The sequence below is a fragment of the Labrus bergylta genome, chromosome 4 (genome assembly GCF_963930695.1).
Source record: "Labrus bergylta chromosome 4, fLabBer1.1, whole genome shotgun sequence".
NCBI classification, from domain to species: Eukaryota; Metazoa; Chordata; class Actinopteri; order Labriformes; family Labridae; genus Labrus; species Labrus bergylta.
Window position 1 is genome coordinate 20,916,914 of NC_089198.1, and position 121,896 is coordinate 21,038,809.

Here is a 121,896-nt window from a genome sequence, read left to right on the forward strand (position 1 = left end):
TGTATTGGACGATTAAAAATTCCCAAGTTAGGAAAGGCAGCAGGTCTTTTTAGGGTAAATTGGCAGCTTGGGTAAATCCAGATGCGTCTATGTCTGCAGATTAATCTGCAGACTTGATTTGCTGTGTGGTGATGTAATCAGTGATGTGTTGATCTTTTTTCTGAGCCTTTTAATGTGGACCTTTGTATGTACAATTTGCCTTTTCCTCTATAATCTATTCACATGCGTCATCATCCTGCTTTTAGTTATGCATTGTTCTATTCTGGTAACATACACTGCAGGCAAGGGATTCACACAGCACAGGCAGGCCATTACACTCAGAGAGACTGTTCTAATGTTTGCAGAGACTCTAAGTGCAGCACATGTTAAAGACAAATAAAAGTTAATCACAAAAATATTTATTATTATTATCATTATTATTGAAGTACTATACAGAGTCTTTATAATGCCAAAGCTCAGAGTCCAATACAAATGTTTTTATTGTTGTTATTCTTTCACCACAGCCTCATATCTCAGTTTTAGTTTGATTTGAAATGAGAATATTTTGAAAACTGAGGGGAGAAAATTGGATTCTTGAACAATAAATCCATTAATTCAGCCTGTTCATTTGATTTCTTGGACTACTTTTCAGATTGTTTTCTTTCCCTTCCTCAGTTTTACCCTTTGGTATGAGATTCGAATAGCATTACGTCTTACATGTAGCCAAAGAAATAAAGTCAAATTTATAAGAATTATACAAACAGTATATAAACAATATGCTGAATTGGATCAATACAGCTACAAGACATAACACGTAAGTAATATCAATCTGTGTTTAGTCTGCATCGACAGGATGCAGTTGAGGTGAAGGTTACAAAGCAAACAGGAAGACAGCTGTGCTGTCAATTTCAGAGAATTTTATTGCTTTATGGTTTTCACCTCATCCTACACTACTGTTATTTATCTTCTGTCTGTCAGTCCTCTTTTTACATTTACCAACTTTGTTCCTCTTTATTTGTGATTGACTGTTTTGTACAAGTAGCCTAACATCGATTGATGTATATCTTACTTCATCTTCCTTTATCACCCTTTGTTCCACAGAAAACAATAGTGGTGCTTTCATTTTCCCTTCCACATAATGTCTAACACACACACACACACACACACACACACACACACACATTGTATCTCACAAACAACACAATTGATCCACAATTGATCAGTCAGCTGGCTCAGCTCCAGCATGCTGTGTTTGTACTACACCGTGTAGCACTGTGATACGATGCAGTGAGGTTCCTATTCACTACAGTTGTAAAGTACCAATATCCTGAGTGACTTAAAAAGCTGCAGATTACGCTTAACAACCAAAGAACAGTTGCTTATTGGTTTCTAAATGTAAGGTTAGGACATCTGAAGTCTGTTAATTGGATACACAACTGCCAAACCCTTCGTTGTATAACATGAGTAGATCTCTGTGAAACTGTGACGATAGGGCTTTTAGCAGAGGAAGCAAAGAGATTCAGCACTGCTCTGGTTTATATCTCAGCCTACATCCACTCAACATTGACTCCGTTTTTTTCTCTAAACTGTGATTACATAATACAGCATGCAGAAACTGTCAGATACTTTAATTCAATTGTATTAAAGGCCTAGTGCAATGCTCAGGAAAATGCTGTTGCCATTTTCAATTTTGGGGATATAGCCGTTCTGTTCATATTTGTGCTCATGATGGATTAACATTGGCTCTTTGTAATATGGCAATGAGTAAGGTCTTTTACCTGCTTTTCATAAAGTGTCTGGCGATAACATTTGTTATGAATTGTCGCTATACAAATAAAGATTGACTGATTGGTATACTGGTAAAGCCCTCCAAGAGCTGAAACTGTGCTTCAAGATGACTGACTTCACAACAATATCTTGAGGATTGAAAACAGGTAATGGCGGATGCAAGATCTCACCCCTGGCCTTGATTTATAGTTATGGGAGTCATCATCAGGGCCTGAAGATGGGTGAAGGAAACATCTAAGGCTGAGCGCCACTCTTCAACCAGAGGATACGTGCCAACTTGCATACATTAAAGTTGCGGGACAACATCTAATGTCCTGGGTGAAAGTCAGACCATAGTGAAGGAAGCGCTTAAAGATAAAATGTTGTTGTCAGCAGAAGAATCCAATACAAACAGTTTCCTAGTACCCCATCAAAAACCTGGACATGATGGTACGATGCAAGCTTCAAAGACAAAGTGCAGGTTGCAGAATTTAAGCAGAGACATCTTAAAAGTCTCTAAAACATCATGGGGACCCTGTCTGAGTCTGGTACAAATGGACTCATAGTCCCAATAATGCCAAGTACAGGCTCCAAAGTCCCAATTACAACTGGGAGAAGATGGAGCAAACACACAAGTGGAAAAAATGGATCAGTGACCCAAGCTATCTGACCAAGCATCTAGAGCAAAGGGGTCCTCTTACTAGTCAAGCAGGAAATGACTCTAAAGAAAGACTTCTGTTGAAATTAAAGCTACAAAGCACCACTACCATCAACATCACTAACCCTAATGGATGCAATCCAACATAACGCAGCTCTACAAAAGCCCTAAACATATAGAGACATCTTACAAAAAAGCAGCCAGTGGATATGGCTCAGGGTGAAGGACCCTGGCTTGGTATGTAACTAGCATAAAGAAAACAGAAAAGAAAATAGCATGAAGAAAACATAACTAGATTTAGGCTACCAGAATCCACATTTTAGCACTCTAGTGGGGATAGTCAAACGAAGCACTCAGGATGGAAGATGCACACTTGATAACCGCACAAGTCATCCTTTACCACTCCAAACACAAAAGCAATCACATCCTGACATTACTGAAACTTGTTTTTATTCAGGATGTTATCAATTTGCATGCACTGCTTTGCCACAAGACTGATGAGATGTGAGGTAATAGTGACCTTGACTTTTAACTGCCAAAATATAAACTGATTTTCCTGAGTCCAAAAGGAAGTTTGTGCCAAATTTCCAGATATCCTTGAGGTATTGCGTTTACAAGGTTAGGACAGAGGGAAGGACAAACTGAAAAGTAAATGCCTCTGGTGAGAGTTATCACCAGCTTCCAGCTTGTAAGCATAAACACAATCTCCTATTGGTTGGCAAAATAGGCACTAATGTTTCACAAACCTCATGGATATGTTGGATATTTAGACCTTGACTTAAACATGCCAATTAAGATATTTTATGGCAGAATTATTCCTAATACATTGTGCCTAGGTAAAGACATTTTTTGAACCAATGTTACAATTCACTTAGCAGATGCTTTTAACCAAAGCGACGTACATCAGAGAGCAAGTACAACACTAATCCATTCATACACTGCCACCGAAGCAGCGGGAGCAACGCAGGGTTAAGTGTCTTTCCCAAGGACACATCGGACATGTTGCTCAGCTGGGGATTGAACTCTCAACCTTCTGGTTGAGAGGTGACGACTCTACCAACTGATCTTTCATCTTGCCCTGAAGTCAATTAGAGGAGGACAAGCTTAAGTTTTCCCTTTGGGTCAGTGGTGAGAATTAAAGCTCTTGTACAAATATGCCTGAGGGGTGTGAAACTCAAGAGTCCAGGCTTTAGAATGAGAAATAAACATGGAACAGTTAATCTAACATTTTCCATTCACTGAACTGTGTGGTCAAATATCCAGGCTGGTTTGTAAAATCCTGCATAATGAAGAATTATGATTTAAACACAGCCTTGTTATGCTATACAAACACAGTTAATGATGATTGGCCACTCTTTCTCCTGAATGTTATGTAAGACATGAATGTGTCATTTGTGCTTTTGAAAACAGATAATTGAGCTGAAGCTTTACAAGGTGAAATGATCAGAGCAATTAAAGCCTCTCAATCGCTTCAGTAATGAGAGCAGAGTGTTTTCACTTTCAAGTGTGCACTCACAACAGCTCTACACTTCGCTCTGTATCTCTATCTCAAAACAAGACCATGTGTACAAACACAAATGTGCTGACACAGAACATGTGCCCATACAGATATGAAGCTCACATGCAGACTCGTTATAAGGTATAAATCTAGTTTAAGCAACAAAACTACATTTGACATGTCACACATTTTTAGCAGTTATAGAAATTGAGTTTGCTGTTCTGATATGTATGACCACTTCTGTCCCTATGATGAAAAAAAAGCATTATACAGGGGATAAGGAAAGATTGACATGATATTACAGCCTTCAAACATGAGATCTTCATCAGTCATGCAATACTGCATTTGCACGTGTCTGTATCCTTGAACTTTGCTCGCACAGACACACAAAACCACACCAACGTCAAACAGTTGTCTTAATGATGACAAAAGCATTTGCATGCTCATCTCTGAATATGTTTTATCCCCAGTCTTTACTTTAATAGCTGTCATTGTCCACACATAAATGAAATTACATTAAAACCATAGAAAGTAACTTATCAACAAGTTTAATCGCCCTGAGCCTCTGAACCCATACGGTGTCACCTGCCGGCAATGTATCCTGTTGATTGCCAACTTTTTATGGCTTCTGGTGTAACCAGCGGTCATTGATCTAGGACTGGCAATGAATTCCTTTTCTGTTTTTTGCCATCGTTTACAGTCTAATGACCACGTTGTTAGCTGCATTTGCTTTCAGATATCTGTTAAAAGGCACTGATTAAAGCTAAATCAACGTTAGATGACCACCAAAGGGTTAAAGAATTACATTACAGCGGATTGCATTCCACCACTTTTGCTCTCCATATATGGTCTGTTTCCATGCCTGCATAAAACACAATTGTACTTTGACACCAAATTAATACAAGAGTGTGTCTGAGACCAAAATCTGTAAATCTGCATTTACAGATTCTGCATTTTTATTTAGGATCTGAAAATAGAGATGCAATGCCTCTTTAACTTAAAGAACACATGGGGACAATCACAATCTCAAAATCTCTGTTTCTTATGAGCTCACACAAGCACAAGTCAAAGCTCACATGGATGTTTGTAGCTCAATTTTGGGTGGTTGCTCTCTGTTTCCCTTCTAATCTCATTGTGTCTGTGCTGGCCTCTGATCTTTGGCATTTTCTGCATTCCAGCCATCTGCTGGCCTCTCATTTGCCTGGCAGGAACCCAGCTGCACTAAACTAAACAGTCTGCTAGCAGCCTCTGCTTTTATTTCTGTCTGTCTTCTCAGAGGAGAGGAAAGAAAGAATGAAAGAAAGAAGCCTTGCTTTTAAAAACCAGCCTAAAGGAACATTGCTTATTTTTTTATGCATCAGTGTTGTTAGTATATGTTTTTTGCCAAAGCAACAATCTGTGAGTACATCTGATTGTGAAAGCTGCATTTTTCTTCTTTTGGAACCATACTAAGAGTGCATACATTTACCATGATCTCTTTGGGTGCAGTGGATAAACCTCTCCCTATAGTCACAGTGATGGAAAGAACCACACTGTTGCATCTTTGAATGGCTCTACTTAGTTGACAGCATAGTTGACTGATCAAAAGTAACACCCACCATTTCACTTTTTCACCGTTACTCTAACTGTGGTTAAGTTCATATCATAACCTTCGATCTACCAGAACATCCTTACTGTATTTCAAAATAACAACAGGTTAAATTCAAACTCTCAGTCTAAAACAGTACAAACATTTTAAATGAAAGCCTAACAACTTTTTAAAAAGCAAAATAATGGAATTTCAGACATGCTATTAAAGAACTATTGAAATTTTGAAATTCAACGCAATTAGAAATTTGAATCGTTTAACAGCCCTAGTTTCAACATGACAGAAGAATAGTTGAGTCAGCCAATACAATGTCAGATGTATTCCAATCCAGAACAACTCATTTTTGCTGTGTGGTGCAAAGGGCAGAGCCTAAACATAAAAGTAGAAATAGCTGTCAGGGAAACAATTGTGACACTATTGGTTTTATGGCAACAGATACTTCAGATCAACTGCATTTCATAATCTCTATACCTACCTCAGATGGATGATAAAAAAAAACCCGTTTTATTAAGATATTCCATGGCGTGCTATGTCAGCCACAGAAAGTGGTAAACAATCATAAAGAGGACAAGATGACACATCACATTGGAGATTTATTTTGCCTGGTTTGAACCATGCAATGTGTCACAGATAAATACAGAAACAAGGCAAACACGATATTAATCTGAAAGTGAGAGTCAGTGGGCAGCATTGTGAAGTAGGGGGAGCGACACATAAGAGAGTCACAACCACACAAATGAACACCACAAAAAAGGACTGATGAGCAAAGAAAAGCTGCTGAAACGTCAGACATTTTCCAGAGAGAAAGGTTATGTGTGCTTCCTGTCTGGTCGGTTGAAGGTGAAAAGCAACATTGTGGTTTCGGTGGCAGGATGTTAGAAGGTTAAACAATAGTTCCATCACTTTCACAATCTCTCCCATTGTCTTCCATTACATTGCGTCTTTTCTCTTCTTTCACATTGTCTTAAACCTTTCTATCACACACAACTCTACTGTGTTGATAAGCTTGTACCACTCTCCTCAACCTTATTTTTATTCCAGTCATAGCAGGAAGCTTTTGCAGAGCTTATCCTGCTGCTCAGACAACTATAAGCTATCTAGCTAATAAAGCGTAGCATTTAGCTACTTATTAGTGGGAAATTCTCTGAGATGTTGCGTCTGATAAAAACAGAACTGAAAGTAAAGGGATTATTGGTCAGTAGACAGATTCCAGATCAGATTTCCAAATGAATGCTGATGTTGCTTCATGGCTGCTTATTGTTCAAATATTTTAGTTATTTGATGAATATGTACATGTTCAGTTTAAAGCTTTTTAAAAAGCTTCCAGGTAAAGACATCTGTACATGTATATTAAAAAAAAAGATATGATGGATGGATGTGGTTCCATGGATATCTGATAAAATAAGAAAAAATAACTTCATTTTCTTTCAGAAGGACCACCTGACTGATCAAAATCACCTCATATGCTATTTTAGACTTCAGGTAGTAAAAAACAACAACAATAACATAATTCAGTGACGGGCTAAAGTGAACAGTAAATACCAAGATTACAGACAGTAATAAATAGCAGCTTACCTGATGCACGTGTGTGACAAGCAGTCTGCATATTTGATCTGGTAATAATTGTTAGAAAGGCTTTCAAAGGTCAATCTTGGACATTTACCAGCAATCGTTGAATCACAATTTTTATAGATAGGTCCCAGACAACAGACACACTGACTAAAACACGCACACACACACACACACACACACACACACACACACACACACACACACACACACACACACACACACACACACACACACACACACACACACACACACACACACACACACACACACACACACACACACACAGTCAGTGGTTAGGGTCTCTTGCAGATGAATGACGTACCTCACACATTTGCTAAATGCAATCAGTGTCACTCAGCGCATAAACACATTTCCTGTGTGCTAAAGCAGACTGAAAACACCCTGCAGTAAATCAAGGTACTCATGATTCATGGAAGAAGCAGAAGAATGACAAACAAAAAGAAGTTGGGTGAAACAATAAATCAAAAGGGCAAATCAACACTAATGTGTGAGTGTGACACTCAGAGAAAGAAAAAAATAAAAAATAAAAGAGAGACAAAAAGACAAAGCGGAGGAGGGAGAGGAAGAGAGGGAGGGGAAAGAAAGGCCTGGGGTTTCCTTGTCTCTCTCCTCTGCAGTCTAAACGAGGCAATGACGCAGGCACAGGAGACGGTTCTACACACATATGCATGCAAACACACGCACACAATGCAAGTGCCCCAAACCATCACCCAGCATTTTGCACATCGCCCACAGCTGCTCTACTTCATCACTCTCTCCCCTGCTTTTACCTCACCCTGATCAAATTCCCTCACAACTTTCCTACTCTAATTATTTCTCTTTATTTTATAAACATTATCTACTTCCCTTTACCTATTGCTGCCTTGTTCTTTTAGTATGCCTCTTTTATTGCTTCGTTCTCTTCATCACTATATTCATTTATCTTTTATCAGCTCAGCCTTCTAAAAACCACTTACGGTAAATGGACGGTGTATGTGTGTGTCTATAGTCCCTACAAGTCCCCCTTGTTCTGAGCTGAAGGAAATTCACTGCAGATGAACATTCATCTGTGAATCTTAATGGCATATGTGTACATACAACCCATAGTTGGCATCTTGGCCACACAGCATTAGCAAAAATGAGCTAATTTCAACAATTGTGAACTGAAAGCCATTGTTCAATCAAAGCTTAGCAATCCTAACCTGTTACATCAGGGCCGGATAAGCTTTTGGTGTGCAAGTTTAAACAAAGTTCACTGAGCTGTTGCAAAAGAGTGTGGCAATCTTCTCTCATGTAAGATGAAAACATTAGCCTGATCTGTAAGCTAGCATACTGCTCACCTTAGCAGCAGAACCAGCTAGCATCCAAGGCTAAGTAGTTTCCTATTTGTTAACTACTTTTTGGGAGCTAAAGGTTGTTTAGGAAAAAACATATCCATAATAGTGCATCTACTGTTCAATATTATTTTGAATATACAGGTTAGTTCTCTAAATATGGAGTGAATTCTGCTTGTCAGAGTTTAAAGTAACTGTCTCTTACCAATCCATAAACCTCTTCAAACATGTTAGCCAGGATAGCTTTAGGTTTGTCAAACACATATGTAAGTTGATAATCACACTCAAACCCTTTTCTGTTGTTGGTAAAATGAAACACAAGCTTTGAAAACAACAGGAAACAAGGGAGCCTATTTAAGTGGGCCATATGCTAAGTGGCTAAACAATACATGTAATAATAGGGACTAAAGATCATTCACTATATTCTCGTGAATAAACTTTTTCTCTCAAATGCATTAAAATAAATGTTGTTACTTCTTACGTCTTCATCTTCATATCATCTTTATTGATGCTAACTTCTAGTCTTGGACGTGTACTTTAGCCTCCATATTCTAGTAGCCTTTAATATTGTGTAGGCTTCACTAAATATTATTGAACACTGAACTTTTATAAACAATTCTGGTGGACACATAAAAAGTGAGATGGTACCATTATCCATGGAGCTATCCACAGCTAACTAGCTACAGCTAATAAAGATGTAAAATCATCAAAATTGAAAGTTGCCAGATAGACATGATAAATCAGCGTGTGTCTTTTTCTGTTTGAAATCTAGAACTCATTGTTCTAAAATTAGTTTGAACTATATTACTACTATTACTACGAGTTATTACTGTTAGGGTATTAATACTCTACTTTTGGAGTGGTAAACCTGCACTAATCATACTGTACATGTTGTATGTTCTGTATATGAAAATGGAAAGCTAAGGTATAGCAACAATAATTACAATCAACAAGTAACAATTAATTATTTTGTCACCTGTTCAAGCACCAGAATTGATTCCCATTCAGCTACGTAATTTTTTCCCTGAATGTATGTTGACAGTTGTGGTTAATTTGTGATATCTTCCGAGTTTTTTGTGTGGGTTTAATCACTCGGATTGTGTTCGACAGACACGTGGAAAAATGTCAGTGTCTGTGGAACATTTTGAGAACAGGTGGTGACAGACAGGTCATGCTTGTTATCTCTTTTAGTCACATACAATGTAATGGGGAAGATTCCTAGACATTATTATCAGTGTGTTTTGTAATGTTGCAACATGCGCTATGTAACCACACAGCGTGCCCTCTCACTGGGTGTGTCGGTGATGAATGGTTTTTGTGGCATGCCTCATAATCTTGCTCATAACATTTACTGTTTCCCAGCATCGAAGAAGACGAGTGCAGGCCAAAATGACATCCTACGGTACAACTCGACAAATCACCATTCTCTTCATTTAGTGTTTATTACAAATGTGCATTTTTTTTTACAACAATGACCTCCAATAAACATCCAAACAACTTGTGCCGGTATACAGCATATCAATCATGTCCAAAACCAGGTAAGCATTCACAGTACACCAGTTTTGTAAAAAGTCATAACCAAATTCATAAAGAATGGTGTAGTTTGGCAAAATCTCAAACATTAGGAAACAATTTTAGAGGTCAAAAGATATTGAAAATGTTATAAATATACTGAAACTAGCTAGTATGCTAGTTCAACTTAAAAATGCACTATGTAGATTTGGTAGTGACATTTGAAAGTTGGAGAATTGAAAAAATGATACGCTTTATTTTCTGAATTTAATACACAAACTTTATTCAAAGAAGAAAATGGGTCCCTGAAACACTGTTTAGATCTTAAAAGCTACCAGGAGAGTTACGCTTTTCACTGTTGCGGGCCCCCCACCATAATGTCTCGCCTAGAATTCTATCTTCAAACAGTGTTACTGGGACAAAATATTCCTCTGAGGACAGTTTGTGTATAGAATTATGAACATATATCACAAATCTGTACACATCTCAAACTTTCACATTTCTCTACCAATACCACCAAGTGCACCTTAAATGTAAGAATCTGAAATGTTGGGTATTCATATTCATTGTATTGAATTTAAGAATCTATATTTATTTATCATTTAAATCCACATTGCACATCGATCTACCTACACAAACACAGAGACAACCATCTTCTTTCTTTTATATCAAGGAGGGATAAGATTTAAAAGCAACTAATCTGCACTAAATTTAAAAGAGAAAAACGGTAACTCATATGCACTTTGGTGAATAACTTGTTGCACTTAAGTTTGAATAATAATGATTGTGTTCTGTGCTGACCTACTGTACTGCTGCTTACCTGTAACCCCTACATCTCTAATCTCTTTATTTCCAACACTGTATTCCAACAGGGCTAGACACAGCAGATTATGTGTTTGCGTATGATCCACAGTAATCGCACAAAGAGGGCTTTTGTTTCACCTTAGATCCTTTTATATAAGACTAATTTATTAGATTCAATCTCCCTCTCGTATTCTCTGCCTCACACTCCTTTAATGAAAGAGTTTCTACCTGTCATATTGTTTTATTGGCCTGCTGGCATCTCTGTACTTCAACACTTGAATGAATTCCAAGTTTTGAAGATCTGAAACACATAAATCAGCCGCTTTTTTTTATATTGTTGCACTTGAAAGTGTACTTCCAAAGGGATGTTTGGACACTGATGTTGTAAAACAGCATGCACAAGGAGGGAATTTCCAACCTATATAAAAACGAAAAGATATCAAAGGGAATTTATGACATGAGGAATAAATCACCCAAGTAAAACGGACACTCACAGAACTCAGATTTAAACTCTAAAGTCGCACAATTTAGTTTGTTTAATGTTGTTCAACTGTGTTTTTATCTGTGAAAACTACTTTTTTGGATAACTCAGCCTGGCAACAAACATTGAGTGCCATTAGAATATGAACCAAAAGGGGGAGCAGTGTCAAACAAAAACAGGACTCTCCAGGTTTGGTGTTGGAAACAGAGGACCTTTTTTGTTGCTGTGGCACATTGTGAAGCTGTAATTGATGAAGAAAAGCCTGAAAATAAACTTGAAAAAAAAACTGTCTATGGCAAAGTTGTCTTTTTTAATGTTGTTTGCATTAATTGTACATATAGACTGTTAACACTAGGGTAACCTAAAATTGTCCTGTGAGAAAAAAACCCTGAAATTCTCCATATACATCCCGTCTTCTGCATTACATTTGAAATTAATACCATAATTAATTTTTGATTTGCTTTCAAATAAATCAACAGTCATGTTGCTTTTAAATGTGATGCATTCAATTAGTGTGATCAAAGCTAAAGATGCACAACAAACACTTTGTTCTTACTTAATAAAAGGGTCTGAATAAATATGTATTATCGACAGAGCTTTAAGTGATAAAAACAAAAGGCCACTAGAATAACAAATAGGCAAAGTGCTGAATATGCACCAGCAGTGTATTGGTCTAAATCAAAGAAGTAGAAATAGATCAGATATGTGATGCACGTATACACACACAGGGAAACTCTCACCTTCACACAAATGAGGCCAAATATACACACAGTAAACATGCCAGACATGGATGTGAGGGGTGTCTGCATTTCTAAATAGCCTATAGTCCTAAGAAGTGTGCCAGAGAGCGCGAGAGAAAACAACAGCAGAGATTAACACAGTGAAAAGAAGCTTCCCTCCTCCCTAAACACACACACACACACACACACACACACAGCCCTGACCTTTGAAGGAAGGCGACAGATGGGTCTTTTTCTTTTGCCAAGTCCCTAGTGACAGCTGTCTAGGATAAAGGGAGGTGAGGTTGTGTGTGCGTGTGTGCGTGTGTGTGTGTGTGTGTTGAGTTTTAGGGTGCAGGAAGACAGTCAAAGGTCAAACCTTCCCTAAAAGAAAGAATTGAAGTGCTTGCAAATTTCTACAGCCATGTCAAAAGCACGCGTGCAGGCAGACGGGAGCTCATGCTAGACTTGCATTCATGTTGACACATCCATATTCATAAATGTTTCTGTCTGCTGCTCTCTGTGTGTCTGTCCATCTGCCCGTGTTCTTAACTCATCATCATTTCTCTCTCTCTCTCTCTCTCTAATCAGATCAGGCTATTGTTTTACCCCGATAAGCCTGGACCCCCCCCCCCCCCGAGCTCAGAAAAAGCTGGACATATCCCAGACAACACCAGGCAGCATTGCTGACTGTCACATTTAAACCTAAACTTTATTAACCCAAATCCAAAGTGCTGTCTGTTTCTTTTAAACACAGGTCAGTCCTGTAATTCAGGACTCAGTGCTTCCCCAGCACGTGAAGGGGTTTCCGTCGGCAAGGCTGGACGTGTCTGTACATGTTTGAATGAGGGGGGGGGGAGGGGGGAGAGAGAGAGATCAAGGCAGGAGGAATAAGGCTTAAAACAAAATCTGACCACAGCCGAACTCTTGTTATTATAATAAAGTAGTTTTAGGTCCTTTCTTTTCTTAACTTTCTTAACCTTTTCTGTCTTATGAGGTTTAGTGTCAAGTCATTGCATACGTGTAACTTTAAGTTACACGTATAATGTAGATGTGTGACACTTGGCATGATGTGGGATTCTTACTTCTGACTGATAAATGTCAGTTAAAGCCTGTGTCTGCTGAGGTTGAGAAGAACAATAAAGGTTAAAGATAAAAAATCTAGACAAGACTGATACGCAGACTGAATTTCCATTTTCTTGCTTATTTCTATTTTTTTCTTTTCGGTGGGCCTTTAAAAGAGTATAATTGGATTAAATGGTGCTTAGTGGTTCATTGTATTAATCAAACAAATATAGAATAAGTAACTGAATAAACATGCCCTACAAAGTAAAAGTCCTGTATTCAAAGTCCTCTTCACATATAAATACTCTAATAAAGCACTCAAAGTATCAAAACTCCCTTGTGAATTATGTTTATTTCAGTATCATATTCGACTAGTTTGCTTCTACTTGTCAGGAGACAGCCTTATTGTTTTTGCACTGGGAGTCTAAACAGGGCTAAAAAAAAAAAAAAGAAACAGGTAAACCTTGGCCAACCTTTTCTGAAATCTAATACAGTGCTTCATCATTGTCTAACACAATGAAAGAGCCTTTTAAATACATTCAAATGCAACTTCCATGTAGAATACAATTGTCAAGATGAGGGCCAAATGACTGAATAGTCCCTGTTATACATTTTCAGAGGTGAAAAATCCAACCACATTTCATACTGCAGTAAAATTAACCGCTGAAGTGTTTTGGCATCTGACAAGCTTTCACTGTAATGGGTGTGTTAGTCAAACCAGAGCTCCTAGGTCATATTTCATCCTGTCATTGGAACCTGTTGTAACATGCCCATCAACTCCACGTATTGTCTGTGACATTGTGAACCATTATTTCCACAAGCCATTAGCACAAACATATCAGATCGTCTCTTTGGGTCCTCTTCTTAGATTAGGACTGAAAATAACATGGCGTGTATGTATGTATGGGAAGTGTGTTAAAATCTACTGTATATGTGTGTGTGTGTGTGTGTGTGTGTTTTGTGGGTGTGAAGGATAGTGTGTCTGTTTGCCCACAGAACTGGATTTTAGTTCTAGGCACATTTTAAAGTTGTAGGATTAGATAATTATAATTAAAAAAGGCCAGAGACATAACCATCAGAGAAGGTCAAACAAGTTTAACTGAAATTATTGTAACACAAGGTTATGATTGGAATGGTGTCAACAGTGAAGTTCACAAAGCCTCTGAGAGAAAGAAGAGAGACAATGAGAAAAGGAACATTTCAACATTCCTGAATAGATTCAGCACATGATAAATCTCTAGATAAAAGTCAGAGATTGGTCATAGAAACAGTATCCAAGAAGGTTATGTTCAATAGTTATTTGTATATTTGTTAAAAACTTTTTTCAACAGTTCACATGAGCTCCTTTTATGGATAATTGCTTTGTCCTGTTTCTCATGCAGCAAGGTTAAAGCTCTATTACTATTTGTTAAATTTATAGTATTGATTAACAAAACTGATGTCCTGCTCTGATATGTTAAAGCTCATTTAAGAGACGTATCTTACTTAATTCTAATCATAAACGGTTCTTACATTTTGTTTTTTAACCTTTTTATCAATGGCGTCTGACTAAAAAAAGTTCTAACCAGGTTAATAAATGACACAGTGAAAATTGAATTCTATTTTCAGATCCTCTGAAGACAGATACATACATATAGATTCGATTAGATCAACTTTATTGTCTGTCCAAACAGTGACAGAAATTCTCCGTTGACAAGTCTCAAAAAATAAACACAACTTACATTCAAAACACAACACAAAGTATAGATATTAAAAGGGGTCTGTTGAAAACCAAGGCTGATGAAAAGAGTCTATTTGATTTTGTTCAGTGTGGTTATTGCATAGGGAATGAAGGATTTTTTATGGTAGAGGTTTTCCCAGGCCAGAGGGACTTTGTAGCGTCTGCCTGATGGGAGTGACTGGAAGGAGTGGTGGAAGGGACCCTGATCACAGAGCGGTTATACTGCTCAGGCAGTATAGGGTGGGATGAACCAACTATTTTGCCTGCCTGATTAACTATGCGGGAGAATCTGCTTTTGTGTTTGGTGGTGAGGGAGTTGTACTGGGATGGGATCAGGTTCAGGTGCAGGTAACTTTATTTGTATTCGTAGGTAAATTTGTTTGCAGGGAGAGTCACATATAATAAACAAAGACAATACATAAAACATACAAAGTGCAAATGCATGGTACATGGGTAAAAGTGCAGATCTATAATGATGCAAAATGTTTTCAGTTTTATTCCAGAAGTGTTCACTTTTTAAAGGCACCATGTCATTTTGATGTCATATAAACCTTCAAAGTCAACTTGTTTTGGTCATCATTGTTTTAAGTGTTTTGCTGTCATTAGACAAGCATTCGTATTGATTGGTCTTGATCCTATGTGAACCTGTCTCGGCTTTTCCCAACCTTGAAATCAATGATTCCCTGTCTACAAAGCACACAGATAAATGGGATGTGTGTCATGATTAGTGTGCCCTTTCAAGAATCCGTCTGAAAAACAGAAGTTAAAAAAAGTTTTCCCACTGGGACACTTTTTATTTAAACAGGTGGTTTCTTGTCCACAGTGAAGAGAAGTGTCTAAAGTCTTAGTGGTAGGAAGGGGATTCACATTACACAATATAGACGAACGATAATCACACGTAAATCTCTGGGCAAAGAAGAGCAGAGAAACAGATGGGAAGTCTGCTCTTTATTGGCACAGATCAAAGTGACAACTGATATATCCTAAATATCCCAAATACACACGTGGGCACACACACACACACACACACACACACACACCACTAACATCTAGACATCATTAACCTTATTCCCTCAGCTGCCATTTGCCTATGTCATTCTCGAGGTGGTGAGATCAAATGGTCATATGATATTTTAGCCTACTGCTTTATCTAAAGGTTTTTAAATTAGTAGCTGAATCTGACGAATGAGCGTTATATCTCAGCTGGATAGTCGATGATAAGTTAAAGTAGGCTAATAGCAGTTTTAAGCTGAGTAGTTGTCACATACTGTATGCTGTTTAACTTGGAAATAGGACTTAGTCGCATCAGCAGATATTGTTGACATTAGCTAGCTGTGAGCTAATAATCATTAGCTCCACAAGCTCCAAACAGGGACACTTTCATTTTACCGCAAACCCACATTTATGAGCTCATGGTACAATTGGATTTTTCATAAGTGCACCATTCAACATTATAGAAGGTGTCCCAGCAGAAGAGAAATCATGTCTCCCAAGATCAACCAAAAATGTGTGGTGAAGTGTAATTATATAACACCAGTAAATGCAAAGATTGGTGACCTGCACTGGTCACACAAGCTGGTATAGGCAAAGGTGCTCTCCAGAGCAGCCCGTTTTAAGTTGATGCACCATTTGTGTGTCTTTTTATGTCAGCATTACCATCATGGGCGACTGTAAATGAACACTTGCAGTGAGTCCAAAACGCATTTTATTCATTGCATCGTACTTTTCGAAGGAAGTTGTAACTCTCCTGGAGCTCTTTGAAAAATGCTGACTTCCTATTAAGCATGACAGCTAGCCTACCTGTCGCTACGCAGCAGGTCCTGTTAGTATGATAAGCTGGGCTATCTTAGCAACAGCCACAACCCAGTGATTGATTGACAAATGTACAGACAAATCAGTTTTGAAGTTTGACTTGCATTAGTGGTGTTTTTCTATTGGTTAAAACAGCAACAGCCAATATTTGTGTTTTATATAATTTTGGGATTCGGGACACAGAGGTTGAAAGCGGAATGGTCCCTCTAAGCTAATAAAGAGTATTGATGATGCTCAGTATTTTTAAAATGGAATTTGTTTTCAGGAAGCTGTGAAGAGATGACATTTCCCTGATTCCCATTGCTCATAGGATTTTCAACCCTGAGCAAAGCAGAACAATATGACAACATAATTTGAGCTTTCCTCTAGGTGACTGATGTTGGAGGAAAACGCCTTTGATGTGAACATAGTGAACATTTTTTTTTAACATGCAAAGACACACACACCAAGCACACAAGAGTACACACAACCTGTTAAACGAGTTAGGAGACCAAAAGCAGTTGACAGTTTCCTGCATTCTACAACTACTAACAAGCCAGGCCAGCTTCCAATCAGGGAACGTCTTTTAAGTCAAATTGAAGATAAAATATTGACCCAACTCAAGACTACAATGCTTTTTATCATATTTATTTCCTAGTCTGGTTGTCTATTGTTTAATTGCTCCCTTTCAACTTCATAACAACATGTTAAATGTAAGTTTAAGTTTCAAGTTACTTCTTGCCAGTTTGACACATTTAAGTCAAAGTCTGCCAAAGATAGTCAAAGGCAGTTGACTGGAAATGGAAATTAATTACTCACCTCAACAGTTTTAGAAAAATGTCCGATTTCTGTTATTTAGCTTTTTTTAACCCACAACATAAATATAGCATTGCAACAGAAGCAAAAGCAAAAGCACCACACTTGGCACAAAAGCACAGGAGCTATTTTGCAAACCGTTCAGTAAAAACAGCTGGTTTGGTAGTACATCAACACATTCCTCTAACCCCCCCCCCCCCCCCCCTTCCAACTACCAACCCCCTTATCTTGTCTTCTGTGGCAGGCATGCTAAGAGGACAGGTGTGAGCCCATTGCCTCCACACATGCACACAGCGGGATCAGGATTTCAATAATGTCATTCAGTGGGGCTGAATAGGAGTCAGTAGGGGCCCCGCTCTGTCCTACGCCTCTGGTTGACAGACGAGCAGCCGTGTCTTTGTGCCGAGCCGAGGGGCCCCGGATCACTAGGCAGAGGGCAGGAGACGGTTGGTGGGTTTATGGGGGTTTTAGTTGTGGCAATCGCCAGAGTCTGTAGTCACTAAGAGAAGAAAGGAGGAGGAGGGAAAAGAGGAGGAGCAGTGGCAGTTATGGTTTTGTTGGGCTGAAATAGTGGCGACCGTCAAGGCTTAAGGTCATGTGTCAAGTCAGCACTCGCTGCTTTTACCACAGCAGATGGAGTTTTTGTATTGCAGTTTTTTTTTTTTCCTCATTGTCTACTGTGCAGATACTTTACTGTTTGTAACTCTTTATTTTAGACTTCTTCCATACACACTGAAATCCTACTTAAATTGACTTATTTGCTGGCATCCATGAAAAATATATGTTGTGTTCTTGTGTCTGTTTGTTTGTTTGTGCCTTCGTGGCAGGGTAGGGGGGCACATTAGTTCGTCCCACCTGCTGTGGACCATTCAAAGCTTTGCAGTGTTGGCTTGCCACAGTGCCCCAAAGCTGCTGCTGCTCCTTCTGCTGCCTCTGAGTCTGCTCTTTTCAAATACCTTTTTTTTTTGTCTGTTACGACTACAATAAGTGCTTCTCTAAAAGGATCTCTAAACCCAATCTGTCAGGGGTCATATGAATATTAATACATGGCACACGCAACTCCTGCATCCCCCTTTACAAAGCTTGGTCTGGTTTTCAAATCCTTTACAACTTTAAGAGCAGACACCATTTAGTTAAAGGATCAGTCCATTCAATTTCCCTTCAGCTTTCTGGAAATAGTTTTCGCATGTAATGCTCACATTTTTTAAAAATATGTTAATTCCTCTTTCACTTCTGTAGAATCATAAATATTTCTAACTAACAGCTTTCCCTTAAAACTTTCACTTTCACTTTTTTCGGCCTGTTTTTCCTTCAGCCTACCTCATACAAATCTTGGAAACAAACAGCTATTGTATATACAATTTAGCCTCTGAACATGATATTTCTTTGCTTCTAGCCAGCAGATATCCAGATAACTAATATTGTATATCCAGGACTTTTTCTCCAGTGCATTGGCCATGTCCTAAAGCCTCACTGATAAAGATGCGATCTTTATCAGATGCGATCTTTATCAGATCTTTATAAGTTCAGACACAACTACGGCTAACCTCTACAAACTTATTATTGCAGATTAATGTTTAAAAATTAAAACACCTGAATTGTCGCTATAGCTGACTGGGTCCAAGATTACTGGGAGCACTTGTTACTCCTCAGCCTACAGATGGCCTTCCAGCCATCACCAAAATGCTTTGGATACGTAAATGTTGTCGCCTTTTCTGCCTCTGCAGATCATTTGCCTCTTCGAGACAGCCAGACCTTTAAGTTGGAAATATTTATCTATGCATGTATGTTATGGGCATTCATGCCAAGCTTAATCACAATGCCTGCTAGCAGGTTTGTTCGCAATAGCAGTCGCATGAAGGGAAGAATTGGACAGGCCTTCTGTCTTCTTCCAGAAGTTTTTTATTTTCTTAAAGTTTTTTTGGTGAATTTTTCCTTAGATCTAAAGTAAAGGTCGAGAGAAGACGGCATCTAAAGCTGCACAAATTCTGAAGGCTATGGGCTAAAAAAACAACATATTTTTTGCTTTTAATTATCATACAATATCAGTTGAGTTATGAGACTAAGACCGAGAGTGAACATTTGATTTTCAGAAGTGCTAAAAAAAAAAAGAAAAATGTATTTATCACAGAAACATTCACACATGCAGAAGGCCATCCCATCACCAGTTATGATGAGGGCCAGCTCTCAAAACCACGTTCTTAGATAAAATGTGAGCACAAAAATGTGCAGCATTCTTCACAGCCTGGGATGAGTCAGTGTTCTTGCAGAAAATATGACTAAAAGCACAGAGACACACCATCTGCAGAGGTCTCACACAGCAGAGTTTGTTTTATTAAAGATATGAAATATTTAGTCTCCCTGTGCGTGTGATTTAGCCAGAGCTTGGTTGACTCACTAAGAGAGCTTCACTTAAGACAGGCCATGCTTTTCTGGATAATTTGGAGAGCAATGAAAGCTAACAGACTTGCAGTAAGCCACCTAAGGATGCACAAAGTATATATGGCAGACTGACTGGAAGCTTTCAGGATAAGAGAAAGTGAGAGAAGTTTGTTAATGGTTCACTTATGGCTCTATCATCCATTACCAGACTCCTATAACACTAAATAGCAGGAATTATATTTAGACTTTGATGATCAATAAAGTTCTTACATGAGGTTCAGTACTAACTTCTCTGAATGGATCATGTTGCCATTCATGTTTATTTTCTGCAAGGTAATACGTTTACTACCAAATAAATCAAGCATGCATGAATGAATTAAATCCATTAGGAACCCACCCATCCATTAACCAGAGAAGGATGAAAGTGAGGGGGACAGGTGCGGTGGTAACCCTGTTATGTAGGCAAATCACGTCTGGGGTGTGACATCATTGCGATCTCTCTCTCTCTCTCTCTCTCTCTCTCTCTCTCTCTCTCCCTCTTCTTTCCTGTCTCCATGTCTTGGCCTCTATTTGGTATTCTGCTGTTGCGTCTACTCCCAGAGACACTCTATTCCCAGCTTAGTTTGAAAAAGGAACAGGAGAGGGGAAGAACAAAAAAATCTGAGCTAAAGCATTGTAACAAGAGAAGATTTAAGGGCGGAGTAAAGGTTACAGCAAGGAAGCTTACATTTAAAAAACATTAAGCAATGATGATGCTAGAGATGGCAGATAAAACCGTATAGAAAGCAAAGCAGAGAAAAGGGAGTAAAAAGACAAAAGGAGGGGTTGACAGAGAGAGGAAATAGTGCCCCATGGCCTCTTCTTTTTACTCAGTAAAGCAGCACATATGGGAGCTGCCTGTCTGTGTCTGAATGCATGGATAGTTGGCTAGCTGGTGTAAAGCTAGCTGTGTCTCTGTGCTGTCTGCTATATTCCTCTCTCTAGCTCTCACAGGTTGGAACACAGATCCTCTGTGCTGAGAGACGTGATGCACGCTGTCATTCTGTCCTACTCCATCATTCATGCATTCCATCCTGTTTGCCCTCTCCCCTTCTAAACTAATCTGTCTTCACAAGCATATTAACTGTCTTCAGCACAGTAAACCAAATGTCTCCCTTAAGGATCTCCACAAACATTCAATTAGATTTCATTGACCTCTGTGTAAAAAAAAATAAAAAAAATGCTGATCTCAGTTCAGCTCATGGCATAAAAATGCATAGCATGTTTTTTATGATAGCACTACCAGGCCAAGAAAATATGCAAGCACTCACAAAACAAGGATGCTCTGTTAAACAAGCTATTTATTAAGCAATGAGTGGACGCTCAGCCTCGATGCCGATAACTCAGAAATGCACACTATTACATGAATTCATCTGGGACTGGGAAGCAACACTGCTGTACTGTCTCCAGTAAAGGAATCCCTCATGACTCATTCTAAACAATTTTTTTTCCTGCCTGAATGACGCATTTCATCTGCAGCTTGTATTGATTACATGTCTGTTACTTTGAAAAGACTATTGATTGGGGATAGGGAACCTTGGTGCTTTTCTAAATTTAACACGTACTATGGAAACTTATCTGAAGTAGTGTTTTTCGAAAAATATTTGAAATACATGTAGCCAAAACCAGATCTTATAAAAGCATATTAATAATCGCAAGTCACAAGTGGGTCAAGTTAGACTTTAAGTGAAGTGAGTTACAATCCAACTGTGCTGTGGTTTGGTAGTAGTAGTTTGGTATGGTAGACCCTGATCCTGTTTGTGTTTCCACAGCCAGCCAAACCCAGGTTTGGTAGGCGGGGGGTAAGCCGAATGGCGATAGCTGTGTCAGCTACATAATGGTGTAACTTCACTGAAACCCGTGCACACAGTGTAGCCTGGCAATAAATTCAACAAAGAAGAAGAATGTGACACAGAAAGCAAAGGACAACAATGGATGACGTCAAGCATTTTGTGTTTCACAACTAACAAAAACGGCCTAGAAATGACTCTCATTAAATCCACGGGATATTTAAACATGGCGCAATTTGAGTCTGTCCTCTATTACTGCTGTCGCACGGGAAGTGACCAGTCAGCAGACTTCAGTGTGTCTAGCTCCACCATTTAGGTTCGGATTGATACGCTTTGGACCCCAACAGAAGGGTAGCAAAAAGGTAGGATGGTATGGATCGGTTATTTTGGTACCATTCCCAACTTTGGTCAAGGGGAAACGCCAAACTGTACTGTGCCTAACCAAACTGAACCACACCACTTTGTGGAAACGCAGCTTTATAGACTGTTCTAGAACATTTCTTTGGTGTCCTTGATTTGGTTTCTATTAGAAGAGCTCTGGTAAAATATGCTGCCCAGAAAGATAGCAGACAATCAAATAGCAATTAGCTTGATAAAGTAGCATTTAGCAGCTATCCGAAGAACTCGGTGTAGACCATAAGCAGACCAAAAAGCATCAGGTATGTTCGACTAGGAGGCAAGACAAACAACTCTACGAGAATGCTAATGTGGCTGCATTTCTAATTGATGTACTAACAAGGTTGCAACATAAACTTTATATTGCATTCAAATATAATAAACCATTGCTGACAATTGGTTTACACTGCCCTAATGTAGACAAAATCAGCAATTGCAAAAAAAGGGTATATTTGGTTAAATCAGCATATTCTAAGACATTAAAGATGGAATACCTGAAGACATTCAGAAATTTAGCATCACAAAGTAAAAGTTAGAAAATTTTAATCCTTAAACTCTTAGAACTGAAAGGAATAGTAAGTCAAAACATTTCAACAGTTATGTAATGACTTTAACCTTCCAAGATCGGCCTTCTTCTGATATCTACAGATAAGAAGTTTTTTTGCTTACACACGTTAGCTGGACCAACCTGCAGAGCGGTGGCTCCCTAATTGAACAATACCTGATCAAAATTCAAGAAACAAAACACTTAAAGAGACCTGTTTCCAGGCTATATAAAGCATGATCAGGTATGAAAAAGGAAAACAACTTTCACGTAAAAAATAAATGGGAGGTGGAGTTGAAATTGGAAATTAGTGAAGAGGCATGGGTGAAAATTTCCTCAGAAATTCATGAAGTCACTAATGCAAACATATGGAGAGGAATCCAGTGGAAAATAGTGAACAGATTTTTCAGAACACCCTACATCCTTTCAAAAATAGATCCCAGTCGATCAAGTTTATGTTGGAGGAATTGTGGAGAAGAATCTGTTAACTTTGCTCATTTGGTACTATCCTCTCCTAGAAAACTTTTGGAGACAGACTTCTGATTCTCTTGACGGAATATTTAACATCCACCTACCAAGGGTTCGTCTACTGGCCATCCTTGGGGCTGTCCCAGAAACATTGAAAGGCAGAAATAAGATTTATTTATTACATATACTTCTCGTAGCAGCCAAGAAGGCAATAACATTGAACTGGCTTAAGAGAGACCCCAAACCCACGAGTCTTGGAAATTAGTTGTCAAAGGAATTTACATAATGGCAAAGATAACTTTTAAAATAAGACTGCAAAATGCAAAATTCTTTGACAGATGGTCTCCATGGCAACACGTGATGGAGGATGTTCAGGGAAAACGTGGTGATATCTTAATTTATTAAAGTATATACTGAATAGGGGATGTATGGAAACACTATTGTGGTTGCAAAAACTGATATTAAATCATGGTTATGTCATTGGTGATGTGTGTGTCACTGTTTTGTTTTTTTCTGTTTTATTTTGGGTGTGTGTGTGTGTGTGTGGGTTTTTTTTTTATGTGGGTTTCTTGTTTTTTGTTGCTTTATTTTTTATTTTTTATTTTTTTATTACAAAAACATTGGGCAAACTAAGATATTATTATAACCATTTTGTTTTCTTCTTCTGCATTCTATTATTGCTTTGAATAACATTATAAAAAAAAATATAATGAGGTAAGAAATGAACTATGTTCAGATATATGAACTATGTCTGGATAGATTAACTATATCTGGATAACTATCTCTGGATAAATGAACTATGTCTGGATAAATAAACTATGTTTGGATTGCCAAATAAACACAAAGTTGCAAAAAAAGAACTGAAAGGAATTTCTTGCAGTGAAATTGTAATTCCAGTCATGATTTGTGGAGTAAGGTTAGGGATTAAGAGTTTAGCTTGGAGCTGAATTAGTGTCATATTGTGATGAATGGTTTGATCACTCGAGCATAGCTAACAAGGTAATAGAATATAATAAAACTGTGATTCTTACAAATTAACCTTTACTCATGCCTGCCAGGTTAGGGTATTATTGGACATTCCTCAAAGGCAATGAAATCAGCTGAACTTTATTGTACGGTGGTTACCTATTGTTCACTAAATCTTAAGAATGTGCCTGCTGACTCTTCAATAATGCTCTGTTCTTTTATTTTATGTCAGTTCTTTTTAAAGGATCTTGAGGATAATAATAATGCCAACTCAACCAATAATAACTGACTGCAAACAGAACTCCTGTCTTAACGTGTGTGTCAGTCAAAATGTGAGTCATTGCATCCCATACCTGTTCTTCAGAAAATAGCTGATACTAAAAGTGGCTTGAATGTGTTTGACCTCCCTTTTCATAAGGTGCTAAAATAACAAAACATATTGATTAATGAGTCATGTGTTTGATCTACAAAGCTCCCTGTGCAGCAAAAGCGATGTACTTGTACATGTGTGCGTTCAGCTGAATGGTCAAGCTATATATGTGATGATTAAGAATCCGAGCATGGCAACATCTACGTAAGAAAGCTTACGTCAGTCGGGTCAGATGCATAGAGTCATGCTGCAGACACACTAGCATCCTGCTGACCAACTTACAGCTGCCATGGCAACTGGATCATATTCTTCATTTCTCTTTTGTCTTCTTCTAGGAACAACTGTGGGCATGGAAAAAATATGGCATCAGATTTACAGATCTTTTTCTTTTTACTTTAATCTTCTCTCCCTTAAGTTTCTGCATTGGATTCACTGATTCCTTTGTAAAGCTTTCATGTTTTCATACAAGGATGTTCTGTCTTCTCTGTATGCCTTAAACCAATTTAGTGGTTCAGCCGCTTTTCTTCATGATTGTGTGCATGTTTTTACACAGGAACAATTGAATTATGGTGGTGCAATATTAATTTGGTCTGTATGTACGTGAATGTTTTTTTTTTCCCCCCTGAAAGTTATATCCACACTTACTACAGTATATATGAACCTGACAATTATGCAGAGCTGGGCACATGTCCTTTAATCTGTTAATTATCGGAGCTTTGTTTTTTTTTTAAATGTCCAAACCCCGCTGTGGCATAGTAAGATGGATCGCAATACACGCTGTACTTTAGAGATTTTATTGAACAAATTCCCAAACTGAAGTGCTGCCTGAATCCTAAAAATGTACCTCAGGAGCGCCGCCAGTGTGAAGACAGTGATGATATATCAAAAAAGTTTATATCATTATGTACATTTATAAAACAGACACGTGTGTAATTTTGAGTTTTCTAAGTCATCATGGCTCCATTGGAATTCTAATCTATTGACATTACAAAAAGCTGATGTTTTTGTTGTTTTTTGGTAATACCAGTAAACGAGAATGTTAACCTCAATTTATTATTAACTGACTTAACGGATTAACCATTATAGGAGTCAACAACTTTGTTAATGGATAAACAGTAAGCAAAGTGAAATGTTGGATTAAACGTGCCAACCTGTACATTATGTTTATTTGGATCTATACACGCTGTTCCACCCTCCCCCTCTCTCTCCAACACAATCACTTTAAATGTCAGACCACTGTTGCCTCAGCACTTGACGACTTCTCTGTGGTGTGGGTGTTCATCCTTGTCAAGTGGCTTGTCTTATTCACAGCAGGCAGTTTTCTGTGAGTCAGTCTTCTTTAGTATTGTCCCTTTCTCTTACATAACTTCTAAATACACTTCCAAGATAGTCTTCCTCGAACTGTTGAGTGTACTACATCATACAAAATAAGTGCTTATTCTCAAGGGGAAAAAACACATGCCTCAGATTTTCAAGGCTTCATTATTATTATACGTAATCTGTGGAGGAAACAAGGATTATCCCTTTCTACTACCCTGAGGCATCTGAATGTCTTCAATCTTCAATTTAAAGGCTTGCCATGTGATTCACTGGCAGCAGCCTGTCCAGGCTCCACACAGCCCAATGCATGCTGGGATATGTACCAGTAACAAATTATGCCGTAGGATAAGAAAGTACACACTCTTCTTTTTGGTGTAGCTTGTTTTTAATGATGGGGGAACATGGGAAACCAAAATTACAATTGAAATTGAAACTTGTTTAATTGCCCAGCATTAACTGTCACTGTGCTTTCTGTTACTGTAGGAGTGGAGCTGCTTTGTAAGTGGTACTTGTTTGACTTCAGATCCCCATCATCACATTCTTAGAGCTGACTGAGACTGAAGAGTTCACACCAGGCCGTCATAGATCATCAGCCCTCATGATTCACCCAGTGAGTGTTAAACACAAACACACAGATAACCCAAACCCAAGCAACACACACCCACACTCCCAACACCTTCAGTAATAAAACAGTGTGGGGTAAAATGAGCTGCAGGGGGGGCACATCTCAGTGACAACAACAACACTTTGAGTATTACAATGGTTATGCTTTTAATTAAGTACATGAAGCAAGTTGTTGTATACAAAAGAAAAAAATAGACAAAGGCAACAGATCAGATAAGGAACGTCATTGTATTTGCATGCATAAACCCTTTGGCCTTCAAATACAGTGTGTCCTAAAAAAAATGTGTTAAAAGTTGGCAGGAGGGAATGTGATCTTTGGCATCAGTGTGTGAAGAGAAGATGGTCCCAAGAACCATGTAAGGAAAAAAAATGAATGAAAACATAATTTTTTAGATTAATCTGACTTCAGGAGTACCTGCCTGCCTCACCACTTAAGCTTACAGTAGCTGCTTCAAAGTAATGCCTGCTTTATTACACTGATCTGGTGATTGGGGAGAAGCATGTACAGTAAGTGGGGGATTGGGGGTTAACATGCGACCAGCTGCTGCTTCCCACTGAAACATCTCTCAAGCTAGCTAGTCGAAGCTAAAAGGCTAGACGTATGGTAAAATGTTTTTCACCAAATTTACATCCAAATAGTATTTCATGGGTCTGTTGCTTCATTCCTCCCTGCCTCTTGGATTGTTCAGACTGATCTAATTACTCTGAGAAAGTGGAACATGTCTTGCATTAATTATATTTGGTTATACAACTTTGTTTTGTTTTAACCTGCACATGAATTAAAACAGCATTCAATTCAGACTCAAACTGTGATATTAGAGTTACAGAAACGTCCTTTTGTCCTACATAGATTGTCTTACTGAGACGGACATGTCAAATCGACGACATAATTACAGGAAAAGGTCATGCGTAAGAGGGAACTTCTTAGTCTGCACGGTGATACCAAAAACAGGATTTTTACAAGCTCCTGTTTTTAGCTTTGCACCTGGGACAACAACAGACTCAGCAAGGGGGAGGCTCATCGGGATGACCGAGTGAGGACCTAGTTTCTGTAAAATACATCAGAGAGAAACAGAATAAGAGACAACTAGAAGCTGGTGGGCTCTGCAGAAAACATTAGGGACGCTTCTACACAAAGTTATTCTCCTTTACACACAAATATGTTAAGACCACTGAGACACATCCAAACCCTTGAGCTGAATGAAAGAAATGTGACACTAAGAGCCTTATGATGAATGACCAATAAAAACTGACCAAGATATTTCTATGATAATTTCAGCAATTCATTTGACGATTGGCTATCAATCACACAAATCCACAGAACTGCTCGTATTAAGAACAAATGAGAGAGAAATCAGGGCTCAGAGGATATAAATATGGATTAACACTGGGTGACTCACCAAGAGACACACTCAGTGTGATTATGGGTTGTCACATTACCATGGCAACACATCCTGTTATGTGCTTGTGCCTCATGTTTGTGTGAGTGTTTGTATGTGTCTTAGTGGGTGGAAGGTGGCACAATGTCACACTTGCCCCCAATTATAAACAGTTAAATGACACAGATATTTACACTTGGGGGGCTACAAGGTGAGAGCTTTATTGGAAAGAATATAGGTGCTAAAATATCAAAGGCTATTTCAAGTGTGCTACTAATTTTAAAGAGGATGCTGACTTTGAAATATTTGGACTTTATTATGTCTACAAAATACATAAACTGCAAACATGAAAAGTTGCCAGCTAGCTGTTTCAAAAAAAATGTACCCCCATTTTCAAACATGCCTACTAAGCTCTGATACGTCAATTGTCTCTCAACAGCCTCAAGTGGGAAAAACATGTGACCAATCACTGATTTGGGAGGTGATTCAGAGGTGTGATTCATAGATCTGGAACCAGAAATAACTTTCATTCAAAGGCTCCATTTACCACCAAAGCATCTTTTTGTAAACGGACCATATATAGTCTCAAACCACATATTGCTTTTTGTAACTGCACTCTGTTCGCACATGAAAAATGTTGCCATGTAAAAGAGTATAGTAAAAATGTATTATTCTATTGAGGAGTGCATGTACAACAATCCATCTGATATAGTGCAAATCTTATAAATTATAGTTGCATGTGTAAAGCAACAATTGTGCAGTAATATACAGTGTTGGACATTTTGTGTTTGTATGTTTGTATATGTATTTGTCAGTGTCTGTATATTGTGTTCAATCACAGTCTTGTTCTCAGGCTTACTCTCAAAGAAACATAGCTGCTTGAAATAGACATCCTTTGTGTGCACTTGTGTGTGTGTGTGTGTGTGTGTGTGTGTTATCATAGTGTGTGTGAGTAAAAGACGTGTGATTTACACACGTGTGACATGTGATTAAGATACTCTGAGGTGACTACATGTAGACATAAATTCCACATAGGCCCTTTTAACTGCCGTGCCTGTTTGAAAGATGAATTAATGGCAACCTCTACGGAAGCAAGACGCACGCACGCACGCACACACACACACACACACACACACACACACACACACACACACACACACACACACACACACACACACACACACACACACACACACACAGGTAACAGCTATACATGAATTTTCAAGAAAGATTCAAATATTTATGACAAAATAAATAATTCTGAGGTCAAAACACAGTTTTTCATCCAGGACTGACATACATTAAGTTGGTATTTCTGCAGAGTGGGAGTGCGGACGGCTTCCTTGAAGAAGTGCACGAGAACATTGTAGAGCCTAACACTGACTGATACAGACTCCCTGAACGGGCTCATGGTTACAGTTAATTTATCTCACTATAAAACAGAGGTTATGGAGTTTAGAACAAAATGAATCCAAGAGAATAGCATCTCAACATGGAATCACGGCTCAATTGAACATTTACAAGTGACCGCAAATACACAAATAGTCAAACTTATTTTGATGATATTTTGGATTACTTTTTTGTGACATGTTGGTTGAACCATTGTGTAAAATACTGTACATGAAATAATAAACAAAACTATAAAGCTGTAGTATAAATGTGTGTCTGTAAGTGGCAATTCTTAAGAAATTGCGGGTAGTATTTTTGAGCAAACCCCGCCCACTTAAAACCCAATATCAGAAAACTATTTCATTTCAAACTTAAATGACAAAATTTCGAAAATGGTTGGAAAGTCATCTCTTATGCTTTCAGATAGTTGATATTATGTCCATAAGATCATAAACATAGTTAGCATATTATGGATTTGGGTTTCCAGAGCCTTAAATAATATTTAAGGACTCTTTCTACCCTTGATCATAAAGATAGTTCAATCATAGGCTCCATCAATCTCAGAGCGTTCAAATAATGTTATGTAGATCCACAGAAGTCACCAAAATAGATCAGAGATCATACACTATATTTGTGGTGGTGTTTATCAATAATATTGTAGTTATTTTGTTTGTAGTATGTGCCAAGGAGCTCATTTTGATTTGATGGCCTTCAAACTTTTATGGTTTTACTATGTAACAAGCTCAGTCTAATTTTACCCTTTTACTTCCTACTTTTCATTCTCTGGAATCTCTGTCCTCTGTGAAAGGTTAATCTATAAAGCAGAGGATGTGTTGTGGCCTTCATAAAATTAAAGTTCAAAAATCAGTAATGTAAAGTTCTAAGGAGAATAGTAATAAAAAAAAATACCTACCAGTTTTATTTGACCAATGCACTTCCCTTTTCATGAGATGTAATATGGCTCTGAAGAAAGAACAATAGAGTTTCATGAGCAAACCACCACATCGGCAGACATTTAGAGCCATAAATACCTGACTTATCTGTCAGCCATCATAAAAACAGAACTGCGCCAACCTCAGCTGTTTACAGTCGGCTGTATTTGGTCTGACAATCAGATAGGTGATGTGTTATAGCTGTTTCGATCATCTTTAGTCATGTTTTATGTTATTTCCTGCTATGATCTTGCAGTAATCTTCCCTGGGTCTCACTATTTTGAATAGACGGGAAAATGTAAGCAGGTAAACCCTGAACAAGTTACAGGAAAACAAGTAAACCCCACAAAGTCGAGCATAGAAACCTTAAGGTCTTTCGAGATAAAGTATTAAACTTCTCACTTCTGTTTTCAAACACCTCCTGAGACATGCACACACATTACAGACGGAAGGTTTTCTAGGTTCCCCTTAATGACAGATATATTATGAATACACACACAGTGGGTTGTTCTAATGAAGTTGGCATCTTTGGGACAGCACCACAGTTTAAAGAAATACATCAAAGGACATTATGAAATGTGGAGGAGGCTAGTTGGGGAGGTCCAGAGTGGGGTAGTTGGAGGTTTGCTGACTCAAAGAACTATTGTTGTCCCTCCTCCACACTCACTGCTTTGTGTGACAATTGATTCACATTTTATTTAATGACATACTGTAATGTTACTCATTGGAGAATTTCCCTTTTTCAAAAGTACTGCTAGAAAAAGTGAAGGTTACAGAAAGTGAAAGCAAAACGCCTTCAGAAGCTGCATAACATTTCAATAAGCTAGCGTTATAAACACTCACGTAAGGCTTTTGTTTTTCTCTCAAAAACTTTATCAAATGAGTCTTGCTTCTATACCAGACTCATGCATCTTCTTGCTCGCAAAAATGGCGACCTAGCAGCACAGCTGGTTGTGGCAAAACTAGACTAGGCAAGTCCCAATGTTACCATTATGCTTTCCATTGCAGAAAGTACCTCCATTCTTAAGTGAATATCATTGCAATGAAGAGTGAAACTTTCTTGAAGCCATCTCCATAAAGACACGATCATATGTCTTACTTAGTAAATAAACCCCCAGTGTCACATAGCTGGGCAAGTTATTTTAGTCACAAGTATTACATTTGATCAATCAGTGGTCTGTTGGTTTTAAATGTACCTTTTAAATCTCAGTTCAGTTCACTGGAAACTTTGGCAGAAGTGATACAAAAAGTACCATGCACTATCCACAACATCTCTTTTCACTAGAAAACAACACACATAAGTCCATTCCAGCCTTACCCATGTGGTAGATTTGAGGAATTGGTAAGACTGTGTTTCAGAAGCAATGAAATGCACAGTCACTGTTTTGTTGCTACAATCTTTCTAAAGCTAGCCTTTGGTGGCTACTGTAAACTAATGATAGACATGTGATAGAGATTGCTGAAGCTAGTTTATCTTGAATTAATCAATAACTATGCTGACTTTATGATTCCTTTCAGCAATGTTGGAGAGAAGACTTGAAAACAAACCAACAAGTTACTCATTACTCATTGAAAATGCAAAAGTAAAACAAATTCATGTGGCATTAAGTTCCAAAGTGCAGCTTGGTCAAATGTGGCTGTCAACATGAAAGTAGCATAGCATCAAGTCATCCACAAGTTATTACATTTCCACATATCTAAATATGTCACTGAATTTTACAAAATAGCATAGAGTTTATGTTTGACCAAACATATACCCTATGATTGCCTGTAGTCCTTCAAAACACCTGAACACACTTTCTTAACATGACCAAAAAATACCAGTTTTGATCCATAATGAATTATATCCTGAAGACAAACAGTGGCGCCATGATTCTGCCTGAGGGAGATTAGCAGCCTGGATTGTTTGTAACAGGTACTAATTATTTTTGATGCAACAAACAATTACAATCTTAAAAAAACACAGATTAAGATATCAGGTGTACTTAACTTAATGCACTGAATGCACAAAGCAGCAACATTCATTCTGTACTTTATGAATGTACAATGCACACTCTCCAAAATGACACAACCTCAAAGTTCAAACCACTGTCACCACAAAAAGCATCTTTGTATTTACGGAAGATAAATATTTTGAGAAAAAGCAACACACAACTACTGCTAGCTGGCAGCTTCCATCAGTTGTAGCTAATGTGAGCCTGGAGCACACACAAATGACAGAAGTAGTTTGCTTTAAAGGGGCTATATGTAACTTTCATATAACGTTCCCCTAACGGCCATGATACCGCATGGCCGTTAGGGGAACTGCACCAGGAACCTGTTGCTCGCTCTCCCTTGCGTGCTTGTCATACGTGCTCGTACATACACAAATGAGCATCACTGGATATTTACCGACATAATGTTTACAGAGGAGGTAAATGGTCATACACATGTGAAAGTCTGCAAGGAGTCTGTGTGTCTGTATTCATTCTCCATGCTACAAACGACAGTCTCACTGGCTGAGAGCGGGAGTGTGTGATGAGTTTCTCCTCCTTTGAGAGCTCCTAGGGCGGATAGAAGTGTGTGGAAGGCGGCCTCTGGCTGTGGAGGTGAAGACCGGGAGTGTGTGATGAGTTTGTACTGTTGATCTCTGTAAGCGTTGAGAACGTGCATGAAATGTCACTTCCTGGAGCTTTTGCGGAAAATACGACCCAGGGAAAAATATTATACAGGCAACACAGACAGACAGTGAACATCTACTTTTTCACATCAGTTAACCGTTCACTTATTAATGGGCGATAAAAATGATTCATACATGTAAAAAGTTACATATAGCCCCTTTAAGATTGCCTAGAAAACAGTATTAGTGTTTTTTTACCCTCGAACTACAATACAAAGTCTCCACCTTGTTAGTAATTAGCATATTTAATGTTTCAAACTAGCAGGCTTTGATTCAACCCTTTTTATTTGTAAAACTAACAAGGCCCACAATCTGCCAATTTGCCCCAAATTATTTTGCCAAAGCAATTAGACTATTTAAGTTTTTTACTAGAATAGAAACTGTTAGTGCAATGTATGTTTATGTTGTCTAGGCTTAAGCCTCTGCTATCCCCCTTCCTGCCACAGTTGACAACAAATACTTGTTTAAGGCCACATGAGGTAGAACTCTGTCATGTTGCCATGAATACATTTAAGTAGTCATGTGTACAAGCTCAAATATTCTGATCATTTACTTGCACCCTGCCTATAAATAAAGATAAATACCGTATATAACATATGCTTCCTCGTGGTTTACCGCTGTCACCTACAGAATCCTGTTTCTCAAACCAGCTCTGGAATGGGATGAGATCCAAAATAGGCGGAGGACAGAAAACTCATTCATCATGATTTCAGCTTCAGGGGCTGACAGGGTCCAAGACCTCTCCTGTTATACACAAAGTCAGAAAGTTATTCTAGCTGTCGGCACAGGACATCTTGAAATATAGCTCAATAATCCCATTATCATTGCTGGCTGAGTTTGCTTCCATTCAGTCAGTCAGTCAGTCAGTCAGTCAGTCAGGTTTTGGGTTTTCCCCTCATTCCTCCTGGATTAGATTAAATTCTTCTTATCTATTTGTGTGTAGTGTTGTCAGCTTGCCTTGGGGTTTATTCGTAGAACATAAAGTAGTGTCAAATTGAATTTTTGGCTTTGTATAATTCTGTCACAGGTTTTAAAATATGTGCTGTTAGAACCCTACGTCACCGCTTTATTAAGATACATAAAATCACCTTACTTTTGAGTGGAAAAGAAAGCTGCTGTGTTTCTATGTAAATTCACTGAAAATGGGGATTTTTATGAGCTGTCCCTTCTTTCTTTTCTCTAACTACCGAGTATGCATGAAGGGGAATCACATCACAGGTACTTCCCATGTTGTAAATCAAACATTTTTCCCTTCATGTTTCCAAAAAACTTCAGCCAAAAGGAGAAATAAATCTTTACTGAACTTAGGGTCTTCACATGCACTTTCCGTCTGGTCTGACTTTGTATCATAGTCAAAATTGGCTCCATTTATGTGTGTGTGTGTGTTCCTTTTGTGTGAGCATATGTGTCAAATGATCCTCAGCATGGGAATTCCCCGCTTATCAGTCGGTCTGGTCTGGAATCTGTCTGTAGCACTAATGTTTGTTTGGGTTTGTGGAGAGCAAAGGAGAGACAGAGAAAAAGAAGAGGAAAGGGGAATAGAAACAGGGACAGTAAGTGAAAACATCATGTGCATGTCTTGATGTCATCTTAAATCTTATCTGAGATCCCTCCTTTTAATAAAAACATCCAGATCATTTCAATTAGCAGTCATTTGAGAGGTTTCCTTCATGAATTTTTCTACCAAGTTTTGACTTTGTATAAGAAGCTAATAAAGCCTCTTGTCGGGGGTTTCAAACAACCCCCACATAGCACAAAGTGTCCCATTGAGTGGTGTGAGAGGGCCCATGGTTGCCTTGTTCTACAACGAGCTCTTTTTCTACAGCAGACGGGCTGGAGCTCAAACATACTTGTAGTAGGAGGACTTTCAGTGTCTTGATTGTTAGCTGCATTCTGAGATTGAATGGGGAGAAGGAAAAAAAGGGCTTTTCTTGAGGCTTATAAAAACACTTCTCTCTTCTGAAAAAGCGGAAACAGTTATCTGAAAGAGTCTGGGCAGAAATCTGACTGTGATCTTGTGAGTGGTTGGATCAAAGGGGCAATTATGCCCAAACGCAGATTACTTCTGAGGCAGATTACTCTTTTTTTTAGGTAATTCCAGGCACGAAATACCCATGTGATTTCATGTGTCACATTATTACCACGTTTGTTTAATATTTTATGTTTCAGAGCCACATTTTTCTCATGTGATTGTACCGCATGATGATCACATTTAGATATTTCACCCAGGAATCCCACAGGACTTTCCACACCAAGCTATTGTTTGACAGTTCAATATAAATCCCCAAAAGAAAGTTGCTTGATTTGACTGATGAATGGTATTTGTATTTAGGAGTATTTGTTAACTATGGCTTTCAAGAGCCAGGAAAAAATAAAAACATTTAGGGTCAAGGACCAATATGGAAAACAAGTCATACACATTTAATGGGTGAAAGTTTCGCAGCAAGTGAACACACATATCGATCCATCTCAATGACAACCGATCAAAGTATAGCCGCTGATAAAGGCAGCTTTGAAAAAAAGCTTTTAGGATTTCTTTGTCAAACTTAATGCATCTTTAACTGATTCACAAACAAGACTGAATCATTTTTCTGAGCTACAGAAGACATTTTCATGTCTTTAAAAGATTTCTTATTACTTCTCAGTAGCTTTCAATTTTCTCCTTCCAGATCTTTTGCTCATGTCATTCTCTCTTTCACTTTTAATCTTTGACTTGATTATGGCTTTAGGATGACCGACATTTACCTATTCTGGACCATGATTATGATGACGGAAATCAGGTTAAAGGGATACTTCACTCATTTGCATTAAGCTTTGGATCATTAGAAACCTGGTAGTATTTTTGAATGGTCGTGCATCCCACCCTCATTTTCCCCTGAGACGGGAAATCTTTGTATTTCTATGTCTGAAAAGAACCTTCCAGTGACGCAAAATAACAATTTTTGCGTCACTGGAAGCTGTTACGGTTAGCGGGGTGAATCTACAACGGTCCAGCCACCGGGACCGGTGCGACACAAGACCGGCCTGTCGACAGCAACCTCCTCGCGCCTATATAGCTATATTGCTGGCCGCCGGCCGCTGCCAGCTCGGCAGCTGAGACATAAGGCTGGCTCGAGCTGGGGCGGACTGGTAGTGTCGGTGCTCTCACTGTTTGGCTATGGACACAGACATAGAGTCTGTTTTCTGCCAGGAATTTCCAAGATCAATTATGGAAGAAATCTCGGAATCAGTTGAGGAAATGGCCTCATGTGTTGAAGTAAATATGTCTGTAAATGTTTTTATTACTATGTTTCTACTGCTATACTGTATATTTTGGAGAAACTGTATGATCGAATTTCCCTCTGGGATTAATAAAGTATTTCTGATTCTGAAATCAAGGACCTTGGTGGGAGTGGCCTGCAGTGCTGTGCATTCTGGGATTTGGTGTCTTTCATCCACATGAGCGAAGAAGACAATTTCTGCCTTTTCTCGGCCAAGAAGGCACCAACTTCACAATTTATTTCACATTTCTACTACATATATGACCTAATGTCAATACAGATTCATGTTTCAACGGGTGAAGTATCCCTTGAATGCTGTTACAATCACTGCCAAGCTTGTCCTTTGATGACTGTGCCCCTCTGTTTTCTTCAGTTTTTTTGGCGTCATGTGAGCGATTGACCTGACGGTGAATCACCGTGATCAGCTGGAGGAACTGCTGATCTGTCCTCTACAAATGATCTCATTCAGTTGCAGATAATTAGCCGGTCTCATCATACTTCCTATCACATGACTGTTGTTGACCACAATGTGGTGTGAACACGCGCTTCAGGAAATGAATATGTTGGTCATGGGTACTTGCACTTAAAAAGAATATAAAGCAGTTATTTTGGATTAATTAAATTTGCTTATTTAGATGTAATCAATGATCAGTTTCATAGTGCAAGAACTAAGAAATCCCTTCAGAAAAGTAAATGAGGCTCCTAAGTACATTCCTCTGCATAGCTGTCTACTGACCATCTGTTTCCAGGCTCTGTGTCTTTCTGTCCTGTTAACACAGTGTCCTCCTAGTAAAAACACAAGTGGATTATCAGACTCTCACACCATATTATTCAAAGGTTCGGACACGGTGGTGTTTAGAAGAGATGGTAAAATGCTGTCTCAAAGGAAGCTGACCAAGAGATAACAAACCTTTAAAGAATAAATAACAGCTGGCCTTCAGTGTGTATACGTTCAGAACGACCCCTTCCTTGACATACCTTAAATTAAATAGAAATGAGTAAGCATTTTGCACAAAGTGTTAAAAAATCACACTTTTTTTCCCCAGCAGTCATCTGCATAGAAAATAAAATGACCGTAATTACATCTCCCAAATTCACTTTCCATGAAGTGCAACAACCAAATACGACAAAAGCAGGCAAGTCACCAGAAAGTCAGATACACCACAGAGTCAGCTCAGCGTAGGAAACGCCATGAGCTTGTTTACTGTTGAATACATTTCAACTTTGTGTGGGTAAAATATGTAGGTTCACACTCTACCCAAATAGATTTTCTAGTTAAGAGTATCAGCTGACTGACATGTGCCATGTGGGTATGTCAACAGAGGTCAACTGAAATATTTAAACTGTTACTGATTAAATGTTTGATGCTCATAACAGATGGAAAAAGTCACTGCACCACGGAACTGTTTTGTTTTTAGTTTGTTGTTGCGTGGGCACTGTATCAAGCTTCCTCTGAACCTGACAAACAGGAAGGTGTGTATATGCACTCTGTGTGTGTGTGTGTGTGTGTGTGTGTGTGTGTGTGTTTGTGTGTGTGTGTGTGTGTGTGTGTGTGTGTGTGTGTGTGTGTGTGTGTGTGTGTGTGTGTGTGTGTGTGTGTGTACCACAGGATGTAAGGTAATCATAGATGATCTTTCCACGAATTACAGCACACACTCGGCAACTGTAGCCCCCCGTGACTTTTTCAACTCTATAAATAGTTTTCTTTTTGTTTCCTCTTGTACTCATGAGCGTATTGTGTTGCTTAGTGTGTATGTGTCACAGTTTAGAGACTTGGCTCTGTGCACAAAGAGTTGAATCCATCTGGACAGTTATGTATGTTGTCATGCAGCATGTTTGTATCAGATATCAAAGAAGTGAAGCACTACACTGATGTTAGCTTTACAATCTGCTACTACCGGTATCTGACTGTTTAATTTAAAATGTTATCCGAGTCATACATGTATTTTCATATTCATCACAGCTAGCATATTCCTCCTTTCTGCACTTAATTAAATGTATTTGATAGGGGTGATGTATTTCCACTTTTCCAAACAGACTGTAACTGATGTAATACACAGAGAGTTCATAATATGGTTCTGATCATTTTCCACTCTTGTCCTAGTTGGGCCGTTACACATACAATGTAATACAAATGCAGCATTGGGAATAATAAACCATGTAGCACTAGATATATGAAGATACAATAAAATACATATACGATAATAAAACAATAAATTCATTCTATAGAGCCGTATAAATTGGACATTTAAAATAAAACAAGCCAAGAATAAGTACAGCTCGGGTTTGCTTCTCGTGAGCGCTTGCACTTTGTTATGGAACAATTTATATCTGGGATTTTAATTTTTAACTCTAAAAACTGCCATGTTAACACCCACTTCTGATTACCTAAACCTGAATAATGTCACATTTGGAGTAAGCAATAATTGAGTGGAGTATGCCGATCGCATTATTGTACTGTAATTGCACTATGACGTTTTCAAAGCGTTTTTGCAACATATGGCAGTTTCTAACCTCTTGACGACACATGCCCTGAGCTTTCACTAGCAATTCTTCTAGGGGGATGAAGAGGCACTTTTCAGGGGAACGGAGAAGTAAGCTAATAGTCATGATAAGGGTTTTAAGTTGTGGTGCATCGGCTCAACAAATCAATAAATGTACTGCCGGCAAATCCCGGTACAGACTATCAGTGAAAAAAGGGAAGGTTTAAGTAGGCATCACGGAGATCCTTTGTATAAATATGAATACAATTCAGTCTTTTAAAATCTATTTTTACGATTTCTTTGCAGATGGGTACATCTTGTTTCATCTCACCATGTCTGCATTTATCATGCAGGTGTCAGCTGGTGGTTGTGTGTGACAAGGAGCTTAACGTAACGTTAACCTACAGTCTACTATCTGAAGCCGTAAACTGAGCCAAACAAACTCTGTTACAGAGAGCTGTGTTCGGTCCAAAAACTGAAGATATAATCCCTCATTGCACAGTCCTTGTTTATTGTTTGTCTGATTTGCAACACGTGCTGCAGCAGCAGGATGTTAAAATATCTGCAGACTTGTTTAGGACAGAAAAAATTCTTATATTTGATTTGTGTAAGGTCTATGTACACAATTTGAGGGTAACGAACACGTTTTGACAGACACATATGGACAAAATAAAAATAAACTTAAAAAGATTTTTAAAAATGTACAGTAGCATCATGCAGGTCTTGGTGTTATTTGAAGCTAACTTTGAGAGTATGACATGCCGAGTACTTAAAGCCTATAGATGTTAGCTATTAATCTGACAAAACTCTTTTACATGTAATCAGTAATATGAATGGAGTATTCTATAAGAAAGATTTAAGTTATTATGAATCGTGTTTACAAACAGACGGACTCGAGAAAATCTTTTTATAAAAGAGACGTACAGTCAAGTCTGCGTCTGCACATCGGAGAACAACACAGAGAGCTACTTTACTGCCTTCGGCTTATTTTGAGTCATGTTAGTCAGATACAGACAGAACACTCCAGATTTCTTCATAATAAAGGCTGTCAACATTGTTTACCGGCATGCTTGTGCTTGTGTATGAACTGTACCATGCCTGAGTACGGCACGGAGAAGTCACACTGGTCAAACGAACTGGACTCAATGGGTGAAGCATGCTTAGGCACGGTACAGATTGCCAGTGTGACAGCGCCCTGAGTTATGATTGACTAACAGTCGAGTGGGAGGTGAGCAGAAGGAGCAAGACATGTATCTGAAGAGAATCTAAGTTTGGAAGGGAAGGGATCGAGGATCTGTCCGAAGAATAACTTTTAATGACACATTCTTTGAGATAAATAACATTTTGTGCGTATCTCAGATTTAAAAACATGCTCTATGGCAGCATCCTGGTAGCCATGAGACAAAAACACATGCAAACTGCAATGTGGCTCTAACGTGGCTCTTGTTAACACCCACTAGAAACGGGTCTGTTTCTACTACTTTAAACATGGATACAAGAACGTGCATATCTCAACCTGCATGAGTAACAGAGTACAACATTTAAGTGCTAGACATGGTTGAACTTGACAGGGTACCTTTAAGAAAACACCATCAGGGTCTTAGGGTACTTGGGTAAATGACTCTGATAACAAATATTCAAAAACATTTTCTTTGAATAATGTTACCAAAGAATGGGATCTATAATGGGTAAAACAGACCCCAGGAAACAGGTTGTGGGTGACACCTGAGATGCTGTGAAAGTTGTAGGATTATTTTAGTGAGAACAGATGATTCCTCTTGAGGGAGACATCATTTTTTGTGTTAAGGAGATGGATGGGAAGCCATAACAATATTAAAGAGGTCATATTATTCCCTTTTTGGGGTTCATATATTTAATCTATTTACCTACTAAAGTATGTTCAATAGCTAAAGTTCGAAAAAAAGTGTCTGTTTTCATGTACTGCCACTCCGGCTCGCTTCTGACTCTGTCTGTAACGCTCTGAAGTGCCCACGTTCTAGGGTCCCCACGTGTGCCAAGTCTGATCTGATTGGTCGGCTCTGTCGCGATTGGTCAGTCGCTCGGCACGTATCTCGGAAATGTCACGCCCCTTTTACCATATTGGGAATGCAGCTACTTTGGCTCCGAGGGGAGCAAAAACATCGGTATACAAACAGCAATGGCCAATTTTCAACTTCACCAATCTGACAACGGAGAAGAGGAACAGACACAACAACCTTTATCACGAAGGCATGAGCACGACAATTCAGTGTTGTAGGCATTTATTTTGCAGCCTTTTCAGATGTAATATGTGTTTAATATATGCTCATCGGGTAGCTTCATTGCGTTGTTTAGGTGTAGGCTAAGTGTGGAAACTGCAGCTAAATGCTTACCGAAGCAGACACCGTGTGCTGCAGATATACCAAGCTAACTTACAACAAAACACAGCAACAGTAACACACACCTTATGTTTGTATCAAGTCTTTTTATCAGAAAAACACTCACTGTTATTGTGTTAAAACATATGTTAGCCTCTTCCAATTCCACTGACTGGTGCTACCAGCATATTTCCCTAATCCAAAAATATATATCTTACTCGTGGCTTCACAAAGTTCGGCTTGATTACAATATGATTATTGGCCACAAATGTGTTCTGAACAATACAATTTTGTTTTATTTACATTAGTACTGTACGTTGTTTATTGCAGCGTCCCCTTGCTGTGATTAAAAATTGAGCAATGAGCAATTGTAAGTATCAATGACATCATAGACTGCTATAGTGTCAGCAACAACAATGTCAGCCGTTTGCAGAGTCCAATAATGCTCCAAGTCCGTAAAAAGCTGATCTGGACCCCTAAAACACTACTTACATGTCTGAGGGTGGTTAAAAATGCTATACCTGTTACCGCTTTAGGTGAAAGTTGATAAATAATTTAGTAGTGCTCAAATTTTGAAAAAATAGCATTAGCATGTTAGCCGAGGCTTACAGTTCAGCTACAGACAGCCTCCACAAAACTAATGTATCCGTAGCAGCTAAAAAGTTGTTTTCAAACGAATAAAAAAGACAATAAATGAAGCGTACTTACATGTTGTGGTTGTGAACTTCCAGAAGCATCTGAATCTCCATAGCTGCCACAGAGAGTAGGAGCTGAAACTATTTTTCCAAGTCAAGCTAACGTGCATTAGCATCTTAGCACTATTGTGCTACCGCAGGCTGTGGCATATCGTGGGCGTGCTACAGAAGTTAATGGGCGTGCAACATGAGCTGCTGGGCTTGCCACAACGAGCCAATGGACTTGGATCACTGACATCACACTGACAAGACGTCACACTGTCAATTTTTTTTCGAGGGGGGCTAGAACCGAGCGTTACGTGCAGCTACTGCTGCTGCTATCAGGAGGACGTAGGAGAAGCTGCGTTTCCACAGACTTAGAATTTTGCCTAAACATGCACAGGACACACTAAAGAGCATATAAAACTAGAAAAAGCATAATATGACCCCTTTAAATGTATCTGGGAAATGAGTGTGCAGACCTGAACAATGCATTAGGATGCAGCAGATCTGAACACTGAGTCGTGGGAAGGGAAAGGGTCTGATGAAACTGATGAAAAATGACTCAGAAATGCTCTTTCCTAAAAGGAAGTGAGTGTGGCTAAAACTCCTCTAAGGTAAAAAACCCCTCACCCACACACACTCACACCGAGCACGGATTGTGGCCTTGGATGGAATTCAGGAGAGGAAAGACATTACAATAGGGTCTCTTTAACGCACGCATGCACACACACACACACACACACACACACACACACACACACACACACACACACACACACACACACTGAATGGGGCTGGAAGGAGAGAAAGCCCTTGAGAAAACAGAAGTTACTAATTAGGTAGGTGAAGTTGTCCTACCACAGTTAGACGTCTGGCAGAATTCTTCCCCCTCTCTCTCTCTCTCCTCATCTGTCTCTCTCCAGATGTTTGACTTCCTGATGCAGTGACTTTGGTTTTAGTGCTGTTTCATGTTCTGTTCTCACAGCAGGAACTATTGTGGCTGATCATTAGTGAAGATGAATAATGAGCCCAGCTGAAACACCAAAGAGTAAGAGGAAGGAAACAGGAAGACATTAACAAGAAACATTTGTACATAATCTATTTTTATAACCTATAGAAAATAACCATATAACCATAGGAAATATCGTTCTCTATGCCACACAACTGCAAAAGAATTGGAAATTAAATGGAATTTGTTTGCTTTAATTTACTTAGCATGTTAGCATGTTTAGCTAACTAGCTTAGAACCGACTGTGTTAATGTATATGAATTAACATATTTACGTTTACAGGTGAAGCCAAATTTGCTGCTGGAAAGCCATCATGGTGTGTAAAAATCATAAACTGGGACACCAATACGCATGACTGCTGTGATTGGTTCAGTGTAAAAATTACAAAGGTGGTGTAACGAGCTTCGTTTCAGCACTGCAGCAGAATCTGCCCTTTATAAATTGCCAGTTCAATGCAGGATACTTGAGCTCCTCTTACACCTTATCATGATGTTAAAAAGCAGGATGTATTAATTATGCTGCAAAGTTGTTCCGCCCCTGAGCTGTATGTATGTGAATAGCCCTGTATGTTTACAAGTTGTGCCTCTTGTGCTTTTGCAACGCTTTGCAAAATCACATCCTGAGACAACCTATATTACGCCGTTGCTGTGATTCAATGTAAAAGAACAAAGGCGTAGTGATGGCAGAGCTGTGTTACCACTCGGTTACGGACTTGCAGGGTAAAAGGGCCTTATGTGGTCCTCTAACAGACAGCAACTTTCACACTACTAGCCTCTTTACTTTGTGTGTATTTAAGATCCCTTCACAAGCACTTTTGTCAAGACCAAGCTGTAAAATAAGTTCAGCATGTCTTTTAATTAAAAGAAACTTAAAGGCAAAAATGAGTTGTCAGAGGTTGTATGCTGTTTTTTAAATACTAAACAAATATGATTAAATTCAAAAAGCCCTAAAAGCTTTTTCTGAATTACTCTATTGATGCGTTATTCACTAAAAACCCGGAGAGAACATTTCAATTTGGCAGCAAGAAAGTGGATGACATCCTCTGTTCTTTTAATGGAAAACAGAGGGAGAATCGTAAAAGGAAACCCACATTTCCTGTCGGGCTGGTGTGTGACGTACACAAGTAACAGGAACAGGAATGTGACATCAGCGGCAGGAACCCGCAGGGATCAGCCTGAGCCAAGACAAACGCACTCTCACACATCTCAGCCAGGAAAAGATGTGGCCCAGGGTCAGAGAAGCAGTAACAGGGGAAGGGAGGGATGTCCCCTGCTTTGACTCCCTCACCATACCACCCAGTTAGCCTTGTCGAAAATCCCCTTCTCCAAAGATTTAATAGATCCCAGCAGTTGTTGTGACTTTTATTCCCTCGTAAAGAAAGGAAGGAAAAACCAAGGCCACAAAGTACGCTGTCTTTGTGAGCAACATTATCATCATGTCAACTATTAATATAACAGCTGATCCAGATGTAGCTAGAAGACACATTGTTGAATGAATGAATGATGTGGTACGTTACTTTTGCAGGGTATATCGTTCTACCTTTCTCTCGGTTTTAGCTCTGGTGTAGTAAGGAGTTATTGAAGTATAGAGTATCTGAACAGAACAGATAAGGGGGGAATTCATTTTACAACCATCAGTAATAATTGGTGGCACATCAAACTCTGCTAAAAAAATCTTTTGGTGAACTATCAGCAGGGTCAACGATTTTAACAAAATAAAAAAGAAAGTCAGAAGATGACTTGGCATGATGTGCTGATCACTTTGCAGAAAGGAGTTGGCATATTGCCATTTAGATTATGTAAGTATTGTGTTGAGGAAATGATTTTATGCTGAAGTAGCCATAAAAGCCAGAGCTTAGTGATGCGGGGTCTGCTGTGGGGGGGGGGGGGGGGTGGGGGGGGGGGGGGGGGGTGAAGGTCATCTGCTGGATGCATTGACTCATATTTAAGAGTGGAGAAAAAAAACAGTCACACACCTATACATACACTACTAAACTCTTCATTACTGACAAACTATCAATGCACAATGTTTCTGTACCTTTTTTTTTTTGTGTCTGTATTGATTCATGGAGAAAAATCATCCAAGGCATAGAGACAGTAAGATTATTTTGACATTTCTGATGTTTAGTCATGTTGCTCAGCATTTCTCCGAAACCAACTTCAGAGATATCCGGCTGTGATATGTTTGAATTCATGTTAAGTGCTCTCTGAGATTCTTCTATTTACTTCAAACATCATTGCTAATGCATGTATAACATCTCCAGCTAGAGCAATGATCCTCTCTTATACTGATGTTGAAGCTTAATAAACTCATATTAAGTGCCTTAAATTCACAAACACGAAGCTGCTCTTTCAAACAGCAGCAGAGCAGCAGCAGCAGCAGCATCTGGAATAAGCAGGAGGGATTTCTTTCACTCGTCACATTCAAATGAACAAACACACAAAAGCCCCTTTTACATTTGAAACAGCATCCAAAGTCTCAAACTCACAGTGTTTCATAACTTGAGCATCTTCCAGACAGGTGCTGAAATGTGCAGCAGAAACACGATGATGCACTTCCAAAGTCTTCCACTGGGTTAACGTCGAACTACCGCCTTTTTCTTTCATCCGCTTTGCGGCAGGTAGGTTGAAAGCCCGCCTTCAAAATAAAAGCCCATACCAAATGCTAAGGAACAAAATCTAGAAATAAACAAGTCTTCACACAGAAAGTTGTGGACAGACTGTTTAAATTACGTTTTTTGAAAGCCACCTTGTTTGTCTTTTAAGGCGTGAGTTAGGCAACAACATGTTCAAATTCTGAAAATTAAATAGGCCTATATACACTTTCTTGTCAGAGTAGCTGAATTTATTTGAAGACAAGACAAACAGTAAAATTATGACTTCTAATGTTATTTGTAAACATGCGTGACAGTTTACCCTAGCATGTCCTAGTTAAACTCTCACATGCTCTTTTGACCATAAATGAGCAGCTTGAGTTTCCTGGAAAATAAAGCCAAGAATATTATTATAAAAACTTTGGTGCTTTCACTTTCAGTTTTATCTTAAAAGAAACTGGGGGAAAATACTCTTTTACTTTAATGATTCAAACATTTGTCACCATCTTACTGAATGTTAGTACTCCTTTCAGCCTTTATTTGTAACAGTTTGATGATTTTCTAATCGTTGTGTCATACATACATTTATTCCCAGCCAGCATGGGCTTCCATGACACCATGAATTTAAACGCTCCAGGATCAGAGTGTATAGTATGCCTATTCATTGTCGTGGAACAGTCAAAAAATAAAAATAAACACTAATTAAACAGACTATCTTGTCTTCTTTTCCAAGCTCTTGAGAAAAAGTTAGCTCGCTTAAACACATCAAACATAAACAGACAGTTTTTGCTGCTCTTCTGTCCACCACCCCAACATTCATCCAAATCACAAAACAGTATTGCTATAATTTCAGAACCTAAAACCTCTGGGTCAATGCTGTCAGAGTCAGCATCTAAAGAAATATGAGCCATGTGTATTAGAGAATCATAGATACCAAATCATTTTTGCTGGATTTCAGACATCTTTGGACTACATAATAAGGCCTTTGAAATTCAAAAGAGGATAATGATGTGAATAATTAAGAATACAGCTTTCCTCCTCTATTTTTACCTGCTGGTCTTAATCTCTCTTTCTAACTTGGGCACACATGAGCACAATATATATATCTGTATCTACTCACTTGTCTCTTCATATGTTTACTATTATATCACTGATAGACATTTCTTCTGTAAGTCCAGCACATGTATGAATAATTGACAATTAAGATGACTTTGACTTTGACATGTCAGCAGTGGTAAAGATCACCTTTTGCTAGTTTGCCTTTTTAGAACAATCGCCCCTGACAATGTTTTCCTTTGTCCTTTTCCCAAATACTAACCCTACATCAGATGAAACAACTCTTTTCCTTTCCAGCTTTTACATCAGATGAGGCCAAGCCTTTACATGAATCACTGTTTTATGATTTAAGTTTGTAATTATTCAGGAGCATCTTTTTTTATACAAGATTTGTAGACCTTGTGAAGTGAGATAGCAAAGACTTCAGATAGAGATTATTACTTACACCTTTGAGATTACTTACAGAGTAAAGTGAATGGCTCACGCTGCAATTAAAGATGTGCAATCAGCACATTTTGGCCTTTAGAGTGAAGCAGCCTTTTGATCTCTTGCTGCTGCCCCAGATTCCAGCATGCAATCAGGAGGTTAGTGAGATGACATTTCACTCTCTCTCTCTCTCTCTATGGGGTTTCTCTGAGTAGCTGCCAAGTGAGTCCTGTCTATCTGTACACCACACTCTTTTGTATACACACAATCACAGGCACACAACACAAAACAACCATCTAACAAGGCTGCTTTAGCTCTCATTGTCTCTGAGTGTGTTCATGGTTCGTAGGAGCACTGCTGCATCATGAAAACAGCTAAGAGTGTGGCAGGGTGCCAGGCTCTACAGTATGCATTTGTGTGCATTTCCCTGAACCAGTGTTGTCTGCTGCTTATGTGTGTATGAATTGATTTGACGTGTATATGCTCATTATGTCTATGTCCATATCTTACATTGCTATCCCTATGCAATTCCATTTTTCCTCTTACCTAGCTGACCCATAATTCTGCCAGCCGATAAAAACAATAAAGATATGTGTACTGACATAAATAGCCTTTTCTTTTAAGTACATGTTCACTTTTTTTAAACCATCACAGTCAAGCCACATACATTTTTAAAAGGTGTGCTGGAATGCTTACTAATCCTATCAGCACTGGTCTCAGATGGTATGACAGTTATGTAAACTATTACTGAGGACATAAGAGAAGAATGCGCACAGATAATGTAACTTTAGTTCAACTATCTGAAACAATGAAACGGGCATTAAACCTTACAACTGTTTTCTCATTATCTGGTGATACATTATCTTACCATGATGTTAAATGCATGAACTAAGTTTTTGTTTTCAAAATATTAAGGTTTCATGTAGCCAAGAAATCACATTTTTTGTACACATTACAATTATGATCAATCAGAGAAAGAGGATCAGATAAGTTTTTTTTTTTTCCCCAGTCTGTCCAGCCTTCTCATTTAATATAGTGTCAAATGCAACACTTTAAAATGTGGAACAATTAGTTCAAACAAAGTGATTTTCAATAAACTTTATTTTTGTCCCATTTCCCCCTACACGTTTCATAGAAAAAGTGATTGGAATTGAACATTTCCTTGTGTCAAGACCGTAACATTTACACAACAATAAATAAAAAAACATGTATAAATAAAAAATAAATAAACAGGACATTATGTGCCAAAAAAATAAGGACTCTTCTTAATTGGCAGATGGCTTACACAATGTTGGGTTTTTGAAAACACATGTACGTAATACTTGCATTCCAGGTCACAGTTTTTAGGATACAACTCTGGGTCGAGAAAGCAATGTAAACCGATAAGGATTACAGTACAGTACAACAGCGTACAATGTTTTCTTTTTTTAATAGATATTACTGGGATATATATTTATGATACCAGTTATTCTAAAAGCTTATACCAGGTAGTGAGAGTGTAGTGCTATTGGACTTACTTTCAAACTTGGCTCAAAGTACAAAGTAAATCCCACCTAGAAAACCCACCTCTGTTTGTATCCAGCTTGACATTCACAAAGGGTTGTTATTGCACTATACAGACATCCCTCAGAAAGGCACTTTAACCCCCCCCTCACCCTCACTTTCCAACCAACTGTTTTGTTTACCTGCATGTGTGGCACACACTCAATTTTAGTATGTGAATTTAAAACGGAATCATTTTAAAAACCTACAAAGAAAATTTGGTATTTAGTTAAAAACAAATAAAACAACATGTGTTTGTAAAAGGATTCATTTTCCAGATGAATTTACAAAAAAAAACAAAAAAAAACAAGTGCAATATTGTGTTGCTCCCATAGCCCCGTTATCATGCCGTGTACCAGGTCAGTGAAAAATGTCTAATAACTAACAAAAAAGACAAGTGATGATGGAGCAGCAAACTTTTGCGTCACTGTCATCAAATAAAGCCAGGAATGTTATTTGTGCATGTGAGGTCAAGATTGTAATGTGATCCTATAGCTGGCTCAATAATTCTTTAAAATGAAAAAAAAAAAAAAGGACAAAGAGAGTGTGCACCATAATCCAAATAGGCCAGAAACCAACCGAGGGTAGGAGGATCCTTTTCTCTCTAACCAAACCACAGCTCTTCCCAAAGCATCTCTGCTGTAAAGCCACAGTTCCAGTGCAAGTTAACGCCAGTAAGTGAGCTTGCTGCTAAAAAACTTTTGGAAAACTGAGCCTAAAAGCATTCCAGCTACAAGATTATCCTTGTTCCTTTGCAAGCAAAAAGGACAACTTTAGTGTTAAGATACTGTTTGGGAGACCATGCCTGGGTTATCAACTGTAACAGGAAGCTGATGTTGCAGGGTTGGGAGCTGGCTTAGAAAGGTCCAGCCAAGAAGCAGTGGTTTTGAGTGAAGGAAAGGTGAATGAGAGTTGTGGTGTTTATTTAGGCATCTGCCTGTAAGGGATCCATCATTTCAAGCCAAGTAGGAGTCTCTTATTTTAGGTATCAATACCTTCCAGGTGGACACCTTTGAGGCATAAGCTGAACAGGCACTAATCCTTGAGGCAGATGCTGCATGGGGGCAACTTCCTGACTGCTTGATGTTTATCAAGGTCAATCCATGTGATAAACAGCAGCATAAGCACCAGTCAAGGCAAAAATATCTGCTCAACTTCTCTGAGCATCTTTCCATCCGTTGGCTCCTCCCAGCACTGCCTTGAGGAATATAATCAAACAGTCAGGCTGCCTAAGAAGAGGTTTTAACCAGTCAGAGTGCCTCGAAGGCATCTGCCACTCAGGCAGCCTGGGAGGCACTGATTGGTGCTCTCAGGCATCGGCATGGTGTTGGAGCAGCTGGACCACATATCGCAGTCGGTGTCTGAGCTCCGAGGTGCAGCCCATCTCAGCCAGCATGCTGAGGAGGTAAGTGCATGAGACGCGCTCCCGGCTGATGTAGGTGAGCAGATAGGAGTCATCGGTTGACTTGCACAGGATGATCTTCGTGTGGTCTGTGTAAAAGTTTACCTAACAAAAAAGGGATGAAAAACAGTATTAATACGAGAAGAACATTTTTTTTTCCTCCCCATTATTGCACTGCTTCTTTTTTAATGCATCTTTGACTGAGTTTTCCCAAACCTGCAAGGTGCCATTGTTGAAGAGCATGACAAGAGCGTGGTCGGTCTTCACCCACTGCAGCAGCAAAGGAGGAGGACCTGAAACTTGCTCCTCACAATGCAGATCCCCACCCTTGAAGAAGACAGAAAGAAACTTCAAGTTTACAAAATGCCATAAAAAAAAAAAAAAAAATTGTCAGATTGCTCTTACACAAAATTTGAAAATCTACTAAAGTTAATTTTATCACCTTGTCTCAGTAGCTCTTTGTAAACAGTATTAAATATACAGTATAGTTAAACAAATGGCTGCACTCTTCAAGCTAAAATAACCTAGTTCTCATACCTCCATTAGGTTTTGCTCCATGTAGTTCGCCATGAGCTCGACTATTTGTTTCTGGCTGCGAAGCTGCTCAGGTAGAGTGGCGGCAGGGAAATTGAAGTGTTTGTTGTTGGTCAAGCAGTAGTGGACCGTCCTGTTTGGAGGGAGAAAAAGAACAATGTTTTTTTTTAAACACTACAATGATTCCAAGGGTAGGGTTTGTTAACTGGGGTTATGTGACTCAAGTCAATAACTTGGCTGACTAACGCACAGTCGCCAATGTTTACACAACACCTTCAGTAAATACTGCAGCACTTTAAAGTACTTACTTGCGTTGGTTACAAAGACTGAGATGTGTTCCCTCATTGAAGAGCACACCGATGCTTTGATTGGAGAGCTGATAGCCAAAACCATATTTGTTGGAGTAGTCCACCCATTTAGTGACCCACAGGAAGGACTGAGGCCTGGACAAACAGGGCGGGTTTCTGGTAGCTGGGGACAATGAGACATAGCCGTTAGAATATACGGGGGAAATAGTAATGTTTTTATTTCCAAAGTCAGAAAGAAAACATGCTACTATTGTTAAGACAGCGCTTCATTTAAGAAGGTTCCCTAGGTTACATGAGTCAGCAGATATTCAGAGGATCTAAAGAGAAGGCTGGAACAAGAAGATCTGGTTGATTAAAATTGAATGCTTCTACATAATTTGTTATACAACCCAAAAAAAAAAAAAAAGTTCATGTAGGAGGAAGCTGTACTGCTTTTTGTGTCCAATACCAGTTGATAAAAAATTAAGCAGCATTCCTTTACCGTCTTGAGGTTTACATAAAACTGACTGGCTGCAGTATTACATCTTTAGCGAGCTGTGGCCTATAAATGCTCTTTCATTCTTTAGGACTCAGCATTATTTGTGCTCTCCTACCTGCAGGCATAGTGACCAGGCAGCTGTTGAGAACTTTCATGGCTGATTCAGCGACAGCTGCAGGGGTCAGGACGTCCTCACACGCTGGAGACAAAACAAATAAATAAGTCAACCTATTCTCCGAAGACACAAGGAATCAAAAAATGCTATGACATTCATGTACAAGAGGAGAAAGTATAGCGCCTTACGTTCACTGCTGCTGGCCATGGTGCCCTTGAAGGAGCGGGAGATGGACTTCCTGGATTCCTCCTCAGCAGGAGTTTGTTCTAGAGGCACAGAGCTGACCAGTTGACCGGTGGGAGAGGGAACCTGAGCAGCAAAAAAAACAGAAACAAAAGATGTATTTAACACACATTCATGACAACCCAACATTAAGTTATAGCACAAGACAGAAGAAAGTACCCACAGAATTAAGAACTGTGTGAGACATTCAGTGTTCCATTAATGTTTGCACAACTGCCTCACCTTTGTGGGTCTAAATTAAAACTGCACCTGCAACCTGGTTTTGTAGTTTATATATTAGACAACACCACAAACCACTGTTGCGTCACTGGTTTTCAACGTTTGAACTGTGTGAATCTCATTGCAAGTTAACTAGGGCAAAACTACTTTTAGCAACACAGTTTCCTGTGTGCTTTGTACACACTCTACATATTTGATAAGTAGTTTCTATTGTCATGTAAACACAAAGCAGTTTGTGAGAATAATCTGCTAGTAATCTTTTGGTTAGCAAGAAAAACTACAAAAAGAGAAAGAGTTGAAACAAAGTAGATGTCAAAACTCTGTTTGTGCCCCTTGACAACAACCTGGTTTCTCATTATCAATCAGTCAGAGAAATATTCACACCGAGGAGTAAACAATGTAGTTCTTTTGGGCTCTATAAATAGCAGCTTGACCATACTGATCAGGGATTGGCCAACTGAGCTTCCTGCTGTCGTGGCATTTAGTCTCGGATCCCATTCTCAATTTTGAATCCATAAATAGAAAACTAGTCAGTCATAGAATGCAAACTGTAAAAAAGGATTGATGAGAAGAGTACGCACCAACAGTTTCCTCAAATACTACAAAGAAAACTGCCCTCAAAAAACAAACATTCTTCCTCTGAAATTCACTCCTCTGCTGACAAGCCAAAGGATTTCTGGGACCACACAGATTCTTACACTGCAGTCTCAGAAACAAAAGCTACAAAAAACACATTACTAAATCTCTTTAGGAAGCACAATTCCTTTGTATAATTAAAAGCATAATCCATTATTCAAAGAGAATGTTACATAAGCACTTTTTTTTTTTGCCACAGCCGATGTCTTCAGTATCAAGTCCCACATGTAGAACACAAGTACTGATTTTCACTGTTCTTATTAGTTGCTTGAAGTACCCTATTTTGGTCTGCTGTGAACAAGGTGCCATTTTGTTTTCTTGCAGAAGTAGGACACAGAAAGAGATCAAAGACGCACCTCGTTGGGTCCCACTGTCTTGTAGCTGATCTGTCGGTTGATTGAACATTTGACAATGCCGGAAACCAGCTTGGAAATGTCTTTGTCATCTTTCTCCTCACATGGAATTTTCTCCACTGCAAAAAAAAACAAGATTCATGCACTATAGTCAAAACAAATATATTCAAGCACAAAAGTATTCTTATATGTACTCCATTTAAAAGAAACCCAAAACTAAATACAACCTTGTGTATGAACTTGACTAGATATTATTTCTCATAACGCATGAGAAAGTTAGTGTATGAAAAAGGTACAAGATAATTACATTCAGGGAAAGACAAATATGTAACCTAGAGTTGACGTGTGAAACAGATGACCTACTCTTCTACTGTCACCTGACTGTGCTGCTGCTTACCTTTTGCCTTCTTCTTCCCAAACAGGCTCTTAGCCATTTTAGTGAAGAATTTCTTGGCAGGGCTTGGGGGATGGAGCTCTGGCACCATCACACAGCTGCTTGGGGGAAGCTTATCAGGAGTGAAACCCTAGAGGAGGAAATAAAAAGAGGCAAGAGAGCAAAGCAGACAAGGTGAGGAAGATGCAGAGGGAATGGAGCCGAGTCGACGCACGGCTCATTTCAAGTGAAAAGAGGATGATACATCAAGTGCTGGCATGTCATATTCTGTTCTAGTTTCAAGTGCCCACACCAAATAAAAAAAAAAAAAAAAAAGCATTATGACGAGCTGATGGTTTAAAAAGCATGTAAAGCAATAAAATACTGCATTTTTGCATACTTTGGTGAAGAACTCGTGGTTGAGGATTTGATCCAGGGAGAGTCTGTCGCTGGGGTTTTTCTGCAGGATGCCTGAGATGAGTTTCTGTGCAGCAGGCGAAAGCGAGGATGGCAAGTTGTACCGGACTTCCTTTATACACTTGTATGTCTCCTTTAGGTCAAGAGTCTCAAAAGGAGGGTTTCCACACATCAGCGTGTACCTGAACGGGACAAAACAAGACAACAATGAGAGAACTCCCAAAAAAAAAAAAAAAAAAAAAAGGAATCAGACCACAATCAATCTGGGAAATGCGTTGTCATTACCACAGTGACTGAAGTAAGAAAACAAAACCCAGCTCAACAACATTCTACAAATGTAATTTCACACGTGACTGGACCAAAGCAACTCACATCACACATCCGAGAGACCAGACGTCAGACTCTGTGCCGTGACCCTGCCTGTTGAGCACCTCAGGAGCCAGGTAGTTAGGGGTGCCACAGATTGTTCTGAGAAAAGGAAATAGCAGGATTCATTTAAAAACCCATTACTGTAAATGTTCTCCAGTTTTGCAAAAGCATCATGAAGACAAAGAAGTGGTTGTTTAAGGCTTTTTTTTTTTATTTTCCTCCTGCCCTCATTCCTCTTGTTTGCCAGGCAAGTGTCAAACAGGTAGTGAAACTCTGCTCTGAGTGCTACGCTCAACCGTCACCTGGAAACCGGTTTAGTTAGGGACTTACTGGGGACAGTTGTGGGAGGAAGTGTGTGCTTAGAAAACCGACGTAATGGTTTTATGTTCATGTGTGTTTTAGAAAGATTAGAAAGGGGCTGATGTTCAGGTACATTGGTGATACTTTTATGTATTTGAATCACTTAAGTCGCAATGCAAACACTGTTTAACTTGAAAAACCAGTTACCTTCTTTTAGCTACCAAAATTATGATAATACTCAAAAGAAGTAGGAAAATATTCTTACTTTTTCCTCTGCTCGACTGTCTCCAGCTTTGCAGCGAGGCCGAAGTCTCCTAGCCGCAGCTCCATGTTCTCGTTGACAAAGAAGTTGCCTGAAAGAGACAATAACATTTGTCCAGTCAGCATTCCGCACCTAACATATGCCTGCCCGGAGTCACAGCAGATTCCTGGGATTCTTTAGGGTTTCAGCTCACATACCTAGCTTGAGGTCTCTGTGCAGGATTCCTCTGCTGTGTAGGTACTTGAGGCCGGATATAATCTGTCGGAGGTAATAACGTACTTCTGGCTCTGTGAGCGTGTGTCTCGCCTTCCAAATGTGGGCCAGGGACTGCAGAGACAGAGCAATGAATGAACTGTCAACATCACATCTGTCAGTTAGACTGCGCACACACACAGCTGCAGAATCACAGAAATTAGATGCCGATGTCAGAAGCAGTGGCATTAGATTGATACACTTTCAATCTTTTATTAATCTAGTTTGAAGTATGAGTGCAGACGCTATTGTGCCACTGTGGAACAAGCTGTGTACGTGCAAGCAAAGCACAAGCAAGCTGTGCAGCCTGTTCTAGAAATTTCTCTCAAGACTCACCTTCCGACTGCAGAGCTCAAGGAATATGTAGATGTTTTCTTGGTCTTCGAAATGATGAGAGAATTTCACCACATGCTTGTGCGACAGGGTTTTGTGCAGCTCGATCTCGTTCGTAATCTGTTAATTAGAGAACACGTCAATCTGTGTTCGCATCTCAAAACACAAGCCAGATATTGAATTCAGGACACTGCATGGTCCTCTGTGCAGAATATAAACAAGCGTAATCATGTACCTTGTCCCTCTGATGCGGTTTGGACACCCTGCTCTGTGGAATCACCTTCACAGCATACATTTTATTGTTAGAGAGGTCTGTCATCTCGTAGCATCGAGCAAAGCCGCCCTTGGGGGAGAGACAAACAGGATGAGCAGTTAACAAAAGCAGCAGGTTGAAAACCTGCAAAGGCCATAAATTATCTGCCTCAATTGTAAATCTTTGATCCTTCGGAGCAATAAGTGTTCATCAGTCAAAATGTTTAGAAGGCATTTAGCCAAGTCTGACAAGCTGGTGTGGAGTGAAATCAATAATCAATCCAGTTTAAGCAGTCTAAAAGGGTTAACTATTCAGCTGCATCATTTTGTAATCAGCTGCACAGCATCTTTTACTGCCTTTGGTGATCTCATGTACTTCTAAAAACCGACGATAAACCTCTTATATCATGTTTGCAGCTGCTTATTCCTGCACATTTCTGACTACAATCAGGATTATGTAGGCTTGAGGACGTGAGGGATGAGGCAGACAGAGCCGCTGCATTCATTAACCGTGAAATTGACGGAGACATTTCCAGCTCTGCGGCAGGCAGCACAGAGAGAGAGAGCGAGAGAAGGGGAAACGACTTGGCTGGCAGCCCGATGCAGCGTATCGATGACGAGCAACATGTTGATACAGCCGCTCATTCATACATGGCACATACCATGTTAAAATCATTACAGCGGAGAACTGATAGAGGAGACGGGGGTCGTGGCGTAGTCAGGGAGATGTTTTCGACAAAGCAGTCGTCTGCGATGCCGTTCAAATACAAGGATTATTGTAAGTGATCACTTTGGGGGCTATTATAAAAAGGGGTTGGCATGTGCGCACAGGAGCTGGGCACACCTTGCGCCTGAATCATTCAGTAACGACGCACGGCAGGGGGAGATTGGCCACATCCACCACGAGGTCATACCCTCTACCAGCATTATTACCACACCTGGAACATGGCTGGTGATTAGGCTACCTATAATCATCGACAGCTTTGGTATCAACCCAACACAAACTCTATCAGAGATACATCATTCGCCTCAGATATAACGCTCCCCCCCCCCAAAAAAAAGAAAACTGACGTGAAGCCAAATAAGCACATGTTTGAAATATTAAATCAGTCTCCGTACCTTTCCCAGAAGCTTCCCTTTGCTGTAGGATCTTCCTGTTTTGGAGTCTGTCACTACTTGGGCCAGCTCCGGTTTGATTTGGTCGGCTTTAGTCCTGCTGGTTTTCACCGCGACAGGGACCCGCTGGGGTCCACGTTCCGGAACAGGCTTAAATAAATCCGCGTTCATGGTGTGACACGAAATTCGCTGCGCTGCAGTGAAACAACCGGTATCCATTGAACACAGCGGTGTCAAAATCAGAGTGTTTGTAAATATATATAAACAAATATCCCTTCGCTTGTTTTCTCAGCAGTTGGTCTAGTGCGTACGGATGTATCCGGCACAGCCAACTCTATCCATCTGGCGTGTCTGCGCCGAGCTCCATGCGCCTTTATAAACCAGCAGCAACGTCACGGAGCAGGGGGCGGGGGCGGGAGGGAGGAGGCGCACTGCCGGAGAAAGTCCAGACGATTTGCTCAGACTGACTCAGTCAAAAAAAATTGCAGCTGGAGTATATGAAAACGTGAATGAAAAGAGCTCATGAAAACGGAATTGGTTCACCTCACGTTGATGTATCTCATGTCTTTTGAGGTGTTGTAAGCCGAGCGGGGAGGGAACTTTACTGAAGTTTCAGACAGTTCTTTTAAGAAGAGTTAAGGTTTACCACGATTATCATGCATCTTTTTCTTGGTTGGTAAAATGCTCACATGTGCTGCAAATGACTAATTACGTTAATAATCACCAAATCTAATTTATGTAAACTAATCCCGAGCATACAGGGGATTGTATACTATGGATGAAATAAAATATGGCCCCATTTCCATTTGTCCACAAGTATATAATTAATTATGTTCATCAGTATCTCACATATGAAACTATGGCTATGAGACTTTTAATTTAACAGCTCAAGTGTTGGCTCATATCGTACCACACTTCTCAGAATGAATACAAAGAAACAATTTTCTTAATAAATCCTTGGTTTACAATTCCCCCAGAACGCGTCTGTGAAATGCCCAGACAAATACCCCCATGAACTCGAGAACTATCGATCGCGGCCGCCACCTGGTGGACAAAACGTACAGCTGGGTTGCCAATGCCTAGCAGGATTTAAGAATAAATTCATCAATAATTACTAATTCTAAGTCTGTCTGCTATGACCTCATATAATAAAGACACAATGGTTGATTTAAATGTCCTGGATTTAAACAATAACCTAAGGGATCTATTTTTTTTAATTACTTATAAATTAAGTTGAGGGTTTCTTTGGATTAAAAGTACAGCTTGGGTTTAAAACCGGTGTCCTTTTATGTAGATCTGTTACATTAAAAGACCAATGCTTTGTGCACAAGCATTCCTTTCTTAATTGTGACAAGCCAAGCTTAGACATTTTTTTGCAGACAACACTGAACATAATAACCTTGGATCACAGGAAGGAATCAGAGGAAAATAAGACTCAAGATGTATATTTGAGAGAACTTCATGAACTCCTGAACTCAGGCAACAGCACGTGACAGATTCGTGATCAAATAATTAACTAAATGAAAGAACAGACACTTTACATACAACATGTTTGATGGAAATCAAAACAAGTGTCGTGAACAGGACTCAAAGAGTAACATTACAGAGTTACACAGGACACATTTTAGTGCATTATGGATCAAGAATGGGTATTTATGGAATGACAAGGAATATGATATGTAGAGTTTAGAGTCACGTCTTTGGCAAATGAACAGTGGAAAACAACAGGAACATCAGCTCAATACAGACACACAGGTTCAATATTAGGTGGTGACTGAGCACCTACTGACAATTTCTTCTGTTAAAAAAAACTGCTCTGTGGTCCCATTACACATCATATCAGACTTCAACTAAATGAGTGATGCATTTGTGGGATTTCTTGCTGTGTACAATGTTGCCATCTGCTGGCCAACGCCCTTCTGAAAGAACACGCATTCACTAACAGGTTTATGCATCAAGTCCAAGGAATACGAAAACATGTGTTGCTGTTAATTCCAGGGCCAAAATAAGTCCAGAAGGAGACTTTTTGTTTCATTTCTAATGATGTTGTGGAATGATGTAATATATACTGGACTTATGTTTCAACCCATCAATTACAATATTCAAGTCATGTCAATAAATCCCTGGCAGCTCTCACTCTGTGTATAACAGTGGGTGCACTTCAGAAGTCCATCATGTCTCCTACTCCTCCTTGCATTTTCTTCTCTTGGGACTCTGACCACGCTTTGTTGATGGTTCTCTTCATCTCGTCGTCTCCGTCCGAGTAAATCTTCTTCAGCATGGTCATCAGGCCCTCGCTGGGGTCCGCGTTGGCATCTGCACTGGGTTTGCTGTTGAGGACAACATGGTGACAATTTGTTCCTCATTCTCATTCTGTATGCATGCAACCATGCTGCATCATAAATAGTGACACCAGGCACAGAAATACAGTACTGCACTGCAGCTGAATGCCACAAATCTATTTTTCCTGCTAAAAAGGTGATTGAGAACTCTATTTTCAAACCAGAACCATAAACTATAGACTATCTAAACTTTACTTTTAGATTTTGGCGACTTTTATATGCGGCTTAAACCAGGTGCTGATCTGACTTTTTTGCTACGCATCCTCAGTTTGAACAGTCATATTGGAATTAATACGACTTATTTGCCACAAAAAATAGCCAGTCATCATAATTCTGCACTGGCACTGACATAGTTAAAGTAGACATCTATGTCTGTGGAGGCAGCCTCAGAACCATCTACCAGTTCGGGGTCAGACACACCTTCAGACAAAAGTAACAGAAATCATCTTTGTGAATTCACTGGCTTTGACCTGACAGACTTATGCAGCCTGTTGTGGCCTCCATACATCCTGTATGACAGCATGCTGTATCTGATGTTTTTATTCATGTTCTCTTGTAGATGTGGATCAGGTAATGAGTGTGACATATTCACACTTGAATCTATAATTGGCCAGATTTTGTTTTTCAGAATGTGATGTTCATTATGCTAACTGTTTTACGAAACTGCACACACAATTGAGTTATAAAGCTACTGAAAATAAATCGACATCAGTAGTTGTTATGATGCTCAACATGTGTGTAATAATACATGTTGAATATGCCTTGCAAAAGTAAACTCCTTTATGATTTAGTGGCCTCACCGTTCAGATCCCATTGAAATGGAATCAATATCTTTTACTCTATGAACTTACTCTTTCTCTTTAGACAGCTTCTCCACCTTCGTTAGACAGTCCCACTTCTTTGTTGTCTGCTTCTTGCACATGAGCAGAATCATGTCTGTTTTGATCTGTTGACAGGAGAAAAAAAATAGTTTAAGATCTCTAGTCTAAATAAGCCAACAAGTCTCTCTCTTGAAGTTAGTAGTTTGGCTTTAGGGGTATATGCAAGTGGACACTGGGCCTGAATTTTGCAGCTGGCAAACAAAAGTAACCATTAGACAGCAATGTTTTTTGTTGCAGTTGAAGGATTTGAAAAAAATAAAAACAGCTGCTGAGCAGAAACGTAGCTTTAAGAACTTGTGGTAGTATCAGTAGAAAATCAGGATTGATATGTTTTGGAGATGACTTTCTGTCCAGCAGTGATGGCAAAATGCTTATTTTAGTAAAACTGTAGACAAAAAAAAAAAAAACTTCCAGAACTTTCTGCTAGTCTTGGCTGAGACTTCATCAGAAACGGTTCCAAGATGTAAAGAGGTGTAAAACTGTCCAATTATCATGAAGTGACTGAAATATTGTAATTGATTTGTCACATTTACAGCTTCCACATATGTCATTCCATATTGGATTTTGAAAAACGCTTTGACTGATGAGTCACCTTCTTATAGCTGTCCTTTTCATCGATTGGATATAACAGGTTGAGGACGGTCATCTGATGGTTTTTCCCATCCAGCTCCTTTACCAAAACAGAATACGACCTGTCAAAGAGAGAGTGAGCAAACCAAACAGTATGAACACAATGAACCAAAACAATGAACACTGTGTATTTTAGCACGATGTTGAATATCAGCTCACCCTTCTGTGAAGTTGACCTCCACGTTTTCTGCCGGAATTTTGTGAACATCCTTCAATGTAAGGTAAATTTTGACAAACTTTTCGGACTGGTCCCACGCTGTAGAAAAGATGCAAAAGTGTGAGAAATATTAAGATACCTTTCCAGGTCTGGCACTGATCCTATCGGTTACTCTTTTGCATAACTGACAGGTAGTTATAAACCAGTAAAAAGAAACAATAGCACCGTACCATAGTTGGTGATCTTGACTGTGTATTTTGCTCTAGAGGCAGCAGATGGGTCGGCCTCTCTCCTGGCTTGCTGCTCTTTCTGTTGCCGTTTGGCCGCGAGCTCCTTCTCCACTTTCTTTTTCTCCTGCTGCAGCAGTTCCTGGACCCGTTTCCTCTCTGCCTTCTCCAAGAGCGACCCCAGCTCTTGCAAATCTGCCTCCAGCTGGTTGATCTACATTTGCAATAGAGAGTTAAACCACAGCGATATGCTTATCAATGATACGTTGGATAGAACCTCTAACTTAGATGACGTGTAAAACTACAAACATGTGTTTCCCCTCAGCCTACTTTCTATAGATTAACAGAAAAAAACAAACAAATGATTCACTGGAACCTAACACCTCAAATGAAAAAAATACCATGTTGCATGTTTGAGGAAGAAGATAGCTGCTCAAATGCCAGAAAAAGTTTTAACTCATGACAGCTACAGTTCTTCTTCAGGTCGGGGGCCACACCCACATATATACATTTCAACACCAATAGGCTCTGTGACGGCAGGTGTGGTCAAAGATGCAAAATGTCAGAGTCCCCAATGTCCCAAACACATCTATAATTCTTCTTAAAGGTTTCACAGCATGCCTTGATTTGATTCCTTTGAATGAAGAATACTTAGGATGGTTTATTTTTCTGGAATAAAAACACCATTCCCCTCCCCCCGGTTCTGGTGGAGGCTGAAAAGGATGTCTGTACATGAGCATTTAGTCTCATTCATTCACATGTTTAAAAATAGAAACGTGATGGCAACGCCCTTGTGAGCAAAACAAAGTTTAGTGTCTTGGAGACAAATAATTGCTAGACTGTTCTGCAGCTACTGCTAATTTTCTGATTGCCGACTAGCCTTTAAAACATCCTAAAGCCAGACCTAAGAAGACACCAATAATCCTATTTAGACAATTACTGATCAGTTTGATTTAGATCTTTTAAAAAAAAATAAAAAAAAAATAGGTTGAATAGATTAAAATGCTGCGAACTTCTCCGGTTCTCAGTGGCTATCTTACTAGCTCAGCTGGCTAATGTTAGCTTTCACTGTTGTGATATAATTATGAAGTACAATTCAGGGAGAACAATACGAAGCTATTAGCGTGTGCTTAGTAAATAATTAAAAAATACTGTATACCTGTTCGGTTAGAGCCATTTAAGCGTTGCTTTTCTCAGTTATCTACGCAAAGTTCAAGGGACGCGTCTCGCCTGTGCTAGCCTAGTGCGATACTTCCGCTCTTCTTCTTGTTTTTTAGATGGTGGACAGCAAGCAAGCGTAGTAGGCGCACTGCTGCCACCTGTAGGGCCAATTTGAAGTTACAATACAAGTTACAATTCACTTAGCAGACGCTTTTTCTTTTATCAGAGAGTAAGTACAACACTAATACATTCATACACCGCCACTGAAGAAGCGGGAGTTAAGGGGTTAAGTGTCTCGCCCAAGGACACATCGGACATGTTGCTCAGCTGGGGATTGAACCGTAAACCTTCCGATTGAGGGACCACAACTGAGCTACAGCCGCCCCAATTTGAAGGCATTCTTTAAAAAAAAAAAAAAAAAAAAATATATATATATATACATATATATATATATATATATATATATGTATATATATATATATATATATACATATATATATATATATATATATATCTAAAAAAACTGTTGTTTATACTTTCATGATTCAAGAATAAGCATGACTTTTATTACATGATTTAATTATTATCATCATATTTTTGACTTTACCCTGTAACTTACACTAACTTGAATGGATGCTGAAATATTCCAACATTTTAAAGATTTATTTTTTGGGGGGCTTTTTGTGCCTTTAATGGAGAGATAGGACAGTGGATAGAGTTGGAAATCAGGACGAGAGAGCGGGGAATGACATGCGGGAAAAAGGCCACAGGTGGGACGTGAACCCGGGCCGCCCGCTTGGGACGACAGCCTCCATACACGGGGCGTGCGCACTAACCACTGCACCACCAGCGCCCCAATACACCAACATTTTAACATAAATGTAATATCGATACGATTATCAGAGTATCGTAAATAATATATATAATTCATAATGGCATGTTTGAGTCAAGGGGTTTTGCAACATAGCCAAGAGACATACTTGAACATGAAACATACAACCGCAGAATATATCTATTTCATTGAAATGTGTTACAAAGTTTGTCCACTGTATGTGGTAATAACAATGGCAGGACACATTCATTCGTTTTCCTCTTATGTGAGACTCTGTATGAACTTGTATATTTAACAAAAAGGAAGTCATTCATTTATAACAATATTTATTCATACATTTAGGAGTAAAATAATGTACAGGAACATTGGCTTCAGTTAGGAGACACATTACCATTTCTCTTTACATTTGTATTTGGATGTTCTTCATAGGAGCCATAAGCAAAAAAACCAAAAACCTACAGACCAGGAGAGACAACAATCAGAAAGTTATCACTGTAGACTCACTTTAAACATGAACACCTTCCGTGCTTTAGTGGGTCTTGGTGGTACTGGTTTATCACTGTTACATCTAAAGACTCTAGACATTAAAAGTCTGAAATAACTATGCATGAAAACTAATATCCTCCTTTCCTGATGTTTAAGATCCAGTCCAACGGGAGCATAATGGATCCCCAGTCACCACCTTGCCCTCTGAATCCCGGATATCTGGTTGTGGTCAGCTAAGTGACGGAATACAATCCTGCTCAGTCGCCACCTCCGTTTCACTCCCCGAGGTCTTGAAGTCATCACACACCTGTTGCGTACTCTCACAGGGCAGCTGTCCCGTGGTAGTGCTGCAATTTCTTTATCTGCCACCTCCTGCAAAGATTTTTAAATGCAGAAATATTTATTGTCTGTGATTATAATGAAAAAAACGTTGTTATGAGTCACCTGCTTAATGGTCACAACTGTGATAGTTTCACTGTAATTGATGACTTGTATTCAAAATGATAAACTCATAAAAGGAGAAGATTTTTCACAATGGATATCCTGAAGCACACCGACTATCGATTAAAAAGTCAAATGTTACATTATACCTGAAGTTCTTTGGGAAGGATGCTATTCTTCCTCAGTGCATTGATCCGTAGCCTTTCATCGGCATACTCAAAAGCCATCTGTCTTCTCTTGAGGTCTCTCAGCATCCTCCAGTCGACATAGTAACTCCTCACCTGCTCCACCGCCCCCCAGCAGCTCCTCAGGGCCTGCACACAGTGTTCAAACAGCTGTTAGTGGTTGTCAGACAATCATTTCCCCAGGCGGACAACATACTATTTATTTGATTTTAATTGCTGACTTATCCCTGCAGTAATTTCAAGCTTTTAAATTATGAGTGTATATATTCTGTTGTTCTTATTGCTCTTTTATTGATTTTATTTTCTGCAGTAGCTTTATCTCATTTCTCGTTGTTTATCTTTTCTGTATGTTTTCTCGGCATCATTGTAAATGAGGATCACCCTTTAATGATCTCTCCGAGAACTTAAATAAAAGGTTGATGATGATGATAGAAGTGGCTTAGATGCAAATTGAATAATTTAAAGACATTTAATTTGGACTTAGTCACACTGTCAGACCAAGCATGGATCTTAAGGAATGACTCAGCTCATGTTATCACTAATTGTCATTGTTGCATTAGATTCTACTATTGTACCTTCCCGGCAAAATGAAGTGATATTGATGGAGACATCATTTTCTCTTCGGTCGCTCAGACTGACACATCAAGCAGAAATGTGCAGAGGATTTACGACACAGGTCAAAAGCTGGCATTTGCAGACACCGTTACCTTATTTAAAACATTTTATGAACTGGCTCCAGAATTATTTCAATGCATCTGTAGCTAATAAAACACTAACCATGCCACAAACAAACAACAAGAGTTCTTTTTGAACGTATTAAAGAAGCTGTCTGTTGGCGTGTTAAGTAAGTCATGTCGGAAAGCTTACCACCACAAATGTTGCTTTCTCTATCGCAACGATTTTAATTTGCGAGATAGCATTACCCTAAGTCTATAGTCACTCACAAAATAACACAATTATAAGCAAGTTACCTGCTTTGGGGCGCACACAGAAGAATAAAGGGCATTCAACCCTAAACATGCTACCCTGTGGGCCGCCATGTTGAATGATTTCTGTGCGACTACCAAGGGAGGATAATAAAACACAGATAATATCGCCACCTGTCGACCAGGAGTGTGGAATGATACATTCATTTAAAGTTTGCTTATCAGGGAATAAATCCCTCCCATTGTTTTTTTTCTCCACAATTTTGTCGCACTATAAAGTGTTACTTTAGAGAAGTTTGTATGCATTACATGCTAGTTCACATTTAGGTTCACAGGTGCCCATCCAAGGTTTGGTCTTGGATTTGAATTGTAAACCCCTTGTAGTATCTTTTTTCAACCAGCAAGAGGCGGTGACGAGCTACGAGTAGAATCCTGTTCCCCATTTTTCTCAAACTCAGCAAAGCAGTAGGATACCTCTTCAAAACTGAATCAAATCATCATGTCTGCCTGAAATCCTATTCTTAAATCTTCTAAAACCCAGACACCCCTGAACATAGAAACAATGGAACATGTGTTTTAAGGAAGGCTTACAGCACATGTAAAACAGCACACTGCGGTCTTCTTCCAACATGTGGTTCAGCAGGGCACTGTCTTAAAAGCGCTTTTATAGAAACATAAAATTGACAATGGCCATAGATTCCAACAAGTTTTCTGAAAGAATCCCCTTTATTGTGAAGCCGTGGGGGGGGGGGGGGGGGGGGGGGGGGGGGGGATAAATATTAACACATGACAAACACTTCCTCTATAAAGATCAACATTATGTTGCGTGCTGGAAAGTCTTTAAGGCCTCAGAGCATTGAAATAAATGGCAACTAATGGGTGATGAAGTGCATCCATGTTGCTTGCAGATAGTCTAGTTCTGTTTGTAAAAACTGGCAACATTATAACCACTGTTTTTGCATTTGTTTTTACATTTATTTTTTTAGAGGCCAATACCATACTTTTTATTTTTTACGCACATTTGCATTCAGTGTTGATAAATCCCACCTCTGCTGTGGTAACAACGCACCCCTTTCAAAAACCACATAAATATTATGTATTATTCCACAGAATAATGGCAAAGAGAGCAAAGAAATGGAGCTTCATAACGACCAAATTAAAGTAGGATGAGGTTGATTTAAAAATAATTGTAGAATTAAAAGTTTGTATCTCTCGTGCTCAGTGAACCAAATAAATGATTAGTCTGTTGACTTAGTGGGGAAGTTACTAATGAATTAAAATATGCTGCAGTGGGGGAAGGTGACAAATGCTGTAAATTATTTTGGGTCAGAGAAAATAGTTAAAGAAATCAAGAAGAAGAGGTTTGATATTTAGCTCAGTGCAAAAAACAAAACAAAACAAAAAACACACCTCTGCACACAAGCAGGAAGTATCTGCAACTTGATGATAACAGAATACCACACAGTTTTCACCCCAAGACACCCCATTTTCAGTATTATATGTGACACAGCTCTCTCTGGGATCAGGCTGTGACACTCTCTAACAGGACAAGTTGGACCACACAAATCAGTGTTGCTCAAAATCTTCTAATAAGGCAAGATGAGCCAGGGCACAACATCTTAAATGCCTGCCAAAGCTGTCTTTTAAAGGGTTTGATACCAATTAGGCAAAATGTCTGATTCAAAAATCAGAGTGCTTGGCCAAAGTTCACCAAAAGTTAGGTTGAGAGAACGTTTTCAATTTGGAAACCACCATCATTGTGCTTCAAATTTTCCCTTCAGTAACCAATGGGGTATGCCGTTGAGACAACTTCCATGTTTTATTCAATCAATATTGACTGTAAAAAAGAAAAAAAAGAGAATGTGAGTCATAAGCTGTTATTTTAGTTTTAAGACACTTCAGAGGAATCTCTTTCAAAATCTCTGCAGCTATTCTGTTTGAAAGCACAAGATATTATGAATTGAATGTATGTATGCATGTATGAGGCTTTAACCAAGTTCAATGACAACAGCAATCAGGTGCGTTGGAGCTGTTGTGTGCAGCCCTGATTGCTTCACAAGGGACCAGTGGTGAGAATGGTCTCTGGATACCTGGACTTTTAAACATTGTAAGTAGTGAATAGAAATAATTGTAGAATAAAACTACAATGTCTTGTCAGCTGGACTCAATGGAGAAACTGAATAATGGTGTAATGTAGACAGATGCCCTAACAGCAGTGCAGTTGAGTGCTTCACAGGGGATCAAGACCTCACACTGGATCACAGCAAAGATTTGGGAGATTTGGGAACAAAGCTCTGCAATATAAAATGATGTGTGTCTGGGACATTGTAAGATCCCTTAGTATCACAGCAGGCAAGTGTCCTTATCCACAAAAAAAACGACAGCAGTGCAGTGAGCTTGGTCGGGAGGGGTTAAATGAGGACAACTAAGGGCACTGACTACGCTTAAGTATTGAAGTACCAATCTGAAACCACATGAAACATCTGAAATTCTACATGTAGTAATGTCATTATCATTCAACAATGGACAGATGTAGTGTCCTTGTAATGTTCTGAAAGTTTGGCTTATGCCTCCCATGTGAAACCTGGAAACTGAAAGAAAGATCTCTGTTTCCTCTAATAAGCACCAGACAGACAGCCATAGGCAACCAGCTGACCTTTCTGGTGTTCATCAAGTCCACAATATACTATAAAAGTGAACTTTTCTTTTATAATGCCCTAAACAAGGTGATTGTAAACAAGGAACTTCTGGCTGAACAAACAACTGGTGCACAAAGACTTGCATATGGCTCCCAAAGATAGACTTAATGATCTAATTATATGGCTCTTCATCAGGTGCTGTGATTTTTTAAAACTCAGCACCTAATAAGAATAAGAATGCATTAGACTTTTATAGCACTTTTCTAAGTACTCAAAGAAGCTTAACAAGGAATAACAACAAAACAGTGTAAACAATACAAGGAAGAAATAATGTAAGAGAAGGAGGATAACCTAAATACATGGTGTGCATGTGCTGACTTTTCTGAACAAACAACTGCTCAGATGTTGAATGTGTTTCTTTGGGATGAAAACAACACTGATTTCAGAAGGCAGGAAAGTGGCATATTATTTTTCCTGTGACTACAGAAACATCGAAGTGTGAAAAAGATGCAGGCAAAGAAACACATTTCCAGAGATATATGTCTAAACACTGGGGTATACATACAACGCAACTTGTAAACAATAAACAAATCGAATCGTTTCTGCTGTGTCATAATTTCTGAACTATTCAACCATCCTTTCAAAATAAAAAACAGCCCACCTAATAAGACAGTACTATAGTTTGGAGTAAAAATACTGTAGCAGTCACATATGTCTGATTAAAAACGGAGCTTAGCTCTGGCCTCCTGGTTAAATATGTGATTGAAGCCGAGGTCATGGTTGGAGTGCAGCACCCTGTCTCAGCATGAACTCCTCTGGTGTTTCAAATATTTAAAACCAGTTACGAGTTCAGTCAACCCCAGCTGCCAAAACACAATGTTCTTTATATTTCTATAACATAATATTATATTATATGGGGCCATAATGTGATGGAATTTGGAAGAAGAAACAGAGGGGTCACGCCTCTATGGATAAGTCAGATCTTTGCTGGAAAGACTGGAGAATATTCAGCTGTTCTACAAATTATATAACAATTCATCATTTGTGTATGTTTATATATTTTTATAACTGTTAATTAGTGACTGTCCAGACATTGTCGATTTAGCTAAATATTGTTACACATTTAGACTTCCTTTTTATATATCTGGGTGGTATAAATGAATATATTTGATTGTTTAAAGGAGAACAGAAAATCACTCTGTATTAATAACAACATAATGGAAAAGGTAATGATATAAACCAGTGTTTCTCAACTGGTGGGTCGGGATCCAAAAGTTGGTCGCGGAGCCATTTTCAGGGGGTCACTTATGTGTGCCTAGAAAAAATATAGTGTCAAAAAGTCTATGAAGCGCTTTTTCGTTTTGTACTGACTGAGTTCCAAACTGCACAATTTTTCATTGAAAGACACCTGATTGGTTGAAAAATATCTGAAATTCGGGTCGCGATTTTTCATGAAGGAGTTGCTGGTGGGTCCTGAGGCTAGACCAGTTGAGAACCACTGATATAAACTATTACATGTGATCTATTAAACCTTTTTTAAAGAGGTTCTTGAGCTGGATCAGTGTGCAAAAAGGGTTATTCTTATGTATTATTGTATTTACATTTGTTTCTTTATTGAGCATTCTTTTTATCTAAACATATAAACATTGCAATCACTTAATGTATAGAAAGTGATATGTCTTTAAATAACAGCCCATACAACATTAGTTAAGTGATTACAGCACTTAATCCTTTCTATGAAACAGTAATCAAAGGCATACAGTGGTGCTAGGAGGACAAATGTAATAGTGAGACGTTTCCTGTATTTCTTTGGCTGGGTAAAATATTTTAAAAAACTCCCTCGCTCTCCTCTCCTGGAGTTGTCGTAAATTTCCCAAGCGGAGCCACAATTTCCAAACTTTTAACTGGAATATTATTTCATTCCGGATGTGTCTTACAACATTTTTGCCAAATAAAAAGAACCACGCACGTGGGACAGTCTTTAAAAATGCTTTAATGAATGAGTGACAAAGCAAACCATTCAGAGTGGATTTTTAATCTCCAGTACAGTCCTGAAAGTCTATTTAATCAGGGAAGTGTAAATTAGGGGAATGTGAGTCAGCAAAATTAGGGGAGAAAAAGACCCTTTATCCTTTTGTGTATTCAAACCAAGCAGACCATTAAACAACACTCATTTTTGTTGCACTGATGTGTTTGATTTGATATTAAATGTGATCATCTGTTCGTAATTTAAAAAGAGTCTTTATGTCTCATTATAAGAACAGCATACACCTGAAAATCATTATTTGGTTATACCTCAGGTAGTTTGGGGCACACCCTTAAGTCCTAAGCTGTTACCATACCTTCAATGACATGCTAGTGTTGGGAACTCCTTCTTGCTTAAGTAATCAGTGTCCATTTGAAGCAGATACAGCTCATTTAGCAAGAGGCCATGACCTGACTGACTCAGAGGTCTCTGCTTTACAGACCTCAGGAATGTCTAGAATCCCCCCTGAGAGAGAGAGAGAGAGAGAGAGAGAGAGAGAGAGAGAGAGAGAGAGAGAGAAAGAGAGATGACTGTCAGATTTATGGCATGCACACACTCACTACCTTAATGAACAAGTTCACACACTATTGCACTCCATTGTATACACCAACTTAAAAACAGTTATTGGTTCTAAATAATATATATAATAATAGTAATATTGTAATAACAGATTTCCCTTTAAATGATGCTGTTAACACCAGTCTAAAGCGCCATGTATTGTTCTTATTAGTGCAATCCTGTTTGTTTAATTTCTTGATTTGCTCTGATTTTTGCACGTATATCATCTTATCTCTATGATTATATAAGTTATATTTCCATCAATTTTGCCTTTATTGGATAGGACAACTGAAGAGTGACAGGAAACTTTAGGAGGAGAGAGTGGGGGATGACATGCAGCAAAGGGCTGAGACCGGATTCGAACCCATGGCGGTTACAACGAGGGCTGCAGTCCCATCTGTGCATGGGGCACTAGGCCACTAGGTACGAATTCATGACAGCTAGGCTATCCGGCGCCCCTCTGTGATTATATATGATCATTCATTTTTGTGCAGCATTTCATTTTTCTAATGTACTTAAATAAACTGACTTGAAACTAATGTTTAAAAGTGTGATAAATACACAGATCTGTCATAACTCAAAAAGAAAGTCCTCTATAATTAGTTCAGGGTCTTTGGAAGAAGAGGATTAATATGAGTGATATTAAAGCAAGAGAGGTTAACTTCTCAATATTATCAATCACAATATTCTAAGAGAGATATAAATGATAACTCCCGTTTTCTGATGTGCCACATTTACTCTTCTGAGAGAAGAATTTATGCAACAAAAACAACTCTTCCTCTCAGATACAAGAGCTAAAAACAGTATCATGTTATTTGATTGCTAGGTGTTGATTTAATTGTCAAGACAAGAAAAAAATATATACTTTGACACAATTAGATGTGAATTCAAACGGGTGCAGTTGGTTTGGAGGGTGGAGAAGAAGAAAAAGAAGCAGAAAAGAGAGGGGGCTACATACACATCTGTGATTATACTTTATGGGACCACCAACACTCTAGGAAGTGAAGTCTGCGAGCTTTGAAAACAAATCTTTGTTGACCTGGGGAAATCAGGTGAAGGGTAACTCCTGGTGCGGTTTTACAAAGCTGAAATAAATTATTTTCTGTCTGCGTTTAAGGAGATTTTTACATGACCTCACTTTTTCATGTTTGTGTCATTTTAATACAGGCAGGAAACTGGCCATTACAAACTCCCAATGAAGAACAGGATTAAATGAATAGCATATTATTTGTAAAATGTCACTCAATCTGTAAGGGAGTACAGATTTAATAATGTCTTGGCCTGTCAGTCAAAGGCTATCTCAACTTTGTTTGTACCTTCAGCTGGAATAAGGTATTTTGTGTTTCTTCTATAAGGTGTGTTTCTTTTCTTTTATAGATTAGGGTCCAAATTTGAATTTAACAGGACACAGATTGGTAACAAATCTTATTCTTGTGGAAAACTATGCTTAAGTCGAAGACGGTTGCTTTCATAAAAGCAGTTTGGTACCTACACTGCACAGTTTACTCTGTAATTTGTTAAAACGCTGTAACATTAACATCTGCATCAAATGTTGGCAGGAAGTGACACCAATTTTCCTGCTGAAGATTGTCCCCTTTCAAAGAAAATCTCCATTGGCCTCTCTTCTGTGAGGAAAAAAGAAAAGTCACCCTTTAGCCCCTGACATCAAAAGTGCTGGGTTATGTCAACGCGTCACGTCTCCGCATGGCGTCTCATGACAGCATGGCAGGACCTTGAGGACTGGTATTCACATCAGCCCATGCAGGAAGCATCTGTAACAGCTGTTGACACCAGCTCATCAGTCAGAGTGCTGCTTGACTTGCCCTGTCTCATCCAATAAGTCAATATGCTCACTGCATGCATGCAAATGAACAAAGAGTCATTAATTATCACTCTGATGGCCGGGTCTTTAACTGGTTTTGTTAATTATATTTACATTAATGCCTAATTAGATGCCTTATTTATTTATGTACTTTGCACTTTTATGGAAAAAGTTGGGGAAACAAATCATTTCTTGCTTTGTGGTTAACAGCTCTGAGCTTTTAAAGTTGTTAGCTGAAGCAGATGCGTGTAAAAGACTTAAGACGTCACAAGTCTGATCCTCAAACCACAGCTTTGTTTTATACTTCCTCGTCAGATAATTTCTTTCGACCTCTACCATATGCCATCTAACAAAGCAGAGGCCACATTTAAAGTAATCTCTGAAATCAAGAGCTGGTTCTTTGGACCGTTCACAGTAGTTGAACAACATTAGCAGATAATAAGGATCTATAAATGAACAACTGATGCACATATGTTGACTTTCACATACTCTGTGGTTATTAAAAAAAACCTCAAACGTGGTGTGCATTTAAGATCATCAGTAAAAGGGAAACAGCTTATAGTTAATGAAAAAGTACATTGTGTCTGTATGTGCCTGTGCGTACCCACACGTTTGTTTGTAAGAGCTTAATGTGGTAACTTTGACGGAACATATTCACCAAACCTCCATATGGCATATGTTTGTTTTCAATAAATGACATCATTTACCTTATCTGTTTTCCACAACTCTAATCTGCTTTCCACTAAATCGCACATGTTGAGTTTACACCGGTAAAAGATAAACCAACCTCTGAGACATTTCACAAGCGTAAACACGCAGAAAGTATCATTGGTGCCAGCTTTGGACCAACTTCCTCCAATCTGATCTTGTCATTTCAATCCAAACAATGACACAAAAATGTGTTCCTGTATTTTAAATGTTTAGACAGGAATGGAATCACAACTTTTCTACCTCAGTGATGGAAAAATGTCATCTTCAGTTTAATCTAGCATAATAATCCCCAGACAGGCCATACATTTAGTCTTTTGACATATTTCATTTGTTAGATATGAGAGGACACTTTAAAGCTACAATTTTATAAAATATACCAAATGGTTCAAAGAGCAAAGTTAACGTGGTTTTTGTATATTTACATGAAAGAAGCCATTGAGGGTTGAGGTTTAAGTTACTGAGAGTTTTTTGAGGACATATAGACATGCAGTAAATGAATGTCTGATGCCTTTTAGATGTATTAACCACATGTTCCTGGTTCATCCCAGGCTTTCGCTTTGTTACAGTACAACATCTCTCAAGGACACACAAGGTAGAATATGTTTTCTCCCTGACAAATAATCCCTTTGCATGAAACACAATTTTTCTGTGGTCTATACTCAAAGACTCATTGTGTTTGTTCAGGCAAAAATATTTCATGGTTAAGTTTATGAAAAACATCATGGTTGACACAGGACTCAATCCCATTACATTTGTATGTTTTTGTTGTGTTTTTTGAACAATATAAAGTGCCCCCCACCTCCTTTTTTTTCTCGGCCATTCCTGACTGCTGTCCCACATGGAGTGGACTGATGTTGGATAATTTTGTTGGTGTTTATCTTGAGCAGTCTGCCAAATCAAAGTTCACATTAAAACCTATTCTGGGTTATCATGCGCATTTGCAATTTTTAATACTTTTATTCAGAGTATAAAAATCTGCAAATTTCTCACAGATGGACAGGGATGTACATCTTATTTCATTAGCTTGATGCTCACACGTAATGGAAATTTCCTTAAGCACAGCAATCGCAGCCATTTTAAATTAAGAAAACCTGCCAATGGTGAATTCATTTTATTGCTTCTTTCCTCACATTTTTTTTTCAGTTTTGTGAAGGTGTGAATTTTATTTTTAACAACCAACTACCTACAATTCCAAAAAAAGGTCACTTATTATGTAACATAGCACCTCTGGGGTAAACATCCAGCAAGACTTTTTATTTTTATCCTCTTAATGATGTTCTCTTCAGAGACCACTGTCTTTGTTTTTTAAGCTTCCATCTGGTCTCACTTTAATGAATAAAGGAGCTAGAAAATAAAGAGTATGAGAAAAATGCAAGCCAAACCAGCTCCTGACTTAATTGAAAAGTAGATGCTAAAGTGGTGTCTGGGCCATTATTTTTCACTGTCACTATGCGAAGATGAAAAGGACATCTGCTATTGTTATTCCAAAGCCAACCAGTCATTTTTAGCCATGTCTCTAAATGTGAGCATTATAACGCTGTCATTATCACTTTCACGTTTTATTTCTAGAAGTGGAAGTTTATTTGGAGATTTTTCCATTTGGCATGTAACATTTAGTGTGTAGTAATAAAAAAGGAAGCTTTCCAGTGCAGGTAATTAGAGAGGCTGTTGATGCATTTTTATGGAGATAGGTGCTTAAAAATGAGAGAAGAACATCCCAGTAGGGGGGAAGATCAATGTCTCTACCATATGCCTGCAGTTGGCTTTGCTTTAACGAGCCCTCCAACAAAACGAAAGACAACAAAATAAACTAGGGACAGGTTAAATCAATGGGATTAGACCTAATATACAACTGTTGACCTTCTAGCTTGTCATGGTTTTCATTTTGATGCCAAAAACACCGACAACCAGCAGCTTTAGATTTATAGTAAACTCTTGGTCTAGTGGAAAAAGGTTGGAGGGAAATTCAGAGGTGTGTGGTTACTTCTAATACAAGTTCAGAGTCTTCTTATAGATAAAAGGAAAACAAAAAATGGGATTTCATCACATTAAAGGAATTATAACATAAAATTCATCCTGCTGTGAAGAGTTCTGTACATCTGATGCTAGTAAAGGGTATGTTTCCCGGCATTGGGCTGAAGGCAAGAAGCCAGTACAATGGGAAACAGTCATGAAACATAATCTCATTGTCCCATGAAGGGCTGGAAATGTCATCACCTCCCACACAGCATGTCCGAGTGACAGACGTGTGCGTGAATAGAGGTCAATGTGCTGATTTTCATTTCTGTGTATTAACCTAAAGACTCACCTTATTCTGTTAGGCATAATCTATATTGGTGTTCTTAGAAAGAAGAGTGGATCAATGGACACATGCCATGTAAGGGTTAATGAAATGGAATAAATTAGCTTTAAATAAGTGACCGTGGATTTACAACTTCCTTTTGCTTTGACAGTTTCATGGAAAGTAACTACTTAACACAAGCAACCAACAAATTTCAGGAATGTGGGGTAATTTTTTCAAGGTTGAGTTTGGTCAATGTTTTAAACCAAATCACAGCCAAGTATGTATAATTATGTTTTGATGTTCTGAACATTCCTAAAATTAGAAAAGGCGGATAAGACTGAACTGGAAACTTGTTCTTGGTTGCAATTTGGACAAACTTGTTGAGGATTGTTCTTTTTTAATGTGTGTGTGTGTGTGTGTGTGTGTGGGTGTGTGTATGTGTGTGTGTGTCTGTGTGTGCGTGTGCTGTTGCCTAATAGGAATTTATCTTTATATTTTTGATGGACACATCGCTCATTAAATGGATATGCAAAGGTTTTTTCTATTTTTAATTGATGGACACATGCATCTATTTCTGATTTCGGGGAAGCAACCAAACAGTGTTTCCACATCTCTGTACTTACACATGAATATGGAGGACATATTGGAAATAATGCTGAGTATTATACAATCATCATAACAAAATTCATGTTCACTTTTACTGATTCTTCCTGTCCCAATAGAAGTAACAATAATGTAGCACATGTAGTGCTTTGATGGGTGGTAGAACCTCATCATTTTCTTTTAATATTCAAGGTTCTATGAGGGCACTTTCAAGTCATGTATCCAGTATAACCGATATTGTAATGGAAAGTGTTTTGTCATTTAGTTTATCTGTTAATGTCGTTTTTAAGATCAGTGTTCTTCATCTTTCTTTTATCTTTTAAAAAAACTGATTCTAGGGGATTTTTATCTCTTCTCTGTATCTCCTGATTACTTTTTTAAATTAACAAAGACCAAAGAGCTTTGAACTTGTTAAGGATCTCTGAACATGATTAAACGAAACACAAGACGACTTAATCAATCTTTTCAGTGATTGTTCTCTCCATGTAGTTATATAAGTGATACTGTAAATGTGTAAGATGGATAGAGAGCTTGCCCAAAGGACCAAAGCTGAGGCTGTACAAAGCATACAATGATTTTCCAAGGTTATATGTTTACTTCTTCTGGCAATTCATTCATCTTTGTCCCTGCATGGCCCAAGGAGCAGTTTGCCTCTAGAGACACCAGGGTCGACTTCTGTAGAACGACATATCAGATTATCTTTCAAGAGTTATGTTGCTTTCAGAGCCAAAAATATCATCCTTGTCTGTTTTGATTTCTTCTAAAAGCTGGAAAATATGCTAAAAGACCACTAAATCCATCCATGACTTACCCATCATAACAACTGACTAAACATACAAGAGCATTAAACTTCATAGCAGTTCCAATGAATATTTTTTATATTAACAAAGGTATAAAAGTTTAGCTTAGTTTCTTGGTAAACTGTTCAGGGACAGCTGCAGGCAAACATTGGCAGGTTGATAAATTAGCTTTGGATAACTACAACGTAAGGCTAAAAGTTTTCCTTTAGGTGTCCAACAGGTAATTTGTTTCCTCAACTTGACATTTTAACCAGGCTCATGTTAGTAGTGCCATTTTGAGGAATTTTTCATGCAAATATTTGACAAATAACAACCTCACTGTGCGGTCTATTGTAACAGGCTATCAAAGAAGTTCATCCACTGTTCCATTCTTTTCTAGCTCTAATAAGCAGCTATTGGTGTCTGTTCTCACCATAACTGGCTTGTTAGCTTGTTCAATGTTTGTCAGACATTCATTAATTTGTTGACGCAAGTTCGAGGGAGTCAGGTTTTATGGCTCTTCCCAACAGAGAAGATGGCGTGCCACAAGTGATGAGAGGAAAGTTTCCAAATACAATTGCTTTTTGTTGCTTGCTCTGTGTTTATCAGGCTTTTTAACATTTTTTTATCTGATAAATGAACAACCTCGGTTCGCTTCCAACACAGATAACGTGTCAGTCTTTGGTAAATATGATGTTGGACTATAGATAATTAGTCAGATAGTAAATATTGGGATACACTGTCAAGCTTTGATAACTGGATGTTTGCCCAGCCCTTTCTTCTCTCTAGCATGACTTTCTCATTCAAATATGGTAACTGGCAACAGAAAACCAATTTGGTGCGGTTCCCCAGAGATCTTGTTTCGGGTCTCTAGTTTGTTTTACTGCCTGACTTCTTTTTGCTCTCATGGGGGCTGTTTCTTGGCTCTAATTAACTCTCTTCACACTTCCTGACCAGCATTGAACTGCAGAGAGGTAAAGTTAGCCACTAGCTACTCAATGCAGTGGAGCAGTAAGACTGCCTATGGTTGTTATTCAAGGAGTTGTTAATTGCCTTCCTGTGCTCTACGATATGGTGCTGAGCATATTATCAGGTACTATGAGAATCGCTTATAGTGCTAATATCTGTTTGGGTCAGATTGAAAACTGTACGCAGATCATAATGAAACTCTTTTATTTTTAACTTTTCTTTTTATCCACATCAGGGTAGCATCGACCACAGTTGCTTTCCAGTTACTTTACACTTTTGAGCCTCCATCACTAGTAGCATTGCCTTTTTGCCATTGTTTGACTGCACAAGACAGACGGTTCTGACGCTCTTTTTATAGACTTCATTCTGTCCAAGATATTTCATCAATTACAATATTTAAGGAACAGTAACTGAAATGACTATAAGCCTTTTTCTACTATGGGTTTTTTTGTCTATCTGTCCTACGTATAGTTGTCCAACATGTCAAACAGTAAAAGTAACTATTCAGGCGGCATTTGTTCTGAACAAACAACCCCACCTGGCCTCTCAACTTCAGCTCCAGTTTCACTTGAACAATCCCACCTCCCCTGTGTTCCCGCAGAAATTTGAAACCTTTCTTATATATTTAGAGACAAACAGCCGCTGTCACCGTAAAGTATTACCAACCTTGACACAGGTGGCCTTTCTTCATGGTGGTCACAAAGATATGCATGGTCTGTCTATGCATGCTTTCGGTTGGCCTGCATTATTTCAAATTTCAGTGTAAACATACATTCATCACAGAGACCAAACTGAAACAAAGCATTGTTTCCTTTGCCTGCCTTAAAGTGATCACAGTGCATTCTGAGGGGTACGTTTTTCACCAGGACACTTGTGGGTTTGTTGTCGCCTTGGAGATGTTAGCCTGGTATTCATCTTTGCAGTTGCTTCCTGGTGGCCTGTTTTCATAAGACATTGTGGTGAGAATTGTACGTAAATGTGAAATCAAGTCAAGACATTTTGGTGTCTAACTGAGAATCATCCAACCGACAGTAATTGTTTCAAATGTCTTTTGTGATTACTATCACCATTTCACTAACCAAAAAGACACCCAGAAGGTTTTTTTCCAAGGAAATGTGTTGTGTTTCTGTTTTTGTATGCCGCTGTTTATTTCATGTTATTGAAGTCGAGATTAGCCCTGTTATTGTGTTCTGTTTTGGCTTTTAAAAATGGATTTTCTCAATATAGCTTCTTCCCAGTGGTACTTCTATCCTAAACTGACTCCACATTTGTTTTGGCTTCAATCTTGCCTCATTGAATCCAATCTTTATCCAGTTACTTTGTTTAAGGACCTGCTCCCTCCTCTTAAGAGATTAATTCCAATATTCTCTGTGTGCTAACACATGCAGGGAGGGAAAGAAAAACTGTTATTAAAGAGTGATGAAAGTTTTAAGGCGCTGAAGAAGAAAAGGTAAGAAGCGTGATTAAAGGTAGACTGTGATTCACTTGGGGGAAAAGTGTGGTAAATGCTTCTAATTATCTCCCCCCTCCTCTTCTTCCTTTTCCTTTTTTCATTCAAACACAGGAGGAGAGGAGGAGAGGAGGAGAGGAGACACTCCCAAACTAACTGCCCATTGGCCTATAGGCATTTGGGAAAGATTTTAACAATTGGAGAGGGAGGGGGGAGAGCAAAAGTCACTGCCAGTGCCTTGACTCATTGGTGTGGGCCTGTCAACAGGTGGCAGAGGGAGAAAAAGTCCTTCAGAGAAAAAGAGAGAAAGAGAAGAGAAGAGAAGAGAAGAGAAGAGGAGAGAGTTCAAGAAAACCCTCAAGGGTAAGGCAACTTTTTAGTTTTTTACTTTTCTCAATATTTTAAAAAGGGACTTTATTTGTCTTCTTTATCTAAGGATATTGATAAGTCTAGTTCAATTAAATCTACCTTTTGCAACCATTTTTTAATGACAATTACATGCAGCCTAAATATGAACTATTTTGGCTGGCTCATAAGAAAAAAAAAACTTAAAAACATGCCATGTTATTAAATTAAAGTTGTGAGTTCTCTTGTGCTAATAAAATGCGTGTTTATATTCACAAGATTCCAAGGGTATTTTAGGTCAATGCCTTTGTTTTCCTTTTACCACTCTTTTTTTCTGTATCTGTCAAAATGTTTCATGTTTAAATATCTGTAACAGCTAGCTTCCAGCTTTTCTCTCTCTTCATCCATCTAAAGTACCCCAGTTTAACTTGCCACCTGGAATTTATAAAGTGTCCCGGGACTGAAGCTGACTGAAGCTTATGGTAGTTTGTGTCTGCATGGCAGCACTTTATTCATATGAAAGTTATGGAATAGTTAGTCTGTAGAAATATTTACAGCTGGTGGGGTTTTACACTCTGTATTAAGTGATTTATTGGGGGCACAGTGCAAAAAGATTGACATGTTTTTTTCCATTAACAAAAACTTTTGAGGTGCTGTATATTAAGTGGTCAGAAATAACTACTTGTAAGTATAATAACTCAAGTGTAAGAATTAGGTACCTTTGCTTGAATATCTCTATGCAGGTCACCATTTTACTCTATTCCATAATTCCAAAACAATGTTGTAAAAAAAAAGGGGGTCGTCAAACATATATTAAAGAAATTATATCGATTGCACCTCGACCAATTACAACATAAAAGGCTTATCGCATGTTATCGCATCTGAAATAATTGATTCATTAATATAATGAAAGTGTACCGCAGGGATCAAGCTACTCTGCAGATTTATAAAAGTTCAGACGATGCTGCATAAATCAGAGGAATTACCCCCCCCCCCCAACACAATTTGTTTTCAGTTGATATACACACATAATTTCAATTACACAGTCAACAAAGCTACAAGCACTCATTTTCTCTGTGATAAAAACTTAAATATTTATTATAACATTGTGCTGGGGTGACAGATATTCTCACAGTTGATCCACTTGATTTACCTTTAATGCTACTGTGCTGGCTCAGGGAATACACAGAAGCCCTCGCAAAATGAGCTACAGATGTGGGACCTCAGCCATGCAAAATGATAGAGAGAGACAGAGAGAGAGAGAGAGAGAGAGAGAGAGAGAGCGAGAGAGACACACACACCCACACACACACACACACACACACACACACACACACACACACACACACACACACACACACACACACATACACACACACATATAACCCTGAGTGGGTGGCTTATTGTGTACCTCCTTTCATGAAGAACCTCACATCTCCAGTTCTTTCATATACCTCCACTGATTGAAAATACCCCATGGCACATTAAAGCTACTCAAAACACTTTTTTATTTTTTCCAAAAACTAATCTCTGTCTAGAACTTCAGCTGTTTCTATTAACGCTCGAGTTGTGTTATTTTTCTCTCTGTTCACTTGGTTAGCTTTTCATGTGACAGCCAAACTAAAGTGGGATAGCGCCTCGGCAGTCCTTATCGAGGTCTGCTTGTGGTCTTTCGGGCAGCAAGAGGAAGACAGAATCATGAAGATATGAGCTCCGCTCTCAGACGATAATTGCTTTCAGCTCCGTTTTATTCATTTTACTGTGCGTGTTCTGTCTGCAAGCTGCTGCGGGGGGGGGGGGGGGGGGGGACAGGAAGGGGAAATGGAAGGTCCACAAGTTTGCAACCGCACATAAAGGCACAACCTCTCTGCTCTTTTATTTTAACCCACACTTCATCTCATTCTTAGACTGCTAAGGTTTGGTCCAATGAAATGTGTCTTATCCTGAAGCCTGGCTTAACAGTCAGCCTTTTGTCTGTGGCTTAACGGCTCTCTAGAGAGGATGAGGCAGACTGACCAAGTCTCCCTCGTCTTTTCTATCTCTCTCTGTTTATCTGAATTCCCAATATAAGTTACAGCTGTTTGTCAAAGTCTTCCTCCTCTCTGTTTATGTTGACCCAGTGTTGTATGCATTCACTGCATTCACTTGTCTGAGAGCAGATGGAGATTTAGAGAAACACACACAAGCATCATTACAGGTTGTCAAGGATCCTTCAGAGAAGGGCATCCATGGATACAGACAGTACTGCCTCTAGGTGACTAAATTGCTGTTGTAACCAGCAGTAGAATGCCTCCTGTGGTAACAGCAAGCTTTGTAAGCTATAAATGAAAGCATTCACACACATACTCTACACACATGGCCGGGGTCCCATTCACATCCATATAAAAGAGTGAACACACATGACAGGTAGTCCACTAACATTTCACAAGCTCATTGACAAAAGCTCTGCTTTGACAGAGAGAAGTTATTGTCAGGAAGGAATTTTTAACTGTGTTTATGGACATGTTGAATTTTACTTGAGAGGCTTTTGAAAGCCAGGTTGAAATGCTATCTGCGTGCGCTATGAGCAGAGTGAGGACAAGCACCGGACTGAAGAGATTCTGTTTTCCTGCTTTATCCTTCAGTCTTGTGCATGTTGATTAATAGTGCTCAACTGATTTTATATCATCAATTGGCTGGACACTGATGCCAAACAAGAGCTAAACATCGTTCTGCTGTTCAATCAAAATGTTTTGGCTTTTTTTCCCATCTTTATGATGTATTTGTCTTCATGTCAGTCAACCCTGGAAAAGTTTCTAAAAATAGAAATAAAAATAGAATTTTTGTTGACAATGTTTTATACAATGATTTTTCGACTTGCTGAATGCCTTCTGTGTCTTCTATATCAGTGATTCTCAACTGGTGGGTTGGGACCAAAAAGTGGGTCGTGGAGCCTTTTTTTAGTGGGTCGCGAACATGTGACTGGAAAAAAAGTGTAAAAAGTCTATGAAGTGCTTTTCAAACATGTTGATTTTGTTCCTTCTCTTTGTTCGGTCATATGTTTTTTACCAGTTGAGGTCCAACAGGCACTATTTTTTATTCAATAAATCTGATTGGTTGAAAATATATCAGAAATTTGGGTCACGATTTTTTGAAGGAGTTAGTGGTGAGTCCTTAGACTAGACCAGTTGAGAACCACTGTCCTATATCATACTGAACTTTTTTAGATTCATATTTCAAGGTTGCAATACAGCAGTACACAAAGAGATTAGTACATCGTATGCAGTAAGTCTGTTTGTGTAAAATGGTGCTGCATGTACTAGAAACAGAAAATTCCCCTTCAGTCTTTCATGTAAAGTCAAACACTGTCAGAGCTTAAAACGACACCCATGTGTTTCCTTGTTCATTACTGTCAGCTGGCAACTCATTTGCCAATTTAGCAGCCACCACAAACATCACAAGTTATGGATATTCATGGAGTATTCATGTAAGTCTGACCCATTTTGATAACTGACTGGACCATTTTGCTTGTGACTGCTCAAATTAACAAAGACAGTTAGTTATAAGTAGTGAAGAATTTGACAGTTTCACTGAGAATCAACTTATTACTTTCAGTAGGTAGGTACTGTAGGAGTGGTTTTGTGCAAATTTGAAGCCAAACATACTTTGTCTTTTACACTCATTTGCCAAAACATGTGTAATTTTAATGAATGAATGAATGAATGAAAAATTCTAATCTGATGTGAAAAACAAACAAACTCAGAGATTTGAACTGAAAAAAGTAATTCCAAGTCCATCTCATTCCCCCATTTTTCCATTAATATATCCAACCATAAATCGAAGCACCCATCCATCCATTAAAATGTACTTATAATTCTGTATTAATTTCTCTCTTCATCCACCCAAGAGTTCATGTTCCCCATCTTCCTTTATCCATCCATCCATCTCTTCAGCAGTACTTCTGAAATGAAACAGCCCCACTTTCCTCTCTAGTCTCCATTTCCTCTCTCCATTAATCCCTCCATCTTTCTCTCTTTCTCACTCTGGTACTTTCTTTTGCAGCAGTTAAAATCAGTCCTTTGCTATGCTTGGAAGGTCACAGGGCTGTCTCCTCCAAGAGAAATAAGACTAGAGTCTGCATCAAATAAACCCTTGACAGGCAGCTATAAACATGCTTGTTAAGCATCTCTGTAAGCCAATGCCCACTGCTGTTCCACATGGTTCAAGTCTACTGCCGGTAATGTGGCTAACTGCTTGGCTGTCTCTGATTCAAACACACTCCCTCCATCATTCTCTCTATCACATATTCATTCTCTCTCTCACTCACTTAGACTCTCTCACTTCAGTTTTTCATCCAAATTTTCCTTACTTTCAAGTCTATTTCCATCTCCCACTCCTAACATCTTTTTTTACCTCTTCAGGTTTTCCCTCCAAAATCTTGGCCTTTAACAAAACACCAACTCAAATTTTGGCGAACACACAGGGTCAAAAAAGTAATTCACAAGTGATGTAATAGCTTGGGTTTCTTGTGCAGGCACCAATCTCCGACCTCAAGCTTTTGACAGGCAGCAATCAAAGAGCCAGCTGAAATAACCTAACAAGGTCAGCCATATTGGGTTTGGACTAGTTAGAAAACGGTCATGGTAATTACATGGCAATTTGTCTCCATGAAAAGGGACTGGAGAATTTTGAACTACTTGAGAACTACTTTCATGTATTGTATTTCATCCTGTGTTGACCATTACAAAGGGGATTCATAGAGTCAAAGTTCACTTTACAGAAACAAATTGAGTCGAATTGCATAAGGGAAATAGCTTTCCACCTTATAGCTACTGAAAAAAAGTAAATACCACTCTAAAGGTCAGGTATTCTCACTTACACGGGATCCCTTCCCTAAATCACTGGTAATAGGATAATGGAATAATTGGCTTGAGGATTGGCAGGTTTTGGGCCCACTTGTTGACATTTTAGTGTTCAAGCCAATGCACACAATCTAGCGCATCTTGCTGTGAAGCGCAGGTTTCTGTCTTTTTTTCCCAACGTGTGCAGGTGTCACTCTTTTATGACTGGTGCCCACGTTGCTTGAATACCAAATACATTTGTTCCCTAGTTAGCGCCCAGGGGCGTGTTTGTCTGTCAAACTACACCTTAGATCACCTTATACCTGGTCCAAAGTCTGTGCTGCAGTAAGTTCCTGCTATTTAGATGACGTATTAGAAATATGAGTACATTGGTGAGTTTACAAAGCACCAATACTGAGCTTGTTCCATACAAACAGAATGCACAACAAAGAGACTCCAAAGGGACTGACAGCTGACACTCTGATAGGTTTGATTCATGTCACTCCCAAAACACACCCATGTATAATCAAGTGACTAAATCCAATCACTTTGCTCCCTGTGCCTAGCTTAAGGCCCAGATTGTGCGCCACTAAACTAGAAAAAATATTGTCGGACACGCCAAAAATCACTTTGCACCACATGCTTTAGACAACCGCCTGTTAAAACATGGCCCACAGTTTCCATTGGGATTTTAAGGATCTATTTTCCTTTCTTTCTTTTTTTTTTACCTTTCCATCTGTTTTAGGCTTTGATGGTAAAAGAGCAATTGTTTGGTTTCAAATGGTTAAATACCTCATTTTCAGTTTCCTCTAATAAGTGTAAATGAGAATTAAATCACAAAAAACATTATTTTATTAAAAAATGGGATTGCTTTATTTATTACAATGTGTTAATCATTACGTCTTTTACAATTGTCTGCCCTCTCTATGCCCCTTATGTGCTCTATTTACCTACTTGGGGATATTGTAATGCATGCATACACAATTGAACCAGTAGGAAAGATTCTTAACAGATCACACATACCTTCTCAAGCATGTGCTGTATATCACTATGTAGTTTTACAGTGTTGTCAAGCATCATTCCGGGGCCCCATTACCTTATTATTAAGCTTTTATGGACCTATTGGAGGTGTTGTGTTTCCATAGACCACACACACTCAGAAGACTAAGACCAGAATAGGCCGCAATTCAAACTTTTACACCAGAACGTTTATTTCAGACCACCCCCTCCCACACACACACACACACACAACACACACACACACACACACACACACACACACACACACACACACACACACACACACACACACACACACACACACACACACACACACACACACACACACACACACACAAAACCAGGCATAAGCATAGCATAACTATTTTTGAAAGCTTGTAATTTGGCTTTCCAGGGAAGCCACTGCAAGGTTTTAAGTTCACATGACATCACTGTCATTAAAAACAATGACATCATCACTGAGTGTGTGTGTCCGCCCTCTGAGTCTCTGAAACGCCTGACTGAGCACAATTTATGGTTTAGAGCAACCGGATCTCTGGCAAAGTGATGACTGCTCACTTTCTGCTGCTGGAATGAGAGCCAATCACACACACACACAGACGCACACACAAACACACACCACACGGAGACATAATGGTTTAGGTTTCAAGAGATTAAATATACAGTAGCGTGCCCCACTGAATGTAATGTAACTTATGCATTGTCAAGTCGGTGTGTCTGTCCTCAGTTCTCAATAAAACACTCACTGGAAAGTACAAATATGACCCTTTTTCAACCCGGAGACTAACGTCCAGTCAGCCGTGACGACAAACATCTACAGTTTCTGCTGTCTGTCAGACAAAGTTCATGCCAAAGATATAATCTTTACAAATCGTATAAGCACACACTAAAAAACAGATGAAAAATATATATCACTCCTCCTTTGGAAACATTGTCTCATGTGTGAGAATTGTGAGAGAACTCTTTTACGTGCTCAACAGTCAGCAGTGGGGAGAGTTTCATTATTATATTAGATATTTCTTTAGTTTAAGGTAAAAACAACTCAATTCACACTTAGGATCCTACTTAAATATGCTATTGAAATTAACAGGTTTTTTTCAGTTTTTAAGGATAAACTATATCTTCTTGAGTACAAGATCACTCATGCAATGCATTAAGCACACTCAATAAAGAAAATCCTCATTAATCAGTCCCTCCAAATACCACTATAATAAACACTTTGTATTAAATGTTAAAATTCTCTTCCCAGACAGAAATATTAGAATGACATTTCAGTTACACAAAGAAACTTAAGCTGTAACTTTTGACAAACAGTTTGGGAACAGTTGGATGAATTCTCATTATAATGAGAAAAATAACTACTGCTCTTTCCTGTCATCATGGTTAGTCAAGCTAATTGTCTCCGGCACAATGCCTAATTTAATCTTCCCATATAAACCTTGAGCCATTCAGCATAGCACTCTTGTACTTGACATGTTGGGATATTAGTCATTTCTTTTGTGTTTAATGGAACAATGACTATTGGTCTTCCAACCGCAAACTACCCTCCATTCTTTTACAGTTTCATAGAAACAGTACTTGTGTAACAGATGTTTAGTTAGAAAGATGTGTATCCCTATATTTGAATTATTAAAGTTTGTAAAAGATTAACTTCTAGTCAGGACTCTTCCATACTTTCAGAATTATAAACTACACAACCTATTTTGTACTATATTGAAATTATTCTGAGATTTCTTAAATGTTATTTAAATTATGTTGTTTTTTTTACATTATATAGTTACACTTCTATGCAGTAATAGGCAGTCAACATTTTGTGTGTCTTGTGTGACATATATGTCAATAATTATCTAGGTTTAGAAAAATAAAAATCATATGCTCTTCTTGTCCTCTAGCCATGACCACCAGACTGCTGTGGAGGGCCCTGTGCCTGTTGGCTATACTGTGCACCTTGTCATCCTTCAGCTCTGCTGAAAGCCTGCCAGAGCCTAAACCCCAAGAGCAGGGAGTCACTTTCAGCCATGTCTATAAAATTGACATCCCAGGAGGCTCCAGTTGTAAACTAGACGGCATGCCAACCCAGGATGAAACAGGTAATAAAAAAAACAAAGAATATAGCAAGACATAAGCCCGCTGAGAGTGAATCATGATAAGAGAAGGAGTGTTGTTGAGTTGAGCATGACTATATGTGTGATAAAGGCTCACAATTACAGATAAGTCTGTTTATGTACAACAGATTATTAAAATAATTCCCCCCCTATCCCTAGCAGAGGTAATACATTGCATGAGAGTCACTGTCTAACAAAACAAGTATTGGGCATGCTTTCAGTAGGCCTAATCCAGTCTACATACTGTATATCTTCTCTAACAATGCATTTTTACATTGTCATATTTTGACTTTTTATTAGTGTGTGACTATTGGTACCATTAACAAAACATCAAGAAATGAAGCATCAGAATTATTGTCATGTTTTGTAGGTCTTCAGACAGACACCACTAAGAATGGAGATAACGACATCATCTTCAGACACAACATCAGGCTGCAGACACCAAAGTGTGACTGCGATGAGTCAGAAAGCTTCAAGTCTCTCTTGTACAGAGTGAATGGGCTGGAGGAAGAAGTCAACTACCTAAAGACCCAGTGTAGTCAGGGTTGTTGTGGAACAGGTGGTGCTGCAGGTAAGACAAAGTCTATATTCCAGTCAAAGCTGGAAAGTTAACTCTTGACCTACAGGCTAAAAGGTTTGAAGAAGGTTAGCATTTTGAATTAAGCTACACACGACTTAATTGTTAATCTTTAGGAGTGGACACAAGCTGCAGTGGCCAAGGTACCTACTCACGCGACACCTGCAGCTGCCAATGTAACCCAGGATGGGAAGGCCCAGATTGCTCCATGTCGTCCTGCCCTGACGAGTGCAATGACAACGGCCGCTGTGTGGATGGGAAATGTGTGTGCCATCAGGGTTTCACAGGAGACGACTGCAGCCAGCTGATATGTCCAGACAACTGTAACGACAAGGGACAATGTGTGGACGGAAAGTGTGTGTGTTACCCACACTTCACTGGCGAGTTCTGCAACATCCAGAAGTGTCCCAATGACTGTATCGGTAATGGCCAGTGTGTGGATGGCCAGTGTGTCTGTGACGAAGGCTTTTATGGGGAGGACTGTTCATTAGGTAAGCCATTTAAATGTTTTGGATTTGTTTTAAGTGTATTCATGATTACTCTTCAAATAGTTGAGCCTCGCTAGACGTAGCTTTATAAGTGGGCTAACAAGCAAGGAAAAAGATTACTTTCAATCACTCAAGTGTTGTTAAAAGAAGAAAAATAAGCAGCGCTGTTGCTAGTTACTATTAGTCAGAGGGTCTGCTTGAAAACTAATAGGACAATATTTTCACACTGTTTATTCAAAAGTAGGCCTATTTTATTTTCAAGATCTACGCAGGTAGCCTATCTCAAAAGTGGCGGCAAACCATTTTTTGTCAGGGACTAATGTTTGAACTAAAGTACGGTAACAGAAAAGTGAATAGGGAAACACAGCTAACAACTAGCCTATCATTACACAGTTGTGTTAAATACATGATTCTGATTGGCCAGAAAAAAAAGCTGACTGTGGGTTACGACGCGGCTCTTTTCATAGACTCTTGCTGTAACCATATCAATCTGTTGAAAGTATGTTCAATCTGAAATCGGCCTGTTTACTGTAGGAAAAGAAGAGGGTAACAATGGAGGAATGAGGCCAAAATATGCAAAAACAGCAGGCCATGTCAGAGAAATCACAAAACTGAGGATTGCATATTGAGTTTAGATAGAACAGAGTGTGGTGTGATACAGTGGGGTTTTAAAGACTGGTGGTAAATAACAAGATGCCACTAGATGATGACAGTGATGAGGGATAACCACCTGTCAGTGCTGCACTGATTCATGTGCATGTTCACCTTGTCTCACGCCACCATCAGCAGCTACTTAAGCTCATTTTCTGAAGGCTACAGAGTTAACTATTTTTATAAGGGGTGCCGCTCTAATTTTAGATTCCAATGGACGACCGTTTTTGTTTTGCTTCAGAAATAAATCGTATTTAAATCAACAAAATAACTTAAGATTAATATTTTGTTTCAAATGATTAATTTCCTAAGTAGGCCTAAGTAGCTGTATAATCAGCAAGATAATGTTTTGTGAGTATGTTGTTATCTTGCAGGAATCTGGTACAATGCATCAAATGGCAACATTTACTTTTAATGTTGTACATGGTCCCTTCACAAATAAAATAGATTAAATCAAATATTCATGCGTATCCCTTCACCCCTGTGTATGCTATTCCTCCCATAGTAGCACATTCAGGGAAGTGATTGCCTTGTGTTCATGCACTGGTGAGACGGCCTTAAGGTGGACAGAATCTGCATTCAGTCTGCGTTCACATCCAAACTACCAGCCACACTATTGGTGTGTGTCCTCTAAAGATGAATGGTGTCTTAGTTAGCATATCCTGCCAGGCTCTTTTTAATGGGGAATTTATGAATCTGGGGTGCAGTGTTATAACTTTTTACGACCCAGACTCACATTAAATTTGATCTGTGTTTCTTGAGAGAATTAACATCCACATTTCACCTCTATATTTAGTCACCTCTATTGCTCTGCTGACATTAAGCTGTGAATATTAAGTGCTATCTCATGGAAAACACAGATGCTACAAGGAGCTCTGGAACCATAAAAACTGTAACACTTTTCCCCTTAGCCCAGTTCACTTTTTGTACATTTTTCTGCCTGCTTATTTAAATTACAAGTTCTATTATGAAGCTGGATTTATTCTTTGATATTTCAGCCATCTTTTTTTTGTCTTTTATAAGCTTATTTTCTGTTGTCTGTTTGCCTCATGATAAAGTATCCCTAGCTCACTAACTATTCAGCAATTGATCTCTTGACAGCAGAAATGTTAACAGTTCAGAAAACTTTAAGAGCAATGTTTAGCTTTGTTTTTGTGATATGTTGAACTTTTCTATATTTTTAGTACGAAGGTGTACAGGCCTGGCTTTCCAAACTGACAGTGTAGTTATCTTGCTTTGCTACTATACCCTCATACAGCATTATCAAACTCAGTAATACATTTTGATCCTTACATGCCCGTATTGTTACGACCAGTGAATTTAGGACCCAGATACAGGACACATAAACAGAGGGGTTGATTGGTAATGAGGTTTATTATGGCAAATGGAGATGAAGATGAGTTGATGATTCTGGAGGTTGGCAGAGTGAAGGGGACGAAGGCTGACCAGACCAGAGTACGAGTGTGAGTGTGGCTGAGCAGTTTTGAGTCCAGAGAGCAGGTTGAGGCAGATGGGTGAATGGTGATCCTGAAGCAAAGGAAAAAACAGGATGAGACTCAAAAATCAAATCAAGCACAAAAGAGTAATTTCAAAGGTTTTTCAAAATCTTAATTTAGCCTGAGCGGTAATCTACCGCAGTAGTTGATACAACAATCTGGCGATGAGCAGATGGAGAGCCGGGGTATATATACTGCTGAGTTGATGAGGAGATGGAGAGCTGGTGTGCAGGTGAGAGCAGGTGAAAGGAATGAACCTCAATCAGGAGGGAGCCAGAGTGAGAGAGCCATGACACGTATACATTTTACTCCTTGAATGTAACTATAACTGAGATTTGAGAAAGCTTTGTAGTTTTCTGTATCAGTTGATTAATGTTGATTCCCTTCTATAACCTGGACATATATTTAAATTTTTTTAATATTGTTGTTAATATTGTGTTGTTATTTTACACATTTCAATTAAAGCTGTATTGTATTTATTTTTACAGCTTTTCTAATATGCTGAATGTCCTTCACTTGGTACATAACTATTTAAATACTTTATAAAAACACTGAAAAATCAGTATAATAATGTTGGTTTTGGGCACTGATGGACAGCTGTTAGGTTGTCCCCCATATACAGAATCTATAGCGGGGGGCGGGTTCACATCCAAACCTGCGGCTCCTCCCACGTCATTCCCCAATCTCTCTCCTGATTTCCTGCTCTATCCGCTGTCCTATCAAGTAAAGGCAAAAAGTCTAAAAATATATATTTTTATTTAAGACAATTTTGATTTTATTTGAACAATAGCAGACAAAACCTACAGGTTTTTTTAATTGTCATTCTTCTTTGGGTCAAAGAGAAACCAAATCCTTAAACTGGCCATTTTAACTCTCCTGTACCAGTACCACTTGGTGTTGCTGCATTCACCCGCAGCCTTAAACTCCTCTTTTCTGTTTTTAGGTTGTTGACATGTCTAAAATATGAGGAACTATGACCAGCAGTTGATTAAAGCTCACTCAAACAGAAGTCCTTAAAATAATGCTCATGTCAAGTGTTTCTCACTGAACCTATAATTTGATGGAATCCTTAGTGACCCACTTCTGTGGAATTCAAAGCATCTCTCTGACGATTATTTCAGAAATAGCAGCTGATGGGGCCATTTCAGTCAACTGACCCAAAGACCCCTGACAGCTATGGCCTGAAGACAACTTATGACATGAGGTCACATACTGTTACAAGACACACAAAGACCCATCAGTATTTTGGGGCTCAATCTATCTTTGACCCTCTAACAGATTGGTCACCTTTCCCTGCTAAATGTACTGTTCACCGAACCACTCTGAGTGTACTGCCTGAGGAGCAGAGTACATAATTGCATTTTATGGCAATTTAAGGCCAGGCAAGCAGAAAGGTGAGCAGCAGCAGTCAGGCATGGACACTTTAATTCACTGAGTGCAAACTGTATCATTTCTAGCAGATCTTGAAGATTTAAAAGATGAAGTATAAAATCCATCTTTTTTAAACTTCTTCTGCACCCCTTGGAGTGCAGAAGAAGCTTAAACTAACATTTTATACGGTAAAGTCTGTCTTTACTCATAAATGGAATGTATTTTTATACATTTAACCCTGAGAGTAGAGCAACTACTGCACAGCAGGGGATTTTTTTTAACATTTGCTTTTGGTTAATCCACCAAAAGACACTCCACAACCACTTTCAGGTCCTGCACCACAGCTTTAGAAAACTACAATAGTTCAGTCTTCACAGTAGCGGGTCAGCTGTGTCAAACCCTTGAAGGAGATTTGGTTCCTTCTAGCTGTTTTGCCCTGCAGAGGCAGAGACTATAGCTAGAGACAGAGCTGCAGCTTCGTGTGTAGGTGCGGTTGAATGGAGTCCAACATCAACAGTGGCAATGTGTCAGAGGAAGAGTCAGGGTGGAAAGGAAGGTGGGAGGTAAAGAAATAAAATACATTGTGTTGTTTTTAGCTGTGAGTAATAATAGGGGTAATAAGCAGCAGGAGAGAAAGACAGTCGAGACATTGTTTGTTTTATGTGGCTATTTGCCATTTCAGCGCCTGTATGATGGATGTCAATCTGCTCTGTGGGTGATGATGGCAACATGAGTCTAAGTGTATAGCCTATACTGTATACGTATGTAGTGGCCTTAAGGGTTGTCAGTCACAATACCAGAAATGTAAAACTTACATCTGACACTAGTATAAATTAAAACAATATTGACACCTCTTTGGACAACACAGAAACAAAAAAAGTCCTAGGCACCCAATATTGTCTGTTTTTAATCATCAAAAATAGAATAAAACTCCTGCACACTGTTTAAATTTGTTATGTTCTGTACCAAAATGTTGCCGACATATTCTTGCAATTTAGACAGCGTCTCTTTCTTTCTGGCAGCTTTTGGTTAAGGATATGACTGAAGATCTGTAGTTTTTTTAAAGCCTCAATGCTTTTTAATATCAATCACAGAGTATTCCATACTTAGATATCCTTAGTGCCTCGTCTTTCTCTGCTATTGGTGTTAATCTAGCCATGAAAGGCAGATGCTATATGTTTTAGAGAACCAATGTTGCCTTAACAATTTAAAATATTTGTGTTGTCCGAACTCTTCTGTCCACAAGATTATATTTTAAAACAAGATGAAAGTTAAATACCACATCTCATAAGGTAATGCCAACGTAATGCAGCTAAGCTAAAAGAGCTTTAGATCTATGTCAACACAATGCAGATGCTTTTGATCTATACCGTTGTTGTCATAGCTTTCAATGTCAAAGTAATGGTTCCTTTCATTTAAAGAGATTATATTCAACTCATTTACCCTTGAATTTTAAACCATATTCAGATGTGTTTAAGCCACTTAGATCAGAATGTATTTACATGTCTAACCTGAAAGACGATCTATAAACAGAAGGAAACCTCATAAAAGATAATGCGACCCTGAGCAACAACATAAAATAAGATGATTGAATTCCCATTTCATTTGTCCTGAACAACATCACCTCTGATACTTCCTCAGCGCTCACTTGCTGCAGATTTACATTCTATTGAGCAATCCAAACATGTCGTTTCAGTCATATTTTCCTTCCTCAAATTGTTCGGGACTCATCTAAAACCACAGAAGACACAAAAGACTATTGGTTAAGACTTCTTTCCGATCTTAATATGTTAATTTATTCACCCCAGCTGTCCTGTAATATTATTCGAGAGTAAGGATTGTTGATGGTCGTGTCTAGAGTAGCAACAGGGGGATATAAAGTGTTCCTGGATGGAAAAGAACTGCTGCACTTGAGAAAAAACAACATTACGCTTCCTGACTTTGCCTTATGGAACAGCAGCTGAACCTGATGTGAATTCCATCCCTGCCAAAGTTACAGTGGACCCCTTCACCACCAGATTCACTTTTTCCACTTGTAATTTACTTAGTTGGTACTGCCACCGGTCCCTACCATTCATATACCTCCCATCGTACCCACAGAAAGGTCTTGTTGGTGGGGAAAGCCTCAATCCCCAACACTGCTGAGTTGCTGTCTACTGACCTTTTAGCTGATGTTTTGTTATTTTACTTACCCAAAGGATTACAACTTCTATTTCATCCCCTGTCATACTTTTCCAACCTCTCCATTGAAACCCTCTGGCCTTGAATAACCTCTGAATAGCTATTTTTAATTTCAAAGTTCCATCTCAGGTTTTTTAAGAAACCTCAATGGTCTTGCTTTGAAGCTCATGGTCTTCCAACATGGAGTAAGTGGAACGTACAGGTAGAAAAGATAAATGGGCAACACTAGCAAAAAACGTTATTTTAGCTTATATAAGAGTAGTGTTTTATGATTTTCAATTCTAATCTACCATTTCGTAAGGGTCAATTAAGGAAGATAGAATTTCAGAAACTACCAGAACTATTTGTGTGGTTACAGATTGTAGCTATGACTATTCCTGTTGACATCATAAAGTATAGGCTGGCTATACTGTCATGAATTAAAAACAAAAAAGAGAGTTGTAGAATATGTCTGTAGAGAAGAAGTAAGATCAAATACTGTGCATGAAGAAGGATCTACAATGTCCTTGCACCTGCTTCCTACTGCAACATGGTCTGTAATAACCCATTTGTTGCATTTTTGTAGAATGAGCATGCGTGATAAACTGTAGTATTTAAAAAAAAGTGTGACCATGAAAACTATTTTTAGGGCCTATAATTAAGGCACTTAGTGAGGGTGAAGGGCAAAAATGCTGACAAACAGAAATTATGACGTTAAATGGCAAAGAAATTATGAATGTAATAGAAGGTTGTAAAATGTGTTTTGACCTTTATTAACCTTGGTCCCTCTGTCTTTCTCTGTAAGTGCTCGGCCCTCAGGGTCTGCGGTTGGTCAAGGTGACTGACGTGTCTCTCCTGGTCGAGTGGGAGTCCGTTAGTGGAGCAGAGTATTACATTTTGAGTTATCATCCTGAAGGGGATCAGAGCGCCATGGAGCAAGTAGGTTTTTCTTCCCTCTCTTTTTTTCCTTTTGGTTTGTCAGAAAATCAATGGTTTATGTATTCAGTATAATTCAACAGGGAGTGCTGTTGTACTGAATATAATCATGGCTGGGATTTGGCTGAACTGTTTAATCATTAATTTTGCTCTCCCAACAAAACTACTTCAGCAAACTTGACTTTGACAAGAAATCCTTGCACATTTTCCTTCACTTTTCTATTTCTTGTGTATACTATTAGCTGCAGACCAGTTATTTTGTATCATGTGCATGATATTGCCTGTTTTCATTGATCATTCAGCCAGTACAATAAGATCAATCTAGACACAGACCATGCGCTGTAATATCAATAAAGGTTAATAAAGGGAGCTCATGAAACCATGTGATTTGTCCTATAACTGTTGTGTGAAGGAATTTTCAGTAGATTTTTTTTCAACTCATCCTAGGTTCGGATTCCCAACGCAGAAAACTCGTATCTCATCACAGGCTTGTCTCCTGGGGTCACCTACATCGTCCAGGTGTGTGCTGTCATCAGAGATATCAGAAGTGAGGCAGACATGATTGAAGCTACCACAGGTGAGGCTGCACTGGAAACCAACAATGAGACTTTCAAATGTGTGCTTCCTTTGACTAAATGAGCATGACGCAGATCGAGAACCATTACTGGTGAAGTGGAAGGGGGCTGGAAGCAGCATCTTGCCTTTAAATACTTTGATGGTTTCGGCTGGAAACCAGATGTGACCAATTACTGACTCTTACGGAGTCCAAGGGCAGGTAGCACCTGCAGGTAAGGGGGGATTTAGTCACATTTTCTGTGGCTTAAGTGGTCACATTTGAGGTTTAAGGTTAGCTTGACGTGTTCGTGCATCACATGTGATGAAGCATGAAAACATTTATATGTAAAATGCTTAAATGTTCATTTGTGTTTCAAATGAAGAATCTTGAGTTCAGGAGAAAGGACAGACATTTTTAACGTGACATGTCCTCACTATATTTCAAATACGGCAAATTTTGACGGTTAAACTGTTTGATATCTTATCTTGCTTGGAGAGTCACAGACAGTTAAGTGACTCTATTTCCAGAGTTTCTCCTGCCTTAAATCAACCTAGATGTCTTTTACGCAAATGATTTGCTGAGATGAACAAGCTGAAGTTTTTCATTACTAAGTGTTTCATTAAGAGCTGGTTTGTTCACTATTACATTTTAAGGTAATTACAAGGGAATGGTTCTACGGATGTGTTAAATGGAAATCAAACTTGCTCACAGATGTGGTTCGAGGCATATGTGACGGGAAAGAGATTAACAGGCAGGACTGGTGGGCGTGAGTGAGACAGACAGACACAGAGAGGGATTGAGTTTGACTCTAATGTGTGGTTAGCCTGGTTACTGATGGAAAACCTCATAGAGCATGGCATTCCCATATGAGCATGGGAAAACACGCCATCATCTGGCTTATTGGTCCTATGTGGAGAGCTCAGCATGAGCCCCATATTTAACATAGTTTTCAACTTCAAAGGATGATCTAATTAAAAAGAGAACTCATGCAAATGTTTGTCTTTTTTCCCATAGAAAGACACAATAACTGGCATTTTAAAAAAAATGCTACCCATCTTTTTTTACCACACTGTTTTGTTTGTTCTCTGCTTTTTTGTCTTTTGACGCCATATGCTGCAAACTCTGTCACCCATGTTGGCAGTGCAGAAGTTCAAAATGGTACCTATGGATCTTTACATTTGAATATATACACCCACCTGAAAGTCCTTTAATAGTAAAAAAAAAACATATACATTACATCTTTGAGTGTCTTTCGCTTCCATGGGGCTAAACATAGGAGAAAAATAATCTAAAAAAAGTTCATCTTGTCAATGAACTAATTGGCTAAACTGTCACTCATTGTCCCACCAATCCACTGAGAAGTTACTCCTGAGTCCACCAAGGGATAAAACATTTTCCCTTACAGATAGTGTATGAAATGACAAATGTAGCCCTTCATTCTGTCATTGTGTTACTTATTGATGGAATACTGATGGAAATCCATAGCTAGGGAAACCTTACAACCTTCTAAAGCAGTGATCATCAATCCAGACCCCCAAAGCTCCCTATCTGGCTCCCAGAATATGAATTATCTCAGGTGATTAAACAATAAACAATAAAGATAAAATTCCAAGGCTGAAATACTCCCATTAAGTGATGCCTTCTTCTTCATATCGAGCCCTACTGCAGTCAGTCTTATGTGCAAGCATATTTAAAATTCCTGCCCCCACATTGTCTGTCAAGAAAAAAAGCTGGCCCTTGTACAAATGTAGTTGAAGACCTCTGCTCTAAAGGATCTCTGGGTCATCAGTTTAAGAATCATTGGTTGAGGCTGTTTGATTACTTGTTATTTGAAATCTTATTAAATAAGATGTACTTTTTAAATCATGGAAGAAGAACAAACACTCAGTTATTATATCGCTCTTTAATATAATTCACAATGATTAGCTTGAACATATATTCTTGCATGTCACTCTTTGCTATGATGGATTTTCATTATTATTGATTCTAAGGCTTTCACACTTTACGCAACTCCTGAAAATGTTCCAACATGTTTGGGGTGACTTAAATGTTTGAATGGAAACTGCAAAATGTTCACCCCAATTTTAGATTAGTTATTTTTCCTGCCCTCTTTTTCATTTTCATGAATTTCAGTCAAGTGGAAATGAGAACACAGCAGGTAATATTAAGGAAAATTCATCATGAGCGAGTGGGAGAGGTTTGAAAAAGCATTAATATAAAGTCAGAAACTTTCATTTTAGTGTAGGACTATGTTGCTTCAACCAGCATTTACCCGTCTTTCTTTTTACGCCACATCCCGCTTTCTAAGACACCCCATCCTGTCTCCCACAGCGAGGTGCATATGTGAATAACTTAGTCAGGAAGATTTCAGGGGCGGTCTGCCTGAAATGTTCTACAAAGGTTAATGAGTGCAAATGTGAAAAATGCTTGAGTGAGTGTAGAAGAACAGCAGATACTTTTATGCTTAAAAGGTAAATTAAGCTGACAAATATACAAATCCGAAAAATGACTCAATCATGTACAACTGCATTATATATCGGAAGTGTGGAAACACATTCGCCCAAATACACAGGCAGGTCACGTTCCTTATAAACAGAACTAATCATTTAAAAAAACATTCTCTTAAAATTCACTTACATTCACTTGATATTGCAGTTTTTTTCTTATCTTTTGACTCATTAAAGCATATGATAAGAACAAGGAGAAACATATTTCAAACAAAACTGAATACTTTTATTCTGATATCATGTTTGGTTATTATGTTTTTGAAGGCCCAATAAAAAAATCTGTCAAGTTATTCCTACTTGAACTTTCAATGCTGGAAGTGATTAATCATCCGGCTCAAGGACACGATGGGTCCAGAGCAGGACAGATGCATGTTATGACGAAGGTTTTCACACAAGGTCTCCAGTTTAAGGTTCATGTCTGTACTCCCAGTACCATGTTGTCTCTTGTATCCTTCCCAGATGTTTCTGGTATTGGTGATCTCCAAGTTCTTGGCCAGACAGAAGTCTCCATCCAGGTGGACTGGAAGAACCCGCCAGTTGAGGTGGATCACTTCAGGTTGACACATGTCGACCCAGCGGGACAGGAGGAGGAGCAGAGCATTCAGATGAGCCAGGAGGCGCGCACCAGACACACTATTGTGGGTAAGTTACCGGCAGAAAAATCTCAATTTCTCCGATTAGTCCTCCATCACTTTTCTTATTCACACCGCGGGAGCACTTTGGGGTTCAGTGTCTTGCCCAAAGACACTTCTATATGTGGAACACAGGAGCTAAGCATCTAACCCTCAACATCCCGGTTGAGTGACAACTGACTCTATCACTGAACCCGTTCAGTAAAGTCTAAAGAAATAAACATGCCATATAACCGTTTTACAGAAATATTATGTTTATTTCTTATCACTTTAGTTAAATTGCAGCCTCTTGAAAGTTGTTGAAGTTGAAAGTTGAAGTGGAATACACTGCACTGAGTTTATAAATGTGTCGTTCTGCAGGCCTGTTTCCGGGGACAGAGTACCAGATCTCAGTCCAGGCCATCAAAGGAACCAATGAAGGGAAATCTTCCACTACTTCTGGTGCCACAGGTCAGTATCATCACATCAGTGTTCATGATCCGTTTAACCCTAATTATCGCTAAATGACCAGCACTTTAAAACATTTTTATTTATCATCAGTATGCACAACATGGGTCCACTTATTACTCAAATGGACTATGCTGGATCAAATTATCTGTGACTCTGAATTTCTTTGTGATATCACTGACTGTCTGAATTGGCTGACACTTAAAGTGACAGATACGCCATTTGTTGAAGAGGAACACACAAAGAATCAGCGAGGATACCCATACTGCACTTAGTTTGATTTCATTGCAGCATTAAAAACTCAAAGCTCTTGTCAAGCCCCCTATAATTCAGTAGTGGTTCACCCCAATGGGAAAAACACATAATCTGTCATACACAGTCTGTATGATACAACCTGGTATTATCTTCTACACTCAACCAATGATAATAGCATAATGAATACAGCCAGCAAGGATTATGGGTTAATGATAGAGGGCAGGAATTTACAGCCTAATAGTCTGAACAGGTCCTAATGGCTGTGGTGAGCCTTGTTCACCGAGGGGAAACATGATATGAACGGTGTAACGACTGCAAGATGCTCTCTGACGACTGGGGTGAGAAGGTGTGATTTACAGAGTCCATCTGGTAATGTTGGGTTGTAGCTCTGTGGCACTAAGTCCTACCATGTTCTGGACATTAGGAGAAATTCATTTAACAGCTGATCTTTAATGGGGTCATATTATGCTTTTTCTGGTTTTATATGCTCTCTAGTGTGTTTTTCAAGTGTCCTGTGCATGTTTAGGCACATCTATGTGCAAAAATTCAAAGTCCTCAGGAACGCAGCTTCTCCTACGTCCTCCTGTTAGCTGCAGCATTAGCTGCATGTAACACTCCGTTCTAGCCCCCATCGAAAAAAAATTGCCAGTGTGACGCCATTGTCAGTGTGATATCACTGATCTAAGCCCATGGTGCGGCGAGCCCAACAAGCAAGCCCAACAGCCCATTAACTTCTGTAGCACGCCCACGATATGCCGTAGCCTGCAGTAGCACAGTAGTGCTAAGGTGCTAATGTTTTTGTTCTCCTCGGAGCCAAAGTGGCTGCATTCCCAATATGGTAAAAGGGGCGTGACATTTCCAAGAACTGTGCTGAGCAACTGACCAATAACGACAGAGCCGACAGGCCGACCAATCAGATCAGACTTGGCACACGTGGGGACTCTGAACGTGGGCACTTCAGAGCCTTAGAGAGAGAGTCAGAAGCGAGCCGCTGCATGGAGCCGCAGTACATGAAAACAGACACTTTTTTCAAACTTTAGCTATTGTGAACGTACTTTTCGTGCCCCAAAAAGGGCATAATATGGGCTCTTTAAAGTTAGTTCTTAAGTGACGAATAAATGGTCGATTAAAGCAGCAGGTCTTCAGCTACTTCTTAATTCTGCTCATTTGTTACTTTCTACTTTTCTCTCTCCATTTCTTTCTCCTTTATAATCGCTGTCATCCACCCTTAAACTGAAATAATTCTCCAGGTTGATAGCTCTACATTTTTAAGACCCCACAACAACCAATTTAACAGTTTTAGTCATAAGAGTTAGCAAGTAGATTTCAAGACTCAATTCTATTCTTTTGCAGCCAGTCAGGTGCTCAAGTGCCACCGTCACCGCTTTCTTTCTTGTCTGTGTGTGTATACCTGCCGAAGCAGTAAATGCACATGTGTGTATGTGCAGACGTGATAATCTTCACCAAACAGACTGTGGCTTGTCTCCACTTCAGTGGCGACAATCCTTCATTTTAGGTGTTTCAGGAAAAGGCTTAAAGGTGATTGAGGAGGATAGTCCTCAGCTCTTCATGCCAGTAAGAAGGTGCTTGTTTCATGACGATTGGCAGAGCTCAAACTCTCACATATTATCTCACCCAACATGCTGCTTTCCTTGGGGCCTGCATGGTCATATGCAGTGAGAGATAAGAGGAACATTAAGGAAAAGGAGGAAAAGTCAAAAATACATTTCTGGAGCAATAAGATGAAACAGAGCTTCTGTGTTATGGTTACATCACGAAATAAGTTTCCAAAAGAGCAGAAATAAACAGTGAAATATAATGTATATATAATCTGTAAATTCATAAACAATTTAGGAGCAAGAATATAACGGAATATTAGGTTAAGGTTAAACTTTGAAGAGAGCTCTTGTCTGTAGATGACTACGCTGACTCCTGTTACAAATGCTAAGGTATTTCTTTCACATATTTACCATCTATCTTAGACACTTTGAAAATGACTATATTTCTATTGGGGTTTTTTTATTTCTAATGTTGCTCTCATCCCCTCACTTTATTTCATAATTTTGAAAGAAAATGTTAAATTAAGACATAAACTGTGAATGATACTGAAAATGTGTGGCCATATATGTCATCCTCTGTGTGTGTGTGTGTGTGTCTTTGTGTCTGTCTGTGTGTGTGGGTGGCTGCATGTTCCCTTCAACTGGCATCATGTCTCGAGTGAAAAGATTCAATGACAGCTAACATTTAAGGAAACACCAGAAGTCTACTTGTAGCAGACGTTTCAAAGTCACTAACCTATGGAAAGCCGATTGAAGATTTAATAGATATCCTTGATATCAAAGCTCAGTTTCCTGTACTAGTCAAGTCTTTGGCCGCACTAGTTTACTAGTAGAACGTTGAAAGACTTACTAGTAAACTAGTAGAAGGCAAAAAGTCCTACATGTTAACTAGTAAGGTGCAAAATATCTACTAGTTAACTAGTAAGATATATTTTGTGTCTACTAGTTAACTAGTGAGCCTAAAAATGTTTACTAGTTAACTAGTAAGAGCCAAAATGTCCACTAGTAAGCTAGAAAGGCATATATATGGACCATACTAGCTAACTAGTTAGGATAAAAAGTTTTTACAAGTTAACTAGTAAGAGCAGAAAGGTCCACTAGTTGTACTAGAGATGGCTTTATTAGTCTTACTAGTTAACTAGTGCGGCTCTAAATGTTCACTAGTTAACTAGTAAGAGAACAAATGTCCACTAGTTGCACTAGTATCATCTTTACAAGTCGTACTAGTTAACTAGTGAGACTTAAATATTTTACTAGTAAACTAGCTAGATCTAAAATGTCACTAGTAACACTTGTTGCACAAAATGGTAACGAGGAGGTGGGGGATAAGTGTGGATTGAGGCTTATGATAGGCTCTAAAAATCAAGAACAAAAATAACATCAAATCAGGACCCAGGATTTGGTTATAATCCCACCCACTGCATTTACATATTGCACACTAGTCAACTAGTTGGATTGCAGGATTAGAACTATCTTACTAGTCGATATCTGTTTTCATTTTACTAGTTAACTAGTTAGACACAAATGCTAACTAGTTAACTAGTTAATCTCATAATGGTAACTAGTAACACTAGTCAAGATGCATTTTACCTTTCTAGGTCACTAGTAAGATAAAATGTGTCAACTAGTAACACTAGTTGGAATATTTTTAAACCTACTAGTTAACTAGTGAGGCTCGGAAACGTTTACTAGTTAACATGTAGCAGCTAAAATGTCAACTAGTCACACTACTGAGGGCGGTTTTAACCTTACTAGTTTACTAGTAAAGCCCTATACAGTTTACGAGTAAACTAGTAAGTGCCTTTTTGTCCACTAGTTAAACTAGCTAGTGTCTTTTTGGCCTCACTAGTAAACTAGTTGAAGACTTTGTGTGGCACTAGTAAACTAGTTGCCGGCAAAACAGCATACTAGTGGACATTTGCTTTTGACTAGTAAACTAGTTGAATGATATAATTTGACAAGTTTACATGCTGAACAGTTAAAACCCTTTACTAGTTAACTAGTTGAACACAGATGTCAACTAGTAGTCTGATCTGTTGACTACTAGTTAACTTGTGACTGACAATTTATCTAACTAGTTAACTAGTACTGCCAAAAAGACCCTTACTAGTACAACTAGTGGACATTTTGCAATTACTTATTAACTAGTTAACTGTGTTTGGCCTCACTAGTTAACTAGCAAGGTCACACATGGTCTAACTGGTAAACTAGTGGACATTTTGACTCGTTCTAGTTAACTAGTATGCATTTAAAGCCTCACTAGTTTACTAGTAAGGCCTTGAAGACCAAAGTAGTGATACTAGTGTGCATTTTTCTTTCATTAGTACTACTAGTAAACATCTTGAGCCCTACTTGTTAACTAGTAAGGTCAATTAGACTGCAACTAGTGGTACTAGTGACATTTATGCCCTTAGTAATAAACTAGTTAAGCTTTTTGAACATCATTAGTTTACTAGTAAAGTCGAAGTGTGTTTTACAAGTGTAACTAGTGGACATTTGGTCCTTACTAGTTTACTTGTAAATGTCAACTGGCAGTCCACTAGTAGTACTAGTAGCACTAGTTGACCGCATGATAATGAAGCAGGCGGGACAAGGATTTTGATTGGTCAATGTCAAACCTGCGATTTTGCCAGCCTTAAAGGGCCAGATCTGAATAGTACCTTCGGTTAAACCAGCACTAATTTCTGAAGGTTTGTTCATTTGTGTCATGTTATATTATCACTAAATGGTAACTCACTGAATGCCCTTTGATAGAATTTTATGACCCATGCACAGATTAAATCCAAATCTGATGTTACATTGTTATTCATCTTTTCAACTTTTTTGTTTTTTAAACTTAGTATTATTTGTTCTAAAAATCACTAATGATTATTCATTATTGCAGTATTTGTCAAAAAATAAACAATAACCCATCACTTAATATTTATATATAGTAGTATGATTGAATAAAATAAAATCTTGCACAACATTAATGTTCAAGGATTTTAGCTTTTTTCTTGCCATTGAAAATATGGCAATATAAAATATGAAAGATATACTAGTTTGAAACTTGCAAAGTGAAAAATTAAGTATATTCTTTTTAAATCATGAAAGAAATGTGTTTATATTTAGTTTATCTGCTAGATGATCATGCAAAATATTGAATAAAATATTAGGATTTAGGACAAGTGTATACTGAATTATTAAACTAATGTGAATAAGATGTTTTAATGTTTTTTTTTATAAATATAAAGTCAGCCTCTTACATCTGGAGAAATAACCCTTATACAAGAAGTAGCTGCAGAGAGATATGCATTTCGGCCATTAGGTGTCAGTTGCAGGATCGGTATGTTATGGACTTGCTAAATTTTCTTGGTTTAGCTTCGAGTAAGCCCAGCAGAAAAGATACATATGGCAGTGAGCAGATATAAGTGCACAAGCAACATACATTAAGATTTATTTTATCATATGAGGAGTCATGTTTTTATGATTAAAGCATAAAATTAAGATACTACTTGCAAATGCCCACCAGATGGTGCTATACTTATATATGCTGCTAATGTGTACAGTACTAGTACTACTAGTGGACATTTAGGCTCTTACTAGTAGCACTAGTAGCACTAGTAGTACTAGTAGCACTAGTTGCACTAGTTGCACTAGTTGCACTAGTAGCACTAGTAGCACTAGTTGTACTAGTAGCACTAGTACTACTAGTGGACATTTAGGCTCTTACTAGTAGCACTAGTGCTACTAGTAAGAGCCTAAATGTCCACTAGTAGTACTAGTGCTACTAGTACTACTAGTGCTACTAGTGCGACTAGTGCGACTAGTGCTACTAGTGCGACTAGTAAAGGCCTAAATGTCCACTAGTAGTACTAGTGCTACTAGTACTACTAGTGCTACTAGTGCTACTAGTGCGACTAGTGCTACTAGTGCAACTAGTGCGACTAGTACGACTAGTGTGACTAGTGCAACTAGTGCTACTAGTACAACTAGTGTGACTAGTGCTACTAGTACGACTAGTGCGACTAGTGTGACTAGTGCTACTAGTGTGACTAGTGCTACTAGTGCGACTAGTGCTACTAGTACAACTAGTGCGACTAGTGTGACTAGTGCTACTAGTACAACTAGTGCGACTAGTGTGACTAGTGCTACTAGTGTGACTAGTGCGACTAGTGTGACTAGTGCTACTAGTGTGACTAGTGCTACTAGTACGACTAGTGCGACTAGTGTGACTAGTGCTACTAGTACGACTAGTGTGACTAGTGCTACTAGTGTGACTAGTGCTACTAGTGCGACTAGTGTGACTAGTGCTACTAGTACGACTAGTGCAACTAGTAGCACTAGTAAAGGCCTAAATGTCAACTAGTAGTACTAGTACTGTAGACATTAGCAGTATATATACGTATAGCCCCATCTGTGGGGCATTTGCAAGTAGTACAATTTTTAACCTTCATTTTACATAATAAAATTACATTTTTAGGGCTCATTTATACGATGGAGTAGAGCCATTTTAAAGAAAAAAAAAGAAAATATTTGAGATTAATCTTGTATATGTACGAGAATAAACATGTAAATTTAGGAGAATAAAGTCATAAATTTACAAAAATGTACATTTTTAGGTTGTAGCCTATCATAGAGAAGCCTTCCGCCTGCGCATAAATGATGAAAGGAGAACCCCTAAAGCATTTTCCTCTGCCACAAAAGTTACAGTTGCTTCCAGTATCTTTTCAGGGTCCTGATATTTTATTTGTGATGATGATATGCCGATAAAACAACTTATCGGATATATTTGTCCAACTGTTTTTACAGACTACACAAGGAAGGAGCCTATTTCCTTATTTGTTAAACCTTTACTATAACAAGATGCTCCACGTTTATCATTTTCGAACAGGCGGCTGCTGCTCTTCTGATATAGACTTAAACAAGAAATTAATCTCGTACATTTTACTTTATTCTCATAAATTAACTATTTGAATCTCTAAATTTTAGGTTTTTTTCCTTTTACGTGGCCCTAATCTTGAATCCCTTTATTTTTCTTAGTTTACCGACTTTAGGCCAAATTAAAACGTATTAAGTACAAGAACATAAATTCTGTATCAAGTTCCAGTTGTTTTAAAGTCCATAATTTTATCTGATTAACTTTTTTCCTTTTTAAAAACAGCATGAATTTATATGAAATATTTACACATTCATTTTTAACTTACAATTGCACCTTGGGCAGTTTTTTTATCACTCTACTGACCTCAAGATGTACTCTTTCTTATGTTTTCTGTAAATACTGTCTTGATGGGATAAAAAAGGAAAAAGAAAATCATGAGAACAGTTCTAAAATGATCTTCTATCTTATTTTAAGTTTATAAAACAATTCTAACATTTAATATATATATAATTTTCATGTTTTACTCTCCATGGAAAGTAAGGAAGAAGCCGTTGCTTCACAGCACTTGCTCCTTCTTACAAAGGGTTAAATTTGTGGAAGGTGGAGGTCTATATGGAGAACCAATGATAAGGTTCAGAGAGTGCCCTGATCCCACCCACTCATTAGCATGTACTTCAACCAGTGTTTCTAGTACGCATTTTGGCTTTCACTAGTAGTACTAGTTAACATTTAAAACCGTAGTAGTTAACTAGTTATGCCAAAAAGAGTACTACTAGTGTAACTAGTGACATTTTGGCTCTTACTAGATAACTAGTTAACCATTTTGAGCCTCACTAGTTCACTAGTAGCACTAAAATGTCCTGAACTAGTGTTACTAGTTGGCTTTTTGCACTAACTAGTTAACTAGTGGACTTTAAGAGCCTCACTAGTAAACTAGTAAAATTTGTAACTGCATCACTAGTGATACTAGTGGACATTTGGGTCTTACTAGTTAACTAGTAAACATTTTGAACCTCACTAGTTTACAAGTAAGGTTAAAAAGAGTCAAACTAGCTTACTAGTGGACATTGTTGCTCTTACTAGTTAACTAGTAAACATTTTTAGGCTCACTAGTTAACTAGTAGACACAAAATATATCTTACTAGTTAACTAGTAGATATTTTGCACCTTACTAGTTAACATGTAGGACTTTTTGCCTTCTACTAGTTTACTAGTAAGTCTTTCAACGTTCTACTAGTAAACTAGTGCGGCCAAAGACTTGACTAGTACAGGAAACTGAGCTTTGATATCAAGGATATCTATTAAATCTTCAATCGGCTTTCCATACTAACCTGCCAAAAGATTATGAGGCGTATAAACACGACATACCACGACTGCTGCCTATTCAGATTCAATAAAGTCACTACCCAGGCCTGTATAACACAGAGCAGATGGACTCGGGTTTGGCAGAGGAGTTCAATGTTTAGTCTTTGCGTTATCTGGAAACATTGTAGCACCTCATGTGGTCCGCTAGGAGTACCTGGTCTGTGCGGACCCTGTCTATCAGCACCGGCTGAGCAAGCCTTGAACAAGCAGATGCCAGAAATAATAAGTTAGAATGTTAGACGCCTTTTGTGCCTCTTTGTGAATTTCAATGTTAATGTACATGCATGTGTGTGAAGAAAGGCCTCAGTACAGGAAGGATACTGGCACCTTCTATTTGTCGTGCCATTTGGAGGATGAGCTGCTATTTAACATCATTCCTATAAGATATTAGGTCTACTTACATTTTACTAAATGTGCTACCTCATAGACTTTAAAGTTGCTCATCAATAAAACAGGGTGTTGAGTTAACATAAAAAGTTATGGTCAGTGAACTCCACATGCTTTTTCTCGACCTGATCTGCAGACATACTGTTCTTGTGTTTCCTGTACTTTGAGGTTCTTTAGCTGTGAGGCTGTAAATGATGAAAGACGACCTGTTACTGAACGCCTATAGTCATCCATTCAGCTCATGTTTTGAGGCCTCGAATAGACATTGTTTCCACTCGACTATTGTGGTAGACGATCTGGAGAAACTTGATACCATCATAGTGTAACTTCTGAGCAGATATAAGGCCAACTGAGAAAGTAGTAGTGTTTAGGAAAAAGAACATGTTATAAATCTAACAACTACAAGAAAATAAACTGCAGATAGAATAACACAAAAAGCGGAAAGGACAATCTTTGTTTTAAGGACATGGTTGCATACAATCTTTTTTCAGACAGTTAGAAACCAAATTATAATTTAAGTTAATAATGGCGAGAGATAAAAGGTTTATGTGTTCTGTCTTTTAAATGTATGTGTGGGTGGGAATGTGTTATCTACATGGTGTGTACATAGTTGCTCTCTTGGCGCCCTGATAAGTGTTCTCTTACGCACTTAGATGACTGAATGACCTCTCACTGTCAGGCCTTCGAGGAAACACTCAGTGCTAATATGAATGGAACTATTATAAATTCAGTCTGTGCTTGAGCTCCATCAGACTGTCTAGCAGTGCAGCCACATGAAGGGAAAGTGACAACAGGAGAAGAGAGGGGATATGGAGTTAGACAGTTGCATAGTTGCTTTCTTCTCTTGAATGCTTCATAAATCAGTTTTCATGATGCAGCCTGCACATTGACACAAGGCTGACCTTGACCGAGCCGCTGCCACAGAGGAATAGTCCTAAATGATGATTGCTTTTACATTCCCCTCACTTCCTCTGTGTCTCTCCTAATATGCCTCTGTGGCTCTTTATTTTCTGTCTCCGTCCCTCCCTTTTATCCGGATTCTCTCGACAGAGACTAACACCCGCTCACACACATGCACCACCACCTGCACCGCCTGCATCTACCATATGTCTTCTGTGAGTCCCCAAGCCCGCTGACTTTACATACGGAGGCTCCTGTGTTCTCCTGTGTCTTCCTCCTACCACAGCTCATCCTGTGGAGCTCAGTGAACGACACAAGGCTGCAGGTTGGCTTGTGTGATGTTCTTTTGAAGAGCTTCACAAAGCCAATCCATTGAGCCAGAACCCAAATTCTGCTCTCTGTCAAGAAAAACAATGAAATAAGCTTCTTTACAAAGGTTGTTATAGGAAACATTTAGCATTTTACATACACGTTTTTTAAGCTGCTTACAAAAAAAAACATGAAGTATTGTAAGGCGCATTTTGCCAAACAATTATGCAGACTACAACTTTTTTTTTACTGCTACATGCAGCTTTTTCTGGATCTGTTTTTTTACTCCACTGACCTGCTTCTTGGAAATCAACTCAATGCCGAGTTAAAAAACAAACTCTTTCTGCACTATACATCACCATTTTTTTGTAATATGCTCACCCTGTCCCATGCAATTTAAATAAAATGTATCCCTGTGTCCTTGAAACCATTCACAAAAGAACAACAACAGCATCATTTGTTTCAGCAAGTTTACCGAAGCAACATTTATCGATTTTTAAAGAGAAATGCCTCCACTGGTCAAGAAGCAAAAGAGAAAGTTAGGTGATGTTGTCCTAATGCAAAGTCAGCAAAGTGAGGAGGATTTAGTTTTTGCAAAATGTTTAACTAACAAGGTGGACTGCTGTTGTTTCCTAGTTTTGGTTGATTGTTTGGAAGCAGGACCACATCGTTCACAAATCTTCACCGTCTGTTCAAAAAAACAATGAGGACAAGGCTTAACTTTCCTATACAACATATTGACTTTAACCCTGACACCTCAAATACATCAAACTGTTTTTGTGCCCAAACTTTGACTAGCCATGTCACTTGATAAAATAAATCCAATTGAAGTGATGGGTCACAGTTTAACAGAGACACAATATCGTTTGTTGGGGCATTTGGTGAAAACAAAAAAATAATGTCAGTGTGTTGCTGTTAAGTGACATGAACCAACATGCTATTTAGTTATTTATTGGAGGAATTTTTTGTTTTGTTTTGGATGTTTGTCTAAAACTCATCCTAATCTGTAACGCTCAGAAGCCTTTGTGAGTACAATATAAAAGCTTCTTGGGAGAGGGGAAATATTGGCCACGTTGGAGATCATTTAGTCGTTCACCAACACTGAGATCTATTTGTAAAATTAAATCTGAAACCTTAAGATGTTGCAGATCACATAAATAATCTATTAACTGTGCTGCACCCTTCTTCTGACAGCCACAGCTTCCAGTTGTTTGGCTTTTTCAATTTACTCCTCCCCCCATCCGAGATGTATGTTTGTTTCTACTTATTTATGAATTCTTGTCATGCTTGTCTTGTTTATGTTAAGTAAATTCAATATTTCTGGTTTAAGTTTCCTGAGTTCTGTTTTTGTTTTTACAGATCAGCTAAGGTAGAAGGATGCAGAATCCCTTTTGAACAAGTGCTGTGCTTGTTTCTCATTCCATTTTATTTCTTCTTCTTCTTCTTCACCAGATATCGACTCTCCTACCAACCTTGTCACCACAGAAGTAACAGAGGACACTGCAACAGTGTCCTGGGATCAAGTTCAGGCAGAAATAGAGGGCTACATGTTGAGCTACACCTCAGCTGAGGGTTTCTCTGCAGACATTCCTGTAGGACGTGACCTGACCTCGTACAGGCTGGTTGGCTTGAAGCCTGGAGTTGTCCACACGGTCTACATCTGGGCCTACAAGGGCGACAGAGTGAGCAGGAAGAGTTCCACTGAAGCTGAAACAGGTACACTTTGAATGGGAGCCTGGTTGATCCTAGGAGTGACCAACATCTTTGATCTTTTCGTTTTGTCCACAGTTAAAGATCTTAATACGTCATATTAATGTGAATGATAAACATTTAGAGGAGCTTGGTACAAAGTTTACAGAATTCCACAATGTCAATATATAAAAGAAGAACCACCAATACTAAGGCTAAGACTTTTAAAGAGTTTTTGTAGACTATGGTATCTGATTACCAGATATCTTACATGTTCCCTGGCAGTTTGCTCTCTCTTTTCTTCTTCTTTTAACACTAGACGGAAGGAAAGAAGTTGTAAGTGTCCCATTGCCTTAAGCCCCTTTGTGAAAGCGCCCTCCTCAAATAATCCTCACGCACCATGCAGCGATCATTTCCTTTTGATCTTTTGAGGGTTGTTTTTTCTCTACAATTCCTTGGATTTTCGTGTGAAGGCAACAAGAAGTAAAAAGGAGTCACAGAAAACATTATATACTTAACAAGCTCAACCACTTTTACAGAAGTGCCAAGAGGGAAAAAAAAAAAAAAGCCTTTTAAACGTAATTAGGCTGGACACCTTATTTAAAGGCTTGAAGTAACCCGGGGCTGAATGTGTCAGAGAAGTCTGGGAAGAGCCAATTTTGCTTATTCAAAAAAAAAGCCAGTTATTTCTTTTCTCCTGTGTCTCCTGTTCTCTTAATCTTTGCTGTTGTGAAATTTAGCAGCTGTTTGCTGTCTGCTTGCTTTTATGTGTGTGAAGAAAGGCAGCAGAAAAATGCTTTGGAGCACTGAGTGGCAGATACCCAAATTGCCTTAAATATTCAGTTTGACACAAGGACCCCAATCGTTTGGATGAATAACATACCGGTACATTACAGTTAAGAAAGCCACAATTGTCACTTTGAATTGATGAGAGTGTTGATGTGATGCTGTTCTCCCCAGTGCAGTTATATACATTTCCTTTTGCGTTTAGAAAAAGTTGGTCAAAAGAATTTCTCTGACTTATTTTGTTTGCTGAATATATCTGATGTCTTTTTCTATTTTAAACCCATTGATTCATTTTTTTCTCAATAAGTTTCAGTTTTCAGATTTTTCCTGCTTCCCTTCAGATGAGAGAAACAGACATGTTAACTCCAATAACCTCGCTCATACATCAACCAGCAGGAGAGCATGTGGTTGTAAATATCTGAGGTGGCTTAGCTCACTTCCTTAGCTGGTTCTCTAGAAATTGTCTTCTACTTAAACTATAACAGGAGTAGTACAGGGGCGATATACTATACGTCTTTAGTCAAGATGAGACTCGATGCAAATAGAAAGATTTCATTTTCAGTGTTCCAGTCAAAGGGTAGGGAGCTTATTCCCTGTCACTGAGAATGAAAACAGTCTGTGTAACATAGAGCATAAAATATACAAGAGACAGATGGAATTCTGTATTCTGGTTGATTTTCTTGACTGAGTCAGTGTTCTGTCAACAGCCAGTGTTTGCACGACTAGTTTGCATGTTCTTTTATTAACACAGCTCATAGAAAACTTAAATCAGTGCCTCTGATATAAAGTGAAGAGATGTCAAACTTGGATTAAACAACTACAAGCTGCTGTGAAGGACTTTTGATTCGATTTTGACACCCCCTGCGTACATCTACTCTCATTGCTTATCTTGACAAATTTAAAACCCACACTTTGTCCGACACCCTGCAGCAGTGGTTAAAGGCATTGAAAGTAACGATATTTAGGCGTTAAAAATATTGTCAACGATGTTCTTGTTTGTGCATGAAGGTCACAAAGAGGCCTCCATTTTAATTTCAGTCTCTTACATAAACAGCAAAAAGAAAAGGAGCTTTAACAAATTATATTGTGTGAAAAAAAAAAAATCAAACACTTTCAAACACTTTGACCCAGGTTTGACATTTCTAAACTTTAACTACATTACACAACAATACAGATGTGTGTTGTAACTGTAATGTTTGCTCTGGATGTAATGATGTCCTTTACTAGTCTATACTAACCATAACTCCTCATGCAGAGCTGGATGCTCCTGCTAACCTCTTAGCCCAAGATGAAACAGAGTCCAGCTTCAGCGTGTCCTGGGATCCAGTACAGGCTGAGATTGATGGCTACTTGCTAACCTACAGTTCCTCTGATGGCTCAAGTGAAATCCCACTTGGGTCAAACAGTTCTTCACACACACTGACCGGCCTCAGGCCTGGGGTCCTCTACACGGTCTACATCCGGGCAGTCAAGGGAAGAAAGGCCAGCAGGAAGATTTCAACACAGGCTGAGACAGGTTTAAGATCTAAAACTTTACGTTTTTATAATCTGACAAGCTAACACCAAATTTAAGGGTCAACCCCTCGTCTACATGTAGCAGCATGATTCAGCATCTTAAGACATTTTGAGTATGTAAATAAAAGTTTAAGACTCTTTTGTTTCCACGATTTAAACCAGAGCAACACCTACAGTTGACATTTGGTTACTGGTTTAACATTTGTTTAATCATTTCATTAGAAAAAAAACCTAACACAAACACCACTACTTTATCTGATGGAGTAGATTCTCCTTCTTAGATCTTGATCACAGCAAAAACAGAGTCCAGCCTCAGCATGTGATGACACCCAGTCGGGTGATAATGGAAATGCGCATTGTAGTTTGCATCAGTAGTGTATTAATGTCCTCTACTAACATCTTCCTCTAGAACTGGATGCACCTGCTAACCTCTCAGCTCGAGATGTGACTGAGTCCACCTTCATCGTGTCATGGGATCGGGTCCAGGCTGAAATAGACGGTTACATGCTAACCTACAGCTCCTCTGAGGGCTCCAGTGAGGAAATCCCACTGGGGCCTGACAGCACCTCTTACATGCTGACAAGTTTGAGACCTGGGGTCCTCTACACGGTCTACATCTGGGCCATCAGAGGACCCAAAGCAAGCAAGAAGATCTCGACACAAGCTGAGACAGGTCTCAAATCAACAACTTTTTGTGAAACCTAATTGCCTGACCAACTGAAGCCATGCTCATCTCAGACATTCTTAAGTAGAGACATTTACCTTGAATCCCCTGATATATAACATTTTTTGGCGGGACTGTGCCTTCATAAACCCCCCCCCCCCAAAAAAAAGTGTTTCACACATGGTAGAACTCTCAGAATCAGCCTGTTTTTTTAAAGCAGTTTCCAATGTATTCAACCATCAGCCATTCCATCTACTCGCCTAATTCCTATGAGGTTCACGGCGAGCAAAGTAACCCAGGCTTATTCTTTTCCAAATAACCTACTCCATCTTTTCCTGTCTTTGTGGTCCCATGCCAGCTCAGAGGTGTTACTCCTCTAACATGTCCTGGGTCCCTGCAGTCTTCCCTCAGTCAGTCATGCCTGCAGCATAAGAAAGCCTCAGAGCTCCTACTTTCCAAATTACCAAAAAGAAAATTTAAAAATCTAATCTTTATAGCTTCTGCATTCAAAGTGTTTCTCTCACTACAACATGCAGAGAATAAGGTGGAAGGGGTAGATACGATTGAAGTAAGTATTAGATAAAACCCTTTCTGCACAAGAGAGATGCACATTGAAATAATCCCTTAATGATGATGCATTACACACACACAAAATAATCTCAGTCATACCATTTGCCTCAAGGTTCCCTCAGCCGCAGGCATGGTCCCACAGGCAAAACAAGAGCTGTTTACCCTCTTACTGTAACTGTGACTCCACATGCAGAACTAATCTCTTGGCCCATCTTTGGGTGTTTCAAGACAAAGTGCAGTCGAAAAGCTTCAGTCTGATAAGAGCTCCGGTACAGAGAAACATCTGGGATCCCATGCTGACTCTTACAGGCTTAATGACGAAGTCCTTCTGTCTGTTTCATAATTTACATTTCAACAGTCTGGTGGGACGCTGATAATGGAAAGATGGAAACATATTCAGACAGGGAGTCTTTTATATGATGCAATATGGTATGAAAGTAGAAAGTAATACTCGCTACTTGTTAATTATTCTAATCTTTGAGCTAACCCATGAAGAAAAGGTTTCATTTATTCACCTTTAGGTGAGGAATAAATCAATTTGTCTTGTAGGTTGCATCAGTAGTTCTTGTAGCTGCATCTTATAGTTTTTGTAGTTTGCATCAGTAGTATGTTAACCACTTTCACTAACATCTTCCTCAGAACTGGATGCTCCTGCTAACCTATTAGCCCGAGATGAAACAGAGTCCAGCTTCAGCGTTTCCTGGGATCCAGTCCAGGCAGACATTGATGGCTACAAGCTAACCTACAGTTCTTCTGAGGGAGATAGTAAGGAGATCCCAGTCAGGTCGGACAGCGACTCTTATAAACTGACCAGCCTCAGGCCTGGGGTCCTCTACACGGTCTACATCTGGGCAGTCAAGGGAAGCAAATCCACCAGGAAGATTTCAACACAGGCTGAGACAGGTTAATACACTGCAAACAGGCAGTATTTTGTTTTGGTAGTAATGTGCTACCCGTCCTCTCCATTTGGTGACATGAAATTACTATTTAAACTACTCTTTCAACAGGCAATGGAATAGAAAGCAAGGATTTTATGACATATTTACATAGTAAGCAAAAACTCATGCAGACAGGCTGCAGGTTGTGTTTTAATATGTCTCCTACCAGGCATCAAAAAGCATCACAGCTTTTGCTCTGACAATGCTGTGATGTTACTGTTGCACGAAGCTGTCTTTCAGTAACAAGTTCCAGGTATCTCTGCAGAGAGCCTCAAACAGGTTAACATTTACTGTTATGAAACAAAGACCTTAGTCTAAGATGTGCCACATGTGACACAGGTTTGGGAAATATTGGTTCTTCAGAAGCAGTAAGTTGGTGCAGTATGTACAGATGCAGAAAGACTGCTGCCCTGAAGAAAACAAGAACTAAAGTAATTTTATTCATCAATACACTCCAGATTTTAAGGGCCTTTATCATTATTTATGGGACCATACTGGATACACTTGTGTTCATGGGGATAAAGGGCTATTATGGAGGGTAAGAGAATGCATCTGGTTTGTTTCCTTAGACCAGAGGTGAGTTCTCATCATCATCTAAAGTATTATTTAGTAACATTTAATAAGTATTAACTCAAAATCTTCCCACAATTTAAAAAATCTATTTTAGACAAACTATAATAATCCATCACATTTGTGTGTGCCTACAAAGCAAGTTGACTTAAACATTGATTTTCGTTAATCTTATGATCATTTTGAATATAGAGTACACAGAACAGCAATAAGTTTTTTCTTAAAACCTTATCAAACTGTAAACTTCCCACTAAGTCAAAAGTGTATTTTTCTTTAAGTGTAAAACTTCCTGGAAACACCAACATCCTAATCTGGCAGGAAATGTTTCCCTCAGTCCAGTTAGGGTCATAGTGAGTGTCTTGCAGCCTCGTGTGGGGCTAAAATAGCAGCTGCAGCACATGGTGAATGTGTTACTACAAGCGTATCTTTGTGTGTGCCACATGATGTGTAAAATCACCTGGGAGCTCTTAAGTGAAAGCTGGATCTTTTTCAATTAGGCAGCAAACAGCCAAGGTTCGGATTATAAACTTGTCACGTCGTAACTCATTAAAAACCATTACTGGCTGCAGACCAGCGCCGTGCTGAGCTCAGATAGGAAAGCCATTGTGTCCGAAGATATCATCTGGGATACATAAAAGCACATGTTATTCCAATTGTGATTTTACTGGAGCTCGTAACAGGCACCATCAATGTGTCATTTGAAACAGTCTGAGACCGGCATCCCTGCGTTTCAAAGTCTAACGATAACAATAGTACTTCTACATATGTCACTGTTAACACCATTTTCTTTTATTAAATATGGATAGTTAAGCTATTGGATGATTCATTAACATAAACATTGCAGACTTAAAGTATGACTCTTGAATAACTAATAGATGGTGACAAACGCTTGCTCTAGTTTCATGAGCTGTGGGAGGTTAAGGCTCCTACTGTTACAGCCGGCATCTTCATGTCAGACAAATTATTTCTGCGCCAGTCTCAGGTCAAATCTCCAGAGCATTTAATCAAGGCAGAGGATATGAGCCGGTTTATCTACAGAGGCAAACTGTTACTCTGCATGTGGAAGGAAGTCATCTCTGTTGTGTGCTTAAGCTACAGAGAGGCTGAGAAGCTACAGTGTGACAGTAACTGAATACTTCTCCCTGAAGTAATGCGTCTGTGTTTTAGAAAGAGAACGTCATTCAACTTGTCAAATGTTTGTACTTTTTAGCAGAAGCATAAATAAATATTACAGAGAAGATTGAAATAATCATTTAGAAAAAAATGAAGACATATTTTTTTTAATTACAGAGACTTTGTTAACCTTTAGACTCACTCACAAGGGATATTTCCCCATTTGTGTGAAAAATAAACTTAAGCAGCAAACTGCTCTCTGTACCCAGTCCAGTCCTTAGTTGACACCTGAGTAAAGATGACCAATTCGCACAGTAGACCTGTTGTTCTTGTGCTTTAATCCGTTCTGATTTACCCTCCTATCCACAGAGATTGATTCCCCCAAGGACCTGAAGGCAACAGATGTGGATGTGGACTCTGCCATTCTGACCTGGAGTTCCCCTCTAGCTGATATTGAGGGATACATCCTCACCTACAGAGACGAGGAGGGTAACATGAAGGTACTTAGCCATGAGATTTGGTACACTCAGTGAGCAAACTGAGTTTGATGAGGAGGAGGAGGAGGATGAAAACTTTGATCAACTTGTACTTCTGAGTCACACCAGGCTGTTGCCTAATTTGACTATACTGGATCTGAAGTTCTGTTCCTACTGTTTCTTCAGTTTGAAACAGGCTGGGAGTAGAGCAAAGATGCTAAAATTGTAAAACGCTGACCTCTTGTGGTCAAATGAAATTAAAGGAAAGTAATCTGAAGCACATGATCGATCTCTCTCTTAATAACATATTTTGAAAGGCTTTATGAGAGTTGAGCACATGTTATATCAGTCTCTTATTAACATTAAAGACAGTATCATCACTCAAACGGACAGAAATATTGCATCCCTTTCATTAAAAAGGGCAGCTATGTTTGGATGTTTAAGGATGATTAACTGCAGTTGTTGCCTCTTGTTGTCAGGCTGTTGAACGGCAGATTGGAGCCAGAGATAGCCGATTTTCTGTGTCCAGTTTGGAGACGGGAAAGAGATACATTGTGACCATCATGGCCTACAGGGGGAACAAGAGGAGCAGAGTGGCAGAGACCAGATTTAAAACAGGTGTGTAGACTGATGTAAGCTGTCTGCTGAGTCACTTCTTCTTTCTTCTTGCTCTGTAGGTACACAGATTAAGTCTATGATTCTCTTTGATGTTATTTCATGTGATCCTCTGCTGAGAAATATGTCATCATGGTTGTCCCATTTTCTTCTCTAGTTGGTGTCACGTACCCCTTCCCCATGGACTGTGTTCAGATCATGAAGAATGGCAATAAGAAGAGTGGTGTCTACACCGTCTATATTAACAATGACCGCTCCAAACCAATCGAGGTTTACTGCGACATGGACACTGATGGAGGCGGCTGGCTGGTGAGGTTAATTAAGAAACTGCAAATACAAGAATATGGAAACACAATTATTTTTTCAATAACACTTCAGGTCATAACTTGTACTTTTTATTTCTTTTTTAAGTGTCATATGCATTCGTCTTTATAATGTGAACACATTAAAGTAACATGCAGACAGTTTGACTTTACATCATGGCACTTCTCATCCTGCCAAAGTGACTAAAGGCCTATAATATCTTTGTTTTTTCAAAGTCTCATAAATGATCACGATAATGTCTACAAGCCATTGAGCTGTATTTTTGGGGAATTCATGGGTCCAGTGTTTTTTGAAGCTACGGACTAAGGTTCTGATTACCTTACCTGAGTACTTCTTACTAGTGCTTACCAGTTCTTGTTGCTACTGGGATTAGAGTGTTGGAAAATGGTAAACAGCATTTCAAAGCCAATAGTTTAAAACATTAGTGCAGCAGCTGCTGGTGAACACTCTGCACTCTCTGCTTTCAGATGCTCCAGCGCCGTACCACTGGCAAGCTGGACTTTATGAAACGCTGGAGGCAGTACATAGCCGGTTTTGGCAACATGACAGATGAGTTCTGGATCGGTGAGTGCTTCAAAGTTTTTCCTTTTTTTTTTTTGTTGTTGCAGATATTAAAGCATGCGCAACTGCACACTCTAGTATTTCAATATTCCATCTTGCTCACCCATCCTCTGTTTGGCTGCTCCCTCAGGTCTGGATAAGATATATGAGCTCACCAACACTCCCACTCAGTACGAGCTGAGGTTCGACTTGGGCCTGGGTTCAGAGAGAGCGTATGCTGTGTATGACAACTTCAAGATTGCACCGGTCAAGCAGAAGTTCAAACTCACTATTGGCAAATACAGAGGAACAGCAGGTGGGGGCCTTTTTTGCTACAAAAATCTCCCAGAAAAAAAACCCAAAATAGACTGACACTGTGGAGACAACATGAGCAACATTGGAGGCTCACATTTTCTCTCTGACACTTTACTCAAATAGAGGAGAAAAAGTGCGGGCGCGGATGGGAAAGAGACAGACAGGGGTGGGATACAGGGGTGTCTCGCAGTAGGCATCATTCTGTGGGGTGCGGGAAAGCAAATACACAGCAACAGTAGGTGGGATATTTGTTTCAGGCAGTTATAGACAGCAGCTGTATGGGGAAGGTGGTATCTGAAGAAGGCAGGGCTGTGGTGAGCTTTGAAGACGGACAGATCCAGACGCACAGCAAGTGGGACGTTGTCTCTACACATACCACAGTGTGCTGAAACAACACATACTGTATGCCTCTATTTCTGGCATTTCATTAAATTTCTTCCATCAGGGAGTACATGAAGAAAAGTACTGAGCTGCAAAAGTCTGTGAATAAACTGCTGATAGAGGAACAGCATACAGCCTGTTCTTGGCAGTTTCTGACATCTCTTGTAATTGTTTTTTTTTTTTTTTTAATTCATTCTTTATTATTCTCAGGTGATGCTATGACCTACCACCAAGGCCAGCTCTGGACCACTGTGGACAATGATAATGACATCGCACTGGGTAACTGTGCCCTGACCCACCGTGGAGCCTGGTGGTACCAAAACTGTCACCTGGCCAACCCTAACGGAATGTGGGGAGACAGCAGGCACAGTTTGGTAAGTAAGCAGGGGGGCTGTTTGTATCAAAATGTGGTTTGTGAAAGGTAAGACAGAACTGGAAATTCTAGTGGAAGACAAAAGAGCATCAATTATAAGTGTTTATAAAATGATTAAGACTCAGAGATAAATGTAACATTGCCTTAAATAGATAAGCAAGAGCAGTACACAAAGTTGAGTGAAAACAGTAGGGGCGCTGGTGGCACAGTGGGTAGTGTGCACATTCCATGTATGGAGGCTGTGGTCCTCCGGGCAGGCGACCCGGGTTCCAATCCGACCTGTGGCTCCTTTCCCGCATGTCAATCCCCACTCTCTCTCTCTCTCCCTGATTTCCAACTCTATCCACTGTCCTATCTCTCCAATAAAGGCACAAAAAAGCCCCAAAAATAATTCTTTAAAAACAGTAACAAAGAGTAGTAGTTAGAAAGTAATAGCAAAGACATCAGCAGTCCTTTGGCAGTTCCCTTGAGATGTAATAAAAACATCTCAATGGACCAAATAATAAATGTGAGATAACATATAATCTTAATTTAACTGTAAACTGTACAGGATAATAATGAGAAGTACAAATCGAATAGCATATGGTATGAATAAGTGTAATGGTTGTAATTCACATGGCTCCTGGTGCTGAAAAGAATATTGCATGAATATTGAGCATTATGGGTAATACGTCCTTTAATATGCCTTCAGCCTGCTGCCCCAGTACACAGCAGTGTTGTCCTCTTGTATTTAGTGTTGTACTCATTCTGAATATTCTGATGTAGTGAAATGAGGGGACTTAAAAAAATGAAAAATGGGAGAGTTTAATTTAGTCTTGCAGGGGAGCGAGTTCAGTCCCTGGTTTCTCCTCAATGACTAATTGTAAAAAGGGTTTATAATTGTTCCAAAAAAATCACATAAGCCTGCTACTGCAAAAAAAAAACAGTGCAGTGTAGTCTTCCCTTGGGGAAGACTCTTCCCAGAACCGTGTTCCCGTGTTAAAGTGTTTGTTTTGCCATCAACTGAATCTGACGACTTTATAGAAAAGATCCATTGTCTGCTACCTTTAACTCTGAGTTTTCCTTACACTACAACACTTCAACTCTCCTGGGAATGTTCAGTTTTTGCTTCAACAGAAGAGATCTTTTTCTTTTACCAAAAGAGTCTAACTTTATAGGAATCCCTTCCTAAATATTGTCAGACATTACCCTTGAACTGTTTTGGTGTAGCGTGCTTTCACACCAACAGGGGGCACTCACAGTACTATCTGACACTACATTTGAACTAACTCAAGTACAAAACAGCAAACAGGAAAACAATTTGCCTTCACTCCATTCTTTTCAGAAAATATTATATTTTAAAAGTGTGTCTAAAGTTGTAATTGTTAAATCTGCTTCACAACGTTTAGGTACACTGAAGACTTTTTGTCCAAACAATATTGATCTTTCATACTTTGAAATAAAAATGCAAGAGGATCTCTGAGCTGTTGTATTCTCTGTTTTCCTTTCTGAATCTCTTTAGCTCAAAATGTCAATAAAGCAAAAACTGCATTTTCATCGGGTGTTGCTGATACATTCTGCTGTTAGAGGATGTTTCAACACTGTGACTTATTACAAATAGTTTTGTTGCATACCTCTGCTCAATGTCAAAATAAAAAGTTAGAAGTGTATCCTTTTGTTTTAAGCTTACTCTGCTTAAATTAAACACAAAAAACTTACAAAAAGACAAAACAATGTTTGCTCACAAGGGGCTGTTATCTGGTCAGAAATCAAAGGCAAGGTCTTGTCAGCCCACTCCTCGTTGTTTTGTTTTGGATTGTGGAGGTGAGGCAGAAATGGCCTGAATCCATCAGCAGTGATAAGAAAACACATTGCTCACACAGCTATAAACCATAAGTGTGTTTTTACCTGGCTGATAGGGTAACAACAACAGTTATTATGTCTAAGGGAGACTGATGCTGAAGGAAACGCTGGGGGAGACCTCTGCTCTTGTCAAGATTTCATCCATAATACTACCGCTGCAGATGTCTCCCGCCATTGTTCGTCTGAGAAATGTAATAACAGTCAAAACAAGTTTGTACTAACATGAAATGAAGCCAGAGGCTGGTATTTATTAGTGTTTGTCATGCTGCCTGCCTCTTCCTCGCTGTGTATTGTGTTTTTCTTCTTTCTATTTTTTCTTTCTGTGATTTCTCCTGCTCTCTTCTAATTTCACACTCTTTCTCGTTCTCAGGGAGTGAACTGGGAGCCATGGAAGGGCCACCTGACGTCCCTTGACTTCACCGAGATGAAGATCCGACCTGTGGGAGCTTTGTCCAGCAGGAAAAGACGATCGCTGATGAACAAGGAGAAGAGCAAAACCAAAAACCTCCCTAAGATGTAAAAGAGCATCTCCCACTAAAACCTCACAGTCATTATCAGTCCAGCATGCTAGATTTGGGTAATTCCTTTTGATCTTTACGCCTGTTTGTGTCTCACCTCCTGGACACACACTCATATGTCAAATGATAAATGCTCATATGGAATAGTAACTTATTATCTGTTCATCTATAACAGGTTGATCAGAAGGTAAAGTGGGACTGTGGGAAAGCAGCAAATGAAAACCTGAAGTTGTTTTGAAGTGTACCAAAGTTGAACATTTATGAGTTAAGTCTATCAGTTTTAATGCAGGTGTCCTTTAAAAAACTCCTGTTTCATTGATTATGGTAGTAATCTTAATTTTAAATCAGGAAGCAGTAGATTTAAGCTCATTTGGGAACCGAGAAATATATCTAATGGGCTCCTGCATTCATTTTTACTTTTTTAAAAGCCTCCCAGCAGCAGCTGAGGTTATTTGTATTATATGTGTTCATTGTATGTCCTATGAAGACTCTGAGTAGCAACTTTTTCTGTGTATAGTACTATTGTCATAACAAAATAAATGTGTTGAAAAAGTGTAAAAAATGTGCTTGTGGGTTTGGATTTAAATTCAGGTGTGTGAGACGTTTAGTGAGTTAGCACTCACTCATGAGTTCACTGCTCCTGAGGCTGGCTGCCTGTCATGCTATCTTAATACTGTTGCTCGATTTAAACATTTAGTTTAATGAATATAAAATAAATGTATCTGTGATCTATGACATTTTACTGAGAATTTAAAACTGTGAAAGCTTGCTGTTAGGGAGGAACCCAGAAGACACAGACACAGATGTAATTGAAAGGTTTGAAGGAGACTTATTTCGGGGCAGAGTACTGAGTGGTTTGTTCTGAGAGATGAAGTCTGAGTAAT

The 121,896-nt window shown here is 38.9% G+C and overlaps 4 protein-coding genes across 6 annotated transcripts; 1 reads left to right on the top strand and 3 right to left on the bottom strand.

Moving 5' to 3' along the window:
• Positions 1–47,506: 47,506 nt before the first annotated feature.
• Positions 47,507–56,285, bottom strand: plk3 (polo-like kinase 3 (Drosophila)). Its single transcript, XM_020643738.3, has 15 exons — positions 55,931–56,285; positions 54,795–54,902; positions 54,563–54,679; positions 54,172–54,301; positions 53,978–54,065; positions 53,416–53,511; positions 53,027–53,225; positions 52,651–52,777; positions 52,257–52,372; positions 50,991–51,111; positions 50,803–50,886; positions 50,210–50,372; positions 49,905–50,034; positions 49,584–49,694; positions 47,507–49,472 (listed from the first exon to the last, which is right to left on the bottom strand). Exons 1-15 carry the CDS (start codon positions 56,144–56,146, stop codon positions 49,275–49,277), a joined length of 2,004 nt encoding a protein of 667 aa, XP_020499394.1. The 5' UTR covers positions 56,147–56,285; the 3' UTR covers positions 47,507–49,274.
• A 1,071-nt stretch (positions 56,286–57,356) lies between these two features.
• cacybp (calcyclin binding protein) lies at positions 57,357–61,481 on the bottom strand. The gene is made up of 6 exons (XM_020643728.3): positions 61,324–61,481; positions 60,168–60,378; positions 59,940–60,036; positions 59,743–59,842; positions 59,121–59,215; positions 57,357–58,257 (listed from the first exon to the last, which is right to left on the bottom strand). The coding sequence occupies exons 1-6, from the start codon at positions 61,339–61,341 to the stop codon at positions 58,089–58,091; spliced, it is 690 nt and encodes a 229-aa protein (XP_020499384.1). The 5' UTR covers positions 61,342–61,481; the 3' UTR covers positions 57,357–58,088.
• Positions 61,482–62,466: 985 nt separating this feature from the next.
• On the bottom strand, positions 62,467–64,368 carry mrps14 (mitochondrial ribosomal protein S14). The gene is made up of 3 exons (XM_020643756.3): positions 64,241–64,368; positions 63,234–63,398; positions 62,467–63,015 (listed from the first exon to the last, which is right to left on the bottom strand). Exons 1-3 carry the CDS (start codon positions 64,307–64,309, stop codon positions 62,833–62,835), a joined length of 417 nt encoding a protein of 138 aa, XP_020499412.1. The 5' UTR covers positions 64,310–64,368; the 3' UTR covers positions 62,467–62,832.
• Positions 64,369–78,239: 13,871 nt separating this feature from the next.
• tnn (tenascin N) lies at positions 78,240–121,236 on the top strand. 3 transcript variants are annotated; one of them, XM_020643761.3, is made up of 19 exons: positions 78,240–78,399; positions 86,114–86,311; positions 86,697–86,897; positions 87,020–87,394; positions 93,875–94,008; positions 94,453–94,582; positions 97,528–97,710; positions 98,061–98,150; positions 109,236–109,499; positions 111,514–111,774; positions 112,183–112,446; positions 113,647–113,910; positions 115,998–116,128; positions 116,584–116,722; positions 116,877–117,028; positions 117,511–117,607; positions 117,735–117,899; positions 118,490–118,653; positions 120,865–121,236. In XM_020643761.3, exons 2-19 carry the CDS (start codon positions 86,116–86,118, stop codon positions 121,012–121,014), a joined length of 3,360 nt encoding a protein of 1,119 aa, XP_020499417.1. In that variant the 5' UTR covers positions 78,240–78,399; positions 86,114–86,115; the 3' UTR covers positions 121,015–121,236. The 3 variants fall into 3 exon arrangements, with proteins under 3 accessions (XP_020499417.1, XP_065810110.1, XP_065810111.1); XM_065954038.1 differs by lacking the exons at positions 111,514–111,774; positions 112,183–112,446; XM_065954039.1 differs by lacking the exons at positions 111,514–111,774; positions 112,183–112,446; positions 113,647–113,910.
• Positions 121,237–121,896: the final 660 nt, after the last annotated feature.

Bases quoted from the DNA above. Each gene is read 5' to 3' on its own strand.
- cacybp (XM_020643728.3), bottom strand. The intron at 59,843-59,939 runs GTGAGCTGATAT...TCTCTTTGACAG, and splicing joins GAGGTCAACTTCACAGAAGG to GTCGTATTCTGTTTTGGTAA. The intron at 59,216-59,742 runs GTGACTCATCAG...TCCTGTCAACAG, and splicing joins AAAAGGACAGCTATAAGAAG to ATCAAAACAGACATGATTCT.
- tnn (XM_020643761.3), top strand. From the start codon at position 86,116: ATGACCACCAGACTGCTGTGGAGGGCCCTGTGCCTGTTGGCTATACTG. The intron at 94,009-94,452 runs GTAGGTTTTTCT...AACTCATCCTAG, and splicing joins ATCAGAGCGCCATGGAGCAA to GTTCGGATTCCCAACGCAGA. The intron at 117,900-118,489 runs GTGGGGGCCTTT...TATTATTCTCAG, and splicing joins CAAATACAGAGGAACAGCAG to GTGATGCTATGACCTACCAC.
- mrps14 (XM_020643756.3), bottom strand. From the start codon at position 64,309: ATGGCGGCCCACAGGGTAGCATGTTTAGGGTTGAATGCCCTTTATTCT. The intron at 63,399-64,240 runs GTAACTTGCTTA...CACTGTGTGCAG, and splicing joins CTGTGTGCGCCCCAAAGCAG to GCCCTGAGGAGCTGCTGGGG. The intron at 63,016-63,233 runs GTATAATGTAAC...AAATCTTTGCAG, and splicing joins TCCTTCCCAAAGAACTTCAG to GAGGTGGCAGATAAAGAAAT.
- plk3 (XM_020643738.3), bottom strand. From the start codon at position 56,146: ATGGATACCGGTTGTTTCACTGCAGCGCAGCGAATTTCGTGTCACACC. The intron at 54,066-54,171 runs GTATGTGAGCTG...TGTCTCTTTCAG, and splicing joins GCACAGAGACCTCAAGCTAG to GCAACTTCTTTGTCAACGAG. The intron at 49,473-49,583 runs GTTTGGGAAAAC...CTTTTTTGTTAG, and splicing joins TCAACAATGGCACCTTGCAG to GTAAACTTTTACACAGACCA.